The sequence below is a fragment of the Cnephaeus nilssonii genome (assembly GCF_951640355.1).
Source record: "Cnephaeus nilssonii genome assembly, chromosome: 20".
In the NCBI taxonomy this organism is placed as follows: Eukaryota; Metazoa; Chordata; class Mammalia; order Chiroptera; family Vespertilionidae; genus Cnephaeus; species Cnephaeus nilssonii.
In genome coordinates, this window is record NC_137091.1 from 40248562 (window position 1) to 40391518 (window position 142957).

The 142957-nt window shown below is 43.9% G+C and overlaps 6 protein-coding genes across 6 annotated transcripts; all 6 read right to left on the reverse strand.

The window, feature by feature from the left end:
• Positions 1-17298: 17298 nt before the first annotated feature.
• Positions 17299-20346, reverse strand: LOC307116428 (cell adhesion molecule CEACAM21-like). Its single transcript, XM_079800376.1, has 3 exons — positions 20173-20346; positions 18936-19295; positions 17299-17702 (listed from the first exon to the last, which is right to left on the reverse strand). Exons 1-3 carry the CDS (start codon positions 20234-20236, stop codon positions 17425-17427), a joined length of 702 nt encoding a protein of 233 aa, XP_079656502.1. The 5' UTR covers positions 20237-20346; the 3' UTR covers positions 17299-17424.
• Positions 20347-37070: 16724 nt separating this feature from the next.
• On the reverse strand, positions 37071-40142 carry LOC307116427 (cell adhesion molecule CEACAM21-like). Its single transcript, XM_079800375.1, has 3 exons — positions 39967-40142; positions 38729-39088; positions 37071-37473 (listed from the first exon to the last, which is right to left on the reverse strand). Exons 1-3 carry the CDS (start codon positions 40028-40030, stop codon positions 37196-37198), a joined length of 702 nt encoding a protein of 233 aa, XP_079656501.1. The 5' UTR covers positions 40031-40142; the 3' UTR covers positions 37071-37195.
• Positions 40143-60183: 20041 nt separating this feature from the next.
• LOC307116424 (cell adhesion molecule CEACAM21-like) lies at positions 60184-63211 on the reverse strand. Its single transcript, XM_079800372.1, has 3 exons — positions 63025-63211; positions 61786-62145; positions 60184-60534 (listed from the first exon to the last, which is right to left on the reverse strand). The coding sequence occupies exons 1-3, from the start codon at positions 63086-63088 to the stop codon at positions 60257-60259; spliced, it is 702 nt and encodes a 233-aa protein (XP_079656498.1). The 5' UTR covers positions 63089-63211; the 3' UTR covers positions 60184-60256.
• An 8003-nt stretch (positions 63212-71214) lies between these two features.
• Positions 71215-74266, reverse strand: LOC307115969 (cell adhesion molecule CEACAM21-like). The gene is made up of 3 exons (XM_079799551.1): positions 74095-74266; positions 72869-73228; positions 71215-71616 (listed from the first exon to the last, which is right to left on the reverse strand). Exons 1-3 carry the CDS (start codon positions 74156-74158, stop codon positions 71339-71341), a joined length of 702 nt encoding a protein of 233 aa, XP_079655677.1. The 5' UTR covers positions 74159-74266; the 3' UTR covers positions 71215-71338.
• Positions 74267-86481: 12215 nt separating this feature from the next.
• LOC307116016 (cell adhesion molecule CEACAM6-like) lies at positions 86482-89558 on the reverse strand. Its single transcript, XM_079799629.1, has 3 exons — positions 89387-89558; positions 88140-88499; positions 86482-86885 (listed from the first exon to the last, which is right to left on the reverse strand). The coding sequence occupies exons 1-3, from the start codon at positions 89448-89450 to the stop codon at positions 86608-86610; spliced, it is 702 nt and encodes a 233-aa protein (XP_079655755.1). The 5' UTR covers positions 89451-89558; the 3' UTR covers positions 86482-86607.
• Positions 89559-120174: 30616 nt separating this feature from the next.
• On the reverse strand, positions 120175-123256 carry LOC307116305 (cell adhesion molecule CEACAM6-like). Its single transcript, XM_079800130.1, has 3 exons — positions 123081-123256; positions 121834-122193; positions 120175-120578 (listed from the first exon to the last, which is right to left on the reverse strand). The coding sequence occupies exons 1-3, from the start codon at positions 123142-123144 to the stop codon at positions 120301-120303; spliced, it is 702 nt and encodes a 233-aa protein (XP_079656256.1). The 5' UTR covers positions 123145-123256; the 3' UTR covers positions 120175-120300.
• Positions 123257-142957: the final 19701 nt, after the last annotated feature.

Here is a 142957-nt window from a genome sequence, read left to right on the forward strand (position 1 = left end):
ATTAACTGGTGAAGATAATAGAATCAGGGGCATAGAAAGTGAGTGGACTGGTCATTCTCAGGGGGAAAGTGGAATAGGGGGTGCAGGAAGAGATGGGACAAAAATCGTACACCTATGGATGAGCACAGTGGGTGGTAGCTAAGGGCAGAGGATGAGGTGGGAACCAGGTGGAGGGGAGCAATGGGGGAAAAAAGGAGAAACAATTGTAATAATCTGAACAATAAAGATTTATTAAATTAAAAAAAAAGAATTGAAGACAAATTCTACAATATGTGTAAGAACCAAGTTGAAATGAGAAAGAACCAAGAAGAAATGAAAAATGAATGACATCGCTGCTATTAAGAACTCAATAGAAAGCATCAAGAGTAGTCTAGAAGAAGCAGAGGACCGCATCAGTGAGCTAGAGGACAAGGTAGGAAAAAATACCCAAGGAGAGCAGCTTCAAGAATAAACAATTAAAAAGCAGGAAGAGAGCCTAAGGCAACTTTGTGACAACACGAAACAAAACAACATCTGCATAATAGGGGTGCCAGAACGAGAGGAAAATGAGCAAGGAATAGGAAACCTATTTGAAGAAATAATGACAGAAAACTTCCCTGATATAGGGAAGAAAAAACCCCACACAAATCGAAGAAGCTCACAGAGTCCCAAACAAAATGAACCCCAAAAGACCAATGCCAAGGCACATTATAATTAAACTAGAGGCCCGGTGCATGAAATTCGTGCATGGAGGGGGGTTGTCCCTCAAACCAGCCTGTACCCTCTCCAATCTGGGACCCCTCGAGGGCAGTCGGAGATCCCTCTCACAATCCAGGACTGCTGGCTCCCAACTGCTTGCCTGCCTGCCTTCCTGATTGCCCCTAACCGCTTCTGCCTGCCAGCCTGATCACCCCCTAACCACTCCGCTGCCAGCCTGTTTTCCCCCAACTTCCCTCCTCTGCTGGCCTGGTCACCCCTAACTGCCCTCTCCTGCAGGGTTGATCACTTCTATCTGCCCTCCCTTGCAGGCCTGGTCCCTCTCAACTGCCCTCCCTTTAAGGCCTGATCCTTCTCAACTGCCCTCCCTTGTAGGCTGGGTGCCTCCCAACTGCCCTCTCCTGCTGACCATCTTGTTGTGGCCATCTTGTGTCCACATGGGGGCAGGATCTTTGACCCACATAAGGGCAGCTATATTGTGTGTTGCAGTGATGATCAATCTGCATATTACTCTTTTATTAGATAGGATAGAGGCCTGGTACAGGACTGGGAGCCAGCTGGTTTGCCCTGAAGGGTGTCCCTGATCAGGGTGGGGTTCCCTTGGGGTGTGGGGTGGCCTGAGCGAGCGGCCTGTGGTGGTTTGCAGGCCGGCCACACCCCCTGGCAACCCAAGCGGAGGCCCTGGTATCTGAAATTTATTTTCCTTCTACAATTGAAACTTTGTAGCCTGGAGCGGAGCCAAGCCTGGGGCTCCCTCCATGGCTGGCAGCCATTTCTGTTGGGGTTATAATTGAAACTTTGTAGCCTTAAGCGGGTGGGCCCGGCGAGGATGTGCGGAAAGCTTTGCTTCCCCTGTTACCGGGAGCAATCCTAGCCTGCTCTCTCAAGCTCCATTCTGCTGCCATTTCTGTTTGAATTTGTTTACCTTCTATAATTGAAACTTTTTAGCTTGAGTGGAGAATTAGGCCTGGCAAGGGCAGGCAGAAAGCTTGGCTTCCTCTGTTACCTAGGAAACCTTGCTCTCTGTGGCTGTAGCCATCTTGGTTGGGTTAATTTGCATACTCGCTCTGATTGGATGGTGGGCATGGCTTGTGGGCATGGCTTGTGGGTGTGTCGGAGGTATGGTCAATTTGCATATTTATCTATTATTAGGTAGGATTAGTAAACACCAATGACAAAGTAAGCATCTAAAAAGCAGCCAGAGTGGAACAGCAAGTTACATACAAAGGATCCCGCATATGATTAGCAACTGGGGGGTGTTTCTCAACAGAAACACATCAGGCCAGAAGAGAATGGAATGAAATATAAAAAGTCATGCAAAGGAAGGGTCTGAATCCAAGAATACTGTACCCAGCAAGGCTATCAATCAAAATTGAAGGTGAAATCAGGAGCTTCACAGACAAAAAAGGACTAAGGGAGTTTATTACCACCAAACCAGCAATGCAAGAAATGCTAAAGGGTCTGCTGTAAAAAGAAGAAATAGGAAGAGAAGTAGGAACACAGGCTAAATAAATAAAAATAGCGACAAACAAGTACCTATCAATAATAACTGTAAATATAAATGGATTAAATGCCTCAATCAAAAGGCTTAGGGTAACAGACTAGATAAGAAAACATGATCCATATATCTGCTGTCTATAGGAAACCCACCTCAGAAAAAAAGACACACACAGACTGAGGGTGAAGGGATGGAAAAAGGTTTCTCAGGCGAATGGAAATGAAACAAACGCTGGGGTAGAAATACTTATATCTGACAAATTAGATGTCAGAGTGAAGGACCTAAAAGTAGATAAGAAAGGCCATTTCATAATACTAAAGGGAGCAATCCAACAAAAAGAAATAACTCTGGTAAACATAAAAGCACCCAATAGAGGAGCACCCAAATACATTTAAAAAAAAAACAACCCTCTTGGAGGATATCAAGGGAGAGATTGACAGCAATACAATCATAGTAGAGGACTGTACATAAAAAACCCTAAAGACTCCATCAAAAAACTATTATGATTAATAAGTGTAGCAGGATACACAATTAACGCCAAGAAATCTATGGCATTTCTATACACCAATAGTGAACTTACAGAAAGAGAGAGTAAAAATCCTATTTACCATCGCACCAAAAAAATTAAGATACCTAGGAATAAACTTAACCAAGGACGTAAAAGACTTATACATGGAAAACTACAGGACACTGGAAAAAGAGATAGAGGAAGACATAAACAGATGGAAGAACATACCGTGTTCATGGATTTGTAGAACCAACATCATCAAAATGTCCATACTACCAAAAGCAATCTACAGATTCAATGCACTCCCCATTAAAATACGAATGTCATATTTCACAGACCTAGAAAGAACTCTCCAAAAATTCATCTGGAATAAACAAAGGACCCGGACTACCCACAGCAATCCTGAAAAAGATGAACACAGTAGGAGGGATATCAATACCAGATTTCAAGCTGTATTACAAAACCACTGTTCTCCAAACAGATTGGTACTGGCACAAGAACAGACATATAGACCAATGGAATAGAATGGAGAACCCAGATATCGACCCAAACCACTATACTCAATTAATATTTGACAAAGGAGGCATGAACATACAATGGAGCCAAGACAGTCTCTTCAATAAATGGTGTTGGGAAAATTGGACAGATACCTGCAAAAAAATGAAACTAGACCAGCAACTTACACCATACACAAAAAATAAACTCAGAATGGATAAAGGACTTAAACATAAGACGGGAAACCATAAAAATACTAGAGGAATCCACCAGCAAAGATATCTCAGACATATGCCAAAGCAATTTCTTCACCGATACCGCTCCTAGGGCAATGGAAACTAAAGAGAAATTAAACAAATGGGACTACATCAAAATAAAAAGCTTTTGCACAGAAAAAGAAACCATCAACAAAAAACAAGAAAACTCACTGCATGGGAGAACATATTTGCAAATGTTATCACTGATAAAGGTTTAACCTCCAACATTTACAGGGAACTCATACAACTTAATAAAAGGAAAATAAATGATCCAATAAAAAAAATGGGCAGAGGACCTAAATAGAATCTTTTCAAAAGAAGATAGAAGGGAAGGACAAGAAACATATGATAGCATGCTCAAAGTCACTAATTATCCAAAAGATGCAAATCAAAACGACAATGCAGTACCATCTCACACCTTTCAGAATGGCTATCATCAATAAATCAACAAACGAAAAATGCTGGTGAGGATGCTGAGAAAAAGGAACCCTCATGCACTGCTGGTAGGAATGCAGACTGGTGCAGCCACTGTGGAGAAAAGTATGGAGTTTCCTCAAAAAACGAAAACTGGAACTCCCATTTGACCCAGTTATCACACTTCTAGGAATATATCCCAAAAAACTAGAAACACCAATCAGAAAGGGTATGTGCACCCTTATGTTCATAGCAGCATTATTCACCATAGCTAAGATTTGGAAACAGCCTAAATGCCTATCAGCAGGTGAGTGGATTGGAAAACTATGCTATATCAACACAACGGAATTCTACACTTCTATAAAAAAAGAAGGAATTCTTACCATGTGCAGCAGCATGAATGGACCTGGAGAGGATTATGTTAAGTGAAACAAGCCAGGCAATGAAAGAAAAATACCACATGATCTCACTCATTTGTGGAAAATAAAGAACATTATAACCTGATAAACAAAACGATATATACAGAGGCAGTAAAGCTTCGAACAGACTGTCAATTTAAAGCAGGAAGGCTGGGGAGTGTTGGGGAGGGGGTAAAATAAATCCACCAAAGGACTTGTATGCATGCATATAAGCACAAGCAATGGACACAAGACACTATGGGTGGGGGGGATAAGGGCATGCGACAGGGGTTAGGGGAGGCTGGGGGTAGGTCAACGGGGAAAAAAAGGAGATATATGTATTACTATATGCAATATTTTAAACCATAAAAATGAATAAATAAATAAATAAATAAATAAATAGACAAAACCTTGATTAGAAGCTGGAATTGCCTCAGGTGATGAGGATATGTAAAGTGTGTGGGAATTTTTGACTGCCAATGTAAGACTTGTTTAAATCTGTAGATAATTTTTATGAGTTTATTTGAGCCAAATTGATGAGAATTGCTAGAAAGCCAAAACTCAATGGACTCAGAAAATGCTTCAGAAAATGAGAGTTTTACTTCTTATTTTATACATTACAAACAAAGCAGAAGGCAGAAGGGGTTACCTGAAATCCATTGGTGAAATATAAGAAGGTGAGAGAAAGCAACGTGGGGAAACCTCTAAGACTGGATAAAAAGTAAAACAAGTAGACACATACCAATTTTACATGGGTGGGTGCAGAACAGTTAACAGTTAGCAATTAATACCATGACAATAACAATGAGGAGATCTGCGGTGCAGTAGGAAGTCTGGAAATAAAGAAATTACACAAACATTTCATAGGTATGCTACTGTAGACTAAAGATTGGCCTTTGTTAGGGAAGAGGTTGGTCTAAAACTTGACAACCCACCATGGGTCGCTTAAGTTTAGAACATTTTCATTTCAGATCATCCTATGTAGTTACTGTAGATCTGAGTTAGCAAGTCCCACCGCAGGCCTCCCCTGAGCTTGTCAGGTGGAGTATGTGCCCCTTTTCTGTCAACACTTTCAAATTTTGGTCATAAGTCAATCTAAAGGATGCATTAATGACCAACATTTGGATTGGATAATGTGCTCCCACAGGGCTAAGAAGGCCCATTCCTAGGAAGCCTTAGTGTAAGCATTTGTCTTGCTGAACAACGGACCATTGGGGATGGGCCAAGACTGTAACCTTGGATGGAAGTCAAGGCTGAATTTTCTCAAAAGTGAAAAGCAGGTAAATGGGAGGCAGGCAGGTTCCGTGGACCTTCACTAAGAAAAACAGTCTGGATTATTTCTAACCTATAATCCAAGTTTTGCTATCTGTCTCATTTCTCTCTATTTTGCCTCTACTATAACATTTACTCGTAGTTTTAGGGCAACCTATACAACTCTTCAATTATTATAATCTGACTATGAGATGGATTCCCATTTACTATGGCCCCTATATTTCCCATTGGAAACACTCAAGAGCTATTCATTATTAATCTGATTCCTGCTAGTTTTGCAATTAAAAGCTATAATCTTAAGGTTTATGCAGAAAAAAGGCTGTAAGAATACAATGTTATAAATTACAATTTCCATCTAAACATTCCAAAGTCAAGGAAGACAGTAACAGTTTAATCAGTAAACTTCCTATGTCTCAGCAGCTGTTATAGAGGGCCTTGTTTCTACAGCTTCTATTTTAATTAATATAGTTAGTAATCCTTGCTAGGTTAAAGTGTAAGCATATTCCCATAATCAGGTTCTAGCATTCATACAGAAAATATCTTTCTCAATATTTCTTTTCCACTAATTTTCAAATCTTCCCATGATCTTCTTGGTTTATCGCTTTTTAGTCATTCAAAAATAACCAACTTATGAAAACATGCACAATGTCGCTAATCATCCGAGAAATGCAAATCAAAATGACAATGAAGTACCATCTCACACTGTCAGAATGGCTATCATCAACAAATCAACAAATGACAAGTGCTGGCAAAGAAGTGGAGAAAAAGGAATCCTTGTGCACTGCTTGTAGGAATGCAGACTGGTGCAGCCACTGTGGAAAACAGTATGCAGTTTCTTCAAAAAGATTAAAAATGAAACTTCGATTTGACCCAGTACTTCCAATTCTAGGAATATATCTCAAGAAAACAGAAACACCAATCAGAAAGGATTATATTCATAACTGCACAATTTACAATAGCTAAGATCTGGAAACTGCCTAAGTGCCCATGAGAAGACGAGTGGATTAGAAAAGGTGGCACATCTACACAATGGAATAATAAACTGCTGTAGAAAAAGAATTATTACCATTTGCAACAGCAGGGATGGGACTAGAGAATATTATGCGAAGTGAAATAAGCCAGTGAGAGAAAAATAAATATCACATGATCTGACTCATTGGGGAAATATAATGAACAACAAACTAATGAACAAAAATAGAACCAGAGACATAGAAGCATCGAACAGACTGTCCAACCTATGAGGGTAGACAGGGAATGAGAGGATAAGAGATCAACCAAAGGGTTTGTATGCATGCATATGAGCACAACCAATGGACACAGACAGTAGCAGGGTGAGGGTATATGCTGATGGGCGGAAGCGGGAGGGTGAGATAAATGGGGGGGGGGGGGAAGAAAACTCATGTAATACTTTAAACAACAAAAATTTAAATTTATTTTTAAAAGCATAAAAGTGCTTTTAATGTTAAAACATAAAATAAAATAATAACCAACTTGCCCAGCCAGTGTGGATGAGTGGTTGAGCATCAACTCATGAACCAGGAGGTCACAATTCAATTCCCAGTCAGGGCACATGCCTAGGTTTCGGGCTCCATCCCCCACAGGAGACATGCAGGAGCCAGCCAATCTATGAATGATTCTCTCTCATTATTGATATTTCTCTATCTCCCTCTCCCTTCCTCTCTCTGAAATCAATGAAAACATTTTTTAAAATAACCAACTGATTAGGAAAAACTACTTACTTTTAAATTCTCTTAAAAACAAACACATTGCATTCCTTTCCTTTGCAATAGCATTCCTTCTAAATTTCAATATGTTACCAGAAAGGGAGCCAGGTCCTGAATGGATTTGCTTAAGGCCAGCCTGCGGTGTGTGGGTTCTTGACTTGGTGCAAGAAAGATTTCACAACATGAGTTCAGGTGACTTTGAAAGTATGTTTTTAAAGCTTGGAACAGTAAAACAAGGAAAGGCTGAGGATAGAGGCAGTAGGGGAGAGACTAGGCAGGGCTGTTTGGGCTCTCTAGAAACATGGGAATGAAGTGAGTCTTGGTGGGGCTGCTCTCAGCTCACGGGTAAAAGAGTTTGAGAGACAGGTCAATTGGATTAGTGCAGGACATGCTGCTGCTGCCCATTGCTCCCATGGTTGCAAGCTGCATGGGGACCTCATAGAGATTAAAAGAAAGAAAATTCACTCAAAAAGGAGATGGGGGGGGGCCACAAGGAGAGCACACACTGGCTTCTTTGTCTTCAGCAATTTTATTTACTTTCCGAAGGCGGGGATTTAGTGGGGGTGTCAGGGGAGATTTAAATAGGATTTTCATCAGTTTTCCCAGATGACCCTTTTAAGGGTCATGGTCTCTAATAATGGGTCAGTGTCAGGGCAGGCAGTCCAAACCTCATTATCAGCAACATTACAGGGAAGAAAAGGCCTCCGTGGGGCCAGTTTTGCCCATTACTAGGCACCCCGGGCTTTCCACCCTGATGGCCTTCTGTATCTGGCTGTAAATTTCTTGGCCAGTTTGTTAAGCTACCTGTCTCAGTTGCCTAATTCCACTTGCCAAGGAATTTCCCTAGCTTCTTACTATCCTGTCTCAAAAAGAGAAAACAGAAAAAAGTATTATTAATAATATACACCTTTAGTCTTTATTAAAAATTGGGCTATATATACAATATTCGAGAAAAGTCCAAAGAACAAGTGTAATTATTATTATCACTAGTATTCACAGACAGGTAAAGAAAATCAATTTGTAGTTATACAGGCCTTGTCAGTGTCTTGGGATAGCTGTTGATCTCTGAGGTTAGTGACCTCTCATTCTCAAGAAGTCTTTGTTCACTACAGATGGAGGCAAGTGTCAGACACAGGGGCAGATGTCCATTTGTGGTTGGGCACCTGATAAGGTCCCTTCAAACAATGTTGGAGAGTCTTTCATTAATGTCTTTTCCACTTGACAAAATAAGTCATAGTCTTTGAAGTCTTCATGTGCTGAGAGCACTTCTGTAAAATAAATGTCACTAATTTATCTGTCCTTATAAGCTGGTTAATAAGATCTTGATAATAATGCAGAATGTCTCCATTTCATAAGTTTGATTCACATGTCTCTTCATCTAGATAAATGGGGTTACTCATGACTATTTAATAAAGAGAAAAGCTATGTGTTTATCAAAGAAGAGACTCCAGGTGGAGAAGAACCATAAGGAGGGCTTTAGGCCAAGGGAGATTAAAAGCTTCTGAAAATTTACCTAGTTGAGTTTTAATTATATCATTTCTATATTACACCAATCCAGGGAACTGGAGTTATAGGCACAATAAAAATACTAGTAGAACAGGCCAAACGTTAGAAATGAATTGTATTTTTTGAACAGTGAAATGTGTCCCTCAGTCACTGTAACTCATAGGGAATTCCCCAATAGGCATTACTTTTCCCCAATCATCGTGTACTTTTTAACTGTTGCTCTCCTTCAAGTGAATGCCTCAACCTAGTGAAAATAACATACAAATCATAACTAACACATATTGGTATTCCTGAGATGGTATCACTTGGATAGAATTCAATTGCCATCTTTTTCAAAGAGATCTACAGGAAGTAGGAAATGACCTTGGGGTTCATGGAATGATTTTCCAGGGTTATATTTAGACAGTAGAACATCTGCTACACACAGTGGACAAAGAATGGAGAGGTAGAAGAAAAAACAGCAAGGCATAGAAAGAATATCTGGGATTAGATAAAAAGTAAAACCAGTCACCACATACTTCTTTTATATTGGTTGGTATAAGATACTTAGCAGTAAACAATTAGCATGACAACAATAACATGGAGGGGTCTTGTGCTCTCTGCTCTGGAGTTGTGAGGGGTTTGGAAAAAAGAAAATGACCCTGACATTCCAAAGGTATGTTATTGTAGATGCCAAAACTCATGGATGGGCTCAGTTAATGTAAAGACTGACCTTTGTCAGGAAAGATACCAGCCTAGCACATGACTACCCACCATGACTCACTTTAAGTCAGAAGGTTTTATTTTCAGACCATCCTGTGGGGTTACTTAAGGTTTCTGAGTTTGTAAGGCCCCCACACAGGCCTTTCCTGAGCTCATCAGGATGAGTATGTGGCCCCTTTTTCATTCACCTTTAACCTCTTGGGAGGAGAGAGGAGCTAGAGATCATTACCAATGGCCAATTACTTCATCAATTATGCCAACATAAGGATACTTCCAATAAAACCCCTAATCATGGGGTTCAGAAAACTTTGTGTTGATGCTTGAAGGCTGAGCGCTCAGGGAAAAAAATGGAAGTTTCATACTCTGATCTGCCAATATCTCCCATTTAGTTATTCGTGAATTGTATACTTACAATAAACGAGTAATACTAAGCAAATTACTTTCCTAAGTACTGTGTGGGTGTATTTTTTAGATAATTATAAAGTCGGAGGGGAGATGGGAACCTCCAAACCTGGAGTTAACCAGGCCAAAATGTGAGTTACCTAGGCACCCCATTTGTGATTGTGTCTGAAGTTATGTTACTGTCCTTGAAACTGTGGGGTCTGCACCCACTTCAGATAGTTAGTATCGGAACTGAAATGAATTGTAGGACTCCCCATTGGAGAATTGGTTTTTGATGGGGGAAAACAAAAAGGAAACCTTCAGCTCATATAAAAACTACCCGGCAGGGTAATGCTAGAAGTGATTATGATATTGTCAGTGATCGCCCTATATTAGGAGCTCAGGAAGTTTGAGAAGACTTTACTTTTACTCCCCTCACTCACTAAGCCCTAAGTCACCTTCAGAGTCCAACTTCTCTCTCTTTCTTCTTCTTTGTTCTCACAAAACGAGGCTGGAGGCAGTGTTTCTGATCCCAGGAGCAGTGGAGGTACACGCCTGTAAGTCTATTCATATTGTTGTCCACCCTGAGGTGGGATCTGTTCTCCTAATGCCTAGGCAGCCAGTAAACTAACATCAGGTTGCAGTGTAAGGAAAGAAAGTGTATATTTCAAAGGTACCAATGAAGAGCAATGGGGCAGCTGATGCTCAAAGACCAGAACTCACAGTGGTTTATATTTAGGGTCTTTAAGAGGCAAAAGTCACGACTTGGGGTTCAGAGTCATGGGTTTTCAAGATTGGTCAGTTATGCTGTAAGTACCCATAATGTGACTTATTTCTCCCTGGCACCATCCTGGATGGGGTCTTTGGTTTTTGGGGCCTAGAGGTCTGCCTTCATGTAGACAACCCAATGTTCTGCAACCCATTTTAGGGTAGGGTAGGTGATGTAACTTAAGAGCAGAAAACATCTATCCATCTTGTGCTTAGTAGACAACATCTTTCTCATATCTCCAGCAAGATATCTCCTGCAACGTGCTTCACTGACTAGTTTCCAGGCTCCAGGCCACATCTGCATTCTTTCCCATCATACCTGCCACATTGTATTTTCTATTTATTCTTTAACTAGAAATCATAACATCTAGCTATGGGAACAAAGGGTAATCTTCCTCTCATCTTTTAAATTCTTCTATCTGGGCTAAAAATCAAATTAACAGAGACAGATTAACAGGAGACAATGTACAAAGTCTGATATATGAACAAATATACTGGAGCTATAAGAATAGAGACCAAAGGAAGCATTGAGTAGTGGAGGCTTATATGTTATTCTGAAGCTAAGGGGAAAAGAGGGTTGTGGTTCGAAGCTTCAAAAGACAGGAACATTGGCATGGAGATGCCAAAGAAAATGTGAATATTCCTCCTGGAGGTGGTTCTCAATCTGTAAACATTCTAGGCAGTTTAGTGGGAAGGTCCAAGGCTTATTTCTTAAACCTTTTCTTCCCCAATAAGGATATCAAAATCAATACCCTAAAAGGCACATCTGGGGTAAACACTTGGGTTCCCTTCACAGCAGAATCATGACTCTAAGTAAGGTTTAAAAGTCGAACTAAAAGCTCAAATCTAGTTACCTAGTCATTGAGTACCTAACTTACCAAAACAAAACATAAAAATACTGCAACATTGCTCTTTCAGTCTAAATGGGTCCACTTCTGACTTCTCATTAGAAACAAAAAGTAAAAGATACATTGGAATCTGCTAATAAAAAATTTCTTCATTCCTGGAGAGCACCTTGACACACTCAAATCATCCATAGTTGTTCAGGAAGAACTAGGAGTCCTGAGACCCTGACTCATGTCTCAGATTAGTGTTCATGCCATCACTACTCACTGCTTAAGCGGTTCCTTCTTTGTGTTTGTACATGTCCCTAATTTTGACTAGTATGTGAGCTTCTTGCCTGCCTGGAGGACTCCAGCAACGTCTCTGTTGTTGAGGAATTAGGGGAAGAACACTTGCCGAGGGTTGCCAGCTAGGCTTCAATATTACCCAGGCACTTTCATGCTTACCTTAATATAGTTCCAAAATGCATACAGCATGAATGCTGGAGAAAGGTCCTGATGTGACTTACAAAAACAAATGGGTTCATAAGGGCCCCTGCAGGCATGGTAACTTTATGGCATCTCTGTATTTTTTCAGCCACTAAGAAATATTTTGTATGAGTGTCCAGGATAGGATCTGATTGTTCATTTGTCGATTCTTGGAATCTGTAATGTATTCCTATAATGTACCTACCCATTATTATCCAGGGCCCTAGAGGCACGAGAGTGGATGAGAGAGACAACCTGGACATTAGTGCTGATGTCCAACTATTTATTTTTTATGACTTTCTAAAAAATCTTTATTGTTCAGATTATTACAATTGTTCCTCTCTTTTCCCCCATAGCTCCCCTCCACCTGGTTCCAAACCCACCCTCTGCCCTTATCCTTACGCCCCGCACTGTCCTCATGCATAGTTGTACGATTTTTGCCCATTCTCTTCCGGCACTCCCACACCACTTTCCCCCCAAGAATTGTCAGTCCACTCCCTTCCTATGCCGAATTCTATTTTATTCACCAGTTTATTCTGTTCATCAGATTTTTTATTTACTTGATTTTTAGATTCACTTGTTGATAGATATGTATTTGTTGTTTATAATTTTTATCTTTACCTTTTTCTTCTTCCTCCTCTTCTTAAAGAATACCTTTCAGCATTTCATATAATACTGGTTTGGCGGTGAGGAACTCCTTTAGCTTTTTCTTATCTCTGAAGCTCCTTGTCTGACCTTCAATTCTAAATGATAGCTTTGCTGGGTAGAGTAATCTTGGTTGTAAGTTCTTGCTATTAATCACTTATATTTCTTGCCACACCCATCTGGCTTGCATAGTTTCTGTTGAGAAATCAGCTGGCAGTCGTATGGGTGCTCCCTTGTAGGTAACTAACTGTTTTTCTCTTGTTGTGTAAAATATTCTCTCTTTGTCTTTTGCTTTTGGCATTTCAATATGATGTGTCTTGGTGTGGTCCTCTTTTGATTCCTTTTGTTTGGGTTCTCTGTGCTTCCTGGACTTGTAAGTCTATTTCATTCACAAGGTCGGGGAAGATTTTGGTCATTATTTCTTCAAATAGGTTTTCAGTATCTTGCTCTCTCTCTTCTTCTGGCACCCCCATAATTCAGTTGTTGGTATGCTTGAAGTTGTCCCAGAGGCTTCTTACACTATCTTCAACTTTTTGGATTCTATTTTCTTTTTGCTTTTCCGGATGAGTGTTTTTTGCTTCTTTGTATTTCAAGTCATTGACTTGATTCTTGTGATCATCTAGTCTACTGTTAGATCTCTGTATAATATTTTTTATTTCAGTCAGTGTATGCTAATTTCTAGTTGGTCCTTTTTCATATCCTCGAGGGTCTCGCTAAATTTATCGGCCTTTACTAGACAATTCTTAAAAACCTTATAACCATGGTTTTGAACTCTATACCCAGTTGTTTTCTTTCCTCCTTTTCTTTCATTTGTGATTAGTTTTTTTGTCTCTGCATTTTTTCAGCTTCCCTGAGTTGATAGAGTGGCTTCATGTGCTAGGTGTCCTATAGGGCCCAGAGACTCAGCCTCCCCAGTTACCTGAGGTGGACACTCTTGGTGCACCCATTTGTGGGCTGTGTGCACAGTCTTCTTGAGTTTAGCTTTGATTATTGTTGGTATCACTGGGAGGAATTGACCTCCAGGACAATTGGTTGTGAGGATCAGCTGTGTCTATGCTGGAGAACTTCTGTGCTGGAGACACCCTTATGAGACAAGACTTGCAAAAGCCTCTGTGCTCAGCTTGGATGGGGCAGAGTCTCAGGGCGGAGTCTCAGGGTGGAGAAGACAGCATTGGTTTTTCTGTCAGCCCTGCCCGAAGAGGTCCCTGAGTCTTAGTGTCCCACAGAAATCGGTAATCACTGCAAGCTCCTCTGAGAGAAAGCCACCCTCGAATATCGTCTGCTGCCAGATAGTGCAGTTTCTCCCCGAATGAGTCTGGATCCTCAGATTCTTGCCTGGAGCTGGAGTTCAGCACAGTCGGGAGCATTTGTCTCCTTCCCGCTTGAGAAAGCCAGCCAGGTATTGAGTTGCCCACCCTCTCTATGCGTACGTGTCTTAGTACCTCTGCCTTGCAGCTCCTCTGAGTCTCAGTGTGCTTTTCTCTTTCCTTCTAGTTGTAGAATTTCCATAGAGCAGGCTTTCTTGTGGTTCTGGATGATGTCCACCCTGTGTTTTAGTTGTAGTTTAGAAATTGTTGTGTGAGGCAGCTATTTAGGTGTTTACCTATGATACCACCTTGGTTTCTTCTGAGACTCTCCAACTATTTATTTGACAACTAATATCTAAAAGGCACTTCAAGATGCCATAAGATCCTGGATCACCACCACACTTATGACCTCAATGTGCTCCTCCAGAATTTTCCTGAATCTCTTTCTCTGTCTCACACACCCCATATCTTATCTTTCAGCAAATACTCTTGAATCCATCCTTTCAACAAATACAGAAACTGACCCCTTCTTCCCACACTTGTCTGACCATCCTCACCTGTCACCTGGATGACTGCACTTGCCTCCTCACTGGGCTCCCTGCCCACCACCCAGCAGCCACAGAGGTGCTGAGGAAAGTAGTCTAAGGTGAACATCCTGATTCCATTGTGGAACGGGTTTTTCTTTCTGAATCTATGGCAGGAATGGGAGGGGAGGCACAGATGGGTCAAAAGTTCTTCCTGAGTTTTGTTTCATAAAACCTTGAAATCAATATCCAAAAATAGGAATTTCAGAAAGGCTAAATTTTGGATGGCTTCACTAAACACAGATCACTTACTCCCCCTGGGGCTCTGAGCCCTTCAGAGGCTCCTCACATCACTCAGAGGGAAGCCAGACTTCTGGCTATGACCTCACCCTCTCTGACTTCATCTCCTCTCATCTCCAGCTCTGTCTCCTCCACACAGCTTGTCTCCTTTTTGCTGCCCCAACATTTTTAAATGGAAAGAAATAAAAACACCCCAAACATGCCTTATTTCACACTAATGAGCTATCACATTATTACTGTTGTTTCTGTGTGGTTACTGGGCGACTCCCCCAACAGCATGCCATGTCCATGAGGACTGGGATTTTGTCTGTTCTGTCTCATACTGCACCCCCAGTGCTTAGAGCAGTGTCACTAGATGGTGAGAAGTAGGTTGGTCTCTTTGATAAATGAATAAAGAAGTTACACATGTGATCATGGTCGAAAGGGTAAAATATGGAGCATCATGACCTCACATAACTGGGATTCTGACCTAGACTGAAGGACCAGGGAGAGTTTCCTGAAGCGCTGCTGGGAAGTCAGGCCATCTCCTGCTGTGAACCCCACCTCAGAAGTGAGGAAGAAAAGTGGGAAACATTTTTTGGAGGATTGTAGCCACATAAGGAGAGAAATGGGAAAATTTGAAAATATGATAAGGATTGACACGGTAAGATGACAGGTTCCGCTAATTACAGATGGATGATGTCAAAGTAAAACTTGAGCCACACAAACTTATGGAGGCAAAAAAGTCCTTATTCAAGACCATGCAATAGGGCAGTGAGATTGACCTCAACAGCCATGAAATAAAAGGATGGGGGATTTTGAGAACAGGAGAAGGAATCACAGGCATCTGTGATTGCTTATTGGATTGACACAAAAGATAAATAAAACTCTTGAAATCCTGGCAGGAGGGTTTTTATTATTGTTACATTTAAACCTCACTCGAGGATAAGTTTTTATTGATAAGAGAGAGAGAGAGAGAGAGAGAGAGAGAGAGAGAGAGAGAGAGAGAGAGAGAGAGGTGAGAGAGAAAATACCAGTTGCCTCCCATAAATGCCTTGACCGAGGATTGAACATGCAAACTTTAGATGTTCAGGACAAAGGGCCAACCAATATGAGCACACTGGTGAGTATAAGCAGGTTTTTCACATCTTGGTTTCAAATGTTCCCACCCAAGTTAGGTTCCTACCCTTCCTCAGAGACTGAGACACAGAAAAGATGAGAATTAAATTTTAACAGAATGGACCCAAACCCTCTAGGCAGATATTCTATGAATCATATCACTGACAAGAAGTTGTTTTTTTAAAAAATACACTTTTACTGATTTCAGAGAGAGGAAGGGAGAAGGGGAGAGACATAGAAACATCAATGATGAAAGAGAATAATTGATTGGCTGCTTCCTGCACACCCCTACTGGGGATCAAGCTTGAAACCCAGGCATGTGCCCTGACTGGGAATTGAACTATGACCTCCTGGTTCCTGGGTTGATGCTCAACCTCTGAACCACTCCAGCCGGGAGGCAAGAAGCTTTTAAGTAGACTTAGGTATATTTCAAAAGGACAGAGAAAGAATGTGAAATTACAAATTGCAGTTACATTCCTAAAGAAAATGCTCTAAAAATGTAGATTTAAGAGGCCTAGTCAGGAAGAAAGGTTAGAGACTCTGAGGGAAGAATGAGGCCTCTGGTTCATAACACAGCTACTTTCTGCACAGCGGAGGGAAATACAATTAATCTTTTCAGCCAAGACCCAGTTTGCATTGCCAGAGTTCCTGCAATTTATAAAGAAGTGCAAGTTCCCAGCCATTTATAAATAGATGCAAAATAGCTGAGAGACTGAACAGAGTTAGCATCTGATCTCCCAGAAGGCTGTGCTTCTGGAGTTTTCCATGGAGACATTACATTTCTCTCTACAGCCACCATCCCTGTGATCAAACGTCATCTCCAAGGAAGAAGATTATTTTGATCCTATCACATGTATCGCAGGAGTCATTCAATTTGGCTTGATTAATAACCTAAGTGCAGAGGAACTGACATTCACCTTATAGTTTGCTCTGATGCATGTTTTTCTATGAAACCTGAGAAGGGAGATTTAACAGCCTCTTGAGGTTAGGCGGCCTCACCCTCACACTTCACCTGCAGTTTCTCTAGTTTTGGGGGATGCCCTCCTCTCAAACAGATTACAAGTCTTCATCAGGTCAAAATTAGCTCCATAAAAGGTGAGGTCGTTAATAATTCTGTTTTAACTAGGACATTTGCTAAGCCTAGCTTATATTACCAATGTTTCCAATTCTATTCTAGCAACAACGAGGACAGGGTGCTACTGAACTTATGCAAATAAGTCTAGTGTCATAACTAAAGGAATATTCCAGATGGCATTAGTAATTTGGGGGAAGACAAAGGTCACTGTTGCATCTCACATAGGTGTTCTCTTATCTACTCCCATCATCACAAGTGTCCAGGCACCCTCCACATGTCTCCCTGGAAATGGGAGAGAGCTCAGATTCCTGTGAAGCACATTGTGTCCCCTCCATTGTGGACATGGTGCAAATGGGACCAACCAGAGATGGGATCCAATGTGGTATGTTACCTTACGTCAACAATAATGACAATGCCAGCTCACATTTTTTAGTATTTATTGATTCACAGCAAGTTTTCTAAGCAAATTCCACCAACACAAGAAATCTAATAGGTACTTTTTTTCATTTTTTTAGTTTAAGAACATAGGGGAAGGGAGGAGGATCTCTAGTACTTGACCTTTAACACTACAGGGTCACTTTCAGCGGAGCTGATGGGGTTGGAGATTTTACACTGGTAGTTCCCTGCATCCTCTCTCCTGACAGGGTTTATGGTGAGGATTCTATCATCCTGGGACAACGTCATCCTCCAGTTGAGCTGCAGCCTGGTACCATTGAATAACCAGTAGGTGGACCTCATATTTGAGCAGCAAGTCATCTCCACCGCATCCTCATTCTCTTTGACTGTGGTGCTGCTGGCTAGGAGTATGGGCTCACTCAATTGCGCTGTGAAGAAATAGAGGGTGAGAATGATTGAGTGTGGGCTTCAGACCTGGGGCCATGCTCCTGCCTCAAATATCTAAGCCCTGACTCTGATTGTTATGAGGGTAATTTGGTTCCACAATAAAAATTAATTAATTCTAAATTTGCCATCACTCCCCAGACCAAATCTACCCCTCTGAACTGGAGAGCCCGAAGAAGGAAGGATATGAGCCATTGATTGCTCTAGTGATCCAAAAACATCTAATAAGGCCACTGGGATTGGAGGAAAAGATGGGGCTATGACTGCAGATAGACCTCAAGTGACTCAGAGCAATTTCTCATGGTCTGTGTGACTCTGCTTAGGGACTATTTATCCTTGTGCCTCACTTTCCCCTCAGTGAAGTAAAATGAATATTTGACTGCCAGGCTGACAAAGTACTACTCATAAAATATTCACAGTATAGGACATAAATTTTGGGAAGGAAAACTGCTCAAATGAGAGGCATTTGTTATTGATGGACTTCACGAGAAAATCTCCTGGGCTGCCAGGAGAATCTTTACTCCTGCTCCTCCCTTGGGACACTAACCTTTCTCTGGAATCTCCTAAGTCACCCAGAACAGTCAGCTAATAATCTATGGAGCTTGCCCAGTTGTACTCTCCACACACAGTCTCAGGTGAAGGACCATGCTCCATCTCTGCGCTGACGTGGCTCTTAGGTTTGAGCCCCAACTGGTGACCAGCTCAAGAGCCTTGTGCCTCTGGCACATGGGAAACTGTTGCTCTCACTCAGCCCTTCCCAGGAGGCAAAACCCAACCAGAAACAGGCTCCCCAGGTCCTCTGGAGTCAGGACATTGTGACTTGGGCCTGGAGAGTGGCTGCCCAAGCTGAGCTTCTCTGTGAAGAACCCAGGGAGCCCCTCAGGCCAGGTTCTTACAGAGCCATGCAGGGTCTATCTCAGGGACATAATTGAGGAAAGGGGCCCAGGGACCTGGACTGATACTGGTCTCCCCATGCTGACTCACACCCATCAAATTGGTCCTTCTCTCTGTGGCGAATGTCTGTGGGGCTGGAATCTGGGAAGGGAACTCTAACCTTAGGAAGTTTGTCTCCACTGTGTGTGTCCTGCACTAAATGCCCAAACCCAGCTTGGGACATGATGCAGAGGCAGATGGAGGGGAGTCCAGGGCTGGCAGTCCTGTGTGTGAAGTAGAATTCACCCCACCCGACACATAGAGGTCAGAGATCAATCACTCACTGTAGACGCTGAGAGATACCAATCCATATGCTTTTTGGTTATTTTGAAGGTGAGCTACTACCCTGTAGAGTCCTTCATCGCCAGTAGTGAGGTTTCTTATGAGCAGGGATCCATCAAGGTTTGCTGACTCTCGACCACTGTATCCGGGCCCTTTTAGATATTCATCTAAACCCAATATATATATACCAATTAAATTAGAGAACTCCGTCTCTGTTCCCCTGTACCACATAAAGGCTGTACTATCGCGAGGACTATTGCGGATAGGTAGAATCACATCCTGCCCTTCAGCAGCACCAGTCGAGACAAAAGCAATTTTCGCAGTGGTGGGTGGGATCCAGATGGGAAGACAAGAAGGGAAGACTAGAAAGGAAGAGAGAAATTGATCAGTATTTTGATCTAAGCATTGGGATGGAGAGATGAGGCATTTCTCTTCAACTCTCAGCCTTGGTCTGTGTGTGAGTTCGTGTGTGCATCTCCTTGGTCGAGGTCAGCAACATGGCCACCATTGCTTCAGCACCTCAGAACCTATGCTTTCTGTTTTGAATTCTCTTTCCCAGCTGTCTGTGTGCTGTCCTCCTTACTACCCTCAGAACCCTGTTGACACTCAGTGGCCTTCTTGGAAGATCTTCCTTGGCCACGTCCTCTAAAGACGCTCTATCTTCACTCTCTGACCTTTCCCCGCTCTGTCGCTTTTTGGACACTTGTGGGTACCTGATATCTACAAGTAGATCTCTTCTTCTCTATTTTCTCCCCATATAGTGTGAGCTGCAAGTGGGCAAGGGATTTTGGATCTTGTGACCCCTCAGTGACTGCAATAGGCTGCAAACACCTGTGGGTGCATGAATGAGTGTTTGCAGGCTTGACCATGTCCCATTTCATATTTTCCCATATTTGTAGTTGGTGGGGACAATGTTTAGCACCCCTGGTTAAAATGTTCCTGCTATCACCTGAAATAAATTGTTATTACTGTGGTCAGTTGTCAAAATTCAATACTCTGTGATGAATAACTTAGCAAATGAACCGCAATTGAGGTTTTCCTGCCCCTCACCACTTTCAAATCGTGATATTTTGCTGTTGCTGAGCACCCTCTCTCATCCTATTCTGTGCCCCTGTGCTTCCACTCAGGTCCAAAGAGAAGCCCTTCCTCCCCTTCCAGAGTGCTGTTCTCCCCAGGGGATCTTGGCCACTCTCCGACTCCCAACCTCCCTTCCATTCCCAGGGATTATCCCCTCCTTACCAGCCAGCAGGAGCCCCAGCCAGGGGATAAGTCCTCTGTGGGCAGAGGCTGCAGGGAACTCCATGGTGACTGCTGCCTGCTCTGACCCTTCCTCTGAGAGAAGAGCTCGAGGTCCAGTAAGGCTCCCAGGCACCTCTGTCCAGACTGGTGGGATGTGCAGTCCCTCCTTCCTGTGTGCTGAGCCTCCTCCTGGAGCAAGATAACCTCCCTGGTCATGTGGGCCAGGGCGTGGTCAGGGCCCAGGACCTCCCTTTTCCTCCCCTCATTTTTGCCAACCCTGTTGCCCCGTTCAGTTTACCTTTTTTCTGTATTTTGGTTTCCTGGAAACTGCTGAAGTCTTTGACAACACACACACACATACAAACACAAACACACACACATGGACAGACACATGCCCAGTAAAGCACTTCCCTAAGGCGTCTAGTTCCTGGTCATTCTCCGCAGCTCCCTGTCAGTGCATATTTGACTTTTCCCTACAGAGCAAGAGGTCTGCCCCCCCCACAGGAATATTGTCACAGGGAAGCCCTGGATCTACATTGGATCTCCTGTGAAACTTTGTAAGGATTGGGATGCCCAGGTGACATTTTAGAAAGGCTTCTTCAGCAGCTGCACAGCTTGCATGGATGCCAGGATGAAACCCTATGATGTGAGGGTGGGGAGCCCTGCCCCTCTCCCGTGCACAGGACGTGTCTCCAGATCCTCTTAAAATGCAGATTCTGACTCAGCAAGTGTGCAGTGGACCAGAGACTGTGCATCTGACAAGCTCTCAAGAGAGGTGGGTCTTATTGGCCTGTGGAGCCCACTTGCAATAGCAAAGCTGAGGGGGGCACATGTCCTCCTGAGAGGATGACCCCTCACCCCAGCATTGGCCCCTGCTTCATCTTGGTCTTAGGTCTGCCAGCACCACACAGAGAGCCCCACAGGCCACAAACTGGGTATTGTTTCTGGTTGTGATACAGAAACTCAGCTGGGCACTGGGTCTTCCCTGTGTTCTCAAATGTGCTGGGAAGATGGGATTTCCTTCCAGCAGGAAGACCACAGAGGTGACTATCAGTGAGGAGGGGTCAAGCTAGGTGATGACTGCAGATGGACCCTCCCTCTATCTCAGGTTGTCACCAGCCTGGCCATTGTTTCCAGAGACAGAGTCCACATCACCATGGGTATCCAGGAGGACATGCAGTTTCCAGGTGTGAAGGGTAAGGTGTGAAGCAAGGACTATGGTGTGAGCTCAGGTGGCTGTGGCCTCCATGGTCCTTGGGAAATATTTTCATGGATACCCTCCATCTCTTTGTTGGTTGACCCTGTCCATGTCCTCCATGACTATTCGGGCAGCCTCTGTCCTCTACCTGGGGGACTTTTTTGAGGTCACCTCGTCTTGCCCATGTGTGGTTCCAGTTATGATTTGGGGAGCGACATAGAGATTCCTGATAAAGCAGCTGCCCCTAGACCTTCTCAAGGTAAGAAATGTCCAAACCTGTAGAGGATTGTTTTGAGTATTTCAGCTGAATTGATGTCATATGACTGCAAGCAAGATCTCAAATCCTGAGAAGAACAGCAGTTTTGTCACTTATTTTATACATTATAATCAAAGGAGAAGATGAAAAAGTTGCATGAAATCTATTGGAAAGCGAGAGAAATGATAGCAGGGAGATTTCTAAAAATACATTAAAAGCAAAATGGAGAAACACGTATTATTTTTACATTGGAGGGTCCAGGATAGTTAACATTTATACCAGGTACAGAGGCTTGCCAGGAACCAGGCAACAAGAGCGCTATGGGTTCTTGTATTGTGGCACTACAGACTCTGCCTTCAATGGGTCTAGCAAAGAAAATTTGCTAGAGGAATGTGATGTCAAAAGTATGTTATCCATGATGCATAAGAACAGGGAAAGGGCTCACTTAACGTAAAGTCTGACATTTGCTAAGGAAGCTGTGGGCCTGTGACATGACTACCTGCCATCACCTGCCCCGTTAGGCATTTGTGATCAGACCACACTGTGCATCACTGAGCTTGTCAGGCATGCAATGGGGCCCACTGGGCTTATCAGGTTTTTCACACAGCCCCTTTTTCATTCACAGTTTCAGGAAAGAGCAGGTGGGACAGCACAGGCAGGACGGAGGGACCTAGAAAAATCTATTGGATTTTCAGGGCATGGAAATTGGTCTCCTTCTTCACCTCCTTAGCCAAAGCCCAGATCAAGTGTGGATTTCCTGTGTTTTGTAAGTGCGTGTCAATATCGCCCCATAGAAAGCAAAGGGAGACCTGCAGGCAATGTCAGGTACTGCACTAGGAATGCTGACCAGGATCCAGAAGGTGGGAGCTCACTGTGAGCCCTGGACAGAGGTGAGCTTTGACCTTTAGATTAAGAACCCAACATCCAGGGCCCGGTCCCTGTGTGTCTCATACCTCCTGACTGCATCCTAGGACATGCTGGGGCCAGTGAGAAGCCTGGCTGTGTCCAGAGTATTATAAAACCATTGTCCAGAAAGCTGCTCCCTCTGGTGGATTTGCTGTTTCAGGAGGATGTGCTTTCTGGGTTTTCAAACCCAGGGTATGGTGATGGCTCTTTTGGGAGAGGGTGCTGGCCTGGATGGTTGATCCCAAAAATGCCCTCTGAGTTTCCCATCACAGCATTGGGATATTGCATACAGTCATCTGTGTCCCTGTCTGTCATCTGCTCTAGGCCTCCCGACAGGGCCCAGATTCTGGAGGAGCTCCACATGGAGTGTCAATCAGGGGACTCAGTAGGTTCCTCTGTTAGGGGAGGTGAGACCCCCGTGGGACCATTAGCACCTCTCAGATGGAAGCAACCCCAGATCCTGGGTTCTCCTTTCCCATCCTGCTGAGGAAGTTCCCCTTGTTCCCCAGGACACCCTGGGCTGGTGAGATGTCTTTAGGGGCCACAAGCAGCTGTATCCACATCTGAGATCTGGGGGATGGGAGTCATCCCCTAATTTCCTTGAGGTGAGGGTGAGCACCCTCCTGCCTTGGTAGAAACTCTACCTGGGATGGAGAATCCAGAATGTCTGGCAGGTCAGGGATCTGTGATAAAAGGAAGAACATGGGTTGCTTTCCAGACCCTGAAGAGATGAGTGTGGGGAGGGTTGTGATTTCCAGGCAAAGAACTCAGAGCGGTCTGACCCCTCACTGTTAGGAGGATCCTGTCCCCCTTTCCTGACTGTAAGTGGGATAACAGCTGACTTGGGACATCCCCGTGTAAAAAGGACTGTGGCTTCCTCCCAGGATGACACCAAGCCTTTGGATGGATAAGGAACATGATCTGACTGCACGTGTCACACAGGGTGACAGGCTTCCATTATATGGTTTCCCTCATCCATTTAATGAGTGTTTACTGAATATCTGTGGTGATTCAAGTCAGTGCTGGTCCCTGGGAATGCCACAGAGAGCAGGAAATACATGGGCCCTGCAGTTGTGGAGTTTAACTTGTAAGGAGAGACAGGGTCTCAGATAAACGTTCCATAAACATTTATGTAGAAAAGTCTTTCACACAAAGAATTACATGCTTGTAAAATTATTAAAAGGCTAGAGAAATGGAAGTTAAAGAGTTGGCACTGGAAGTCAGATTTTAAGGCCGTGCTGGCACAGCCCCCTTCCACAGGTAAAGAATGAGCTGTGTCTGCCAGAGGCCACCCATTAGTCAACACAATAGCAGAAATAAGATGCCCATCTCCTTTCCAGCTTTCAAATTACACACAAGTGCATCTCAAAGGCTGAGTTTATTTAACATCTGGACTCTTAATCACAAGGAGTAGGGGAATGGAGTATTTAACCTTTCAGTCTACCTGATATAGGAGGGAACATGGAAAGGGGTGGAATATAAATGCCATGTGCCAATACATGGCATGTCTGAGTCCACATGCAGGCTGTGGGACTCTAGGCAACTGATCCCACCTCAAAAAAGTTCGGTCTCCCTATGTGATATCATAGGAAGGTATTTGTTGTTATTTCCTAGTTCTTAGAAATGAGCAACAAAAATACTTTGAATTTTATGATTTATAAGGGTGATAAGAGTGTCTTTTGTGGTGAGGAAGAAACTCTAACAGACCTGTGGATAGATACAAGGTAAGGGCAGGTCACCATAAAGACAAACCCTTGCTTAGAAGCAGGGATTGCCCTGAAGAGATGAGGGTTCATAAAGTGTGTAGGAATTTTTGGGAGCCTATGTAATAAGTGTTTAAATCTATAGATAATTTTTATGGGTTTACTTGAGCCAAATTGATGAGAATTGCTAGAAAGCCAAAGCTCAATGGACTGAGAAAATCCTTCAGAAAATTGGACTTCTACTTTTTATTTTATACATTACAATCAAGGCAGAAGGTGTAAGGGGTTACAAGAAATCCATTGGTGAACTATTTGAAGGCAGGAGAAAGCAAAGTGGGGAAATCTCTGAGATTGGATAAACAGTAAACCAAGTAGACACATACTAATTTTTCATGAATGGGTGCTGAATAGTTAACAGTTAACAATTAACATGATGACAATAACAATGAGGGGATCTGCGGTGCAGTAGGAAGTCTGGAAATAAAGAAATTACACAAACATTCCATAGGTATGCTACTGTACACAGGCTCCGTTAAACTAAAGATTGGCCTTTGTTAGGGAGGAGGTTGGCCTAAGATATGACTATCCACCATGGCTCACTTTTCTTTAGAACATTTTCATTTCAGATCATCCTATGTAGTTACTGTAGATCTCTGAGTTTGTAAGCCCCAACGCAGGCGTCCCCTGAGCTTGTCAACTTGAGTATGAAGACCTTTTATGTCAACACTTTCAAATTATGGTCATAAGTCAATCTAAAGGATGCATTAATGACCAACGTTTGGATTGGATAATGTGCTCCCACAGTGCTAAGAAGGCTAATTCCAAAGAAGCCTTAGTGTAAACATTTGTCTTGCTGAACAACGGACCATTGGGGATGGGCCAAGACTACAACCTTGGATGGAAGTCAAGGCTGAATTTTCTCAAAAGTGAAAAGCAGGTAAATGGGAGGCAGGCAGGTTCCATGGGCCTTCACTAAGAAAAACAGTCTGGATTATTTCTAACCTATAATCCAAGTTTTGCTATCTGACTCAATTCTCTGTATTTTGCCTCTACTATGACATTTACTCATAGTTTTAGGGCAACCTATACATCTCTTCAATTATTATCATCTGACCAAGAGATGGGTTGCCATTTACTATGGCCCCTATATTTCCCATTGGAAACACTCAATAATAACTATTCATTATTAATCTGATTCTTGCTAGTTTTGTATTTAAAAGCTATAACCTTAAGGTTTATGCAGAAACAAGGACATAAGAATACAATGCTATAAATTACAATTTCCATCTAAACATTCCAAAGTCAAGGAAGACAGTAAGTTTAATCAGTAAATTTCCTATGTCTCAACAACTGTTACACAGGGCATTGTTTGTAAAGCGTCTATTTTAATTAATATAGTTAGTAATCCTTGCTAGGTTAAAGTGTAATCATATTCCCATAATCAGGTTCTAGCATTCATACAAAAAATATCTTCCTCAACATTTCTTCTCTACTAACTTTCTACATCTACCCTTGTTCTTCTTGGTTTATCGCTTTTTAGTCATTCAAAAATAACCAACTTCTGGAAACATGCTCATGTCACTAATCATCTGAGAAATGCAAATCAAAATGACTATGAAGTACCATCTCACACTCTCAGAATGACTATCATCAACAAATCAACAAATGACAAATGCTGACAAGGATGTGAAGAAAAAGGAACCCTCATGCACTGCTGGTGGGAATGCAGACTGGTGCAGCCACTGTGGAAAACAGTATGGAGTTTCCTCAAAAAAATTAAAAATGGAACTTCCATTTGACCCAGTAATTCCACTTCTAGGAATATATCCCAAGAAACTAGAAACACCAATCAGAAAGGATATATGCACCCCTATATTCATAGCAGCACAATTTACAGTAGCTAAGATCTGGAAACTGCCTAAGTGCCCATCAGCAGATAAGTAAATTAGAAAACTGTGGTACATCTACACAATGGAATACTACGCTGCTGTAAGAAAAAAAGAATTATTACCATTTGCAACAGCAGGGATGGAACTGGAGAACATTATGCTAAGTGAAATAAGCCAGTCAGAGAAAGATAAATATCACATGACCTCACTTATTTTTGGAATATAATGAACAACAAACTCCTGAACAAAAATAGAACCAGAGACAGAGAAGCATGTCTAACCGATGAAGGAAGACTGGGAATGAGAGAGTAGGAGATCAACAAAAGGACTTGTATGTATACATATGAGTATAACCAATGGACCCAGACAGTAGGTGGGGTGAGGGCATGTGCTGGTGTGTGGAAGTGGCCAGGTAGAGGTCAATGGGAGGAAAAGAAAAATCATGTAATACTTTAAACATTAAAAAGTTTAAATTTCTTTAAAAGCATAAAAATGATTTTAATATTGAAAAAAATAAAATAATAATCAACTTGCCCAGCCAGTGTGGATGAGTGGTTGTACATCAACCCATGAACCAGGATGTCACCGTTCAATTCCCATTCAGGGCACATGCCTAGGTTTCAGGCTCCATCCCCCACAGGGGACATGCAGGAGGCAGCCAATCTATGAATGATTCTCTCTCATCATTGATGATTCTCTCTATATATCCCTCTCCCTTCCTCTCTCTGAAATCAATAAAAACATTTTTTTTAAAATAACCAACTGATTAGGAAAAACTACTCACTTTTAAATTCTCTTAAAAACAAACACTTTACATTTCTTTCCTTTGCTATAGCATTCTTTCTAAATTCAAAATGTTACCAGAAAGGGAGCCAGGTCCTGAATGGATTTGCTTAAGGCCAGCCTACAGTGTGTGAGTTCTTGACTTGGTGCAAGAAACATTTCACAACATGAGTTCAGGTGATTTAGAAAATATGTTTTTAAAGCTTGGAACAGTGAAACAAGGAAAGGCTGAGGATAGAGGCGGTAGGGGATAGACTAGGCAGGGCTGTTTGGGCTCTCTAGAAACATGGGAATGAAGTGACTCTGGGTGAGGCTGCTGTCAGCTCACGGGCAAAAAAGTTTGGGGGACAGGTCAATGGGATTAGTCCAGGACAAGCTGCTGCTGCTCATTGCTCCCCTGGTTGCAATCTGAATGGAAACCTCATAAAGATTAAAAGGAAAAAAAAAATCACTCAAAAAGAAGATGGGGCCGGGGGCGGGGGAGGGGGGTCTGTTCCACAAGGAGGGCCCAGGCTGTCTTTTCTGTCTTGAGCTATTTTATTTACTTTCCGAAGGTGGGGATTTAGCGGGGGACTCAGGGGAGATTTCAGTAGGATTTTCATCAGCTTTCCCAGGTGTCCCTTTTAAGGGTCATGGTCTCTAATAATGGGTCAGTGCCAGGGCAGGCAGTCCAAACCTCATTATCAGCAACATTACAGGGAAGGAAAGTCCTCCCTGGGGCCAGTTTTGCCCATTACTAGGCACCCAGGGATTTGCACCCTGATGGCCTTCTGTATCTGGCTGTAATTTGCTTGGCCAGTTTGTTTAACTACCTGTCTCAGTTGCCTAATTACACTTGACAAGGAATTTTCCTAGCTTCTTACTATCCTGTCTCAAAAAGAGAAAACATAAAATTATTATTAATAATACAAAAGGTATCATATAAACCTTTAGTCATTATTAAAAATTGGGCTATATATACAATGTTGAAAAAAAGTTCAAAGAACAAGTTTAATTATTATTATCACTAGTATTCACAGACAGGTAAAGAAAATCAATTTGTAGTTATACGGGCCTTGTCAGTGTATTGGGATAGCTGTTGATCTCTGAGGTCAATGACCTCTCATTCTCAAGAAGTCTTTGTTCACTATATGTGGAGGCCAGTGTCAGACACAGGGGCAGATGTCCATTTCGGGTTGGGTACCTGATAGGGTCCCTTCAAACAATGTTGGAGAGTCTTTCATTGATGCCTTTTCCAATTGACAAAGTAAGTCATGGTCTTTGAAGTCTTCATGTGCTGAGTGCACTCCTGTAAAATAAATATCACTACTTTATCTGTCCGTATAAGCTGGTTAATAAGTTCCTTATAATAATGCAGAATGTCTCCTTTTTGTAAGGTTGGTTCACATGTCCCTTCATCTAGATACATGGGGTGACTCATGACTATTTAATGAGGAGAAAAGCTATGTGTTTACCAAAAAAGGAGATTCCAGGTTGAGAAGAACCATAAGGAGGGCTTTAGGCCAAGGGAGATTAAAAGCTTCTGAAAATTTACCTAGTTGAGTTTTAATTATATCATTTGTATATCACACCAATCCAGAGAACTGGCATTATAGGTACAATAAAAAGACTAGTAGAATAGGCCAAACATTAGAAATGAATTGTATTTTTTGAACAGTGAAATGTGTCCCTCAGTCACTGTAACTCATAGGAAATTCCCCAATAGGCATTAGGTTTCCCCAATAATCATTTACCTTTCTAACTGTTGCACTCCTTCAAGTGAATGCCTCAACCTAGTGAGAATAACATACAAATCATAACTAACACCTATTTGTATTCCTGACATGGTATCACTTGGATAAAACTCCATTACCATCTTTAAAATGGATCTAAAAGAAGTAGGAAATGACCTTGGGGTTCATGGAATGATTTTCCAGGGTTATATTTACACAGTAGAACATCTGCTACACAGTTTGCAATCTATAGAAGGAAAAGCAGTGACATGGAATCCAGTGGTCAAAGATTGGAGAGGTAGAAGAAAAAACAGCAAGGCATAGAGAGAATCTCTGGGATTAGATAAAAAGTAAAGCCAATCAATGCATACTTCTTTTATATTGGTTGGTATAAGATAGTTAACAGTAAACAATTAGCATGATAACAATAACATGAAGGGGCCTTGTGCTTTCTGCTCTGGGGTTGTGAGGGGTTTGGAAAAAAGAAAATCACCCTGACATTCGAAAGGTATGTTATTGTAGATGCCAAAACTCATGGATGGGCTCAGTTAATGTAAAGACTGACCTTTGTCAGGAAAGATACCAGCCTAGAACATGACTACCCACCATGACTCACTTTAAGTTAGAAGGTTTTATTTTCAGACCATCCTGTGGGGTTACTTAAGGTTTCTGAGTTTGTATGGCCGCCACACAGGCCTTTCCTAAGCTTATTAGGTTGAGTATGTGGCCCCTTTTTCATTCACACAGCCCAACCCCTTAACCTTTTGGGAGGAGAGAGGAGCTAGAGATCATTACCAATGGCTGATTATTTAAGCAATTATGACAACATAAGGATACTTCCAATAAAAACCCTAAACACTGGGTTCAGAAAACTTTGTGTTGATGCTGGAAGGCTGAGCACTCAGGGAAAAAGTTGAATTTTCACACCTCTCCCTATGCCTTGATCTGCCAGTCTCTCCCATTCAGATATTCCTAAAGTGTAGACTTAGAATGAACCAGTAATAGTAAGTAAAGTCTTTTCCTGAGTATTGTGTGGGCTTTTTCTCTTTTTTTTTTTTTGATAATTATAAAGAATGAGGGGTCATGTGAACCTCCAAACCTGGAGTTAACCAGGCCAAAATGTGAGTTACCTAGACATCCCATTTGTGATGACGTCTGAAGTTATGTTACTGAGCCTTGAAACTATGGGGTCTGCACCCACATCAGATAGTTAGTATCAGAACTGAAATGATTTGTAGGACACCCCATTGGAGAATTGGTTTTTGATGGGAAAAAACAAAAACAAAACCTTCAGGTCATATAAAAACTACCCGGCAGGGTGATGCTAGAAGTGATTATGATATTGTCAGTGATCAGCCTGTATTAGGTGCTCAGGGAGTTTGAGAAAACTTTTCTTTCACTCCCCTCTCTCACTAAGCCCTCTTTCACCTTCAGAGTCCACCTTCACCATTTTCTTCCTCTTCTCACAGAATGAGGCTGGAGGCAGTGTTTCTGATCCCAGGAGCAGTGGAGGTACACGCCTGTAAGTCTATTCATATTGTTGTCCACCCTGAGGTGGGATCTGTTCGCCTAATTCCTAGGCAGCCAGTAAACTGACATCAGGTTGCAGTGAAAGGAAAGAAAGTATATATTTCAAAGGTACAAATGAAGGGCAATGGGGCAGCTGATGCTCAAAGACCAGAACTCAAAGTGGATTCTATTTAGGGACTTTTAAGAGGAAAAAGTCATGACATGGGGTCCAGAGTCATGGGTTTTCAAGATTGGTCAGTTATGCTGTAAGTACCCATAATGTGACTTATTTCTCCCTGGCACCATCCTGGCTAGGGTCTTTGGTTATTGGGGCCTAGAGGTCTTCCGTCATGCAGACAGCCCAATGTTCTGAAACCCATTTTGGGGTTGGGTGGGTTATGTTACCTTAAGAGCAGAAAACATCTATCCATCTTGTGCTTAGCAGACAACATCTTTCTCTTATCTCGAGGAATATATATTCTGCAACTTGTTTCACTGACTAGTTTCCAGACTCCAGGCCGCATCTGCATTCTTTCCCATCATACCTGCTGGTTATATTTTCTATTTATGCTTTAACTAGAAATCATAATATCCAGACATGGGAACAAAAGGTAATCTTCCTCTCATCTTTTAAATTCTTCTATATGAGTTAAAAATCAAATTAACAGAGACAGATTAACAGGAAACAATGTACAAAGTCTGATATATGAACAAATATACTGGAGCTATAAGAATAGAGACCAACGGAAGCATTGAGTAGTGGAGGCTTATATGACATTCTGAAGCTAAGGGGGAAAGTGGTGTGTGGTTTGAGGCTTCAAAAGGCAGGAACATTGGCATGGAGATGCCAAAGCAAATGTGAATATTCCCCCTGGAGCTGGTCCTCCATCTATACACATTCTAGGCAGTTTAGTGGGAAGGTCCAAGGCTTATTTCTTAAAGCTTTTTCGCCCCAATAAGTATATCAAAATCAATACCCTAAAAGGCACATCTGGGGTAAACACTCGGGTTCCCTTGACAGCAGAATCCTGACTCTAAGTAATGTTTAAAAGTTTAACTAAAAGCTCAAATCTAGTTACCTAGTCATTGAGTACCTAACTAATTACCAAAACAAAACAAAACATAAAAATACTGCAACCTTGCTCTTTCAGTCTAAATATGTCCACTTCTGACTTCTCATTAGAAACAAAAAGTAAAAGATACATTGGAATCTGCTAATAAAAAATTTCTTCATTCCTGGAGAGCACCTTGACACACTCACATCATCCATAGCTGTTCAGGAAGAACTAGGGTCCTGAGACCCTGACTCATGTCTCAGATTAGTGTTCACGCCATCACTACTCACTGCTTAAGCAGTTCCTTCGTTGTTTTTGTACATGTCCCTAATTTTGACTAGTATGTGAGCTTCTTGCCTGCCTGGAGGACTCCTGTCACATCTCTATTGTTGAGGAATTGGGGGAAGGACTCTTGCCAAGGGTTGCCAGCTAGGCTTCAATATCACCAGGCACTTTCATGTTTAACTTAATTTATTTCCAAAATGTGTACAGCATGAATGCTGGAGAAAGGTCCTGATGTGATTTACAAAAACAAATGGGTTCATAAGGGCCCCTGCAGGCATGGTAACTTTATGGCATCTCTGTATTTTTTCAGCCACTAAGAGATATTGTGTATGAGTGTCCAGGATAGGATCTGATTATTCATTTGTTGATTCTTGGAATATGTAATGTATTCCTATAATGTACCTACCCATTATTATCCAGGGCCCTAAAAACACGAGAGTGGATGAGAGAGACAACCTGGACATTAGTGCTGATGTCCAACTATTTATTTTTTATGACTTTCTAATAAATCTTTATTGTTCAGATTATTACAATTTTCCTCTCTTTTCTTCCATAGCTCCCTTCCACCCGGTTCCAACCCCACCCTCTGCCCTTATCCCCCCGCCCCCTCCAACTGTCCTCATGCATAGGTGTACGATTTTTGCCCATTCTCTTCCCGCACCCCCACAACACTTTCCCCCCAAGAATTGTCAGTCCACTCCCTTCCTATGCTGGATTCTATTTTTTTCACCAGTTTATTCTGTTCATCAGATTTTTTATTTACTTGATTTTTAGATTCACTTGTTGATAGATATGTATTTGTTGTTTATAATTTTTATCTTTACCTTTTTCTTCTTCCTCTTCTTCTTAAAGAATACCTTTCAGCATTTCATATAATACTGGTTTGGCGGTGAGGAACTCCTTTAGTTTTTTCTTATCTGTGAAGCTCTTTGTCTGACCTTCAATTGCAAATGATAGCTTTGCTGTGTAGAGTAATCTTGGTTGTAGGTTCTTGCTATTAATCACTTATATTTCTTGCCACACCCATCTGGCTTGCATAGTTTCTGTTGAGAAATCAGCTGGCAGTCTTATGCGTGCTCCCTTGTAGGTAACTAACTGTTTTTCTCTTGTTGTGTAAAATATTCTCTCTTTGTCTTTTGCTCTTGGCATTTCAATATGATGTGTCTTGGTGTGGTCCTCTTTTGATTCCTTTTGTTTAGGGTTCTCTGCGCTTCCTGGACTTGTAAGTCTATTTCTTTCACCAGGTCGGGGAATATTTTGGTCATTATATCTTCAAATAGGTTTTCAGTATCTTGCTCTCTCTCTTCTTCTGGCACCCCCATAATTCGGATGGTGGTATGCTTGAAGTTGTCCCAGAGGCTCCTTACACTATCTTCCTATTTTTGGATTCTTATTTCTTTTTGCATTTCCAGTTGGGTGTCTTTTGCTTCTTTGTATTTCAAATATTTGACTTGATTCTTGCATTCCTCTAGTCTGCTGTTAAATCTCTGTATGATATTTTTTATTTCAGTCAGTGGATGCTTAATTTGTAATTGGTCTTTTTTCTACTCCCCGAGGGTCTTGCTAAATTTATCGGCCTTTACTAGACAATTCTTAAAAAACATAATAACCGTGGTTTTGAACTCTATATCCAGTTGTTTGCTTTCCTCCGTTTCTTTCATTTGTGATCTGTTTTTTTGTCTCTGCATTTTGTCTGCTTTCCTGAGTTGATAGAGTGGCTTTGTGTGCTATTTGTCCTATAGGGCCCAGAGACTCAGCCTCCCCAGTTACCTGAGGTGGACACTCTTGGTGCACCCATTTGTGGGCTGTGTGCACAGTCTCGTTGTAGTTAAGTTTTTATTGTTTTTAGTATCTCTGGGAGGAATTGACCTCCAGGACAATTGGCTATGAGGATCAGCTGTGTCTATGCTAGACAAGTTCTTTGCTGGAGACACCCTTATGAGACAAGACTTGCAAAAGCCTCTGTGCTCAGCTTGGATGGGGCGGAGTCTCAGGGCGGAGTCTCAGGGTGGAGAAGACAGCATTGGTTTCCCTCTCAGCCCTGCCCGAAGAGGCCCCTGAGTCTTAGTGTCCCAAAGTAATCGGTAATCACTGCAAGTTCCTCTGAGAGAATGCCACCTTCCAATATCGTCTACTGCCAGACAGTGCAGTTTCTCCCCAAATGAGCCTGGATCCCCAGATTCTTGCCTGGAGCTGGAGTTCAGCAAAGTCAGGAGCATTTGTCTCCTTCCCGCTTGAGAAAGCCAGCCAGGTATTGAGTTGCCCACCTTCTCTGTGCGTACGCGTCTCATTACCTCTGCCTTGCAGCTCCTCTGAGTCTCAGTGTGCTTTTCTCTTTCCTTCTAGTTGTAAAATTTCCATAGAGCAGGCTTTCTTGTGGTTCTGGATGATGTCCACGCTGTGTTTTAGTTGTAGTTTAGAAATTGTTGTGCAAGGCAGCAGTTTAGGTGTGTACCTATGCCATGACCTTGGTTTCACCCGAGGCTCTCAACGATTTATTTGAAAACTAATATCTAAAAGACACTTCAAGATGCCCTAAGATCCTTGATCACCACCAGACATATTACCTCAATGTGCTCCTCCAGAATTTTCCTGAATCTCTTTCTCTGTCTCACACACCCCATATCCTATCTTTCAGCAAATCCTCTTGAATCCATCCTTTCAACAAATACAGAAACTGACCCCTTCTTCCCACACTTGTCTGACCACCCTCACCTGTCACCTGGATGACTGCACTTGCCTCCTCACTGGGCTCCCTGCCCTCCGCCCAGCAGCCACTCAGATGCTGAGGAAAGTAGGCTAAGGTGAACATCCTGATTCCTTTGTGGAGCGGATTTTTCTGTCTGAATCTATGGCAGGAATGGGTGGGGGAAGGCAGAGAGGGGTCAAAAGTTCTTCCTGAGTTTTGTTTCATAAAAGCGTGAAATAAATATCCAAAAATAGGAATTTCAGAAAGGCTAAATTTTAGATGGCTTCACTAAACACGGATCACTTACTCCCACTGGGGCTCTGAGCGCGCCAGAGGCTCCTCAGATCACTCAGAGGGAAGCCAGACTTCTGGCTATGGCCTCTCCCTCTCTGACTTCATCTCCTCTCATCTCCAGCTCTGTCTCCTCCACCGAGCTTGTCTCGTTTTTGCTGCCCCAACATTTTTAAATAGAAAGAAATAAAAAAAACCCACACATGCCTTCTTTCACTCTATTGTGCTATCACATTATTACTGTTGTTTCTGGGTGGGTTACTGGGCGACTCCCCCAACAGCATGCCATGTCCATGAGGACTGGGATTTTGTCTTTTGTGTCTCACACTGCACCCCAGTGCTTAAAGCAGTGTCAGCAGATGGTGACCAGTAGGTTGGTCTTCTTTGATACATGAATAAAGAAGTTACACATGTGATCATGGTTGAAAGGATGACATATGGAGCGTGATGACCTCACATAACTAGGATTCTGATCTAGACTGAGGGACCAGGGAGACTTTCCTGAAGCGCGGCTGGGAAGTCAGGCCATCTCCTGCTGTGAACCCGACCTCAGAAAAGAGGAAGAAAAGTGGGAAACATTTTTTGGAGGATTGTAGCCACATAAGGAAAGAAATGGGAAAATTTGAAAATATGATAAGGATTGACACGGTAAGATGCAGGTTCTGCTAATTACAGGTAGATGATGTCAAAGTAAAACTTGAGCCACACAAATTTAGGGAGGCAAGAAAGTCCTTATTCAAGACCATGCAATAGGGCAGTGAGATTGACCTCAACAGCAATGAAATAAAAGGATGGGAGATTTTAAGAACAGGAGAAGGAATCACAGGCATCTGTGATTGCTTATTGGGTTGACAAAAAAGATAAATAAAACTCATGTAATCCTTGCAGGAGGGTTTTCATAATTTTTATTATTGTTACATTTAAACCTCACTCAAGGATAAGTTTTTATTGATAAGAAGATAGAGAGAAAGAGAGAGAGAGAGAGAGAGAGAGAGAGAGAGAGAGAGAGTGAATGAGTGAGAGAGAGAGAGGTGAGAAAGAAAATACCAGTTGCCTCTAATAAATGCCTTGACCGAGGATTAAACATGCAAACTTTAGGTGTTCAGGACAAAGGGACAACCAATTTGGCCACACTGGTGAGTATAAGCAGGTTTTTCACATCTTGGTTTCAAATGTTAACACCCAATTTAGGCTCCTACCCTTCCTCAGAGACTGAGACACAGAAAACATGAGAATTAAATTTTAACAGAATGGACCCAAACCCTCTAGGCAGATATTCTATGAATCATATCACTGGCAAGAAGTTGTTTTTTAAAAATGCACTTTTACTGATTTCAGAAAGAGGAAGGGAAAGGGGAGAGACATAGAAACATCAATGATGAAAGAGAATCATTGATTGGCATCTTCCTGCACACCCCTATTGGGGATCAAGCTTGAAACCCAGGCATGTGCCCTGACTGGGAATTGAACTATGACCTCCTGGTTCCTGGGTGGATGCTCAACCACTAAACCACTCCAGCCGGGAGGCAAGAAGCTTTTAAGTAGACTTAGGTATATTTCAAAAGGACAGAGAAAGAATGTGCAATTACAAATTGCAGTTACATTCCTAAAGAAAATGCTCTAAAAAAGTAGAGGTAAGAGGCCTAGTCAGGAAGAAAGGTTAGAGACTCTGAGTGAATACTGAGGCCTCTGGTTCATAACACAGCTACTTTCTGCACAGCGGAGGATAATACAATTAATCTTTTCAGCCAAGACCCAGTTTGCATCTCCACAGTTCCTGCAATTTATAAAGAAGTGCAAGTTCCCAGCCATTTATAAATAGTTGCAAAATAACTGAAAGACTGAATAGAGATAGCATCTGAACTCCCAGAAGGCTGTGCTTCTGGAGTTTTCCATGGAGACATTACATTTCTCTCTATAACCACCTCCCCTATGATCAAAAGGCATCTCCAAGGAAGAAGAGTATTTTGATCCTATCACATGTATCGCAGGTGTCATTCAATTTGGCCTGATTAATGACCTAATTGCAGAGGAACTGCTATTCACCTTCTAGTTTTCTCTGATGCATGTTTTTCTATGAAACCTAAGATGGGAGATTTAACAGCCTCTTGAGGTTAGGCGGCCTCACACTCACACTTCACCTGCAGTTTCTCTAGATTTGGGAGATGCCCTCCTCTCAAAGAGATTACAAGTCTTCATCAGGTCATAATTAGCTCCATAAAAGGTGAGGTCGTTTATAATTCTGTTTGAACTAGACATTTGCTAAGCCTTGCTTATATCAACAACGTTTCCAATTCTATTCTATCAACAAAGAGGACAGGGTGCTACTGAACTTATGCAAATAAGTCTATTGCCATAACCAAAAGAATACTCCAGAGGGCATTAGTAATTTGGGGGAAGACAAAGGTCACTGTTGCATCTCACATAGGTGTTCTCTTGTCTATTCCCATTATCACAAGTGTCCAGGCACCCTCCACATGTCTCCCTGGAAATGGGAGAGAGCTCAGATTCCTGTGAAGCACATGGCGTCCCCTCCATTTTGGACATGGTGCAAATGAGACCACCAGAGATGGGATCCAATGTGGTATGTTACCTTACGTCAACAATAATGACAATGCCAGCTCACATTTATTAGGATTTATTGATTCATAGCAAGTCTTCTACACAATTTCCACCACCACAAGAAACCTAATAGGTACATTATTTTATTTTTTAGTTTAAGAACATAGGGGAAGGGAGGAGGATCTCTAGTACTTGACCTCTAACACTACAGGCGCACTTTCAACAGAGCTGATGGGGTTGGAAATTTTACACTGGTAGTTCCCAGCATCCTCTCTCCTAACAGGGTCTATGGTGAGGGACCTCTTGTCCTGGGACAGCGTCATCCTCCAGTTGAGCTGGAGCCTTTTACCATTGAATAACCAGTAGGTGGACCTCACACTTGAGTAGCAAGTCATCTCCACTGCATCCTCATTCTCTTTGACTGTGGTGCTGCTGGCTAGGAGTATGGGCTCACTCAATTGTGCTGTGAAGAAATAGAGGGTGAGAATGATTGAGTGTGGGCTTCAGACCTGGGGCCATGCTCCCGCCACAAAGATCTAAGCCCTGACTCTGATTGTTATGAGGGTAATTTGGTTCCAAAATAAAAATTAATTAATTCTAAATTTGCCATCACTCCCCAGACCAAATCTACCCCTCTGAACTGGAGAGCCCTAAGAAGGAAGGATATGAGCCATTGATTGCTCTAGTGATCCAAAAACATCTAATAAGGCCACTGGGATTGGAGGAAAAGATGGGGCTATGACTGCAGATAAACCTCAAGTGACTCAGAACAATTTCTCATGGTCTGTGTGACTCTGCTTAGGGACTGTTTCTCCTTGTGCCTCACTTTCCCCTCAGTGAAGTGAAATGAATATTTGACTGCCAGGCTGACAAAGTACTACTCATAAAATATTCACAGTATCTGACATAAATTTTGGGAAGGAAAACTGCTCAAATGAGAGGCATTTGTTATTGATGTACTTCATGATAAAATCTCCTGGGCTGATCCCTGGTGGATGAGCAGCTGCCAGGGGAATCTTTACTCCTGCTCCTCCTTTGAGACACTAACCTTTCTCTGAATTCTCCTAAGTCACCCAGAACAGTCAGCTAATAATCTGTGGAGCTTGTCCAGTTGTGCTCTGCACACACAGTCTCAGGTGAAGGACCATGCTCCATCTCTGCGCTGACGTGGCTCTTAGGTTTGAGCCCCAACTGGTGACCAGCTCAAGAGCCTTGTGCCTCTGGCACATGGGAAACTGTTGCTCTCACTCAGCCAATCCCAGCAGGCAAAACCCAAGTAGACAAAGGCTCCCCAGGGCCTCTGGAGTCAGGACATTGTGACTGGGGCCTGGAGAGGGGCTGCCCAAGCTGAGCTTCTCTGTGAAGAACTCAGGGAGCCCCCCAGGCCAGGTTCTTACAGAGCCATGCAGGGTCTATCTCAGGGAAATGATCAAGGAAAGGGGCCCAAGGACCTGGACTGATACTGGTCTCCCCCTGCTGACTCACACCCATCAAATTGGTCCTTCTCTCTGTGGTGAATGTCTGTGGGGCTGGAATCTGGGAAGGGAACTCTGACCTTAGGAAGTTTGTGTCCACTGTGTCTGTCATGCACTAAATGCCCAAACCCAGCTTGGGACATGATGCAGAGGCAGATGGAGGGGAGTCCAGGGCTAGCAGTCCTGTGTGTGAAGTAGAATTCACCCCACCCGACACATAGAGGTCAGAGATCAATCACTCACTGTAGACGCTGAGAGATACAATTCCAAATGCTCTTTGATAATTTTGAAGGAGAGCTACTACCCGGTAGAGTCCTTCATCGCTAGTAGTGAGGTTTCTTATGACCAGGGATCCATCAAGGTTTGCTGACTCTCGACCACTGTATCCGGGCCCTTTTAGATATTCATCTGAACCCAATACAAATATACCAATTAAATTAGATAACTTCATCTCTGTTCCCCTGTACCACATAAAGGCTGTACTATTGTGAGAACTATTGCGGATAGGTAGAATCACATCCTGCCCTTCAGCAGCACCGGTCGAGACAAAAGCAATTTTCGCAGTGGTGGGTGGGATCCAGATGGGAAGACAAGAAGGGAAGACTAGAAAGGAAGAGAGAAATTGATCAGTATTTTGATCTAGGCATTGGGATGGAGAGATGAGGCATTTCTCTTCAACTCTCAGCCTTGGTCTGTGTGTGAGTTCGTGTGTGCATCTCCTTGGTCGAGGTCAGCAACATGGCCACCATTGCTTCAGCACCTCAGAACCTATGCTTTCTGTTTTGAATTCTCTTTCCCAGCTGTCTGTGTGCTGTCCTCCTTACTACCCTCAGAACCCTGTTGACACTCAGTGGCCTTCTTGGAAGATCTTCCTTGGCCACGTCCTCTAAAGACCCTCTATCTTCACTCTCTGACCTGTCCCCGCTCTGTGCCCTTCAGGGCACTTGTGGGTACCTGATATCACAAGTAGATCTCTTCTTCTCTATTTTCTCCCCATATAGTGTGAGCTACAAGTGGGCAAGGGATTTTGGATCTTGTGACCCCTCAGTGACTGCAATAGGCTTCAAACACCTGTGGGTGTATGAATGAGTGTTCCCAGGCTTGACCATGACCCATATCGTATTTTCCCATATTTGTAGTTGTTGTTGGGGACAATGTTTAGCACCCCTGGTTAAAATGTTCCTGCAATCACCTGAAATAAATTGTTATTACTGTGTTCAGTCGTCAAAATTCAATACTCTGTGATGAATAACTTAGCAAATGAACCGCAATTGAGGTTTCCCTGCCCCTCACCACTTTCAAATCATGAAATTTTGCTGTTGCTGAGCACCCTCTCTCATCCTATTCTGTGCCCCTGTGCTTCCACTCAGGTCCAAAGAGAAGCCCTTCCTCCCTTCCAGAGTGCTGTTCTCCCCAGGAGGTCTTGGCCACTCTCCTACTCTCAACCTCCCTTCCATTCCCAGGGATTATCCCCTCCTTACCAGCCAGCAGGAGCCCCAGCCAGGGAACAAGTCCTCTGTGGGCAGAGGCTGCAGGGAACTCCATGGTGACTGCTGCCTGCTCCGTCCCTTCCTCTGAGACAAGAGCTCGAGGTCCAGTAAGGCTCCCAGGCACCTCTGTCCAGACTGGTGGGATGTTCCGTCCCTCCTTCCTGTGTGCTGAGCCTCCTCCTGGGGAAAGATAACCTCCCTGGTCATGTGGGCCTGGGCGGGGTCAGGCCTCTGGACCTCCCTCTCCCTCCCCTCATTTTTGCCAACCCTGTTGCCCCTTTCAGTTTACCTTTTCTCTGTATTTTGGTTTCCTGGAAACTGCTGAGGCTTTTGACAACACACACACATACAAACACAAACACACACTTGCACAGACACGTGCCCAGTAAAGCACTTGCCTGGGGTGTCCAGTTCCTGGTCATTCTCTACATCTCCCTGTCAGGGCACATTTTACTTTCCCTTCAGTGCAAGAGGTCTGGGCCCCCCTCAGGAATATTGTCACAGGGATGCCCCGGCTCTACATTGGCTCACCTGTGAAACTTTGTAAGGATTGGGATGCCCAGGTGACATTTTTAAAAGGCTTCTTCAGCAGCTGCCCAGCTTGCATGGATGCCAGGATGAGAGCCTATGATGTTAGGGTGGGGAGCCCTGCTCCTCTCCAGAACCTCTGAAAATGCAGATTCTGACTAAGCAAATGTGTAGTGGATCAGAGACTGTGCATCTGATATGCTCTCAAGAGAGTTGGGTCTTACTTGCCTGTGAAGCCCACTTGCAATAGCAAAGCTGAGGGGGCACATGTCCTCCTGAGAGGATGACCCCTCACCCCAGCATTGGCCCCTGCTTCATCTTGGTCTTAGGTCTGCCAGCACCACACAGAGAGCCCCACAGGCCACAAACTGGGGATTGTGTCTGGTTGTGATACAGAACCTCAGTTGGACACTGGGTCTTCCCTGTGTTCTCAAATGTGCTGGGAAGATGGGATTTCCTTCCAGCAGGAAGGCCACAGAGGTAACTAGCAGTGAGAAGGGGTCAAGCTAGGTGATGACTGCAGAGGGACCCTCTCTCTATCTCAGGTTGTCACCATCCTGGCCATTGTTTCCAGAGAAAGAGTCCACATCACCATGGGTATCCAGGAGGACATGCAGTTTCCAGGTATGAAGGGTAAGATATGAAGCAAGGACTATGGTGTGAGCTCAGGTGGCTGTGGCCTCCATGGTCCTTGGGGAATATTTTCATGGATACCCTCCATCTCTTTGTTGATTGACCCTGTCCATGTCCTCCATGACTATTCGGGCAGCCTCTGTCCTCTGCCTGGGGGACTTTTTTGAGGTCACCTCGTCTTGCCCATGTGTGGTTCCAGTTATGATTTGGGGAGCAACATAGAGATTCCTGATAAAGCAGCTGCCCCTAGACCTTCTCAAGGTAAGAAATGTCCAAACCTGTAGAGGATTGTTATGAGTATTTCAGCTGAATTAATGTCATATGACTGCAAGCAAGATCTCAAATCCTGAGAAGAACAGCAGTTTTGTCACTTATTTTATACATTATAATCAAAGGAGAAGATGAAAAAGTTGCATGAAATCTATTGGAAAGTGAGAGAAAGGTTAGGAGGGAGATTTCTAAAAATAAATAAAAAGCAAAATGGAGAAACACGTATTATTTTTACATTGGAGGGTCCAGGATAGTTAACATGTATAGCAGGTACAGAGGCTTGCCAGGAACCAGGCAACAAGAGCGCTCTGGGGTCTTGTATTCTGGCCCCACAAGCTCTGCCTTCAATGGGTCCAGCAAAGAAAATTTGCTAGAGGAATGTGATGTCAAAGGTATGTTATCCAGGATGCATCAGAACAGGGAAAGGGCTCACTTAACGTAAAGTCTGACATTTGCTAAGGAAACTGTGGGCCTGTGACATGACTACCTGCCATCACCTGCCCAGTTAGGCATTTGTGATCAGATCACACTGTGCGTCACTGAGCTTGTCAGGCATGTCATGGGGCCCACTGGGCTTATCAGGTTTGTCCCACAGCCCCTTTTTCATTCACATTTTCTGGAAAGAGGAAGGTGGGACAGCACAGACAGGACGGAGGGGCCTAGAAAAATCTATTGGATTTTCAGGCCATGGAAATTGGTCTCCTTCTTCACCTCCTTAGCCAAAGCCCAGATCAAGTGTGGATTTCCTGTGTTTTGTAGGTGCGTGTCAATATCACCCTCTAGAAAGCAAACGGAGACCTGCAGGCTATGTCAGGTACTGCACTAGGAATGCTGACCAGGATCCAGAAGGTGGGAGCTAACTGTGAGCCCTGGACAAAGGTGAGCTTTGACCTTTAGACTAAGAACCCAACATCCAGGGCCCGGTCCCTGTGTGTCTCATACCTCCTGACTGCATCCTAGGGCAGGCTGGGGCCAGTGAGAGGCCTGGCTGTGTCCAGAGTATTATAAATCCATTCTCCAGAAAGCTGCTCCCTCTGGTGGATTTGCTCTTTCAGGAGGATGTGCTTTCCAGGTTTTCGAAGCCAGGGTATGGTGATGGCTCTTTTGAGAGAGGGTGCTGGCCTGGATGGTTGATCCCCAAAATGCCCTCTGTGTTTCCCATCACAGCATGGGGATGTTGCGTCCAGTCCCCTGTTTCCCTGTCATCTGCTCTAGGCCTCCCCACCGGGCCCAGGTTCTGGAGGAGCTCCACATGGAGTGTCAATCAGGGGACTCAGTAGGTTCCTCTGTTAGGGGAGGTGAGACCCCCGTGGGACCCTCAGCACCTCTGAGATGGAAGCAACCCCAGATCCTGGGTTCTCCTTTCCCATCCTGCTGAGGAAGTTCCCCTTGTTCCCCAGGATACCCTGGGCTGGTGAGATGTCTTTAGGGGCCACAGACAGCTGTATTCAGACCAGGAATCTTGGGTATGATGAGTAATCCCCTAATTTCCTTGAGGTGAGAGTGAGCATCCTCCTGCCTTGGTAGGAACTCTACCTGGGATGGAGAATCCAGAATGTCTGGCAGGTCAGGGATCTGTGATAAAAGGAAGAACATGGGTTGCTTTCCAGACCCTTAAGAGATGAGTGTAGGGAGGGTTGTGATTACCTGGCAAAGAACTCAGAGCGGTCTGACCCCTCACTGTTAGGAGGTTCCTGTCCCCCTTTCCTGACTGTAAGTGGGGTAAACACCTGACTCTGGGACATCCCCATGTAAAAAAGGGCTGTGTCCTCCTCCCAGGCTGACACCAAGCCTACGGATGAATAAGGAACATGATCTGACTGCACGTGTCAAACAGGGTGACAGGCTTCCAGTATATGGTTTCCCTCATCCATTTAATTAGTCTTTACTGAGTATCTGTGGTGTTTCAAGTCAGTGCTGGTTCCTGAGAATGCCACAGAGAGCAGGAAATACGTGGGCCCTGCAGTCGTGGAGTTTAACTTGTAAGGAGAGACAGGGTCTCAGATAAACGTTCCATAAACATTTATGTAGAAAAGTCTTTCACACAAAGAATTACATGCTTGTAAAATTATTAAAGGGCTAGAGAAATGGAAGTTAAAGAGTTGGCACTGGAAGTCAGATTTTAAGGCCGTGCTGGCACAGCCCCCTTCCACAGGTAAAGAATGAGCTGTGTATGCCAGAGGGCACCCATCAGTCAACACAATAGCAGAAATAAGATGCCCATCTCCTTTCCAGCTTTCAAATTACACAAAAGTGCATCTCAAGCCTGAGTTTATTTCACATCTGGACTCTTAATCACAAGGAGTAGGGGAATGGAGTATTTAACCTTTCAGTCTACCTGATATAGGAGGGAACATGGAAAAGGGTGGAATATAAATGCCATGTGCCAATACATGGCATGTCTGAGTCCACATGCAGGCTGTGGGACTCTAGACAACTGATCCCATCTCAAAAAATTTCGGTCTCCCTATGTGATATCATAGAAAGGTATTTGTTGTTATTTCCTGGTTCTTAGAACTGAGCAACAAAAATACTTTGAATTTTATGATTTATAAGGGTGATAAGAGTGTCTTTTATGGTGAGGAAGAAACAGACCTGTGGATAGATACAAGGTAAGGGCAGGTCACCATAATGACAAACCCTTGCTTAGAAGCAGGGATTGCCCCGAAGAGATGAGGGTACATAAAGTGTGTAGGAATTTTTGGGTGCCAATGTAATAAGAGTTTAAATCTATAGATAATTTTTATGAGTTTACTTGAGCCAAATTGATGAGAATTGCTAGAAAGCCAAAACTCAATGGACTGAGAAAATCCTTCAGAAAATTGGACTTTTACTTCTTATTTTATACATTACTATCAAGGCAGAAGGTGTAAGGGGTTACAAGAAATCCATTGGTGAACTATTAGAAGGCAGGAGAAAGCAAAGTGGGGAAATCTCTGAGATTGGATAAACAGTAAACCAAGTAGACACATACTAATTTTTCATGGATGGGTGCTGAACAGTTAACAGTTAACAATTAACGCGATGACAATAACAATGAGGGGTTCTGCGGTGCAGTAGGAAGTCTGGAAATAAAGAAATTACACAAACATTCCATAGGTATGCTACTGTACACAGGCTCCGTTAAACTAAAGATTGGCCTTTGTTAGGGAGGAGGTTGGCCTAAGACAAGACTACCCTCCATGGCTCACTTTTCTTTAGAACATTTTCATTTCAGATCATCCTATGTAGTTACTGTAGATCTCTGAGTTTGTAAGCCCCAACGCAGGCGTCCCCTGAGCTTGTCAACTTGAGTATGAAGACCTTTTATGTCAACACTTTCAAATTATGGTCATAAGTCAATCTAAAGGATGCATTAATAACCAACATTTTGATTGGATAATGTGCTCCCACAGGGCTAAGAAGGCTCATCCCAGGAAGCCTTAGTGTAAACATTTGTCTTGCTGAACAACAGACCATTGGAGTTGGGCCAAGAATATAACCTTCAATGGAAGTCAAGGCTGAATTTTCTCAAAAGTGAAAAGCAGGTAAATGGGAGGCAGGCAGGTTCCATGGGCCTTCACTAAGAAAAACAGTCTGGATTATTTCTAACCTATAATCCAAGTTTTGCTATCTGTCTCATTTCTCTGTAATTAGCCTCTTCTATGACATTTACTCATAGTTTTAGGGCAACCTATACATCTCTTCAGTTATCATCATCTGACCAAGAGATGGGTTCCCATTTACTATGGACCCTATATTTCCCATTGAAAAGACTCAAGAGCTATTCATTATTAATCTGATTCTTGCTAGTTTTGCATTTAAAAGCTATAATCTTAAGGTTTATGCAGAAACAAGGACGTAAGAATGCAATGTTATAAATTACAATTTCCATCTAAACATTCCAAAGTCAAGGAAGACAGTAAGTTTAATCAGTAAATTTCCTATGTCTCAGCAACTGTTACACAGGGCATTGTTTGTAAAGCGTCTATTTTAATTAATATAGTTAGTAATCATTGCTAGGTTAAAGTGTTATCATATTCCCATAATCAGGTTCTAGCATTCATACAGAAAATATCTTCCTCAACATTTCTTCTCTACTAACTTTCTACATCTACCCTTATTCTTCTTGGTTTATCGCTTTTTACTCATTCAAAAATAACCAACTTATGGAAACATGCTCATGTCACTAAGCATCTGAGAAATGCAAATCAAAATGACTATGAAGTACCATCTCACACTGTCAGAATGACTATCATCAACAAATCAACAAATGACAAGTGCTGGCAAGGATGTGAAGAAAAAGGAACCCTCATACAATGCTGGTGGGAATGCAGACTGGTGCAGCCACTGTGGAAAACAGTATGAAAGTATGAAGTTTACTCAAAAAAATTAAAAATGGAACTTCCATTTGACCCAGTAATTCCACTTCTAGGAATATATCCCAAGAAAACAGAAACACCAATCAGAAAGGATATATGCACACTTATATTCATGCCAGCACAATTTACAGTAGCTAAGAATTGGAAACTGCCTAAGTGCCCATCAGCAGATGAGTGGATTAGAAAACTGTGGTACATCTACACAATGGAATACTACACTGCTGTAAGAAAAAAAGCATTATTACCATTTGCAACAGCAGGGATGGAACTGGAGAACATTATGCTAAGTGAAATAAGCCAGTCAGAGAAAAATAAATATCACATGACCTCACTTATTTGTGGAATATAATGAACAACAAACTACTGAACAAAAATAGAACCAGAGACAGAGAAGCATGTCTAACCGATGAGGGAAGACTGGGAATGAGAGAGTAGGAGATCAACAAAAGGACTTGTATGTATACATATGAGTATAACCAATGGACCCAGACAGTAGGTGGGGTGAGGGCATGTGCTGGTGTGTGGAAGTGGCCGGGGAGAGGTCAATGGGAGGAAAAGGAAAATCATGTAATACTTTAAACATTAAAAAGTTTAAATTTCTTTAAAAGCATAAAAATGGTTTTAATATTGAAAAAAATAAAAAAATAACCAACTTGCCCAGTCAGTGTGGATGAATGGTTTTGCATCAACCCATGAATCAGGAGGTCACAATTCAATTCCCAGTCAAGGCACATGCCTAGGTTTCAGGCTCCATCCCCCACAGGGGACATGCAGGAGGCAGCCAATCTATGAATGATTCTCTCTCATCGTTGATGTTTCTCTCTACATATCCCTCTCCCTTCCTCTCTCTGAAATCAATAAAAACATTTTTTTAAAATAACCAACTGATTAGGAAAAACTACTCACTTTTAAATTCTCTTAAAACGAACACTTTACATTCCTTTCCTTTGCTATAGCATTCTTTCTAAATTTCAAAATGTTACCAGAAAGGGAGCCAGGTCCTGAACGGATTTGCTTAAGGCCAGCCTGCAGTGTGTGGATTCTTGACTTGGTGCAAGAAACATTTCACAACATGAGTTCAGGTGATTTAGAAAGTATGTTTTTAAAGTTTGGAACAGTGAAACAAAGAAAGGCTTAGGATAGAGGCAGTAGGAGAGAGACTAGGCAGGACGGTTTGAGCTCTCTAGAAACCTGGGAATGAAGTGAGTCTAGGTGGGGCTGCTGTCAGCTCACGGGCAAAAAAGTTTGGGGGACAGATCAATGGGATTAGTCCAGGACAAGCTGCTGCTGATCATTGCTCCCCTGGTTGCAAGCTGCATGGAAACCTCATAAAGATTAAAAGAAAAAAAAATCACTCAAAAAGGAGATGGGGCCGGGGGCGGGGCATGTTCCACAAGGAGGGCCCAGGCTGTCTTTTCTGTCTTGAGCTATTTTATTTGCTTTCCGAAGGTGGGGATTTAGCGGGGGACTCAGGGGAGATTTCAATAGAATTTTCATCAGCTTTCCCAGGTGTCCCTTTTAAGGGTCATGGTCTCTAATAATGGGTCAGTGCCAGGGCAGGCAGTCCAAACCTCATTATCAGCAACATTACAGGGAAGGAAAGTCCTCCCTGGGGCCAGTTTTGCCCATTACTAGGAACCCAGGGCTTTGCACCCTGATGGCCTTCCGTATCTGGCTGTAAATTGCTTGGCCAGTTTGTTAAGCTACCTGTCTCAGTTGCCTAATTACACTTGACAAGGAATTTTCCTAGCTTCTTACTATCCTGTCTCAAAAAGAGAAAACATAAAATTATTATTAATAATACAAAAGGTATCATATAAACCTTTAGTCATTATTAAAAATTGGGCTATATATACAATGTTGAAGAAAAGTCCAAAGAACAAGTGTAATTATTATTATCACTAGTATTCACAGACAGGTAAAGAAAATCAGTTTGTAGTTATACAGGCCTTGTCAGTGTCTTGGGATAGCTGTTGATCTCTGAGGTCAATGACCTCTCATTCTCAAGAAGTCTTTGTTCACTATATGTGGAGGCAAGTGTCAGACACAGGGGCAGATGTCCATTTCGGGTTGGGCACGTGATAGGGTCCCTTCAAACAATGTTGGAGAGTCTTTCATTGATGCCTTTTCCAAATGACAAAATAAGTCATGGTCTTTGAAGTCTTCATGTGCTGAGTGCACTCCTGTAAAATAAATGTCACTACTTTATCTGTCCGTATATGCTGGTTAATAAGTTCCTGATAATAATGCAGAATGTCTCCTTTTTGTAAGGTTGGTTCATATGTCTCCTCATCTAGATAAATGGGGTTACTTGTGACTATTTAATGAGGAGAAAAGCTATGTGTTTACCAAAAAAGGAGATTCCAGGTTGAGAAGAACCATAAGGAGGGCTTTAGGCCAAGGGAGATTAAAAGCTTCTGAAAATTTACCTAGTTGAGTTTTAATTATATCATTTGTATATTACACCAATCCAGAGAACTGGAGTTATAGGTATAATAAAAAGACTAGTAGAATAGGCCAAACATTAGAAATGAATTGTATTTTTTGAACAGTGAAATGTGTCCCTCAGTCACTAAAACTCATAGGCAATTCCCCAATATGCATTAGGTTTCCCCAATAATCATTTACCTTTTTAACTCTTGCTCTTCTTCAAGTGAATGCCTCAACCTAGTGAGAATAACATACAAATCATTACTAACACCTATTTGTATTCCTGACATGGTATCACTTGAATAAAATTCAATTACCATCTTTAAAATGGAACTAAAAGAAGTAGGAAATGACCTTGGGGTTCATGGAATGATGTTCCAGCATTATATTTAGACAGTAGAACATCTGCTACACAGTTTGCAATCTATAGAAGGAAAAGCAGTGACATGGAATCCAGTGGTCAAAGATTGGAGAGGTAGAAGAAAAAACAGCAAGGCATAGAGAGAATCTCTGGGATTAGATAAAAAGTAAAGCCAATCAATGCATACTTCTTTTATATTGGTTGGTATAAGATAGTTAACAGTAAACAATTAGCATGATAACAATAACATGAAGGGGCCTTGTGCTTTCTGCTCTGGGGTTGTGAGGGGTTTGGAGAAAAGAAAATCACCCTGACATTCGAAAGGTATGTTATAATAGATGCCAAAAATCATGGATGGGCTCAGTTAATGTAAAGACTGACCTTTGTCAGGAAAGATACCAGCCTAGCACATGACTACCCACCATGACTCACTTTAAGTTAGAAGGTTTTATTTTCAGACCATCCTGTGGGGTTACTTAAGGTTTCTGAGTTTGTATGGACCCCACACTGGCCTTTCCTGAGCTTATGAGGTTGAGTATGTGGCCCCTTTTTCATTCACACAGCCCAACCCCTTTACCTCATGGGAGGAGAGAGGAGCTAGAGATTATTACCAATGGCTGATTATTTAAGCAATTATGACAACATAAGGATACTTCCAATAAAAACCCTAAACACTGGATTCAGAAAACTTTGTGTTGATGCTGGAAGGCTGAGCACTCAGGGAAAAAGTGGAATTTTCACACCTCTCCCCATGCTTTGATCTGCCAGTCTCTCCCATTTATTTATTCCTAAATTGTATACTTACAATGAACCAGTAATACTAAGTAAAGTCTTTTCCTGAGTATTGTGTGGGCTTTTTCACTTTTTTTTTTTGATAATTATAAAGAATGAGGGGTCATGTGAACCTCCAAACATGGAGTTAACCAGGCCAAAATGTGAGTTACCTAGGCATCCCATTATTGATGGCGTCTGAAGTTATGTTACTGAGCCTTGAAACTATGGGGTCTGCACCCACTTCAGATAGTTAGTATCAGAACTGAAATGATTTGTAGGACACCCCATTGGAGAATTGGTTTTTGATGGGGAAAAACAAAAACAAAACCTTCGGGTCATATAAAAACTACCCGGCAGGGTGATGCTAGAAGTGATTATGATATTGTCAGTGATCGGCCTGTATTAGGTGCTCAGGGAGTTTGAGAAGACTTTACTTTCACTCCCCTCTCTCACTACGCCCTCTGTCACCTTCAGAGTCCACCTTCACCATTTTCTTCCTCTTCTCACAGAATGTGGCTGGAGGCAGTGTTTCTGATCCCAGGAGCAGTGGAGGTACAGGCCTGTGAGTCTATTCATATTGTTGTCCACCCTGAGGTGGGATCTGTTCGCCTAATGCCTAGGCAGCTAGTAAACTGACATCAGGTTGCAGTGAAAGGAAAGAAAGTATATATTTCAAAGGTACCAATGAAGGGCAATGGGGCAGCTGATGCTCAAAGACCAGAACTCACAGTGGTTTATATTTAGGGTCTTTAAGAGGCAAAAGTCATGACATGGGGTTCAGAGTCATGGGTTTTCAAGATTGGTCAGTTATGCTGTAAGTACCCATAATGTGACTTATTTCTCCCTGGCACCATCCTGACTAGGGTCTTTGGTTATTGCGGCCTAGAGGTCTTCCGTCATGCAGACAACTTAATATTCTGAAACTCATTTTGGGGTTGGGTGGGTTATGTTACCTTAAGAGCAGAAAACATCTATCCATCTTGTGCTTAGCAGACAACATCTTTCTCTTATCTCGAGGAAGATATATTCTGCAACCTGTTTCACTGACTAGTTTCCAGACTCCAGGCTGCATCTGCATTCTTTCCCATCATACCTGCCAGGTTATATTTTCTATTTATGCTTTAACTTGTTGTTTTGTTGATAGTTTCTTTTGCTGTAAAAAAGCTTTTTATTTTGATGTAGTCCCATTTGTTTATTTTCTCTTTAGCTTTCATTGCCCTAGGGGCATTATCAGTGAAGTTCTTTCGGCATATGTATGAGATTTTGCTGCCTGTGGATTCCTCTAGTATTTTTATGGGTTCCCATCTTATGTTTAAGTCCTTTATCCATTTTGAGTTTATTTTTGTGTATGGTGTAAGTTGGTGATCTAGTTTCACTTTTTTTGCATGTATCTGTCCAATTTTCACAACACCATTTATTGAAGAGACTGTCTTTACTCCATGGTATGTTCATGCCTCCTTTGTCAAATATTAATTGAGCATAGTGGTTTGGGTTGATATCTGGATTCTCCATTCTGTTCCGTTGATCTATATGTCTGTTCTTGTGCCAGTACCAGACTGTTTTGAGAACCCTGGCTTTGTAATACAGCTTGAAACCTGGTATTGAGATCCCTCCTACTTTATTCTTCTTTCTCAGGATTGCTGTGGCTATTCGGGGTCTTTTTTTCTTCCAGATGAATTTTTGGAGAGTTCTTTCTAGGTCTGTGAAATATGCCGTTGGTATTTTAATGGTGAGTGCATTGAATCTATAGATTGCTTTGGGTAATATGGACATTCTAATGATGTTGATTTTACCAATCCATGAACACGGTATGTTCTTCCATCTGTTTACGTCTTCCTCTATCTCTTTTTCCAGTGTCCTGTAGTTTTCCGTGTATAGGTCTTTTACCTCCTTAGTTAAGTTTATTCCTAGGTATCTTAATTTTTTTGGTGCGATGGTAAATGGGATTGCTTTTTTAGTCTCTCTTTCGATAAGTTCACTACTGGTGTATAGAAACGCCATAGATTTCTTGACATTAATTTTGTATCCTGCTACATTGCCGAATTCATTTATTAAGTCTATTCATTTTTTCATGGAGTCTTTCGCGTTTTTTATGTACAATATCATGTCATCTGCAAATAAGGACAGCTTTACTTCTTCTTTTCCAATTTTCATGCCTTTTATTTCTTCTTCTTGTCTAATTGCAATGGCTAATACTTCCAGTACTATGTCAAACAGGAGTGGTGAGAGTGGGCATCCCTGTCTTGTTCCTGTTCTTAGGGGAAATGGTTTTAGTTTTTGCCCATTGAGTATGATGTTTGCTGTGGGTTTATCATATATAGCTTTTATTATGTTGAGGTATGATCCTTCTATTCCCACCATGTTGAGAGTTTTATCAAGAAAGGGTGTTGGATTTTGTCAAATGCTTTTTCTGCATCAATTAATATGACTATGTGATTTTTATCTCTCAGTTTGTTTATGTGATGTATCATGTTTATTGATTTGCAGATATTGTACCATCCTTGCATTCCTGGGATAAATCCTACTTGGTCATGGTGTATGATGTTTCTGATGTACTGCTGGAGCTGATTTGCTAGAATTTTGTTGAGGATTTTGGCATCTATGTTCCTTAGGGATATTGGCCTGTAATTCTCTTTCATTGTGTTGTCTTTATCTGGTTTTGGTATTAGGGTGATGCTGGCTTCATAGAAGGAGCTTGGAAGTGTTCCTTCCACTTGAATTTTTTGGAATAGTCTGAGGAGGATAGGTTTATTTCTTCCTTGAATGTTTGGTAAAACTCTCCTGTGAAACAATTTGGCCCTTGGATTTTGTTTGCCAGAAATTTTTTGATGACTGCTTCAATTTCTTCCAGAGTTACTGGACTATTGAGCTGTTCAGATTCTCCCTGATTGAGTTTTGGAAGATTATATTTTTCTAGAAATATATCCATTTCCTCCAGGTTGTCCAGTTTGTTGGAATAGAGTTGTTCGTAGTATTTTGAAACAATCCTTTGTATTTTGGCTGGGTCTATTGTTATTTCACCTCTTTCATTTCTGATTTTGTTTATTTGGGTCCTCTCTCTTTGCTTCTTGGTGAGCCTGGCTAGAGGTTGATCAATCTTGTTTATCCTTTCACAGAACCATCTCTTGTTTTTTGTTGATCTTTTGTATTATTTCTATGGTCTTTATGTCATTTATCTCCACTCTGATCTTTATTATTTCCTTCCTTCTGCTTACACTGGGCTTTTCTTGCTCTCTTTTTAACTCTTTGAGTTGTAGGGTTAAATAATTTATTACCATTGTTTCTTGTTTTTTGCAGTAGGCTTGTAGAGCTATGAACTTCCCTCTCAAGACTACTTTGGCTGTGTCCCATAGATTTTGGATTGTTGTGTTTTCATTGTCATTTGTTGCCATGATGTTTTTTATTTCTTCCTTGATCTCGCTGGTAACACAGTCATTGTTTAATAGCATGCTGTTTAGTCTCCATGTGTTTGATTTCTTTGGGTTTTTTTTTATTGTAGTTGATTTCCAGTTTTATGCCATTGTGATCTGAGAAGATGCTTGAAATGATTTCTATCTTCTTGAATTTGGAGAGACTTTGCCTATGTCCCAAGATATGGTCTATCTTTGAAAATGACCCATGTGCACTTGAGAAGAATGTGTATTGTTTGTCTTTGGGGTGAAATTTTCTGAAGATGTCAATTAATTCCATCTGGTCAAGTGAGTCATTTAGGATTGATGTTTCTTTGCTGATTTTTTGTTTAGAGGATTTGTGTAATGGTGATAGTGGGCTATTAAAGTTTCCTACTATGATTGTATTGCTGTTAATCTCTCCCTTGATATCCTCCAGGAGTTTTTTTTATGTATTTGGGTGCTCTTGTATTGGGTGTGTATATGTTCACCAGAGTTATTTCTTCTTGTTGGATTGCTCCCTTTAGTATTATGAAGTGGCCTTCCTTATCACTTGTTATGTCCTTCACTTTGAGATCTAATTTGTCAGATACAAGTATTGCTACCCCAGCTTTTTTTTATTTCCATTCGCCTGGAAAACCTTTTTCCATCCCTTCATCCTCAGTCTGTGTGCATCTTTTATTCTGAGGTGGGTTTCTTGTAGACAGCAGATATATGGGTCTTGTTTTCTTATCCACTCTGTTACCCTATGTCTTTTGATTGGGGCATTTAATCCATTTACCTTTAAAGTTATTATTGATAGGTACTTATTTGTTGCCATTTTTATTCTATACCCCTGTGTTCCTTCTTTGCTTCCCTTTTTTTTTTTTTTTTTTTTTTTTTTTTTTTTTTTTTTTTTTTTTTTTTTTTTACAGCATACCCTTTAGCATTTCTTGTATTGCTGGTTTGGTCGTGATAAATTCCCTTAGTCCTTTTTTGTCTGTGAAGCTCCTGATTTCACCTTCAATTTTGATTGGTAGCCTTGCTGGGTACAGTATTCTTGGATTCAGAACCTTCCTTTGCATGACTTTGTATATTTCATTCCATTGCCTTCTGGCCTGATGAGTTTCTGTTGAGAAATCAGTTGCTAGTCTTATGGAGGTTCCTTTGTATGTAACTTTCTGTCTCTCTCTGGTTGCTTTTAAGATTCTTACTTTGTCATTGGTGTTTGCCAATTTAATTATAATGTGCCTTGGTGTTGGTCTTTTGGGGTCATTTTGCTTGGGACTCTGTGGGCTTCTTGGATTTGTGTGGGTTTTTTCTTCCCTATATCAGGAAAGTTTACTGTCATTATTTCTTCAAACAGGTTTTCTATTCCTTGCTCAGTTTCCTTTTCTTCTGGAACCCGTATTATGCAGATGTTGTTTTGTTTTCTGTTGTCCCAAAGTTCCCTTAGGCTCTCCTCCTGCTTTTTAATTTTTTTTCTATAAGCTGCTCTACTTGGGTATTTTTTTCCATCTTGTCTTCTAGCTCACTGATGCCGTCCTCTGCTTCTACTAGTCTAGTGTTGATGCTTTCTATTGAGTTCTTTACAGCAGCGATATCATTTTTCATTTCTTCTTGGTTCTTCTTCATTTCCTCTTAGTTCTTACACATATTGTCGAATTTGTCTTCCATTCTTTTCAGCCACCTTATGACCATTTCTCTGAATTCTTTCTATGATAGGTTGCTGGCCTCTAATTCCTTTACTTCCTTTTCTGGTGATGCCTGCTTTTCTTTCATATGCAGGCTGTTTCTTTGTCTCCCCATGGTCTCCTGGGGGACCCTCAATCCTCCACCTTCTCCTGGGGTTCAGCTGTCCCTTAGGTTGCTACGAAACACTGCCCATGTGACCCTCAGCTGTTCTTTCTTTCTGCTCCAGGACAAGACTGGGAATACATCTATCTATTATGCCGCCATTTTCTCCCCTCTCACCCATGCACTTTCATGTTTAACTTAATTTAGTTTCAAAATGGGTACAGCATGAATGCTGGAGAAAGGTCCTGATGTGATTTACAAAAACAAGTATGTTCATAAGGGGCCCTGCAGGCATGGTAACTTTATGGCATCTCTGTATTTTTTTCAGTCACTAAGAGATATTGTGTATGAGTATCCTGGATAGAATCTGATTGTTCATTTGTCGATTCTTGGAATATGTAATGTATTCCTATAAGGTACCTACCCATCATTATCCAGGGCCATCGAGGCATGAGAGTGGATGAGAGAGACAAACTGTACATTAGTGCTGATATCCAACTATATTATTTTACTTTCTAATAAATCTTTATTGTTCAGGTTATTGTAATTGTTCCTCTTTTTCCCCCCATAATTCCCCATCCACCCGATTCCCTCCCCACCCTCTGCCCTTATCCGCCCAGCCACTGTCCTGATGCATAGGTATACGATTTTTGTCCAGTCTATTCCCACACCCCCAACACTCATTTCCCCCTGAAAATTGTCAGTCCACTCCCTTCCTATGCCCGATTCTATTTTATTCACCAGTTTATTCTGTTCATCAGATTTTGTTATTCACTTGATTTTTAGGTTCACTTGTTGATAGATATGCATTTGTTGTTCATAATTTTTATCTTTACCTTTTTCTTCTTCTTCCTCTTCTTGAAGAATACCTTTCAGCATTTCATATAATACTGGTTTGGTGGTGATTAACTCCTTTAGCTTTTTCTTATCTGTGAAGCTCTTTGTCTGACCTTCATTTCTAAATGATAGCTTTGCTGGGTAGAGTAATCTTGGTTGTAGGTTCTTGCTATTAATCACTTATATTTCTTGCCACTCCCATCTACCTTGCATAGTTTCTGTTGAGAAATCAGCTGGCAGTCGATTGGGTGCTCCCTTGTAGGTAACTATCTGTTTTTCTCTTGCTGCTTTCAATATTCTCTCTTTGTCTTTTGCTCTTGGCATTTTAATATGATGTGTCTTGGTGTGGTCTTCTTTTGATTCTTTTGTTTGGGGTACTCTGCGCTTCCTGGACTTGTAAGTCTATTTCTTTCACCAGGTGGGGGAAGATTTTGGTCATTATTTCTTCAAATAGGTTTTCAGTATCTTGCTTTCTCTCTTCTTCTGGCATCCCCAAAATTCAGAATGTGGTACGCTTGAAGTTGTCCCAGAGGCTCCTTACACTATCTTCCTATTTTGGGATTCTTTTTTCTTTTAGCTTGTCCAGTTGGGTGTTTTTTGCTTCTTTGTATTTCAAATCTTTGACTTGATTCTTGCGATCCTCTATTCTGCTCTTAGATCTCTGTATAATATTTTTTATTTCAGTCAGTGTATGCTTAATTTCTAGCTCGTCCTTTTTCAGACCATCGAGGGTCTCGCTAAATTTATCAGCCTTTACTAGAAAATTCTTGAAAAACCTTATAACCGTGGTTTTGAACTCTATATCCAGTCATTTGCTTTCCTCCATTTCTTTCATTTGTAATCTGTTTCTTTGTCTCCGCATTTTGACTGCTTCCCTGAGTTGATATAGTGTCTTTGTGTGCTAGGTGTCATATAGGGCCCAGTGACTCAGCCTCCCTAGTTACCTGAGGTGGACACTCCTGGTGCACCCCTTTGTGGGCTGTGTGCACAGTCTTGTTTTAGTTAAGCTTTGATTGTTGTTGGTATCACTGGCAGGAATTGACCTCCAGGCCAATTGGCGGTGAGGATCAGCTATGTCTATGCTGGGAGAACTCTGTGCTGGAGACACCCTTATGAGATAAGACTTGCAAAAGCCTCTGTGGTCAGCTTAGATGGGGCAGAGTCTTAGGGCAGAGTCTCAGGATGGAGAAGACAGCATTGGATTCCCTGTCATCCCTGCCTGAGGAGGCCCCTGGGTCTTAGTGTCCCATAGTAATCGGTAATCTCTGCAAGCTCCTCTGAGAGAAAGCCGCCCTCGAGTTTCATCTGCTGCCAGACAGTGCAGATTCTCCATGAATGAGTCTGGATCCTCAGACTCTCACATGGAGCTGGAGTTCAGTGAAGTCAGACACATTTGTCTCCATCCTTCTTGAGAAAGCCAGCTGGGTACTGAGTTGCCCGCCATCTCTGCGTCTCAGTACCTCTGCCTTCTGCAGTTCCTTTGAGTCTCAGTGTGCTTTTCTCTTTCCTTCTAGTTGTAGAATTTCCAAACAGCCAGCTTTCCTTGTTTCTGGATGATGTCCGTTTTGTCTTTAAGTTGTAGTTTTGAAATTGTTGAGCGAGGAAGCAGTTTAGGTGTTTACCTATGCTGCCACCTGGGATTCTCCTGAGACTCTCCAACTATTTATTTGACAAGTAATATCTAAAAGGCACTTCAAGATGATCTAAAATCCTTGATCCCCACCAAACATATGACCTCAATGTGCTCCACCAGAATTTTCCTGAATCTCTTTAACTGTCTCACACACCCCACATCCAATATTTCAGCAAATCCTCTTGAATCCATCATTACAAAAAAAACAGAAACTGACCCCTTCTTCCCATGCTTGTCTGACCACCCTCACCTGTAACCTGGATGACTGCACTTGCCTCCTCATTGGTCTCCCTGCCCTCCGCCCAGCAGCCACACAGGTGCTGAGGAAAGTAGGCTAAGGTGAACATCCTGATTCCTTTCACGACCAAGTTTTTCTGTCTGAATCTATTGCAGGAAAGTGAGGGGGGGGGTGTAAAGAGTGGTCATAAGTTCTTTATGAGTATTGTTTCTTAAAAGCTTGAAATCAATATCCAAAAATAGGAACTTCAGAAAGGCTAAATTTTGGATGGCTTCACTAAACACAGATCACTCACTCCCCCTGGGGCTCTGAGCCCTCCAGAGGCTCCTCAGATCACTCAGAGGGAAGCCAGACTCTGGCTATGACCCCTCCCTCTCTGACTCCATCTCATCTCATCTCCAGCTCTGTATCCTCCACCCAGCTTGTCTCCTTCTTGCTGCCCCAACATTTTTAAATGGAAAGAAATAAAAACATCCCACACACGCCTTATTTCACTCTAACATGCTATCACATTATTACTGTTGTTTCTGTGTGGGTTACTGGGCAACTCTCCCAACACCATGCCATGTCCATGAGGACTGGGATTTTGTCTGTTCTGTCTCACACTGTACCCCCATTGCTTAGAGAAGTGTCAGCAGATGGTGAGCAGTAGGTTGGTCTCTTTGATAAATGAATTAAAAAATTACACATGTGATCATGGTTAAAAGCATGAAATATGGAGCGTCATGACCTCACATAACTGGGATTCTGACCTAGACTGAGGGACCAGGGAGACTTTCCTGAAGCGCTGCTGGGAAGTCAGGCCATCTCCTGCTGTGAACCCCACCACGAAGAGAGGAAGAAAAGTGGGAAACATTTATTTGGAGGATTGTAGCCATATAAGGAAATAAATGGGAAAATTTGAAAATATGATAAGGATTGACACTGTAAGATGACAGGTTCTGCGAATACAGGCAGACGATGTAAAAGTATAACTTGAGCCAGAAATTTAGGGAGGCAAGAAAGTCCTTATTCAAGACCAAGCAATAGGGCATTGAGACTGACCTCAACACCAATGAAATAAAAGGATGGGGGATTTGAAGAACAGGAGAAGGAATCTTAGGCATCTGTGATTGCTTATTGGATTGACACAAAAGATAAATAAAACTCATGAAATCCTGACAGGAGGGCTTTCATTATTTTTATTATTGTTACATTTAAACCTCACTCAAGGATAAGTTTTTGTTCATGAGAGAACTAGAGGGGGAGAGAAAGAGAGACAGAGACAGAGAGATAGAAAGAGAGATAGAGAGAGAGAGAGAGAGAGAGAGAGAGAGAGAGAGAGAGAGAGAGAATAACCCGTTGCCTCCCAAAAATGCCTTGACCGAGGATTGAACATGCAAACTTCAGGTGTTCAGGACAAAGTGCCAACCAATTTGGCCACACTGGTGAGTGTAAGCAGGTTTTTTTACATCTTGGTTTCAAATGTTACCACCCAAGTAAGGCTCCTACACTTCCTCAGAGACTGAGACACAGAAAAGATGAGAATTAAATTTTAACAGAATGGACACAAACCCTCTATGCAGATATTCTGTGAATCATATCACTGGTAAGAAGATGTGTTTTTTAAAAATACACTTTTATTGATTTCAGAGAGAGGAAGGGAGAAGGTGAGAGACATAGAAACTTCCATGATGAAAGAGAATCATTGATTGGCTGCTTCCTGCACACCCCTACTGGGAATCAAGCTTGAAACCCAGGCATGTGCCCTGACTAGGAATTGAACCATGACCTCCTGGTTCCTGGGTTGATGCACAACCACTGAGCCACTGCAGTTGGGAGGAAAGAAGCTTTTTAAGTTACTTAGGTATATTACAAAAGGACAGAGAAAGAATCTCAAATTACAAATTGCAGTTACATTCCTAAAGGAAATGCTCTAAAAAAGTAGTTATAAGAGGCCTAATGTGGTAGAAAGTTTAGAGACTCTGAGGGAATAATGGGGCCTCTGGTTTATAACACAGATACTTTCTGCACAGCGGAGGGAAACACAACTATATCTTTTCATCAAAGACCCAGTTTGCATCGCCACATTTCCTGTCATTTATAAAGAAGTGCAAGTTCCCAGCCATTTATAAATAGATGCAAAATAGCTGAGAGACTGAACAGAGATAGCATCTGATCTCCCAGAAGGCTGTGCTTCTGGAGTTTTCCATGGAGACATTACATTTTTCTCTATAGTCACCTTCTCTTTGATCAAATGTCATCTCCAAGGAAGAAGAGTATTTTGATACTATCACATATATGGCAGGTGTCATTCAATTTAGCCTGTTTTATGACCTAAGTGCAGAGGAACTGATATTCACCTTATAGTTTGCTCTGATGCAGGTGTTTCTATGAAACCTGAGATGGGAGATTTTACAGCCTCCTGAGGTTAGGCGGCCTCACCCTCACACTTCACCTGCAGTCTCTCGTTTTAGGGGATGCCCTCCTCTCAAACAGATTACAAGTCTTCATCAGGTTAAAATTAGATCCATAACAGGTGAGGTCATTTGTAATTCTGTTTGAACTAGGACATTTGCTAACCCTTTCTTATATTATCAACGTTTCCAATTCTATTCTATCAACAAAGAGGACAGGGTGCTACTGAACTTATGCAAATAAGTCTATTGCCATAACCAAAAGAATACTCCAGAGTGCATTAGTAATTTGGGAGAAGACAAAGGTCACTGTTGCATCTCACATAGGTGTTCTCTTTTCAATTCCCATCATCACGAGTTTCCAGGCACCCTCCACATGTCTCCTTGGATATGGGAGAGAGCACAGATTCCTGTGAAGCACATGGTGTCCTCTCCTTTGGGGAGATGGTGCAAATGGGACCAACCAGAGATGGGATCCAATGTGGTATGTTACCTTACGTCAACAATAAGAACAATGCCAGATAACATTTTTTAGTATTTATTGATGCAAAGCAAGTCTTCTACGCAATTTCCACCACCACAAGGAATCTAACAGGTACTTTCTTTTTTTTTTTTTTTTTTTAGTTTAGGAACATAGGGAAAGGGAGGAGGATCACTAGTACTTGACATGTAACTCTACAGGTGCACTTTCAGTGGTGCTGATGGGGTTGTAAACTTTACACTGGTAGTTCCCAGCATCCTCTCTCCTGACAGGGTCTATGGTGAGGGTTCTGTGATCCTGGGACAACTTCATCCTCTCACTGAACGACAGACTCATACCATTGAATAACCAGTAGGTGGATCTAGCATCTGTGTAGCAAGTCATGACCACCGCATCCTCATTCTCTGTGACTGTGGTGTTGCTGGCTAGCAGTGTGGGAACACTCACTGGCTCTGTGAAGAAATAGAGAGTGAGAATGATTGAGTGTGGGCTTGAGACCTGGGGCCATGCTCCTGCCTCAAAGATCTCAGCCCTGACTCTGATTGTTATGAGGGTAATTTGGTTCCACAATAAAAATTATTTAATTCTAAATTTGCCATCACTCCCCAGAACAAATCTACCCCCTCTGAATTGAAGACCACTAAGAAGGAAGGATATGAACCAATGATTGATCTTCATATCAAGACATCTAATAAGGCCCCTGGGATTGGAGGGAAAATGGGGCTATGGCTGCAGATAGACCTCAAGTGACTCGAGCAATTTCTCATTGTCTGTGTGACTCTGCTTAGGAACTCTTTCTCCTTGTGCCTCACTTTCCCCTCAGTGAAGTAAAATGAATATTTGACTGCCAGGCTGACAATGTGCTACTCATAAAATATTCACAGTATCTGACATAAATATTGGGAAGGAAAACTGCTAAAATAAGAGGCATTTGTTACTGATGGACTTCACAAGAGAATCCCCTGGTCTGATCCCTGCTGGATGAGCAGCTGCCAGGGGAATATTTCCTGCTGCTCTTCCCTTGGGACACTAACCTTTCTCTGGAATCTCCTAAGTCCCCCCAAACAGTCAGCTAATAATCTGTGGAGCTTGTCCAGTTGTGCTCTCCACACACAGTCTCGGGTGAAGGACCAGGCTCCATCTCTGCCAAGACGTGCCTCTTAGGGTTGAGCCCCAACTGGTGACCAGCTCAAGAGGCTTGTTACTCTAGCACATGGGAAACTGTTGCTCTCACTCAGCCCTTCCCAGGAGGCAAAACCCAAGCAGACACAGGCTCCCCAGGGCCTCTGGAGTCAGGACATTGTGACAGGGGCCTGGAGAGGGGTTGCCCCAGCTAAGCTTCTCTGTGAAGAACTCAAGGAGTCCCTCAGGCCAGGTCCTTACAGAGCCCTGCAGGCTCTATCTCAGCGACGTCATCAGGGAAAGGAGGTCAGGGACATGGACTGGGACTGGTCTCCCTCCGCTGACTCACTCTCATCAAATTGGTCCTTCTCTCTGTGCTGAATGTCTGTGGGACTGGAATCTGGGAAGGGAACTCTGACCTTAGGAAGTTTGTGTCCACTGTGTCTGTCCTGCACTAAATGCCCAAACCCAGCTTGGGACATGATGCAGAGGGCGATGGAGGGGAGTCCAGAAATAGCAGTCCTGTGTTTGAAGTAGAATTCACCCCACCCAACACTTAGATTTACAGAGCAATCACTCACGGTATACGGCAAACCATCCAGATCCTGTTGGTGTTTGTGAATTTGGAAGGAGAGCTTGTACCATGTAGAATCCTTGATCGCTTTGAGTGACTTTGCTTATGGTCAGGGATCCGTCAGCCTTTATTGTCTCTCGACCACTGTTTGCGGGCCCTCTTATATATGCACCAAAACTCAATGCAAAATACCCAATTATATCAGAGTACTTCATCTCTGTTCCCCTGTACCACCAATAGCCTAAAACACCGGGAGGACTACTGCGGATACGAAGAATCACATCCTGCCCTTCAGCAACAATGGTGGAGACAACAGCAATTTGTGCAGTTGTGGGCGGGATCCAGATGGGAAGACTAGAAGGGAAGACTAGAAGGGAAGAGAGAAATTGATCAGTATTTTGATCTATGTATTGGAATGGAGATATGAGGCATTTCTCTTCAACTCTCAGCCTTGGCCTACGTGTGAGTTCCTGTGTGCATCTCCTTGGTCAAGGTCAGCAACATGGCCACCATTGCTTCAGCACCTTAGAACCTATGCTTTTTGTTTTGAATTCTCTTTTCCAGCTGTCTGTGTGGCTCTCCTCCTTACTGCCGTCAGATCGCTATTGACACTCTAAGGACTTCTTGGATGACCTTTCCTGACCACGTCTTCTAAAGACCCTCTATCTTCACTCTCTGACCTTTCCCCGCTCTGTGCCCTTCAGAGCACTTGTGGGTACCTGATGTCACAAGTAGATCTCTTCTTGTCTATTTTCTCCCCATATAGTGTGAGCTGCAAGTCGGCAGGGGATTTTGAATCTTGTGCCTGCCATGTGCCTGCAATAGGCTGCAAACACCTGTGGGTGCATGAATGAGTGTTCCCATGCTTGACCATGACCCATGTCGTATTTTCCAATAGTTGTAGTTGGTGGTGGGGACAATGTTTAGCGCCCTTGCTTAAAATGTTCCTGCTATCCCCTGAAATAAATTGTTATTACTGTGGTCAGTTGTCAAAATTCAATACTCTGTGATGAATAACTTAGCAAATGAACCGCAATTGAGGTTTTCCTGCACCTCACCACTTCCACATCATGAAATTTTCCTGTTGCTGAGCCTCCTCTCTCACACTACTCTGCGCCCCTGTCCTTCCACTCAGGTCCAAAAAGAAGCCCCTCTTCCCTTCCAGAGTGCTGTCCTCCCCAGGGGATCTTGGCCACTCTCTGACTGCCAACCTCCCTTCCATTCCCAGGGATTGTCCCCTCCTTACCAGCCAGCAGGAGCCCCAGCCAGGGGATAAGTCCTCTGTGGGCAGAGGCTACAGGGAACTCCATGGTGACTTCTGCCTGCTCTGTCCCTCCCTCTGAGAGAAGAGCTCGAGGTCCAGTAAAGCTCCCAGGCACGTCTGTCCAGACTAGTGGGATGTTCCGTCCCTCCTTCCTGTGTGCTGAGCCTCCTCCTGGGGCAAGATAACCTCCCTGGTCATGTGGGCCAGGCGGAGTCAGGGCTCAAGACCTCCCTCTCCCTCCCGTCATTTTTGCCAACCCTGTTGCCCCTTTCAGTTTACCTTTTCTCTGTATTTTGGTTCCCTGGAAACTGCTGAAACCTTTGACAACACACACACACATACAAACACAAACACACATATGCACAGACACGTGCCCAGAAAAGCACTTGCCTGGGGTGTCCAGTTCCTGGTCATTCTCCACAGTTCCCTGTCAGTGCACATTTGACTTTTCCCTTCAGTTCAAGAAGTCTGGGCCCCCCACACAATATTGTCACAGGGATGCCCCGGCTCTACATTGGATCTCCTGTGAAACTTTGTAAGGATTGGGATGCCCAGGTGACATTTTTGAAAGGCTGCTTCAGCAGCTGCCCAGCTTGCATGGATGCCAGGATGAGACCCTATGATGTGAGCGTGGGGAGCCCTGCCCCTCTCCTGTGCACAAGAAGTGTCTCCAGATCCTCTTAAAATGCCGATTCTGATTCAGCAGGTGTGCAGTGGACCAGAGACTCTCCATCTGACAAGCTCTCGGGGGAGGTGGATCTTACTGGCCTGTGGAGCCCACTTGCAATAGCAAGGCTGATGAGGGCACATGTCCTCCTGAGATGGTGATCCCCTCACCCCAGCATTAGCTCCTGCTTCATCTTGGTCTTGGGTCTGTCAGCACCACACAGACAGCCCCACAGGCCCCAAACAGGGTATTTTTTCTGGTTGTGACACAGAAACACAGCTGGGCACCAGGTCTTCCCTATGTTCTCAAATGTGTTGAGAAGATGGGATTTCCTTCCAGCAGGAAGGCCACAGACGTGACTAGCAGTGAGAAGGGATCAAGCTAGGTGATGACTGCAGAGGGACCCTCCCTCTATCTCAGGTTGTCACCAGCCTGGCCGTTGTTTCCAGAGACAGAGATCCCATCACCATGGGTATCAGGAGGACATGCAGTATCAAGGTGTGAAGGGTAAGGTGTAAAGCAAGGACTATGGTGGGAGCTTAGGTGGCTGTGGGCTCCATGGTCCTTGGGGAATGTTTTCAAGGAAACCATCCCTCTCTTTGTTTTTATAGGTATAATAAAAAGGCTAGTAGAATAGGACAAACATTAGAAATGAATTGTATTTTTTAACAGTGAAATGTGTCCCTCAGTCACTGTAACTCATAGGAAATTCCCCAAAATGCTTTAATTTTTCCCAATCATAATTTACCTTTTAAACTGTTGCTCTCCTTCAAGTGAATGCCTCAACCTAGTGAGAATAACATACAAATCATAACTAACACATATTTGTATTCCTGAGATGGTATCACTTGGATAAAATTCAATTGCCATCTTTAAAAGGAATCTATAGGAAGTAGGAAATGACCTTGGGGTTCATGGAATGATTTTCCAGGGTTATATTTACACAGTAGAACATCTGCTACACAGTTTGCAATCTATAGAAGGAAAAGCAGTGACATGGAATCCAGTGGTCAAAGATTGGAGAGGTAGAAGAAAAAACAGCAAGGCATAGAAAGAATGTCTGGGATTAGATAAAAAGTAAAGCCAATCAATGCATTCTTCTTTTATATACGTTGGTATAAGATAGTTAGCAGTAAACAATTAGCATAATAACAATAACATGAAGGGGTCTTGTGCTCTCTGCACTGGAGTTGTGAGGGGTTGGGAAAAAAGAAAATCACCCTGACATTCCAAAGCTATGTTATTGTAGATGCAAAAGGTCAATGGATGGGCTCAGTTATCGTAAAGACTGACCTTTGTCAGGAAAGATACCAGCCAGCACATGACTATCCACCATGACTCACTTTAAGTCAGAAGGTTTTATTTTCAGACCTTAAGTAATCCTGTGGGGTTCCTTAAGGTTTCTGAGTTTGTAAGGCCCCCACACAGGCCTTTCCTGAGCTCATCAGGTTGAGTATGTGGCCCCTTTTTCATTCACACAGCCCAACCCCTTAACCTCATGGGAGGAGAGAGGAGCTAGAGATCATTACCAATGGACAATTACTTTAACAATTATGCCAACATAAGGATACTTCCAATAAAACCCCTAATGATAGGGTTCAGAAAACTTTGTGTTGATACTGGAAGGCTGAGCGCTAAGGGAAAAAGTGGAATTTTCACACCTCTCCCCATGCTTTGATCTGCCAGTCTCTTCCATTTAGTTATTACTGAATTTTATACTTACAATGAACCAATAATAGTAAGTAAAGTCTTTTCCTGAGTACTGTGTGGGCTATATATATATATATATAATTATAAAGCATGAGGGGTCATGTGCACCTCCAAACCTGGAGTTAACCACGCCAAAATGTGAGTTACCTAGGCATCCCATTTGTGATGGCGTCTGAAGTTATTTTACTAAGCCTTGAAACTATGGGGTCTGCACCCACTTCAGATAGTTAGTATCAGAACTGAAATGAATTGTAGGACACCCCATTGCAGAATTGGTTGTCGATGGGAAAAATACAAAATAAAACCTTCAGGTCATATAAAAACTACCCGGCAGGGTGATGCTAGAAGTGATTATGATATTGTCAGTGATTGGCCTGTATTAGGTGCTCAGGGAGTTTGAGAAGACCTTACTTTCACTCCCCTCTCTCACTAAGCCCTCTGTCACCTTCAGAGTCCACCTTCACCCATTTTCTTCCTCTTCTCACAGAATGAGGCTGGAGGCAGTGTTTCTGATCCCAGGAGCAGTGGAGGTACATGCCTGTAAGTCTATTCATATTGTTGTCCACCCTGAGGTGGAATCTGTTCGCCTAATGCCTAGGCAGCTAGTGAACTGACAACAGGTTTCAGTGAAAGGAAAGAAAGTATATATTGCAAAGGTACCAATGAAGGGCAATGGGGCAGCTGATGCTCAAAGACCAGAACTCAAAGGGGATTCTATTTAGGGACTTTTAAGAAGCAAAAGTCATGACATGGGGTTCAGAGTCATGGGTTTTCAAGATTGGTCAGTTATGCTGTAAGTACCCATAATGTGACTTATTTCTCCACAGCACCATCCTGGCTAGGGTCTTTGGTTATTGGGGCCTAGAGGTCTTCCGTCATGCAGACAACCCAATGTTCTGAAACCCATTTTGGGGTTGGGTGGGTTATGTTACCTTAAGAGCAGAAAACATCTATCCATCTTGTGCTTAGCAGACAACATCTTTCTCTTATCTTGAGGAAGATATATTCTGCAACCTGTTTCACTGACTAGTTTCCAGACTGCAGGCCGCATCTGCATTCTTTCCCATCATACCTGCCAGGTTATATTTTCTATTTATGCTTTAACTAGAAATCATAGTATCCAGACATGGGAACAAAAGGTAATCTTCCTCTCATTTTTTAAATTCTTCTATCTGGCCGAAACCGGTTTGGCTCAGTGGATAGAGCGTCGGCCTGCGGACTGAAAGGTCCCACGTTCGATTCCGGTCAAGGGCATGTACCTTGGTTGTGGGCACATCCCCAGTGGGGGTTGCGCAAGAGGCAGCTGATCGATGTTTCTCTATCATCGATGTTTCTAACTCTCTATCCCTCTCTCTTCCTCTCTGTGAAAAATCAATAAAGTATATTTTTAAAAAACGCACACACAAGAAATATTCTTCTATCTGGGTAAAAAAATCAAATTAACAGAGACAGATTAACAGGAGACAATGTACGAAGTCTGATATATAAACAAATATTCTGGATCTATAAGAATAGAGACAAAACAAAGCATTGGGTAGTTGAGGCTTATATGTCATTCTGAAACTAAGGGGGAAAGAAGGGTGTGGTTTGAGGCTTCAAAAGGCAGGAACATTGGCATGGAGATGCCAAAGCAAATGTGAATATTCCCCCTGGAGCTGGTCCTCCATCTATACACATTCTAGGCAGTTTAGTGGGAAGGTCCAAGGCTTATTTCTTAAACCTTTTTCTCCCCAATAAGGATATCAAAACCAATACCCTAAAAGGCACATCTGGGGTAAACACTCGGGTTTCCTTCACAGCAGAATCATGACTCTAAGTAAGGTTTAAAAGTCGAACTAAAAGCTCAAATCTAGTTACCTCATAATTGAGTACCTAACTCATACCAAAACAAAACAAAACAAAACATAAAAATCCTGCAACATTGCTCTTTCAGTCTAAATGTGTCCACTTCTGACTTCTCATTAGAAAAATAAAACAAAAAGGTACATTGGAATCTGCTAATAAAAAATTTCTTCAGTTCTGGAGAGCACCTTGACACACTCACATCATCCATAGTTGTTCAGGAAGAACTAGGGGTCCTGAAATGCTGACTCATGTCTCAGATTAGTGTTCATGCCATCACTACTCACTGCTTAAGCGGTTCCTTTGGTGTGTTTGTACATGTCCCTAATTTTGACTAGTATGTGCGCTTCTTGCCTGCCTGGAGGACTCCAGTCACGTCTCTATTGTTGAGGAATTGGGGGCAGGACTCTTGCCTAGGGTTGCCAGCTAGGCATCAATATCACCCATGCACTTTCATGTTTAACTTAATTTAGTTCCAAAATGCGTACAGCATGAATGCTGGAGAAAGGTCCTGATGTGACTCTTGCCTGGAGCTGGAGTTCAGCGCAGTTGGGAGCATTTGTCTCCTTCCCGCTTGAGAAAGCCAGCTGGGTACTGAGTTTCCCGCCCACTCTGTGCGCACCCGTCTCAGTACCTCTGCCTTGCAGCTCCTCTGAGTCTCAATGTGCTTTTCTCTTTACTTCTAGTTGTAGAATTCAAATAGAGCTGGCTTTCTTGTGGTTCTGGATGATGTCCACTCCGTGTTTTAGTTGTAGTTTGAAATTGTTGTGCGAAGCAGCAGTTTAGGTGTTTCCCTATGTCACCACCTTGGATTCTCCCGAGACTCTCCAACTATTTGACAACTAATATCTAAAAGGCACTTCAAGATGCCCTAAGGTCCTTGATCCCCACCAAACTTATGACCTCAATGTGCACTTCCAGAATTTTCCTGAATCTCTTTCTCTGTCTCACACACCCCACATCCTATCTTTCAGCAAATCCTCTTGAATCCATCCTTTTAACAAATACAGAAATTGACCCCTTCTTCCCACGCTTGTCTGACCATCCTCACCTGTCACCTGGATGAGTGCACTTGCCTCCTCACTGGGCTCCCTGCCCTCCGCCAAGCAGCCACACAGGTGCTGAGGAAAGTAGGCTAAGGTGAACATCCTGATTCCTTTGTGGAGCAGGTTTTTCTGTCTGAATCTATGGCAGAAATTGGGGGCGGGGGGGGGGAATCAGATAGGGGTCAAAGGTTCTTCCTGAGTTTTGTTTCTTAAAAGCTTGAAATCAATATCCAAAAATAGGAATTTCAGAAAGGCTAAATTTTAGATGGCTTCACTAAACACAGATCACTTACTCCCACTGGGGCTCTGAGCACTCCAGAGGCTCCTCAGTTCACTCAGAGGGAAACCAGACTTCTGGCTATGACCCCACCCTCTCTGACTTCATCTCCTCTCATTTCCAGCTCTGTCTCCTCCACACAGCTTGTCTCCTTCTTGCGGCCCCAACATTTTTAAATGGAAAGAAATAAAAACATCCCACACATGCCTTATTTCACTCTAACGTGCTATCACATTATTACTGTTGTTTCTGTGTGGGTTACTGGGCTACTCCCCCAACAGCATGCCATGTCCATGAGGACTGAGATTTTGTCTGTTCTGTCTCATACTGCACCCCCAGTGCTTAGAGCAGTGTCAGTAGATGGTGAGCAGTAGGTTGGTCTTCGTTGATAAATGAATAAAGAAATTACACATATGATCATGGTTGAAAGGGTGACATATGGAGCGTCATGACCTCACATAACTGGGATTCTGACCTAGACTGAGGGACCAGGGAGACTTTCCTGAAGCGTGGCTGAGAAGTCAGGCAATCTCCTGCTGTGAACCCCACCTCAAAAGAAGGGAAGAAAAGTGGGGAACATTTTTTGGAAGATTGTAGTCACATAAGGAAAGAAATGGGACAATTTGAAAATATGATAAGGATTGACACTATAAGATGACAGGTTCCGCTAATTACAGGTGGATGATGTCAAAGTAAAACTTGAGCCACACAAATTTAAGGAGGCAAGAAAGTCCTTATTCAAGACCATGCAATAGGGCAGTGAGACGGACCTCAACACCAATGAAATAAAAGGTTGGGGAGATTTTAAGAACAGGAGTAGGAATCGTAGGCATCTATGATTGCTTATTGGATTGACACAAAAGATAATACAACTCATGAAATCCTGACAGGAGGGTTTTAATTATTTTTATTATTGTTAGATTTAAACTTCACTCAAGGATAAGTTTTTATTGATAAGAGAGAGAGAGAAAAAGAGAGGGAGAGAGAGAGAGAGAGAGAAAGAGAGAGAGAGAGAGAGAGAGAGAGAGAGAGAGAAGAGATAAAATACCAGTTGCCTCCCATAAATGCCTTGACCGAGGATTGAACATGCAAACTTTAGGTGTGCAGGACAAAGAGCCAACCAATTTGAGCACACTGGTGAGTATAAGCAGGTTTTTCACATCTTGGTTTCAAATGTTCCCATCAAAGTTAGGTTCCTACCCTTCCGCAGAGACTGAGACACAGAAAAGATGAGAATTAAATTTTAACAGAATGGACCCAAACCCTCTAGGCAGATATTCCATGAATCATATCAGTGGCAAGAAGTTGAGTTTTTTAAAAATACACTTTTACTGATTTCAGAGAGAGAAAGGGAAAAAGGGGAGAGACATAGAAACATCAATGATGAAAGAGAATCATTGATTGGCTGCTTCCTGCACACCCCTACTGGGGATCAAGCTTGAAACCCAGGCATGTGCCCTGCCTGGGAATTGAACCATGACCTCCTGGTTCCTGGGTTGATGCTTAACCACTGAGCCACTCCAGCCGGGAGGCCAGAAGCTTTTAAGGAGACTTAGGTTTATTTCAAAAGGACAGAGAAAGAATGTGCAATTACAAATTGTAGTTACATTCCTAAAGAAAATGCTCTAAAAAAGTAGAGGTAAGAGGCCTAATCAGGAAGAAAAGTTAGAGACTCCGAGGGAATACTGAGGCCTCTGGTTCATAACACAGCTACTTTCTGCACAGCGGAGGGAAACACAACTATATCTTTTCATCTAAGACCCAGTTTGTATCTCCACAGTTCCTGCCATTTATAAAGAAGTGCAAGTTCCCAGCCATTTATAAATAGATGCAAAATAGCTGAGAGACTGAACAGAGATAGCATCTGATCTCCCAGAAGGCTGTGCTTCTGGAGTTTTCCATGGAGACAATACATTTCTCTCTACAGTCACCTTCCCTTTGATCAAACGTCATCTCCAAGGAAGAAGAGTATTTTGAACCTATCACATATATGGCTGGTGATATTCAATTTGGCCTGATTAATGACCTAAGTGCAGAGGAACTGACATTCACCTTATAGTTTGCTCTGATGCATGTTTTTCTATGAAACCTGAGAAGGGAGATTTAACAGCCTCTTGAGGTTAGGCGGCCTCACACTCTCACTTCACCTGCAGTCTCTCTAGTGTGGGTGGATGCCCTCCTCTCAAACAGATTACAAGTCTTCATCAGGTCAAAATTAGCTCCATAAAATGTGAGGTCATTTATAATTCTGTTTGAACCTGGACATTTGCTAACCCTTTCTTATATTATCAACGTTTCCAATTCTATTCTATCAACAAAGAGGACAGGGTCCTACTGAACTTATGCAAATAAGTCTATTGCCATAACCAAAAGAATACTCCAGAGGGCATTAGTAATTTGGGGGAAGACAAAGTTCACTGTTGCATCTCACATAGGTGTTCTCTTGACTATTCCCATCATCACAAGTGTCCAGGCAGCCTCCACATGTCTCCCTGGAAAAGGGAGAGAGCTCAGATTCCTGTGAAGCACATGGTGTCCCCTCCATTGTGGAGATGGTGCAAATAGGACCAACCAGAGATGTGATCCAATGTGGTATGTTACCTTGCATCAACAATAATGACAATGCCAGCTCACATTTTTTATATTTATTGATTCAAAGCAAGTGTTCTACACAATTTACACCACCACAAGAAATCTAATAGGTATTTTTTTTATTTTTTTAGTTTAAGAACTTAGGGGAAGGGAGGATGATAACTAGTACTTGACATCTAACTCTACAGGTTCACTTTCAAAGGAGGTGATGGGGTTGGAGACTTTACACTGGTAGTTCCCAGCATCCTCTCTCTTGACAGGGTCTATGGTGAGGGATTCTTGGCCCTTGGACAGCTTCATCCTCTCATTGAACTGCAGACTCGTACCATTGAACAACCAGTCGGTGAACTTCACACTTGAGTAGCAAGTCATGACCACCGCATCCTCATTTTCTGTGACTGTGGTGTTGCTGGCTACGAGTATGGGAACACTCACTGGCTCTGTGAAGAAATAGAGGGTGAGAATGATTGAGTGTGGGCTTGAGACCTGGGGTTTGCTCCTGCCTCAAAGATCTAAGCCCTGACTCTGATTGTTATGAGGGTAATTTGGTTCCACAATAAAAATTAATTAATTCTAAATTTGCCATCACTCCCCAGAACAAATCTACCCCCTCTGAACTGAAGACCACTAAGTGGATGATATGAACCAATGATTGATCTAGGGATCCAAAGACATGTCATAAGGCCATTGGGATTGGAGGAAAAATGAGGCTATGGCTGCAGATAGACCTCAAGTGACTCAGATCAATTTCTCATGGTCTGTGTGACTCTGTTTAAGGACTGTGTCTCTTTGTGCCTCAATTTCCCCTCAGTGAAGTAAAATGAATATTTGACTGCCAGGCTGGCAATGTACTACTCATAAAATATTCAAAGTATCTGACATAAATTTTGGGAAGGAAAACTGCTCAAATGAGAGGCATTTGTTATTGATGGACTTCACGAGAAAATCTCCTGGGCTGATCCCTGGTGGATGAGCAGCTGCCAGGGGAATCTTTACTCCTGCTCCTGCCTTGGGACACTAACCTTTCTCTGGACTCTCCTAAGTCCCCCAGAACAGTCAGCTAATAATCTGGGGAGCTTCTCCAGTTATGATCTCCACACACAGTCTCAGGTGAAGGACCAGTCTCCATCTCTACCCAGTCGTGGCTCTGAGGTTTGATCCCCAACTGCTGACCAGCTCAAGAGCCTTGTGACTCTGGCACAGGGAAAAATGTTGCTCTCACTCAGCCCTTCCAAGCAAGCAAAACCCAACAAGACTCAGGCTCCCCAAGGCCTCTGGAGTCAGGACATTGTGACAGGGGCATTGAGAGGGGCTGCCCAAGCTGAGCTTCTCTGTGAAGAACCCAGGGAGCCCCTCAGGCCAGGTCCTTACAGAGCCCTGCTGGGTCTATCTCAGGGACATGATCAGGAAATGGGGCCCAGGGACCTGGACTGAGACGGGTCTCCCTCTGCTGAGTCACTCCCATCAAATTGGTCCTTCTCTCTGTGGTGAATGTCTGTGGGGCTGGAATCTGGGAAGGGAACTCTGACCTTAGGAAGTTTGTCTCCACTGGGTGTGTCCTGCACTAAATGCCCAAACCCAACTTAGGACATGATGACGAGTGGGATGGAGGGGAGTCCAGTGCTGGCAGTCCTGTGTGTGAAGTAGAATTCACCCCACCCCAAACCTAGAGGTCAGAGAGCAATCACTCACCATATACGTTGAGTGATCCCGATGCTAATGCTGTTTGAAAATTTGGAAGGAGAGCTACTACATTGTAGAGTCCTTGATCGCGAGGAGTGACGTTTCTTATGGTCAGGGATCCATCAGGGTTTGCTGTCTCTCGACCACTGTATCTGGGCCCTATTATATAATAACCTGAATCCGATCTAAATATCCCAATTAAATTATGGTTCTTCACCTCTATTCCCCTGTACCACATAAAGGCTATTAAATCAGGAGGACTATTGCGGATACGTAGAATCACATCCTGCCCTTCAACAGCATTGGTTGAGACCAAAGCAAGTTGCATAGGGGTTGGCGGGATCCAGATGGGAAGACAAGAAGGGAAGACTAGAAGAGAAGAGAGAAATTGATCAGTATTTTGATCTATGTATTGGGATGCAGAGATGAGGCATTTCTCTTCAACTCTCAGCCTTGGTCTGCGTGTGAGTTCGTGTGTGCATCTCCTTGATCAAGGTCAGCAACATGACCACTATTGCTTCAGCACCTCAGCACCTATGCTTTTTCTTTTGAATTCTCTTTCCCAGCTGTCTGTGTGGCTGTCCTGCTTACTGCCCTCAGATCCCTGTTGATACTCAGCGGCCTTCTTGACCACGTCCTCTAAAGACCCTCTATCTTCACTCTCTGACCTGTCCCCACTCTGTGCCCTTCAGGGCACTTTTGGGTACCTGATGTCACAAGTAGATCTCTTCTTGTCTATTTTCTCCCTGTATAATGTGAGCTGCAAGTGGGCAGGGGATTTTGGATCTTGTGCCCGCCCAGTGCCTGCAATAGGCTGCAAACAACTGTGGGTGCATGAATGAGTGTTCCCAGGCTTGACCATGACCCATGTCGTATTTTCCCTTTATTTGTACTTGTTGATGAGGAAAATGTTTAGCGCCCCTGGTTAAAATGTTCCTGCTATCACCTGAAATAAATTGTTATTACTGTATTCAGTTGTCAACATTCAATACTCTGTGATGAATAACTTAGCAAATGAACCGCAATTGAGGTTTTTCTGCCCCTCACCACTTCCACATCATGAAATATTCCTGTTGCTGAGCCTCCTCTCTCACACTACTCTGCGCCCCTGTCCTTCCACTCAGGTCCAAAGAGAAGCCCCTCTTCCCCTTCCAGAGTGCTGTCCACCCAGGAGATCTTGGCCACTCTCCCAATGCCAAACTCCCTTCCATTAAAAGGAATTGTCCCCTCCTTACCAGCCAGCAGGAGCCCCAGCCAGGGGATAAGTCCTCTGTGGGCAGAGGCTGCAGAGAACTCCATGGTAATTGTTGCCTGCTCTGTCCCTCCCTCTGAGAGAAGAGCTCGAGGTCCAGGAAGGCTCCCAGGCACCTCTGTCCAGACTGGTGGGATGTGCAGTCCCTCCTTCCTGTGTGCTGAGCCTCCTCCTGGGGCAAGATAACCTCCCTGGTCATGTGGGCCAGGCGGAGTCAGGGCTCAAGACCTCCCTCTCCCTCCCCTCATTTTTGCCAACCCTGTTGCCCCTTTCAGTTTACCTTTCCTCTGTATTTTGGTTCCTGGAAACTGCTGAAGCCTCTGAAAATACACACATGCAAACACAAACACACACATGCACAGACACGTGCCCAGAAAAGCACTTGCCTGGGGTGTTCAGTTCCTGGTCATTCTCCACAGCTCCCTGTCAGTGCACATTTGACTTTTCCCTTCAGTGCAAGAGGTCTGGGCCCCCTACACAATATTGTCACAGGGATGCGCCGGCACTACATTGGCTCACCTGTGAAACTTTGTAAGGATTGGGATGCCCAGGTGACATTTTTGAAAGGCTGCTTCAGCAGCTGCCCAGCTTGCATGGATGCCAGGATGAGACTCTATGATGTGAGGGTGGGTAGCCCTGCCCCTCTCCTGTGCACAGGGAGCATCTACAGATCTCCTTAAAATGCAAATTCTGATTCAGCAGGTGTGCAGTGGACCAGAGACTCTGCATCTGACAAGCTCTCAGGGGAGGTGGATCTTACTGGCCTGTGGAGCCCACTTGCAACAGCAAATCTGATGAGGGCCATGTCCTCCTGAGAGGGTGACCCCCTCACCTCAGCATTGGCCCTTGCTTCATATTGGTCTTGGGTCTGTCAGCACCACACAGACAGCCCCACAGGCTCCAAACTGGGGATTGTTTCTGGTCGTGACACAGAAACTCAGCTGAGCACCGGGTCTTCCCTGTGTTCTCAAATGTGCTGGGAAGATGGGATTTTCATCCAGCAGGAAGGCCACAGAGGTCACTGGCGGTGAGAAGGGGTCAACCTAGGTGATGACTGCAGAGGGACCCTCCCTCTATCTCAGGTGATCACAAGCCTGGCCGTTGTTGCCAGAGACAGAGACCACATCACCACGGGTATCAGGAGGACATGCAGTTTCCAGGTGTGAAGGGTAAGATGTGAAGCAAGGACTATGGTTGGAGCTCAGGTGGCTGTGGCCTCCATGGTCCTTGGGGAATGTTTTCAAGGAGACCCTCCCTCTCTTTGTTGGTTGACCCTGTCCATGTCTCCCTGACTATTGGGGCAGCCTCTGTCCTCTGCCTGGGGGACTTTTTTGAGGTCACCTCGCCTTGCCCATGTGTGATTCCAGTTATGAGTTTGGAAGCAGCATAGAGATCCCTTAAAAAGCAGCTGCCCCTACACCCTGTCAAAGTAAGAAATGTCCAAACCTGTGGAGGATTGTTATGATTATTTCAGCTGAATTGATGTCATATGACTGCAAGCAAGATCTCAAATCCTGAGAAGAACAGCAGTTTTGTTGCTTATTTTATACATTATAATCAAAGGAGAAGATGAAAAAAGTTGCATGAAATCTAACAGAAAGAGAGAGAAAGGATAGCAGGGAGATTTCTAAAAATAAATAAAAAGCAAAATGGAGAAACATGTATTATTATTTTTACATTGGAGGGTCCAGGATAGTTAACATTTACAGCAGGTACAGAGGCTTGCAGGGAACTAGGCAACAAGAGCGCTCTGTGGGCTTGTATTCTGGCCCCACAGGCTCTGCCTTCAATGGGTCCAGCAAAGAAAATTTGCTAGAGGAATGTGATGTCAAAGTATGTTATCCATGATGCATAAGAACAGGCAAAGGGCTCACTGAACGTAAAGTCTGACATTTGGTAAGGAAGCTGTGGGCCTGTGACATGACTACCTGCCATCACCTGCCCAGTTAGGCATTTGTGATCAGACCACACTGTGCGTCACTGAGCTTGTCAGGCCTGCCATGGGGTCCCCTGTGCTTATCAGATTTCTTGCACAGCCCCTTTTTCATTCACAGTTTCTGGAAAGAGCAGGTGGTACAGCGCAGGCAGGATGGAGGAGCCTAGAAAAATCTGTTAGTCAGGGAATGGAAATCGGTCTCCTTCTGCACCTCCTTAGCCAAAGCCCAGTTCAAGTGTGGATTTCCTGTTTTGTAAGTGCGTCTCAATATCGCCCCCTAAAAGGCAAAAGGAGACCTGCAGGCAATGTCAGGTACCACACTAAGAATGCTGACCAGGCTCCAAAAGGTGGGAGCTCACTGTGAGCCCTGGACAGAGGTGAGCTCTGACCTCTAGACTAAGAGCCAGCCATCCAGGGCTCGGTCCCTGTGTGTCTCTTATCTCCTGACTGCATCCCAGGGCAGGCTGGGTCCAGTAAGAGGACTGGCTTTGTCCAGAGTATTATGAGTCCAGTGTCCAGAAAGCTGCCCAATCTGGTGGATATGCAGTTTCAGGAGGATGTGCTGTCCAGGTTTTCGAAGCCAGGGTATGGTGATGGCTCTTTTGGGAGAGGGTGCTGGCCTGGATGGTTGATCCGCAAAATGCCCTCTGAGTTTCCCATCACAGCATTGGGATGTTGCATCCAGTCATCTGTGTCCCTGTCTGATAACTGCTCTAGGCCTCCCCACAGGGCCCAGGTTCTAGAGCAGCTCCACATGGAGTGTCAACCAGGGAATTCTGTGGGCTTCTCTGTTAGGGGAGGGGAGGTCCCCGTGGGACCCTCAGCACCTCTGAGATGGAAGCAACCCCAGATCCTGGGTCCTCCTTTCCCATCCTGCTGAGGCAGTTCGTCTTGTTCCCCAGGACACCGTGGGCTGGTGAGATGTCTTTAAGGGCCACAGACAGCTGTATCCAGACCAGGGACCTTTGGGGATGGGGACTCATCCCCTAATTTTCTTGAGGTGAGGGTGAGCACCCTCCTGCCCTGGTAGAAACTCTACCTGGGATGGAGAATCCAGAATGTCTGGCAGGTCAGGGATCTGTGATAAAAGGAAGAACATGGGCTGCTTTCCAGTCCCTGAAGAGATGAGGGGTGGGGAGGGTTGTGATTACCTGGCAATGAAATCAGAGTGGCCTGACCCCTCACTCTTAGGAGGTTCCTATGCCTATTTCCTGACTGTAATTGGGGTAAACACCTGGCCCTGGACATCCCATGTAAAAAGGGGTTATGGCCTCCTCCCAGGCTGACACCAAGCCTTTCGGTGGATAAGGAACATGATGTAGAGGGCCCCCTGGGAAGGCACATGGACATTCTTTAAATTGTTGTCAGCTGAGTACTAGATGACTGGCAGAGCTGCTTCTCTGAAACACCCTCCCCAAGAAGGAGGAGATTGTTATTAGTACTGACTTCTTATCTTTGTCCAGTTGCTGAAAATGATGCAATGAATTGGACATTGGCCCACCCAGGCCTTGATATGTTAAATCCACTCCTAGTACTGGGAATGAGAGAATGAATAGGACCTGGGCCCACCCAAACTCATTTGATCCTAAGTTTTTCGGTGAAACCCCCTTGTATTTTGGAATATAAATAAATGTGCTGCTTCTTGGCTCTGAGTCGTCTGTCTCTCCAGCAGAAGAGGGCAGCTGGGACCCAGCTTTAAATCTATCTCTGTGTCTTCTCTCTTTCTTTCTTTTATTTCTCAATCCCCGGCCGCCTCTACTAAGAATGGGTTTCATCTCTGTTTCCATGCTGGACGCATAAAAGGGAGATCCCCGCCGCATCTTTTATCAGAATAAAAGCTTCTGAAAATTTACCTAGTTGAGTTTTCATTATATCATTTGTGTATTACACCAATCCAGAGAAATGGAGTTATAGGCACAATAAAAAGACTAGTAGAATAGGCCAAACATTAGAAATGAATTGTATTTTTTAACAGTGAAATGTGTCCCTCAGTCACTGTAACTCATAGGAAATTCCCCAAAATGCATTAATTTTTCCCAACCATAATTTACCTTTTTAACTGTTGCTCTCCTTCAAGTGAATGCCTCAACCTGGTGAGAATAAAAGACAAATCATAACTAACACATATTTGTATTCCTGAGATGGTATCACTTGGATAAAATTCAATTGCCATCTTTAAAATGGATCTACAGGAAGTAGGAAATGACCTTGAGGTTCATGGAATGATTTTCCAAGATTATATTTAGACAGAAGAACATGTGCTACATACTTTGCAATCTATAGAAGGAAAAGGAGTGACATGGAATCCAGTGGTCAAAGATTGGAGAGGTAGAAGAAAAAACAGCAAGGCATAGAGAGAATCTCTGGGAATAGATAAAAAGTAAAATCAATCAACACATACTTCTTTTATATACGTTGGTATAAGATAGTTAGCAGTAAACAATTAGCATGACAACAATAACATGGAGGGGTCTTGTGCTCTCTGCTCTGGAGTTTTGAGGGGTTTGGAAAAAAGAAAATCACCCTGACATTCCAAAGGTATGTTATTGTAGATACAAAAGGTCAATGGATGGGCTCAGTTATCGTAAAGACTGACCTTTGTCAGGAAAGATACCAGCCTAGCACATGACTACCCACCATGACTCACTTTAAGTCAGAAGGTTTTATTTTCAGACCATCCTGTGGGGTTACTTAAGGTTTCGGAGTTTGTAAGGCCCCCACACAGGCCTTTCCTGAGCTCATCAGGTTGAGTATGTGGCCCCTTTTTTCATTCACACAGCCCAACCCCTTAACCTCATGGGAGGAGAGAGGAGCTAGAGATCATTACCAATGGACAATTACTTCAACAATTATGTCAACATAAGGATACTTCCAATAAAACCCCTAATGATGGGGTTCAGAAAACTTTGTGTTGATACTGGAAGGCTGAGCGCTGAGGGAAAAAGTAAAATTTTCACACCTCTCCCCATGCTTTGATCTGCCAGTCTCTCCCATTTAGTTATTCCTGAATTGTATACTTACAATGAACCAATAATAGTAAGTAAAGTCTTTTCCTAAGTACTGTGTGGGATATATATATATATATATATATATATATATATATATATATATATATAATTATAAAGCATGAGGGGTCATGTCACCTTCAGAGTCCACCTTCACCATTTTCTTCCTCTTCTCACAGAATGAGGCTGGAGGCAGTGTTTCTGATCCCAGGAGCAGTGGAGGTACAGGGCTGTGAGTATATTCATATTGTTGTCCACCCTGAGGTGGGATCTGTTCTCCTAATGGCTAGGCAGCTAGTAAACTGACATCAGGTTGCAGTGAAAGGAAAGAAAGTATATATTTTAAAGGTACCAATGAAGGGCAATGGGGCAGCTGATGCTCAAAGACCAGAACTCAAAGGGGATTCTATTTAGGGACTTTTAAGAGGCAAAAGTCATGACATGGGGTTCAGAGTCATGGGTTTTCAAGATTGGTCAGTTATGCTGTAAGTACCCATAATGTGACTTATTTCTCCCTGGCACCATCCTGGCTAGGGTCTTTGGTTATTGGGGCCTAGAGGTCTTCCGTCATGCAGACAACCCAATGTTCTGAAACCCATTTTGGAGTTGGGTGGGTTATGTTACCTTAAGAGCAGAAAACATCTATCCATCTTGTGCTTAGCAGACAACATCTTTCTCTTATCTCGAGGAAGATATATTCTGCAACCTTTTTCACTGACTAGTTTCCAGACTGCAGGCCGCATCTGCATTCTTTCCCATCATACCTGCCAGGTTATATTTTCTATTTATGCTTTAACTAGAAATCATATTATCCAGACATGGGAACAAAAGGTAATTTTCCTCTCATTTTTTAAATTCTTCCATCTGGCCGAAACCGGTTTGGCTCAGTGGATAGAGCGTCGGCCTGCAGACTGAAAGGTCCCAGGTTCGATTCCGGTCAAGGGCATGTACCTTGGTTGTGGGTACATCCCCAGTGGGGGTTGCACAAGAGGCAGCTGATCGATGTTTCTCTGTCATCGATGTTTCTAACTCTCTATCCCTCTCTCTATTCCTTTCTGTGAAAAATCAATAAAATATATTAAAAAAACACACACACAAAAAAAATTCTTCTATCTGGGTAAAAAATCAAATTAACAGAGACAGATTAACAGGACACAATGTACAAAGTCTGATATATAAACAAATATTCTGGAGCTATAAGAATAGAGACAAAACAAAGCATTGGGTAGTTGAGGCTTATATGTCATTCTGAAGCTAATGGGACAGAGGGTTGTGGTTTGAGGCTTCAAAAGACAGGAACATTGGCATGAAGATGCCAAAGCAAATGTGAATATTCCCCCTGGAGCTGGTCCTCCATCTATACACATTCTAGGCAGTTTAGTGGGAAGGTCCAAGGCTTATTTCTTAAACCTTTTTCTCCCCAATAAAGATGTCAAAATCAATACCCTAAAAGGCACATCTGGGGTAAACACTCGGGTTCCCTTCACAGCAGAATCATGACTCTAGGTAAGGTTTAAAAGTCGAACTAAAAGCTCAAATCTAGTTACCTCCTAATTGAGTACCTAACTCATTACCAAAACAAAACATAAAAATCCTGCAACATTGCTCTTTCAGTCTAAATGTGTCCACTTCTGACTTCTCATTAGAAACAAAAACTAAAAGATATATTGGAATCTGCTAATAAAAAATTTCTTCATTCCTGGAGAGCACCTTGACACACTCACATCATCCATAGCTGCTCAGGAAGAACTAGGAGTCCTGAGACGCTGACTCATGTCTCAGATTAGTGTTTACACCATCACTACTCACTGCTTAAGCGGTTCCTTTGTTGTGTTTGTAAATGTCCCTAATTTTGACTAGTACGTGAGCTTCTTGCCTGCCTGGAAGACTCCAGTCACGTCTCTATTGTTGAGGAATTGGGGGCAGGACTCTTGCCGAGGGTTGCCAGCTAGGCCTCAATATCACCCAGGCACTTTCATGTTCAACTTGATATAGTTCCAAAATGCGTACAACATGAATGCTGGAGAAAGGTCCTGTCTTGGAGGTCAATTCCTCCCAGTGATACCAACAATCAATCAACAACAAAAACAAATGGGTTCATAAGGGGCCCTGCAGGCATGGTAACTTTATGGCATCTCTGTATTTTTTCAGTCACTAAGATATATTGTGTATGTGTGTCCAGGATAGGATCTGATTGTTCATTTGTCGATTCTTGGAATCTGTAATGTATTCCTATAATGTACCTACCCATCATTATCCAGGGCCCTAGAGGCACGAGAGTGGATGAGAGAGACAACCTGGACATTAATGCTGATGTCCAACTATTTATTTTTAATGACTTTCTAATAAATCTTTATTGTTCAGATTATTACAATTGTTCCTCTTTTGCCCCTATAGCTCCCATCCACCCGGTTACAACCCTACCCTCTGCCCTTATCCCTCCTCCCCCGCAATGTTCTCATGCATAGGTGTATGATTTTTGCCCATTCTCTTCCCACACCCCCACACCACTTTCCCCCCAAGAATTGTCAGTCCACTTCATTCCTATGCCGGATTCTATTTTATTCACCAGTTTATTCTGTTCATCAGATTTTTTATTTACTTGATTTTTAGATTCACTTGTTGATAGATATGTATTTGTTATATATAATTTTTATCTTTACCTTTTCTTCTTCCTCCTCTTCTTAAAGAATACCTTTCAGCATTTCACATAATACTGGTTTGGCGGTGAGGAACTCCTTTAGCTTTTTCTTATCTGTGAAGCTCTTTGTCTGACCTTCAATTCTAAATAATAGCTTTGCTGGGTAGAATAATTTTGGTTGTAGGTTCTTGCTATTAATCACTTATATTTCTTGCCACACCCATCTGGCTGCATAGTTTCTGTTGAGAAATCAGCTGGCAGTCTTATGGGTGCTCCCTTGTAGGTAACTAACTGTTTTTCTCTTGTTGCTTAAAATATTGTCTCTTTGTCTTTTGCTCTTGGCATTTTAACATGATGTGTCTTGGTGTGGACCTCTTTTGATTCCTTTTGTTTGGGGTTCTCTGTGCTTCCTGGACTTGTAAGTCTATTTCTTTCACCAGGTGGGGGAAGATTTTGGTCATTATTTCTTCAAATAGGTTTTCAGTATCTTCCTCTCTCTCTTCTTCTGAAACACCCATAATTCGGATGGGGGTACGCTTAAAGTTGTCCCAGAGGCTCCTTACACTATCTTCCTATTTTTGGATTCTTTTTTCTTTATGCATTTTCAGTTGGGTGTCTTTTGCTTCTTTGTATTTCAAATCTTTGACTTGATTCTTGCGATGCTCTAGTCTGCTGTTAAATCTCTGTATAATATTTTTTATTTCAGTTAGTGTATGCTTAATTTCTAGTTGTTCCTTTTTCATATCCTCAAGGGTCTCACTAAATTTATCGGCCTTTACTAGACTATTCTTGAAAAAACTTATAACCGTGGTTTTGAACTCTATATCCAGTTGTTTGCTTTCCTCCGTTTCTTTCATTTTTGATCTATTTTTTGTCTCCGCATTTTGGCTGCTTCCCTGAGTTGATAGAGTGGCGTTGTGTGCTAGGTATCCTATAGGGCCCATAGACTCAGAGTCCCCAGTTACCTGAGGTGGATACTCTTGGTGCACCCCTTTGTGGGCTGTGTGCACAGTCTTGTTGTAGTTAAGCTTTGATTGTTGTTGGTATCACTGGGAGGAATTGACCTCCAGGACAATTCATTGTGAGGATCAGCTGTGTCTATGCTGGAGACCTTCTGTGCTAGAGACACCCTTATGAGACAAGACTTGCAAAAGCCTCTGTGCTCAGCGTGGATGGGGCGGAGTCTCGGGGCGGAGTCTCAGGGTGGAGAAGACAGCATTGGTTTCCCTCTCAGCCCTGACCGAAGAGGCCCCTGAGTCTTAGTGTTCCACAGTAATCAGTAATCACTGCAAGCTCTTCTAAAAGAAAGCCACCCTTGGGTATCATCTGCTGCCAGACAGTGCAGTTTCTCTTGGAATGAGTCTGGATCCCCAGACTCTTGCCTGGAGCTGGAGTTCAGCGCAATCGGGAGCATTTGTCTCTTTCCCGCTTGAGAAAGCCAGCCGGGTACTGAGTAGCCCGCCCTCTCTGTGCGCACGCGTCTCAGTACCTCTGCCTTGCAGCTCCACTGAGTCTCAGTGTGCTTTTCTCTTTCCTTCTAGTTGTAGAATATCCATAGAGCTGGCTTTCTTGTGGTTCTGGATGATGTCCACTTTGTGCTTTAGTTGTAGTTTTGAAATTGTTGTGTGAGGCAGCAGTTTAGGTGTTTACCTATGTCACCACCTTGGATTCTCCAGAGACTCTCCAACTATTTATTTGACAACTAATATCTAAAGGGCACTTCAAGATGCCCTAAGATCCTTGATCCCCGCCAAACTTATGACCTCAATGTGCTCCTCCAGAATTTTCTTGAATTTCTTTCTCTGTCTCACACACCCCACATCCAATCTTTCAGAAAATCCTCTTGAATCCATCCTTTCAACAAATACAGAAACTGACCCCTTCTTCCCACACTTGTCTGACCACCCTCACCTGTCACCTGGATGACTGCACGTGCCTCCTCACTAGGCTCCCTGCCCTCCACCCAGCAGCCACACAGGTGCTGAGGAAAGTAGGCTAAGGTGAATATCCTGATTCCTTTGTGGAGCAAGTTTTTCTGTCTGAATCTATGGCAGGAATTGGGGTAAGGGGGAGGGAGACAGAGAGGGGTCAAAAGTTCTTTCTGAGTTTTGTTTCTTAAAAGCTTGAAATCAATATCGCAAAATAAAAATTTCAGAAAGTCTAAATTTTGGATGGCTTCACTAAACACAGATCACTCATGCCCAATGGAGTTCTGAGCCCTCCAGAGGCTCCTCAGATCACTCAGAGGGAAGCCAGACTTCTGGCTATCACCCCACCCTCTCTGACTTCATCTCCTCTCATCTCCAGCTCTGTCTCCTCCACCCAGCTTGTCTCCTTTTTGCTGCCCCAACATTTTTAAATGGAAAGAAATAAAAACACCCAACACATGCCTTATTTCACTCTAACGTGCTATCACATTATTACTGTTGTTTCTGTGTGGGTTACTGGGCAACTCTCCCAACACCATGCCATGTCCTTGAGGACTTGGATTTTGTCTGTTCTGTCTCACACTGCACCCCTAGTGCTTAGAGCAGTGTCAGTAGATGGTGAGCAGTAGGTTGGTCTTCTTTAATAAATGAATAAAGAAGTTACACATGTGATCATGGTTGAACGGGTGACATATGGAGTGTCATGACTTCACATAACTGGGATTCTGATCCAGACTGAGGGACCAGGAAGACTTTCCTGAAGCACGGCTGGGAAGTCAGGCCATCTCCTGCTGTGAATCCTTCCTCATAAGAGAGGAAGAAAAGTGAGGAACATTTTTTGGAGGATTGTATTCACATAAGGAAAGAAATGGGAAAATTTGAAAATATGATAAGGATTGACACTGTAAGATGACAGGTTCCGCTAATTACAGGTAGATGATGTCAAAGTAAAACTTGAGCCGCACAAATTTAGGGAGGCAAGAAAGTCCGTATTCAAGACCAAGCAATAGGGCAGTAAGAGTGACCTCAACACCAATGAAATAAAAGCATGGGAGATTTTAAGAACAGGAGAAGGAATCCTAGGCATCTGTGATTGCTTATTGGATTGACACAAAAGATAAATAAAACTCATGAAATCCTGACAGGAGGGTTTTCATTATATTTATTATTGTTACATTTAAACCTCACTCAAGGATAAGTTTTTATTGATTAGAGAGATAGAGATAAAGAGAGAGAGAGACAGAGAGAGAGAGAGGTGAGAGAGAAAATACCAATTGCCTCCCATAAATGCCTTGGGAGGCAATTGGTATTTTTGAACATGCAAACTTTATGAGTTCAGGACAAAGTGCCAACCAATTTGAGCACACTGGTGAGTATAAGCAGGTTTTTCACATCTTGGTTTCAAATGTTCCCACCCAAGTTAGGTTCCTACCCTTCCTCAGAGACTGAGACACAGAAAAGATGAGAATTAAATTTTAACAGAATGGACCCAAACCCTCTAGGCAGATATTCTATGAATCATATCACTGGCAAGAAGTTGTGTTTTTTAAAAATACACTTTTACTGATTTCAGAGAGAGGAAGGGAGAAGGGGAGAGACATAGAAACATCATTGATGAAAGAGAATCATTGATTGGCTGCTTCCTGCACACCCCTACTGGGGATAAAGCTTGAAACCCAGGCATGTGCCCTGCCTGGGAATTGAACCATGACCTCCTGGTTCCTGGGTTGATGCTCAACCACTGAGCCACTCCAGCCTGGAGGCAAGAAGCTTTTAAGTAGACTTAGGTGTATTTCAAAAGGACAGAGAAAGAATCTGAAATTACAAATTGCACTTACATTCCTAAAGAAAATGCTCTAAAAAAGTAGAGGTAAGAGGCCTAGTCAGGAAGAAAGGTTAGAGACTCTGACGGAAGAATGAGGCCTCTGGTTTATAACACAGCTACTTTCTGCACAGCGGAGGGAAACACAACTAAATCTTTTCATCCAAGACCCAGTTTGCATCGCCACAGTTCTTGCCATTTATGAAGAAATGCAAGTTCCCAGCCATTAAGAAATAGATACAAAATAGCTGAGAGACTGAACAGAGATAGCATCTCATCTCCCAGAAAGCTGTGCTTCTGGAGTTTTCCATGGAGACAATACATTTCTCTCTACAGTCACCTTCCCTTTGATCAAACATCATCTCCAAGGAAGAAGAGTATTTTGATCCTATCACATATTTGGCAGGTGTCATTCAATTTAGCCTGATTAATGACCTAAGTGCAGAGGAACTGACATTCACCTTATAGTTTGCTCTGATGCATGTTTTTCTATGAAACCTGAGATGGGAGATTTAACAGCATCTTGAGGTTAGGCGGCCTCACGCTCACACTTCACCTGCAGTTTCTCTAGTTTTGGGGGATGCCCTGCTCTCAAACAGATTACAAGTCTTCATCAGGTCAAAATTAGCTCCATAACAGGTGAGGTTGTTTATAATTCTGTTTGAACTAGGACATTTGCTAAGCCTTGCTTATATCACCAACGTTTCCAATTCTATGCTATCAACAAAGAGTACAGGGTGCTACTGAACTTATGCAAATAAGTCTATTGCCATAACCAAAAGAATACTCCAGATGGCACTAGTAATTTGGGAAAAGACAAAGGTCACTGTTGCATCTCACATAGGTGTTCTCTTGTCTATTCCCATCATCACAAGTGTCCAGGCAGCCTCCACATGTCTCCCTGGAAATGGGAGAGAGCTCAGATTCCTGTGAAGTACATGGTGTCCCCTCCACTGTGGACATGTTGCAAATGGGACCACCAGAGATGGGATCCAATGTGGTATGTTACCTTATGTCAACAATAATGACAATGCCAGCTCACATTTTTTAGTATTTATTGATTCAAAGCAAGTCTTCTATGCAATTTACACCACCACAAGAAATCTAATAGGTAATTTCTTTATTTTTTTTAGTTTAAGAACATAGGGGAAGGGAGGAGGATCTCTAGTACTTGACCTCTAACACTACAGGTTCACTTTCAGCGGAGCTGATGGGGTTGGAGATTTTACACTGGTAGTTCCCAGCATCCTGTCTCCTGACAGGGTTTATGGTGAGGGTTCTCTTGTCCTGGGACAGCGACACCCTCCGATTTTCCTGCAGACTGGTACCATTGAATAACCAGTATGTGGACCTCATATTTGAGTAGCAATTCATCTCCACTGCATCCTCATTCTCTGTGACTGTGGTGTTGCTGGCTATGAGTATGGGCTGACTCAATTGCGCTGTGAAGAAATAGAGGGTGAGAATGATTGAGTGTGGCCTTGAGACCTGGGGCCATGCCCCTGCCTCAAAGATATAAGCCCTGACTGTGATTGTTATGAGGGTAATTTGGTTCCACAATAAAAATTATTTAATTCTAAATTTTCCATCACTCCCCAGACCAAATCTACCCCTCTGAACTGAAGACCCCGAAGAAGGAAGGATATGAACCATTGTTTGATCTAGGGACCCAAAGACATCTAATAAGGCCACTGGGATTGGAGGAAAAGATGGGGCTATGACTGCAGATAGACCTCAAGTGACTCAGAGCAATTTCTCAGGGTCTGTGTGACTCTGCTTAGGGACTGTATCTCCTTGTGCCTCACTTTCCCCTCAGTGAAGTGAAATAAATATTTGACTCCCAGGCTGACAAAGTACTACTCATAAAATATTCACAGTATCTGACATAAATTTTGGGAAGGAAAACTGCTCAAATGAGAGGCATTTGTTATTGATGGACTTCACAAGAAAATCTCCTGGGCTGATCCCTGGTGGATGAGCAGCTGCCAGGGGAATCTTTACTCCTGCTCCTCCCTTGGGACACTAACCTTTCTCTGAACTCTTCTAAGTCCCCCAGAACAGTCAGCTAATAATCTGTGGAGCTTGTCCAGTTGTGCTCTCCACACACAGTCTCAGGTGAAGGACCAGGCTCCATCTCTGTGCAGACGTGGCTCTTAGGTTTGAGCCCCAACTAGTGACCAGCTCAAGAGCCTTGTGCCTCTGGCACATGGGAAACTGTTGCTCTCACTCATCCCTTCCCAGGAGATAAAACTCAACCAGACTCAGTCTCCCCAGGGCCTCTGGAGTCAGGACATTGTGACTGGGGCCTGGAGAGGGGCTGCCCGAGCTGAGCTTCTCTGTGAAGAACCCAGGGAGCCCCTCAGGCCAGGACCTTACAGAGCCTGCAGGGTCTATCTCAGGGACATGGTCAGGGAAAGGGGCCCAGGGACCTGGACTGAGACGGGTCTCCCTCTGCTGACTCACTCCCATCAAATTGGTCCTTCTCTCTGTGGTGAATGTCTGTGGGGCTAGAATCTGGGAAGGGAACTCTGACCTTAGGAAGTTTGTCTCCACTGGGTGTGTCCTGCACTAAATGCCTAAACCCAGCTTGGGACATGATGCAGAGGGGGATGGAGCGGAGTCCAGGGCTGGCAGTCCTGTGTGTGAAGTAGAATTCACCCCACCAGACACCTAGAGGTCAGAGAGCAATCACTCACTGTAGACGCTGAGAGATCCAATTCCTATTGCTGTTTTATATTTTGGAAGGAGAGCTATTACAATGTAGATTCCTTCATCGCTCTCAGTGAGGTTTCTTATCATCAGGGATCCATCAAGTGTTGCTGTCTCTCGACCACTGCTTCTGGGTCCTCTCACATATTCGCCTGAACTCAAAGTAAATACCCCAATTAAATTAGTGTACATCTTCTCTGTTTCCTTGTACCACATAAAGGCTTTACTATCGCGAGGACGATTGCGGATACGTAGAATCGCATCCTGCCCTTTAGGAGCACCGGTGGAGAAAAAAGCAATTTGCGCAGTGGTGGGCGGGATCCAGATGGGAAGACAAGAAGGGAAGACTAGAAGGGAAGAGAGAAATTGATCAGTATTTTCATCTATGTATTGGGATGGAGAGATGAGGCATTTCTCTTCAACTCTTAGCCTTAGTGAACATGTAAGTTCCCATGTGCATCTCCTTAGTCAAGGTCAGCAACATGGCCACCATTGCTTCAGCACCTCAGAACCTGTCCTTTTGTTTGAATCCTCTTTCCCAACTGTCTGTGTGGCTGTCCTGCTTACTGCCCTCAGATCCCTGTTGACACTCAGCGGCCTTCTTGGAAGAACTTCCCTGACCATGTCCTCTAAACACGCTCTATCTTCACTCTCTGACCTGTCTCCACTCTGTGCACTTCAGGGAACTTATGGGTACCTGATGTCACAAGTAGATCTCTTCTTGTCTATTTTCTCTCCATATAGTGTGAGCTACAAGTGGGGAGGGGGTTTTGTGATCGTGTGACCCCTCCCCCCCCCCAGTGCCTGCAAAGCCTGCAAACACCTGTGGGTACATGAAAGAGTGTTCCCAGGCTTGACCATGACCCATGCCGTATTTTCCCATATTTGTAGATGTTGTTGGGGACAATGTTTAGCACCCTGGATAAAATATTCCTGCTATCACCTGAAATGAATTGTTATTACTGTGGTCAGTTGTCAAAATTCAATACTCTGTGATGAATAACTTAGCAAATGAACCGCAATTGAGGTTTTCCTGCCCCTCACCACTTCCACATCATGAAATTTTTCTGTTGCTGAGCCCCCTCTCTCATCCTATTTTGCGCCCCTGTCCTTCCACTCAGGTCCAAAGAGAAGCCCTTCTTCTCCATTTGGAGTGCTATCCTCCCCTGGAGATCTTGGCCACTCTCTGAATCCCAACCTCCCTTCCATTCCCAGGGATTTTTCCCCTCCTTACCAGCCAGCAAGAACCCCAGCCAGGGGACAAGTCCTCTGAGGGCAGAGGCTACAGGGAACTCCATGGTGACTGCTGCCTGCTCTGTCCCTCCCTCTGAGAGATGAGCTTGAGGTCCAGTAAGGCTCCCAGGCACCTCTGTCCAGACTGGTGGGATGTGCTGTTCCTCCTTCCTGTGTGCTGAGCCTCCTCCTGGGGCAAGATAAACTCCCTGGTCATGTGGGACAGGGCGGGGTCAGGGCTCAGGACCTCCCTCTCCCTCCCCTCTTTTTTGCCAACCCTGTTGCCCCTTTCAGTTTAACTTTTCTCTGTATTTTGGTTCCTGGAAACTGCTGAAGCATTTGACAACACACACACATACAAACACAAACACACACATGCACAGACACATGCCCAGTAAAGCACTTGCCTGAGGCGTCCAGTTTCTGGTCATTCTCCACAGCTCCCTGTCAGTGCACATATGACGTTTCCCTTCAGAGCAAGATGTCTGGGCCCCCCTCAGGAATATTGTAACAGGGATGCCCCGGCTCTGCATTGGATCTCCTGTGAAACTTTGTAAGGATTGGGATGCCCAGGTGACATTTTCGACAGGTTGCTTCAGCAGCTGCCCAGCTTGCATGGATGCCAGGATGAGACCCTATGATGTGAGGGTGGGGAGCCCTGCCCCTCTCCTGTGAACAGCAAGCATTTCCAGATCCTCTCAAAATGCAGATTCTGACTCAGCAAGTGTGCAGTGGACCAGAGAATCTGAATCTGAAAAGTTCTCAGGGGAGGTGGGTCTTACTGGCCTGTGGAGCCCACTTGCAATAGCAAGGCTGATGAGGGCACATGTCCTCCTGAGAGCGTGACCTTCTCACCCCAGCATTGGCCCCTGCTTATCTTGGTGTTGGGTCTGTCAGCACTACACAGAGAGCACCACAGGCCCCAAACTGGGTATTGTTTCTGGTTTGACGCAGAAAACCAGCTGGGCACCAGGTCTTCCCTGGGTTCTCAAATGTGCAGGGAAGATGCGATTTCCTCCCAACAGGAAGGCCACAGAGGTGACTAGCAGTGAGAAGGGGTCAAGCTAGGTGATGACTGCAGAGGGATCCTCCCTCTATCTCAGGTTGTCACCAGCCTGGCCGCTGTTTCCAGAGACAGAGACCCCATCACTGCGGGTATCAGGAGGACATGCAATTTCCAGGTGTGAAGGGTAAGATGCGAAGCATGGACTATGGTGGGAGCTCAGGTGGCTGTGGGCTCCATGGTCCTGGGGGAGTGTTTTCAAGGAAACCCTGCCTCTCTTTGTTGGTTGACCCTGTCCATGTCCTCCCTGACTATTCAGGCAGCCTCTGTCCTCTGCTTGGGAGACTTTTTTGAGGTCATCTCACCTTGCCCATGTGTCATTCCAGTTAGGAGTTGGGGAGCAACATAGACATCCCTGAAAAAGCAGCTGCCCCTACCTATACCCTCTCAAGGTAAGAAATGTCCAACCTGTGGAGGATTGTTATGAGTATTTCAGCTGAATTGATGTCATATGACTGCAAGCAAGATCTCAAATCCTGAGAATAACAGCAGTTTTGTTGCTTATTTTATACGTTATAATCAAAGGAGAAGATGAAAAAAGTTGCATGACATCTACTGGAAAGTGAGAGAAAGGATAGCAGGGAGATTTCTAAAAATAAATAAAAGCAAAATGGAGAAACACATATTATTTTTACATTGGAGGGTCCAGGATAGTTAACATTTACAGCAGGTACAGAGGCTGTGCAGGGAACCAGGCAACAAGAGCGCTCTGTGGTCTTGTATTCGGGCACCACAGGCTCTGCCTTCAGTAGGTCTAGCAAAGAAAATTTGCTAGAGGAATGTGATGTCAAAGGTATGTTATCCATGATGCATAAGAACAGGCAAAGGGCTCACTTAACATAAAGTCTGACATTTGCTAAGGAAGCTGTGGGCCTGTGACATGACCACCTGTCATCACCTGCCCAGTTAGGCATGTGTGATCAGACCACACTGTGCGTCACTAAGCTTGTCAGGCCTGCCATGGGGCCCCCTTGGGCTGATCAGGTTTGTTCCACAGCCCCTTTTTCATTCACAGTTTCTGGAAAGAGCAGGTGGGACAGCGCAGGCAGGGTGGAGGGACCCAGAAAATTCTATTAGTCAGGGAATGTAAATTGGTCTCCTTCTGCACCGCCTTAGCCAAAGCAGAGTTCAAGTGTGGATTTCCTATGTTTTGTAGGTGCATTTCAATATCGCCCCCTAAAAGGCAAAAGGAGACCAGCAGGCAATGTCAGGTACTGCACTAGGAATGCTGATCAGGCTCTAGAAGGTGGGAGCCCACTGTGAGCCCTGGACAGAGGTGAGCTCTGACCTCTAGACTAAGAGCCAGCCATCCAGGGCTCGGTCCCTGTGTGTCTCATACCTCCTGACTGCATCCCAGGGCAGGCTGGGCCCAGTGAGAGGACTGGCTTTGTCCACAGTATTATGAGTCCAGTGTCCAGAAAGCTGCGCCTCTTGTGGATATGCAGTTTCAGGAGGATGTGCTTTCCAGGTTTTCAAAGCCAGGGCCTCATGAGGGATATTTTGGGAGAGGGTGCTGACCTGGATGGTTGATCCACAAAATGCCCTCTGTGTTTCCCATCACAGCATTGGGATGTTGCATCCAGTCCCCTGTGTCCCTGTCATCTGCTCTAGGCCTCCCCTCAGGGCCCAGATTATGGAGCAGTTCCACATGAAGTATCAACCAGGGGATTCTGTGGGTTCCTCTCTTACGGGAGGGGAGGCCCCTGTAGGACCCTCAGCAACTCTGAGATGGAAGCAACCCTAAATCCTGAGTTCTCCTTTCCCATCCTGCTGAGGAAGTTCCCCTGTTCCCCAGGACACCGTGGGCTGGTGAGATGTCTTTAGGGGCCACAGACAGCTCTAGCCAGACCAGGGACCTTGGGGATGGGGACTCATACCCTAATTTCCTTGAGGAGAGGGTGAGCACCCACCTGCCTTGGTAGAAACTCTACCTGGGATGGAGAATCCAGAATGTCTGGCAGGTCAGGGATCTCTGATAAAAGGAAGAACATGGGCTGCTATCCAGGCCCTGAAGAGATGAGGGCTGGGGAGGGTTGTGATTACCTGGCAATGAAATCAGAGTCTCTGACCCCTCACAGTAAGGAGGTTCCTGTCCCCCTTTCCTGACTGTAAGTGGGGTAAACACCTGGCCCTGGGACATCCCGTGTAAAAAGGGGCTGGGGCCTTTTCCCAGGCTGACACCAAGCCTTCAGGTGGATAAGGAACATGATGTAGAGGGCCCCCTGGGAAGGCAGATGGACATTCTTTAAATTGTTGTCAGCTCAGTCCGAGATGACTGGCAGAGATGCTTCTCTGAAACACTATCCCAAGAAGGCGGAGACTGTTATCAGTACTGACTTCTTATCTTTGTCCAGGTGCCGGGAATAAGGGAATGAATAGGACATTGTCCCACGCAGGCTTTCCAGTCCTAGTACCGGGAATGAGGGAATGAATAGGACCTGGGCCCACCCAAACTCATTTGATCCTAAGTTTTTCGGTGAAACCCCCTTCTATTTTGGAATATAAATAAATGTGCTGCTTCTTGGCTCTGGGTTGTCTTTCTCTCTAGCAGAAGAGGGCATCGGCCCACCCGGGACCCAGCGTTAAATCTATCTCTGTGTCTTCTCTCTTTCTTTCTTTTATTTCTCAATTTCTGGCCGCCTCTACTAAGAACCGGTTTCATCTCTCTTTCCATGCTGGACACGGAAAAGGGAGAACTCCACTGCATCAGGCCCCCGCAACATGATCTGACTGCAAGTGTCACACAAGATGACAGGCTTCCAGTATATGGTTTCCCTCATCCATTTAATGAGTGTTTACTGAGTACCTGTGGTGTTTCAGGTCAGGGCTGGGCCCGGGGAATGCCACAGTGAGCAGGAAATACGTGGGCCCTGCACTTGTGGAGTTTAAGTTGTAAAGAAAAACACGCTCTCAGATAAACGTTCCATAAACAATTATGTGGAAAAGGCATTCACACAAAGAATTAGGTGCTTGTAAAATTATTAAAGGGCTAGAGAAATAGAAGTTAAAGAGTTGCCACTGGAATTCGGGTTTTAAGGTCACGCTGGCACAGCCCCCTCCTACAGGTAATGAATGAGCTGTGTCTGCCAGAGGCCACCCATCAGTCAACACAGTAGCAGAGATAAGAGGCCCATCTCCTTTCCAGCTTCCACATTACACACAAGTGCATCTCAGAGGCTGAGTTTAATTCACATCTGGACTCTCAATCACAAGGAGTGGGGGAATGGAGTATTTAACCTTTCAGTCTACCTGATATAGGAGGGAACATGGAAAGGGGTGGAACATAAATGCCAGGTGCCAATTCATGGCATGTCTGAGTCCACATGCAGGCTGTGGGACTCTAGGCAACTGATCCCACCTCAAAAAAATTCAGTCTCCCTCTGTGATATCATAGAAAGATATTTGGTGTTATTTCCTGGTTCTTAGAACTGAGCAGAAAAATACTTGGAATATGGGGGTTTCTAAGGGTGATGAGAGTGTCTTTTGTGGTGATGAAGAAAGTCTTACAGGCCTCTGGATAGATGCAAGGTAAGGGTAGTTCACCTTAAAACAAAATCTTGCTCCCCTGGCTGCGCAGGCGAGAAGACACTCAGAAACCGGTTTCAGTCCCCTTTCTGTCTTTTGGTTCCTCTTTCCTCCCAAGTAAGGGAATCAGCCCTGAGGACAGATTGCTCTGGGAAACCGCACAACCAAGTGTTGCCTGGTGAGAGGTGTACTACCATACCAGTTAAAAATTGTGACAGTACATAGCGGGAAGATGGCTGCCAACAGGAAGGCATACTGAAAGATAGTGTGTGAGTGAGAGAACAAAGGGAGAGTGTGTGGTCGCACAAGGAGTGTTTGTTAGTGAGCTGAGGGACAGCTATACTCCAGGAGACTGTGGGGGATGGCCGGAAGGACTTCCCCTGACCAGGCAGCCCCCACTGCTGCTGGGTTCCCTCCAAGAATGACCAGCTCTGACATGGAGAGCACACCATCTTGAAGGAGAAAGTGGATGTTATCAGAACCCTGAAAATCTACAACTATGGCACCCAGCGAACAGCTGTGAACATGAGAACACCGGTTCCCAAGTGGCTTGAGCACGCAGAGTCAGAGGAGCTCTGCACTCCCTCATGGAAAGGTCAGATTTCACCTGGGATAAGGTGAGGTCTGTGGTCCAGGCAGGAAAGAGAAATGCACTCTGTGGGAGCTGGAGGACCTGGGGAAGTCTGTGACCAGAAAAATCCACGGCCTTTGGGACTGGCATGATGCACGAATGTGGAAGGGGGACCGCAGAGCTTCTAACAGAAGGGAACTCTAAAAAGCAACCCATGTCTGAACTGGGCACAAAAGGTCAGCATAAAAATTTTAAAAGTGTGAAGGCTACTTAATCCCAAGGGGAAAAAAGACTGCACAGATTTGTGCCCAGCGCTAGAGTTAGCACACTTACTCTGGCTCTTTTCTCTCTCTCTCTCTCTCTTTTTCTGTTTAAATCCTTACTTTTGATTACTAAGCCCAATACATAGGATCACCCAATTGGGGACACTCTAAGAGACTGAAGGGAAAAGTTGTTTTTGTGGAACCTGTGGATCAGAGTGGGGAATAACAAACAGAGAACCAGGTCTGGAGCAACCCCTTCCCTTAAACCAGTACTAAGTGCCACAGGGAAAACAAAATCTAAGCCCTAGCTGGAGAGGAACTATAGACCCGGAGTTCAATCCAGGAACACTGCCACCAAGGGGTTGAATCAATAATTCACTCTTGTGTAAACACAAATGAAGGAGTATCCTATCAAATAATAGAGAAACATGCAAATTGGCCATACCTACACTACACCCACAAGCCACGCCTACCAGCCAATCAGGAGTGAGTATGCAAATTAAAACAGGACTGCTGGCTCCCAACTGCTTGCCTGCCTGCCTTCCTGATTGCCCCTAACCATTTCTGCCTGCCAGCCTGATCACCCCCTAGCCACTCCACTGCCAACCTGTTTGCCCCCAACTTCCCTCCTCTGCCAGCCTGGTCACTCCTAACTGCCCTCTCCTGCAGGGTTGATCACCTCCAACTGCCCTCCCTTGCAGTCCTGGTCCCTCTCAACTGCCCTCCCTTTCAGGCCTGGTCCTTCTCGACTGCCCTCCCTTGCAGGCCGGGTGCCTCCCAACTGCCCTCTCCTGCTGACCATCTTGGGGTGACCATCTTGTGTCCACATGGGGGCAGGATCTTTGACCACATAAGGGCAGCTATATTGTGTGTTGCAGTGATGATCAATCTGCATATTATTCTTTTATTAGATAGGATAGAGGCCTGGTACAGTGGTGGGGGCCAGCTGGTTTTCCCTGAAGGGTGTCCCTGATCAGGGTGGGGTTCCCTTGGGGCATGGGGCAGCCTGAGCGAGGGGCCTGTGGTGGTTTGCAGGCCGGCCACACTCCCTGGCAACCCAAGCAGAGGCCCTGGTATCTGGAATTTATTTTCCTTCTACAATTGAAACTTTGTACCCTGGATTGGAGCCAAGCATGTGGCTCCCTCCACGGCAAGCAGCCATTTCTGTTGGGGTTATAATTGAAACTTTGTAGCCTTAAGGGGGTGGGCCCGGCCAGGGTGTGTGGAAAGCTTTGCTTCCCCTGTTACCGGGAGCAATCCTAGCCTGCTCTCTCAAGCTCCATTCTGCCGCCATTTCTGTTTGAATTTGTTTACCTTCTATAATTGAAACTTTGTAGCTTGAGTGGAGGCTTAGGCCTGGCAAGGGCAGGCAGAAAGCTTGGCTTTCTCTGTTACCTAGGAAACCTTGATCTCTGTGGCTGTAGCCATCTTGGTTGGGTTAATTTACATACTCGCTCTGATTGGATGGTGGGTGTGGCTTGTGGGCGAGGCTTCTGGTTGTGAAAGAGGTATGGTCAATTTGCATATTTGTCTATTATTAGGTAGGGTTAGCAAACACCAATGACAAAGTAAGCATCTAAAAAGCGGCCAGAGAGGAACAGCAAGTTACATACAAAGGATCCCCCATATGACTAGCAACTGATTTCTCAACAGAAACACATCAGGCCAGAAGAGAATGGAATGAAATATACAAAGTCATGCAAAGGAAGGGTCTGAATCCAAGAATACAGTACCCAGCAAGGCTATCAATCAAAATTGAAGGTGAAATCAGGAGCTTCACAGAAAAAAAAGAACTAAGGGAGTTTATTACCACCAAACCAGCAATGCAAGAAATGCTAAAGGGTCTGCTGTAAAAAGGACAAATAGGAAGAGAAGAAGGAACACAGGGGTAATGAATAAAAATGGCGACAAACAAGTACCTATCAATAATAACTTTAAATGTAAATGGATTAAATGCCTCAATCAAAAGGCATAGGGTAACGGACTAGATAAGAAAACATGATCCATATATCAGCTGTCTACAGGAAACCCACCTCAGAAAAAAAGACGCACACAGACTGAGGGTGAAGGGATGGAAAAAGGTTTTTCAGGCGAATGGAAATGAAACAAATGCTGGGGAAGTAATACTTATATCTGACAAATTAGATCTCAAAGTGAAGGACCTAAAAGTAGTTAAGAAAGGCCACTTCATAATACTAAAGGGAGCAATCCAACAAGAAGAAATAACTCTGGTAAACATAAACGCACCCAATACAGGAGCACCCAAATACATTAAAATAAAAACTCATGGAGGATATCAAGGGAGAGATTGACAGCAATACAATCATAGTAGAGGACTTTAATACCCTACTATCACCATTGGGCAAATCCTCTAAACAAGAAATCAGCAAAAAAACATCAATCCCAAATGACTCACTAGACCAGATGGAATTAATTGACATCTTCAGGACATTTCACTCCAAATCCACAGAATATACATTCTTCTCAAATTCACATGGGTCATTTTCAAAGATAGACCATATGCTGGGTCACAGGCAAAGTCTCTTCAAATTCAAGAAGATAGAAATCATATCAAGCATCTTCTCAGATCACAATGGCATAAAACTGGAAATCACCTACAATAAAAACAATTAAAAAAATCAACACATGGAGACTAAATAGCATACTATTAAACAATGACTGGGTTACCAGATAGTTCAAAGAAGAAGAAAAAAAATCATGGCAACAAATGACAATGAAAACACAACAATGAAAACTCTATGGAACACAGCGAAAGCAGTCTTGAGAGGGAAGTTCATAGCTCTACAAGCATACCGAAAAAAAAAAAAAAACGAAAAAAAACAGGAAACAATGGTAATAAATTGCTTCACCCTACAACTCATAGAGTTAGAAAGAGAGCAACAAGAAAATACCAATGTAAGCAGAAGGAAGGAAATAATAAAGATCAGAGTGGAGATAAACGACATAAGAGACAAAACAAAAAAAAACAACGAATGCTAAAGATCAACAAAACCAAGAGCTGTGTCTTTGAAAGGATAAACAAGATTGATGAACCTCTAGCCAGGCTCAGCAAGAAGCAAAGAGAGAGGACCCAAATAAACAAAATCAGAAATGAAAAGGAGAAATAACAACAGACCCTACCGAAATACAAAGGATTGTTAAAAAATACTATGAACAACTCTATTCCAACAAACTGGACAACCTGCAGAAAATGGACAGATTCCTAGAAAAATACCACCTTCCAAAACTCAATCAGCAAGAAACTAAACATCTCAATAGGCAAATAACTATTGAAGAAATTGAAGCAGTCATCAAAAAGCTTCCAGCAAACAAAAGCCCGGGGCCAGACGACTTCACAGGGGAGTTTTACAAAACCTTCAAGGAAGAACTAAAACCAATCCTCCTCAGACTATTCCAAAAAATTCAAGAGGAAGGAACACTTCCAAACTCATTCTCTGAAGCCAGCATCACCCTAATACCAAAACCACATAAAGACAACAAAATCAAAGAGAATTACAGTCCATATCCCTCATGAACATAGATGCCAAAATCCTCAACAAAATTCTAGCAAATCAGCTCCAGCAGTACATCAGAAAGATCATACACCATGACCGAGTAGGATTTATCCCAGGGATGCAAGGATGGTACAATATCCGTAAATCAATAAACGTGATACATCACATAAACAAATTGAGAGATAAAAATCACATAGTCATATTAATTGATGCAGAAAATGCATTTGACAATATCCAACACCCTTTCTTAATAAAAACTCTCAGGAGGTAGGAATAGAAGGATCATACCTCAACATAATAAAAGCCATATATAAAAAAAAGACAGCCATCATCATACTCAATGGGCAAAAACTAAAACCATTTCTCCTAAGAACAGGAACAAGACAGGGATGCCCACTCTCACTACTCCTGTTCATCATAGTACTGGAAGTATTAGCCATTCTTATTAAACAAGAATCTTACCTTATAATAGAGAAACATGCAAATTGACCGCACCTCCGCTATGCCCATGATTGGGCCAGCAGGAGGCTAGGGGCGGGACTCCGGGTGGCATATCCGCCGTTGAGAAGATCAAGATGGCGGTGCCCAGTGGCCGGGCCCATGCCGCCGCTCGGGGTGCCTGAGGCGATCGGCACCCCGGGGGGGCGTGGCCAGGCCCATGCCGCCGCTCCCCGGGGTGCCTGGGGCGATCAGCACCCCAGGGGGCGTGGCCGGGCCAATGCCGCCGCTCCCCGGGGTGCCTGGGGCCGTCGGCACCCCGGGGGGTCGTGGCCGGGCCCATCGGCACCCCGGAGGGTCGTGGCCGGACCCATGCCACCGCTCCCTGGGGTGCCTGGGGCCATCGGCACCCCGGGGGGCGTGGCCGGGCCCATGCCGCCACTCCCCGGGGTGCCTGGGGCGATCGGCACCCAGGGGGGCGTGGCCGGCCAATCGGAACCCCGGGGGGCGTGGCCGGGCCCATACCGCCCCTCCCGGTGTTGATCGGCCACCTGGGGGGGCGTGGCCCGGCCCCTCCCGCCCCTCCCGGGGGTTGGGGATCGATCGGCCACCTGGGGGGGCATGGCCCGGCCCCTCCCGCCGCTCCCAGGGGTCCCAGGGACCGAGGCTTTCCAGGCCTTGGGCACCAGCGGGGAGCCTGCACCGATCGCAGGAAACCACTGGGGGTCGGCTCCTGTGATCGGTAGCAGGGACTCTGGGTGCGGCGAGCCCAAGGCCACCGCCCGGGGCCAAGCCCTGACCCTGAAAAAGGCAGAAGGTGGTGGCCACAGCCAAGGCCTGGGTCCCTGGTGCCGGCAGAAAACTGGTGCAGGCAGCCAGGTGAATGAAGGTCTATTGCACGAATCTTCGTGCAAACGGGCTACTAGTAAGAAATAAAAGGCATCCAAATTGGAAAAGAAGAAGTAAAGCTGCCCTTATTTGCAGATGACATGATACTGTACATAAAAAACCCTAAAGACTCCATGAAAAAACTATTAGACTTAATAAGTGAATTCGACAATGTAGCAGGATACACAATTAATGCCAAGAAATCTATGGCATTTCTATACACCAATAGTGAACTTACAGAAAGAGAGACTAAAAATCCTATTTACCATCGCACCAAAAAAATTAAGATACCTAGGAATAAACTTAACTAAGGTCGTAAAAGACTTATACATGGAAAACTACAGGACACTGGAAAAAGAGATAGAGGAAGACATAAACAGATGGAAGAACATACCGTGTTCATGGATTGGTAGAACCAACATCATCAAAATGTCCATACTACCAAAAGCAATCTACAGATTCAATGCACTCCCCATTAAATTACCAATGTCATATTTCACAGACTTAGAAAGAACTCTCCAAAAAATCATCTGGAATAATAAAAAGACCCGGAATACCCACAGCAATCCTGAAAAATATGAACAAAGTAGGTGGGATTGCAATACCAGATTACAAGCTGTATTACAAGACCACTGTTCTCCAAACAGCTTGGTACTGGCAAAAGAACAGACATATAGACAAATGGAATAGAATGGAGAACCCAGATATCAACCCAAACCACTATACTCAATTAATATTTGACAAAGGAGGCATGAACATACAATGGAGTCAAGACAGTCTCTTCAATGAATGGTGTTGGTAAAATTGCACGGATACATGCAAAAAAATGAAACTAGACCACCAACTTACACCATACACCAAATTAAACTCAAAATGGATAAAGGACTTAAACATAATACGGGAAACCATAAAAATACTAGAGGAATCCACAGGCAAAGAAATCTCAGACATGTGCCGAAGGAAGTTCTTCACCGATACCGGACCTAGGGCAATGGAAACTAAACAGAAATTAAACAAATGAGACTACATCAAAATAAAAAGCTTTTGCACAGCAAAAGAAACCATCAACAAAACAACAAGAAAACTCACTGCATGGGGGAACATATTTGCAAATGTTATCACTGATAAAGGTTTAATCTCCAACATTTACAGGAAACTCATACAACTTAATAAAAGGTAGATAAAAGATCCAATAAAAATATGGGCAGAGGACCTAAATAGAAACTTTTCGAAAGAAGATAGAAGCAAGGCCAAGAAACATATGATAACATGCTCAAAGTCACTAATTATCCGAAAGATGCAAATCAAAACTACAATGCAGTAACATCTCACACCTGTCAGAATGGCTATCATCAATAAATCAACAAACGACAAATGCTGGCGAGGATGCTGAGAAAAAGGAACCCTCATGCACTGCTGGTAGGAATGCAGACTGGTGCAGCCACTGTGGAAAACAGTATGCAGTTTCCTCAAAAAGATTAAAAATGAAACTTCCATTTGACCCAGTATTTCCAATTCTAGGAATATATCTCAAGAAAACAGAAACACCAATAAGAAAAGTTATATGCACCCCTAAATTCATAACTGCACAATTTACAGTAGCTAAGATCTGGAAACTGCATAAGTGCCCATCAGCAGATGAGTGGATTAGAAAACGTGGCACATCTACACAATGGAATAATACGCTGCTGTAAAAAAAGAATTATTACCATTTGAACAGCAGGGATGGGACTAGAGAATATTATGCGAAGTGAAATAAGCCAGTGAGAGAAAAATAAATATCACATGATCTAACTCATTTGCAGAATATAATGAACAACAAACTAATGAACAAAAATAAAAGCCGAGACATAGAAGCATCGAACAGACTGTACAACCTCTGAGGGTAGACAGGGAATGAGAGGATAAGAGATCAACCAATGGGTTTGTATGCATGCATATGAGCATAACCAATGGACACAGACAGTAGCAGGGTGAGGGCATATGCTGATGGGTGGAAGCGGCTGGGGAGCGATCAATGGGGGGAAAGAAAACTCATGTAATACTTTAAACAACAAAAATTTAAATTTATTTTTAAAAGCATAAAAGTGCTTTTAATGTTAACACATAAAATCAAATAATAACCAACTTGCCCAGCCAGTGTGGATGAGTGGTTGAGCATCAACTCATGAACCAGGAGGTCACAATTCAATTCCAAGTCAGGGCACATGCCTAGGTTTCAGGCTCCATCCCCCCGCAGGGGACATGCAGAAGGCAGCCAATCTATGAATGATTCTCTCTCATTATTTATGTTTCTCTCTCTATCTCCCTCTCCCTTCCTCTCTCTGAAATCAATGAAAACATTTTTTAAAATAACCAACTGATTAGGAAAAACTACTTACTTTTAAATTCACTTAAAAACAAACACATTACATTCCTTTCCTTTGCAATAGCATTCCTTCTAAATTTCACTATGTTACCAGAAAGAGAGCCAGGTCCTGAACGGATATGCTTAAGGCCAGCCTGCAGTGTGTGGGTTCTTGACTTGGTGCAAGAAAGATTTCACAACACGAGTTCAGGTGACTTTGAAAGTATGTTTTTAAAGCTTGGAACAGTGAAACAAGGAAAGGCTGAGGATAGAGGCAGTAGGGGAGAGACTAGGCAGGGCTGTTTGGGCTCTCTAGAAACAAGGGAATGAAGTGAGTCTAGGTGGGGCTGCTCTCAGCTCACGGGTAAAAGAGTTTGGGGGACAGGTCCATTGGATTAGTGCAGGACAAGCTGCTGCTGCGCGTTGCTCCCCTGGTTGCAAGCTGCATGGGGACCTCATAGAGATTAAAAGAAAGAAAATTCACTCAAAAAGAGATAGAGGGATGCCACAAGTAGGACACATACTGGCTTCTAGGTCTTCAGCAATTTTATTTACTTTCCGAAGGTGGGGATTTAGTGAGGGTCTCAGGGGAGATTTAAATAGGATTTTCATCAGCTTTCCCAGATGTCTCTTTTAAGGGTCATGGTCTCTAATAATGGGTCAGTGCCAGGGCAGGCAGTCCAAACCTCATTATCAGCAACATTACAGGGAAGGAAAGGACTCCCTGGGGCCAGTTTTGCCCATTACTAGGCACCCCGGGCTTTCCACCCTGATGGCCTTCTGTATCTGGCTGTAAATTGCTTGGCCAGTTTGTTCAGATATCTGTCTCAGTTGCCTAATTCCACTTGCCAAGGAATTTCCCTAGCTTCTTACTATCCTGTCTCAAAAAGAGAAAACAGAAAAAAGTATTATTAATAATATACACCTTTAGTCTTTATTAAAAATTGGGCTATATATACAATGTTGGAGAAAAGTCCAAAGAATTAGTGTAATTATTATTATCACTAGTATTCACAGACAGGTAAAGAAAATCAATTTGTAGTTACACAGGCCTTGTCAGTGTCTTGGGATAGCTGTCGATCTCTGAGGTCAGTGACCTCTCATTCTCAAGAAGTCTTTGTTCACTATATGTGGAGGCAAGTGTCAGACACAGGGGCAGATGTCCATTTGTGGTTGGGCATCTGATAGGGTCCCTTCAAACAATGTTGGAGAGTCTTTCATTGATGCCTTTTCCAATTGACAAAATAAGTCATAGTCTTTGAAGTCTTCATGTGCTGAGAGCACTCCTATAAAATAAATGTCACTAATTTATCTGTCCCTATAAGCTGGTTAATAAGTTCTTGATAATAATGCAGAATGTCTCCATTTCATAAGGTTGGTTCACATGTCCCTTCATCTAGATACATGGGGTGACTCATGACTATTTAATAAAGAGAAAAGCTATGTGTTTACCAAAAAAGGAGACTCCAGGTTGAGAAGAACCATAAGGAGGGCTTTAGGCCAAGGGAGATTAAAAGCTTCTGAAAATTTACCTAGTTGAGTTTTATTTATATCATTTGAATATTACACCAATCCAGAGAACTGGAGTTATAGGCACAATAAAAAGACTAGTAGAATAGGCCAACCATTAGAAATGAATTGTATTTTTTGAACAGTGAAATGTGTCCCTCAGTCACTGTAACTCATAGGGAATTCCCCAATAGGCATTACTTTTCCCCAATCATCGTGTACTTTTTAACTGTTGCTCTCCTTCAAGTGAATGCCTCAACCTAGTGAGAATAACATACAAATCATAACTAACACATATTTGTATTCCTGACATGGTAACACTTGGATAGAATTCAATTGCCATCTTTAAAAGAGATCTACAGGAAGTAGGAAATGACCTTGGGTTTCATGGAATGATTTTCCATGGTTATATTAAGACAGTAGAACATCTGCTACACACTTTGCAATCTATAAAAGAAAAAGGAGTGACAAAATCCAGTGGACAAAGAATGGAGAGGTAGAAGAAAAAACAGCAAGGCATAGAAAGAATATCTGGAATTAGATAAAAAGTAAAACCAATCAACACATAAGTCTTTTATATACATTGGTATGAGATAGTTAGCAGTAAACATTTAGCATGACAACAATAACATGGAGGGGTCTTGTGCTCTCTGCTCTGGAGTTGTGAGGGGTTTGGAAAAAAGAAAATCACCCTGACATTCCAAAGGTATGTTATCGTAGAAGCAAAAAGTCAATGGATGGGCTCAGGTAACGTAAGGACTGACCTTTGTCAGGCAAAATACCAGCCTAGCACATGACTACCCACCATGACTCACTTTAAGTTAGAAGGTTTTATTTTCAGACCATCCTGTGGGGTTACTTCAGGGTTCTGAGTTTGTATGGCCCCCACACAGGCCTTTTCTGAGCTTAGGAGGTTGAGTATGTGGCCCCTTTTTCATTCACACCGCCCAACCCCTTAACTTTTTTGGAGGAGAGAGGAGCTAGAGATCATTACCAATGGCTGATTATTTTAGGAATTATGCCAACATAAGGATACTTCCAATAAAAACCCTAAACATGGTGTTCAGAAAACTTTGTGTTGACGCTGGAGGGCAGAGCGCTCAGGGAAAAAGTGGAATTTTCACACCTCTCCCCATGCCTTCATCTGCCAGTCTCTCCCATTTAGTTATTCCTGAATTGTATACTTACAATGAACCAATAATAGTAAGTAAATTCTTTTCCTGAGTACTCTGTGGGAGATATATATATATATATATATATATATATATATATATATATATATATATATATATATATATATATATAGCATGAGGGGTGAAGGGAACCTCTAATCCTGTAGTTAACCAGGCCAAAATGTAAGTTACCTAGACATCCATTTGTGATGGCGTCTGAAGTTATGTTACTGGCCTTGAACCTATGGGGTCTGCACTCACTTCAGATAGTTATTATCAGAACTGAAATGAATTGTAGGACTCCCCCTTGGAGAATTGGTTGTTGATGGGGAAAAACAAAAAGGAAACCTTCACCTCATATAAAAACAAACCGGCAGGGTGATGGGAGAAGTGATTATGATGTTGTCAGTGATCGGCCTGTATTAGGTGCTCAGGGAGTTTGAGAAGACTTTACTTTCACTCCCCTCTCTCACTACGCCCTCTGTCACCTTCAGAGTCCACCTTCACCCTCTTTCTTCTTCTTTGTTCTCACAGAACGAGGCTGGAGGCAGTGTTTCTGATCCCAGGTGCAGTGGAGGTACACGCCTGTAAGTCTATTCATATTGTCCACCCTGAGGTGGGATCTGTTCTCCTAATGCCTAGGCAGCCAGTAAACTGACATCAGGTTACAGTGAAAGGAAAGAAAGTATATATTTCAAAGGTACCAATGAAGGGCAATGGGGCAGCTGATGCTCAAAGAACAGAACTCCAAACATGTATATATTTTGCCTCTTAAAAGACCCAATATATAATCATTTAAGGGTCTTTTTAAGAGGCAAAAGTCATGACATAGGGTTCAGAGTCATGGGTTTTCAAGATTGGTCAGTTATGCTGTAAGTACCCATAATGTGACTTACTTCTCCACAGCACCTTCCTGGCTAGGGTCTTTGGTTATTGGGGCCTAGAGGTCTTCCGTCATGCAGACAACCCAATGTTCTGAAACCCATTTTGGGGTTGGGTGGGTTATGTTACCTTAAGAGCAGAAAACATCCATCCATCTTGTGCTTAGCAGACAACATCTTTCTCTTATCTCGAGGAAGATATATTCTGCAACCTTTTTCACTGACTAGTGTCCAGACTCCAGGCCGCATCTGCATTCTTTCCCATCACACCTGCCAGGTAATATTTCTATTTATGCTTTAACTAGAAATCATAACATCCAGCTATGGGAACAAAGGGTAATCTTCCTCTCATCTTTTAAATTCTTCTATCTGGGCTAAAAATCAAATTAACAGAGACAGATTAACAGGAGACAATGTACAAAGTCTGATATATGAACAAATATTCTGGAGCTATAAGAATAGAGACAAAAGAAAGCATTGAGTAGTGGAGGCTTATATGTCATTCTGAAGCTAAGGGGGAAAGTGGTGTGTGGTTTGAGGCTTCAAAAGGCAGGAACATTGGCATGGAGATGCCAAAGCAAATGTGAATATTCCCCCTGGAGCTGGTCCTCCATCTATACACATTCTAGGCAGTTTAGTGTGAAGGTCCAAGGCTTATTTCTTTTTTTTTAATTTCTTTATTGATTAAGGTGTCACATATTTGTCCTCATCCCCCCATTCCCATCCCCCACCCCTCCCCACGGATGCCCCCACCCCCCTGTTGTCCTTAACCATTAGTTAGGCTCGTATGCATGCACACAAGTCCCTTGGTTGATCTCTCCCCCCTACCCCCACCCGCTCCTACCCTCCCTCTGAGGCCCGACAGTCCGATCGATGCCTCCTTGTTTCTGGGTCTGTTCTTGTTCATCAGTCTATGTTGTTCATCATTTCCCCTAGATGAGTGAGATCATGTGTTACTAGAAATATACTTATAAGAACCGAATGTGAGACGAGCAATAATAGTTATGCTGACAGGCAAATGAATCAGTGTGTAGTAACTTTCTTTCTGGACCAACAGTTCTTTTGAGACCCAATTTCAATGTCCACCAGTTCCTTATGTGTACATGTCGGCACTGACTTTTCAGCTCTGGATGGTGGACAAATGGTGGTAATGCAGGTCCGACTCCCTCTGGTTTGGTCTCGCCCGGATGCAGGGCCGCGGCTTCACCCGGACTCAGGGGCGCGCGGCCTCACCCGGACCTGGGACCCAGCATCACCCAGGCCCCGGGGCGCGTGGACTCACCAGGACCCAGGTGTGTGCAGCCTCACCCGGTCCCGGGATCCATCCTCACCTGGACCCAGGGGCGCGTGGCCTCTCCCGGACCCAAAGGCGCAGCCTCACCCGGACTCAGGGACCCAGCGTCACCCGGATCCAGGGGCGCACGGTCTCACCCGGACCCGGGATCCAGCTTCACCCGGACCCGGGACCCAGCCTCACCTGGATCCAGGGGCGCACGGCCTCACCCGTTTCCAGGAACCAGCCTCACCCGGAACCAGGGGCGCACAGCCTCACCCGGACCTGGGACCCAGCATCACCCAGGCCCCGGGGCACATGGCCTCACCTGGACCCAGGTGTGTGTGGCCTCACCTGGTCCCAGGATCCATCCTCACCTGGACCCAGGGGCGGGTGGCCTCTCCCAGACCCGGGACCCAGCCTCACCCGGATCCAGGGGCGCACGGCCTCCCCCGGACCCAGGATCCAGCCTCACCCGGATCCAGGGGCGCACGGCCCCACCCGGACCCGGGATCCAGCTTCACCCGGACCCAGGGGCACGTGGCCTCACCCAGACCCAGGTGTGTGCGGCCTCACCCGGTCGCGGAATCCAGCCTCAATCGAACCCAGGGGTGCAGCCTCACCCGGACCCGGGACCCAGCCTCACCCGAATCCAGGGGCGCTCGGCCTCACCCGGACCCGGGACCCAGCCTCACCCGGATCCAGGGGCGCAGAGCCACACCCGGACCAGGGATCCAGCTTCATCCGGACCCAGGGGCGCGTGGCCTCACCCGGACCCAGGTGTGTGCGGCCCCGCCTGGTCCCGGGATCCAGCCTCACCCGAACCCAGGAGCGCGTGGCCTCACCCAGATCCAGGGGTGCATGGCCTCTCCTGGACCCAGGGGCATGGCCCAAGGCTTATTTCTTAAACCTTTTTCTCCCCAATAAGGATATCAAAATCAATACCCTAAAAGGCACATCTGGGGTAAACACTCGGGTTCCCTTCACAGCAGAATCAGGACTCTAAGTAAGGTTTAAAAGTCAAACTAAAAGCTCAAATTTAGTTACCTAGTCATTGAGTACCTAACTCATTACCAAAACAAAACAAAACAAAACATAAAAATACTGCAACATTGCTATTTCAGTCTAAATGTGTCCACTTTTGACTTCTCATTAGAAAAAAAAACTATAAGATACATTGGAATCTGCTAATAAAAAATTTCTTCATTCCTGGAGAGCACCTTGACACACTCACATCATCCATAACTGTTCAGAAAGAAATAGAAGTCCTGAGATCCTGACTCATGTCTCAGATTAGTGTTCACGCCATCACTACTCACTGCTTAAGCGGTTCCTTTGTTGTGTTTGTACATGTCCCTAATTTTGACTAGTATGTGAGCTTCTTGCCTGCCTGGAGGACTCCAGTCACGTCTCTATTGTTGAGGAATTGGGGGCAGGACTCTTGCCGAGGGTTGCCAGCTAGGCTTCAATATCACCCAGGCACTTCCATGTTTAACTTAATTTAGTTCCAAAATGCGTACAGCATGAATGCTGGAGAAAGGTCCTGATGTGACTTATAAAAACAAATGGGTTCATAAGGGCCCCTGCAGGCATGGTAACTTTATGGCATCTCTGTATTTTTTCAGCCACTAAGAAATATTTTGTATGAGTGTCCAGGATAGGATCTGATTGTTCATTTGTCGATTCTTGGAATCTGTAATGTATTCCTATAATGTACCTACCCATCATTATCCAGGGCCCTAGAGGCACGAGAGTGGATGAGAGAGACAAACTGGACATTAGTGCTGATGTCCAACTATTTATTTTTTATGACTTTCTAATAAATCTTTATTGTTCAGATTATTACAATTGTTCCTCTTTTTGCCCCCATAGATCCCCTCCACCCGGTTTCAAGCCCACGCTCTGCCCTTATCCCTCCACCCCGCCCCCAATGTCCTCATGCATAGGTGTACGATTTTTGCCCAGTTTCTTCCCGCACCCCCACACCACTTTCCCCCCAAGAATTGTCAGTCCACTCCCTTCCTATGCCGGATTCTATTTTATTCACCAGTTTATTCTGTTCATCAGATTTTTTATTTACTTGATTTTTAGATTCACTTGTTGATAGATATGTATTTGTTGTATATAATTTTTATCTTTACCTTTTCTTCTTCCTCCTCTTCTTAAAGAATACCTTTCAGCATTTCACATAATACTGGTTTGGCGGTGAGGAACTCCTTTAGCTTTTTCTTATCTGTGAAGCTCTTTGTCTGACCTTCCATTCTAAATGATAGCTTTGCTGGGTAGATTAATCTTGGTTGTAGGTTCTTGCTATTAATCACTTATATTTCTTGCCACACACATCTCGCTTGCATAGTTTCTGTTGAGAAATCAGCTGGCAGTCGTATGGGTGCTCCCTTGTAGGTAACTAACTGTTTATCTCTTGTTGCGTAAAATATTCTCTCTTTGTCTTTTGCTCTTGGCATTTTAATATGATGTGTCTTGGTGTGGTCCTCTGTTGATTCGTTTTCTTTGGGGTTCTCTGCACTTCCTGGTTTTGTAAGTCTATTTCTTTCACCAGGTGTGGGAAGAATTTGGTCGTTATTTCTTCAAATAGGTTTTCAGTATCTTGCTCACTCTCTTCTTCTGGCACACCCATAATTCAGATGGGGGTACGCTTAAAGTTGTCCCAGAGGCTCCTTACACTATCTTCCTATTTTTTTTTTTCTGATAATGTTACAATTTTATTTTATTTTATTTTATTTTATTTTTTATTTTTTATTTTTTTTTAGCCCAAGGCTGATTTTTTTTTATTAAGGTATTATATGTGTACATATCTTACCATTGCCCTCCCCACACCCCCCTCCCATATATGCCCCCACCCCCCAGAGTTTTGCATCCATTGGTTATGCTTATATGCATGCATACAAGTCCTTTGATTGATCTCTTATCTCCCCCACCTCTCCCTAACCTTCCCCTTGTAATTTGACAGTCTGTTTGATGCTTTACTGTCTCTGTATCTATCTTTTTGTTCAAGATTATAATGTTCTTTATTATCCATAAATGAGTGAGATCATGTGGTATTTTTCTTTCATTGACTGACTTATTTCACTTAACATAATGTTCTCCAATTCCATCCAGGTTGCTGCAAATGATGAGAATTCCTTCTTTTTTATGGCAGCATAGTATTCCATTGTGTAGATGTACCACAGTTTTCTGATCCAGTCATCTGCTGACGGGCACCTAGGCTGTTTCCAAATCTTAGCTATGGTGAATTGTGCTGCTATGAACATAGGGGTGCATATATCCTTTCTAATTGGTGTTTCTAGTTTCTTCGGATATATTCCCAGGAGTGGGATTACTGGGTCAAATGGGAGTTCCATTTTCAGTTTTTTGAGGAAACTCCATACTGTTCTCCACAGTGGCTGCACCAGTCTGCAATCCCACCAGCTGTGCACGAGGGTTCCTTTTTCTCCGCATCCTCGCCAACACTTGTCGTTTGTTGATTTGTTGATGATAGCCATTCTGACAGGTGTGAGATGGTACCGCATTGTTGTTTTGATTTGCATCTCTCGGATAATTAGTGACGTTGAGCATGTTTTCATGTGTCTCTTGGCCTTTCTTCTGTCTTCTTTTGAAAAGATTCTATTTAGGTCTGTTGCCCATTTTTTTATTGGATCATTTATCTTCCTTTTATTAAGTTGTATAAGCTGCCTGTAGATGTTGGAGATTAAACCTTTATCAGTGATGCCATTTGCAAATATGTTCTCCCATGCAGTGAGCCTTCTTGTTGTTTTGTTGATGGTTTCTTTTGCTGTGAAAAAGCTTTTTATTTTGATGTAGTCCCATTTGTTAATTTTCTCTTTAGCTTCCATTGCCCTAGGGGCAGTGTCAGTGAAAAATTTCTTTTGGCATATGTCTGACATTTTGCTGCCTGTGGATTGCTCTAGTATTTTTATGGTTTCCCGTCTTATGTTTAAGTCCTGTATCCATTTTGAGTTTATTTTTGTGTATGGCGTAAGTTGGTGATCAAGCTTCATTTTTTTGCATGTATCTGTCCAATTTTCCCAACACCATTTATTGAAGAGACTGTCTTTATTCCATTGTATGTTCATGCCTCCTTTGTCAAATATTAATTGAGCATAGTGGTTTGGGTCAATATCTGGATTCTCTATTCTGTTCCATTGATCTATATGTCTGTTCTTGTGCCAGTACCAGGCTGTTTTGAGAACAGTGGCTTTGTAATACAGCTTGAAATCTGGTATTGAGATCCCTCCTACTTTATTCTTCTTTCTCAGGATTGCTGTGGCTATTCTGGGTCTTTTTTTATTCCAGATGAATTTTTGGAGAGTTCTTTCAAGGTCTGTGAAATATGCCGTTGGTATTTTAATGGGGAGTGCATTGAATCTATAGATTGCTTTGGGTAGTATGGACATTTTAATGATGTTGATTCTACCAATCCATGAACATGGTATGTTCTTCCATCTGTTTACGTCTTCCTCTATCTCTTTTTTCAGTGTCCTGTAGTTTTCCGTGTATAGGTCTTTTACCTCCTTAGTTAAGTTTATTCCTAGGTATCTTAATTTTTTTGGTGCGATGGTAAATGGGATTGCCTTTTTAGTCTCTCTGTCTGTAAGTTCACTATTGGTGTATAGAAAGGCCATAGATTTCTTGGCGTTAATTTTGTATCCTGCTACATTGCCGAATTCATTTATTAAGTCTATTAGTTTTTTGACGGAGTCTTTAGGGTTTTTTATGTACAATATCATGTCGTCTGCAAATAAAGACAGCTTTACTTGTTCTTTTCCAATTTGGATGCCTTTTATTTCTTCTTCTTGTCTAATTGCAATGGCTAATACTTCCATTACTATGTCAAACAGGAGTGGTGAGAGTGGGCATCCCTGTCTTGTTCCTGTTCTTAGGGGAAATGTTTTTAGTTTTTCTCCATTGAGTATGATGTTTGCTGTGGGTTTATCATATATAGCTTTTATTATGTTGAGGTATGAGCCATCTATTCCCACCTTGTTGAGAGTTTTTATCAAGAAAGGGTGTTGGATTTTGTCAAATGCTTTTTCTGCATCAATTGATATGACTATGTGATTTTTATCTTTCAATTTGTTTATGTGATGTATCACGTTTATTGATTTGCGGATATTGTACCATCCTTGCATTCCTGGGATAAATCCTACTTGGTCATGGTGTATGATCTTTCTGATGTACTGCTGGAGCCGATTTGCTAGAATTTTGTTGAGAATTTTGGCATCTATGTTCATGAGGGATATTGGTCTGTAATTCTCTTTCATTGTGTTGTCTTTATCTGGTTTTGGTATTAGGGTGATGCTGGCTTCATAGAAGGAGCTTGGAAGTGTTCCTTCCACTTGAATTTTTTGGAATAGTCTGAGGAGGATAGGTTTTAGTTCTTCCTTGAATGTTTGGTAAAACTCTCCTGTGAAGCCATCAGGCCCCGGGCTTTTGTTTGCCGGAAGCTTTTTGATGACTGCTTCAATTTCGTCCATAGTTATTGGCCTATTGAGCTGTTTAGATTCTTCTTGATTGATTTTTGGAAGGTTATATTTTTCTAGGAATATGTCCATTTCCTCCAGATTGTCCAGTTTGTTGGAATAGAGTTGTTCGTAGTATTTTGTAACAATCCTTTGTATCTCAGAGGGGTCTGTTGTTATTTCACCTCTTTCATTTCTGATTTTGTTTATTTGGGTCCTCTCTCTTTGCTTCTTGGTGAGCCTGGCTAGAGGTCCATCAATCTTGTTTATCCTTTCAAAGAACCAGCTCTTGGTTTTGTTGATCTTATGTATTGTTTCTTTGGTCTCTATGTCATTTATCTCCGCTCTGATCTTTGTTATTTCCTTCCTTCTGGTTACACTGGGCTTTTCTTGCTGCTCTTTTTCTAGCTCTTTGAGTTGTAGGGTTAAGTAATTTATTACCATTGTTTCTTGTTTTTTGCAATAGGCCTGTAGAGCTATGAACTTCCCTCTCAAGACTGCTTTCGCTGTGTCCCATAGATTTTGGATTGTTGTGTTTTCATTGTCATTTGTTGCCATGATGTTTTTTATTTCTTCCTTTATCTCTCTGGTGACCCAGTCCTTGTTTAATATCATGCTGTTTAGTCTCCATGTGTTTGATTTCTTTGGATTGTATTTATTGTAGTTGATTTCCAGTTTTATGCCACTGTGATCTGAGAAGATGCTTGATATAATTTCTATCTTCTTGAATTTGAAGAGACTTTGCCTGTGACCCAGCATATGGTCTATCTTTGAAAATGACCCATGTGCACTTGAGAAGAATGTATATTCTGTGGCTTTGGGGTGAAATGTTCTGAAGATGTCAATTAATTCCATCTGGTCTAGTGAGTCATTTAGGGTTGCTGTTTCTTTGCTGATTTTTTGTTTAGAGGATTTGTCCAGTGGTGATAGTGGGGTATTAAAGTCTCCTACTATGATTGTGTTGCTATTAATCTCTCCCTTGATATCCTCCAGGAGTTTTTTTATGTATTTGGGTGCTCCTATATTGGGAGCGTATATGTTTACCAGAATTATTTCTTCTTGTTGGATTTCTCCCTTTAGTATTATGAAGTGGCCTTCCTTATCTCTTGTTATGGCATTTACTTTGAGGTCTATTTTGTCAGATATAAGTATTGCTACCCCAGATTTTTTTTCATTTCCATTTGCCTGAAAGATATTTTTCCATCCCTTCACTTTCAATCTGTGTGAGTCTCTTGTTCTGAGGTGGGTCTCTTGTAGACAGCATATATATGGGTCGTGTTTTTTTATCCATTCAGCTACTCGATGTCTTTTGATTGGAGCATTTAGTCCGTTTACATTTAAAGTTATTACTGAAAGGTATTTGTTTGCAGTCATATCTATTTTTGTGTCTGTATTCCTTCTTACCTGTTTATTTCTTCTTTTTACAGTATTCCCTTTAGCAATTCTTGCATTGCTGGTTTGGTGGTGATAAACTCCCTGAGGCTTTTATTGTCTGCAAAGCTCCTGATTTCCCCTTCAATTTTGATTGATAGTCTTGCTGGATATAGTATTCTTGGATTCAGTCCTTTGCTTTGCAACACTTTGTATACCTCCTTCCATTCACTTCTAGCTTGTTGTGTTTCTGATGAGTAATCATTTGACAATCTGATGGGTGTTCCTTTGTAGGTAACTCTCTGTCTCTCTCTTGCCACCTTTAGGATTCTCTCTTTATCATTTATATTTGCCATTGAAATTATGACATGTCTTGGTGTGGGTCTTTTGGGGTTGATCCTGCTTGGGACTCTCTTTACTTGCGTAACTTTTATCTTTCCCATATCCGGGAAGTTTTCTGTCATTATTTCTTCAAATAGATTTTCTAATCCCTGCTGCTCTTCTTGTCCTTCTGGCAGCCCTATTATACGCATGTTACTTCGTTTCATGTTGTCCCGAAGCTCCCTTAGGCTTTCCTCCTGCTTTTTAATTTTTTTCTCCAATTGCTGTTCAGCTTGAGCTGGTTTCTGTACCTGATCTTCTAACTCACTAATTCGGTCCTCTGCTTCTTGTAGTCTACTGTTGAAACTTTCCATGGTGTTTTTTATTGTAGCTATATCACTTTTCATTTCTTCCTGATTCTTGCATAAGTTGTTGATTTTCTCATCCATCCGATGTATAAATTCCATGACCATTACTCTGAACTCCTTTTCGGTCATGTTGCAAGCTTCATTTTCACTAATTTCCTTTCTTGGCGACTCCACATTTTCTTTCCTCTGTGAGTTATTTCGTTTCCCCATTCTGGCTATTACCAGAAAGCTCAAGCTTCTGTTTGCGTGGACCTGGGCCGTGTGCTGTGGGGACTTCGCTCCACCCTAGTTTCACTGAAGTGCTCTGACACTAGGACGTGTGGCTGTCTTTGGTTGGTGGGAACCAGACTTGCCCAGGATCAGTGTCCCCAGTGTTCTGTGTGGTCTCGTGTGCACATTTAGAATCAGGGGCCCTGTCTGCACCACACTGTTGGTATGTGCCGAGAATGAGATCCTTAGCATGTGCCAGGAGTCAGAGTTTCCCTGTGTCTGCACCAAGACTCGAGTGTCAAAGTCTCTGTTGCCTTGTGCGGTTTCTCGTTGAGAATCAGGGTCCCTGTGCGTGCACGCACCAACAATTGGGGTCGCTGGCTCTTAGTGTGAATGCGCTGTGAGTCAGGGATCCCAGGCAGCTGTGTCCGGAGTGCCAAATTCCCTGAAGTGGAGCTGCGTCCTGTGTGTGCTCTCTCTACTGAGCCAAACCGGCTAGAGCGCACATTCTTAAAAACCTGAAGGTGAGCCGGCTCAGTGCACTCTCCCAAAGTCCCAGAAGGGGGGCGGAGTCCGTCCTGCGCGCCAAATTCCCCAAAGGGAAGCCCCTCTGTGCACGCTCTTAAGAATCTCCGAAGGGGGAGCTGTGACCCGCAAGCCAAATTCCCCCAAATTCCCCGAAGGGGAGCCCTCTGTGCGCACTGACAGATTTCCCCGACGGGGAGCTGCTTCTGTCCCATGCGCGAGCGCGTGCCAAGTTCCCTAAGAGGGAGCGCGTCCCTGCGCAAAGCTCGGCAGCTTGGGCCAGGGGCGGGTCTATCAGTTACTATGGCGCTGTCTGTGCGCGTGCCTGTGAGCAGCTTGGGTGAAGGGCGCGTCTATCAGTTACTATGGCGCTTTCTGCGCGCCTGTGGGCGCTCAGCAGCTTGGGGGAGGGGCAGGTCTATCAGTAGATTAATCTTGGTTGTAGGTTCTTGCTATTAATCACTTATATTTCTTGCCACACCCATCTGGCTTGCATAGTTTCTGTTGAGAAATCAGCTGGCAGTCGTATGGGTGCTCCCTTGTAGGTAACTAACTGTTTATCTCTTGTTGCGTAAAATATTCTCTCTTTGTCTTTTGCTCTTGGCATTTTAATATGATGTGTCTTGGTGTGGTCCTCTGTTGATTCGTTTTCTTTGGGGTTCTCTGCACTTCCTGGTTTTGTAAGTCTATTTCTTTCACCAGGTGTGGGAAGAATTTGGTCGTTATTTCTTCAAATAGGTTTTCAGTATCTTGCTCACTCTCTTCTTCTGGCACACCCATAATTCAGATGGGGGTACGCTTAAAGTTGTCCCAGAGGCTCCTTACACTATCTTCCTATTTTTGGATTCTTTTTTCTTTATGCATTTGCAGTTGGGTGTCTTTTGCGTCTTTGTATTTCAAATCTTTGACTTGATTCTTGCAAGCGCTAGTCTGCTGTTAAATCTCTGTATAATATTTTTTATTTCAGTTAGTGTATGCTTAATTTCTAGTTGTTCCTTTTCATATCCTCAAGGGTCTCACTAAATTTATCGGCCTTTACTAGACTATTCTTGAAAAAACTTATAACCGTGGTTTTGAACTCTATATCCAGTTGTTTGCTTTCCTCCATTTCTTTCATTTTTGATCTGTTTTTTGGTTTTTTTTGTTTGTTTTTTTTTTTTTGTCTCCGCGTTTTGGCTGCTTCCCTGATTTGATAGAGTGGCTTTGTGTGCTAGGTGTCCTATAGGGCCCAGAGACTCAGCGTACCCAGTTACCTGAGGTGGACACTCTTGGTGCATCTCTTTGTGGGCTGTGTGCACAGTCTTGTTGTAGTTAAGCTTTGATTGTTGTTGGTATCACTGGGAGGAATTGACCTCCAGGACAATTGGCTGTGAGGATCAGCTGTGTCTATGCTGGAGAACTTCTGTGCTAGAGACACCCTTATGAGACAAGACTTGCAAAAGCCTCTGTGCTCAGCGTGGATGGGGCGGAGTCTCGGGGCGGAGTCTCAGGGTGGAGAAGACAGCATTGGTTTCCCTCTCAGCCCTGACCGAAGAGGCCCCTGAGTCTTAGTGTTCCACAGTAATCAGTAATCACTGCAAGCTCCTCTGAAAGAAAGCCACCCTTGAGTATCGTCTGCTGCCAGACAGTGCAGTTTCTCTCGGAATGAGTCTGGATCCCCAGACTCTTGCCTGGAGCTGGAGTTCAGCGCAATCGGGAGCATTTGTCTCCTTCCCGCTTGAGAAAGCCAGCTGGGTACTGAGTTGCCCGCCCTCTCTGTGCGCAAGCGTCTCAGTACCTCTGCCTTGCAGCTCCACTGAGTCTCAGTGTGCTTTTCTCTTTCCTTCTAGTTGTAGAATTTCCATAGAGCAGGCTTTCTTGTGGTTCTGGATGATGTCCACTTTGTGTTTTAGTTGTAGTTTTGAAATTGTAGTGTGAGGCAGCAGTTTAGGTGTTTACCTATGTCACCACCTTGGATTCTCCCGAGACTCTCCAACTATTTATTTGACAACTAATATCTAAAGGGCACTTCAAGATGCCCTAAAATCCTTGATCCCTGCAAAACTTATGACCTCAATGTCCTCCTCCAGAATTTTCTTGAATTTCTTTCTCTGACTCACAAAACCCACTTCCAATCTTTCAGCAAATCCTCTTGAATCCATGCTTTCAGCATTTACAGAAACTGACCCCTTCTTCCCACACTTATCTGACCACCCTCACCTGTCACCTGGATGACTGCACTTGCCTCCTCACTGGGCTCCCTATCCTCCGCCCAGCAGCCACACAGGTGCTGAGGAAAGTAGGCTAAGGTGAACATCCTGCTTCCTTTGTGGAGCAGGTTTTTCTGTCTGAATCTATGGCAGGAATTGGCGGGGGGAGGCAGAGAGGGGTAAAAAGTTCTTCCTGAGTTTTGTTTCTTAAAAGCTTGAAATCAATATCCCAAAATAAAAATTTCAGAAAGTCTAAATTTTGGATGACTTCACTAAACACAGATCACTCACACCCAATGGAGCTCTGAGCCTTCGGAGGCTCCTCAGATCACTCAGAGGGAAGCCAGACTTCTGGCTATCACCCCACCCTCTCTGACTTCATCTCCTCTCATCTCCAGCTCTGTATCCTCCACCCGGCTTGTCTCCTTTTTGCTGCCCCAACATTTTTAAATGGAAAGAAATAAAAACACCCCACACATGCCTTATTTCACTCTAATGTGCTATCACATTATTACTGTTGTTTCTGTGTGGGTTACTGAACAACTCTCCCAACACCATGCCATGTCCATGAGGACTGGGATTTTGTGTGTTCTGTCTCACACTGCACCCCCAGTGCTTAGAGCAGTGTCAGTAGATGGTGAGCAGTAGGTTGGTCTTCTTTGATAAATGAATAAATAAGTTACACATGTGATCATGGTTGAACGGGTGACATATGGAGTGTCATGACCTCACATAACTGGGATTCTGACCTAGACTGAGGGACCAGGGAGACTTTCCTGAAGCGCTGCTGGGAAGTCAGGCCATCTCCTGCTGTGAATCCTACCTCAGAAGAGAGGAAGAAAAGTGGGAAACATTTTTTGGAGGATTGTAGTCACATAAGGAAAGATATGGGAAAATTTGAAAATATGATAAGGATTGACACTGTAAGATGACAGGTTCTGCTAATTACAGGTAGATGATGTCAAAGTAAAACTTGAGCCACACAAATTTAGGGAGGCAAGAAAGTCCGTATTCAAGACCATGCAATAGGGTAGTGAGACGGACCTCAACACCACTGAAATAAAAGCATGGGAGATTTTAAGAACAGGAGAAGGAATCACAGGCATCTGTGATTGCTTATTGGATTGACACAAAAGATAAATAAAACTCATGAAATTCTGACAGGAGGGTTTTCATTATATTTATTATTGTTACATTTAAACCTCACTCAAGGATAAGGTTTTATTGATAAGAGAGATAGAGATAAAGAGAGAGAGAGACAGAGAGAGAGAGAGGTGAGAGAGAAAATACCAATTGCCTCCCATAAATGCCTTGGGAGGCAATTGGTATTTTTGAACATGCAAACTTTATGAGTTCAGGACAAAGTGCCAACCAATTTGAGCACACTGGTGAGTATAAGCAGGTTTTTCACATCTTGGTTTCAAATGTTCCCACCCAAGTTAGGTTCCTACCCTTCCTCAGAGAATGAGACACAGAAAAGATGAGAATTAAATTTTAACAGAATGGACCCAAACCCTCTAAGCAGATATTCTATGAATCATATCACTGGCAAGAAGTTGTGTTTTTTAAAAATACACTTTTACTGATTTCAGAGAGAGGAAGGGAGAAGGGGAGAGACATAGAAACATCATTGATGAAAGAGAATCATTGATTGGCTGCTTCCTGCACACCCCTACTGGGGATAAAGCTTGAAACCCAGGCATGTGCCCTGCCTGGGAATTGAACCATGACCTCCTGGTTCCTGGGTTGATGCTCAACCACTGAGCCACTCCAGCCTGGAGGCAAGAAGCTTTTAAGTAGACTTAGGTGTATTTCAAAAGGACAGAGAAAGAATCTGAAATTACAAATTGCACTTACATTCCTAAAGAAAATGCTCTAAAAAAGTAGAGATAAGAGGCCTAGTCAGGAATAAAGGTTAGAGACTCTGACGGAAGAATGAGGCCTCTGGTTTATAACACAGCTACTTTCTGCACAGCGGAGGGAAACACAACTAAATCTTTTCATCCAAGACCCAGTTTGCATCGCCACAGTTCTTGCCATTTATGAAGAAATGCAAGTTCCTAGCCATTAAGAAATAGATACAAAATAGCTGAGAGACTGAACAGAGATAGCATCTCATCTCCCAGAAAGCTGTGCTTCTGGAGTTTTCCATGGAGACAATACATTTCTCTCTACAGTCACCTTCCCTTTGATCAAACATCATCTCCAAGGAAGAAGAGTATTTTTATCCTATCACATATTTGGCAGGTGTCATTCAATTTAGCCTGATTAATGACCTAAGTGCAGAGGAACTGACATTCACCTTATAGTTTGCTCTGATGCATGTTTTTCTATGAAACCTGAGATGGGAGATTTAACAGCATCTTGAGGTTAGGCGGCCTCACGCTCACACTTCACCTGCAGTTTCTCTAGTTTTGGGGGATGCCCTGCTCTCAAACAGATTACAAGTCTTCATCAGGTCAAAATTAGCTCCATAACAGGTGAGGTTGTTTATAATTCTGTTTGAACTAGGACATTTGCTAAGCCTTGCTTATATCACCAACGTTTCCAATTCTATGCTATCAACAAAGAGGACAGGGTGCTACTGACACTTATGCAAATAAGTCTATTGCCATAACCAAAAGAATACTCCAGATGGCACTAGTAATTTGGGAAAAGACAAAGGTCACTGTTGCATCTCACATAGGTGTTCTCTTGTCTATTCCCATCATCACAAGTGTCCAGGCACCCTCCACATGTCTCCCTGGAAATGGGAGAGAGCTCAGATTCCTGTGAAGTACATGGTGTCCCCTCCACTGAGGACATGTTGCAAATGGGACCACCAGAGATGGGAACCAATGTGGTATGTTACCTTACGTCAACAATAATGACAATGCCAGCTCACATTTTTTAGTATTTATTGATTCAAAGCAAGTCTTCTATGCAATTTACACCACCACAAGAAATCTAATAGGTAATTTCTTTATTTTTTTTAGTTTAAGAACATAGGGGAAGGGAGGAGGATCTCTAGTACTTGACCTCTAACACTACAGGTTCACTTTCAGCGGAGCTGATGGGGTTGGAGATTTTACACTGGTAGTTCCCAGCATCCTGTCTCCTGACAGGGTTTATGGTGAGGGTTCTCTTGTCCTGGGACAGCGACACCCTCCGGTTTTCCTGCAGGCTGGTACCATTGAATAACCAGTGTGTGAACCTCATATTTGAGTAGCAATTCATCTCCACTGCATCCTCATTCTCTGTGACTGTGGTGTTGCTGGCTATGAGTATGGGCTCACTCAATTGCGCTGTGAAGAAATAGAGGGTGAGAATGATTGAGTGTGGCCTTGAGACCTGGGGCCATGCACCTGCCTCAAAGATATAAGCCCTGACTCTGATTGTTATGAGGGTAATTTGGTTCCACAATAAAAATTATTTAATTCTAAATTTTCCATCACTCCCCAGACCAAATCTACCCCTCTGAACTGAAGACCCCGAAGAAGGAAGGATATGAACCATTGTTTGATCTAGGGACCCAAAGACATCTAATAAGGCCACTGGGATTGGAGGAAAAGATGGGGCTATGACTGCAGATAGACCTCAAGTGACTCAGAGCAATTTCTCAGGGTCTGTGTGACTCTGCTTAGGGACTGTATCTCCTTGTGCCTCACTTTCCCCTCAGTGAAGTGAAATGAATATTTGACTCCCAGGCTGACAAAGTACTACTCATAAAATATTCACAGTATCTGACATAAATTTTGGGAAGGAAAACTGCTCAAATGAGAGGCATTTGTTATTGATGGACTTCACAAGAAAATCTCCTGGGCTGATCCCTGGTGGATGAGCAGCTGCCAGGGGAATCTTTACTCCTGCTCCTCCCTTGGGACACTAACCTTTCTCTGAACTCTTCTAAGTCCCCCAGAACAGTCAGCTAATAATCTGTGGAGCTTGTCCAGTTGTGCTCTCCACACACAGTCTCAGGTGAAGGACCAGGCTCCATCTCTGTGCAGACGTGGCTCTTAGGTTTGAGCCCCAACTAGTGACCAGCTCAAGAGCCTTGTGCCTCTGGCACATGGGAAACTGTTGCTCTCACTCATCCCTTCCCAGGAGATAAAACTCAAGCAAACTCAGTCTCCCCAGGGCCTCTGGAGTCAGGACATTGTGACTGGGGCCTGGAGAGGGGCTGCCCGAGCTGAGCTTCTCTGTGAAGAACCCAGGGAGCCCCTCAGGCCAGGACCTTACAGAGCCCTGCTGGGTCTATCTCAGGGACATGGTCAGGGAAAGGGGCCCAGGGACCTGGACTGAGACTGGTCTCCCTCTGCTGACTCACTCCCATCAAATTGGTCCTTCTCTCTGTGGTGAATGTCTGTGGGGCTAGAATCTGGGAAGGGAACTCTGACCTTAGGAAGTTTGTCTCCACTGGGTGTGTCCTGCACTAAATGCCTAAACCCAGCTTGGGACATGATGCAGAGGGGGATGGAGCGGAGTCCAGGGCTGGCAGTCCTGTGTGTGAAGTAGAATTCACCCCACCAGACACCTAGAGGTCAGAGAGCAATCACTCACTGTAGACGCTGAGAGATCCAATTCCTATTGCTTTTTTAAATTTTGGAAGGAGAGCTATTACAATGTAGATTCCTTCATCGCTCTCAGTGAGGTTTCTTATCATCAGGGATCCATCAAGTGTTGCTGTCTCTCGACCACTGCTTCTGGGTCCTCTCATATATTCGCCTGAACTCAAAGTAAATACCCCAATTAAATTAGTGTACATCTTCTCTGTTTCCTTGTACCACATAAAGGCTTCACTATCGCGAGGACGATTGCGGATACGTAGAATCGCATCCTGCCCTTTAGGAGCACCGGTGGAGAAAAAAGCAATTTGCGCAGTGGTGGGCGGGATCCAGATGGGAAGACAAGAAGGGAAGACTAGAAGGGAAGAGAGAAATTGATCAGTATTTTCATCTATGTATTGGGATGGAGAGATGAGGCATTTCTCTTCAACTCTTAGCCTTAGTGAACATGTAAGTTCCCATGTGCATCTCCTTAGTCAAGGTCAGCAACATGGCCACCATTGCTTCAGCACCTCAGAACCTGTCCTTTTGTTTGAATCCTCTTTCCCAACTGTCTGTGTGGCTGTCCTGCTTACTGCCCTCAGATCCCTGTTGACACTCAGCGGCCTTCTTGGAAGACCTTCCCTGACCATGTCCTCTAAACACGCTCTATCTTCACTCTCTGACCTGTCTCCACTCTGTGCACTTCAGGGAACTTATGGGTACCTGATGTCACAAGTAGATCTCTTCTTGTCTATTTTCTCTCCATATAGTGTGAGCTACAAGTGGGGAGGGGGTTTTGTGATCTTGTGACCCCTCCTCCCCCCCAGTGCCTGCAAAGCCTGCAAACACCTGTGGGTACATGAAAGAGTGTTCCCAGGCTTGACCATGACCCATGCCGTATTTTCCCATATTTGTAGATGTTGTTGGGGACAATGTTTAGCACCCTGGATAAAATATTCCTGCTATCACCTGAAATGAATTGTTATTACTATGGTCAGTTGTCAAAATTCAATACTCTGTGATGAATAACTTAGCAAATGAACCGCAATTGAGGTTTTCCTGCCCCTCACCACTTCCACATCATGAAATTTTTCTGTTGCTGAGCCCCCTCTCTCATCCTATTTTGCGCCCCTGTCCTTCCACTCAGGTCCAAAGAGAAGCCCTTCTTCCCCGTCTGGAGTGCTATCCTCCCCAGGAGATCTTGGCCACTCTCTGAATCCCAACCTCCCTTCCATTCCCAGGGATTTTTCCCCTCCTTACCAGCCAGCAAGAGCCCCAGCCAGGGGACAAGTCCTCTGAGGGCAGAGGCTGCAGGGAACTCCATGGTGACTGCTGCCTGCTCTGTCCCTCCCTCTGAGAGAAGAGCTCCAGGTCCAGTAAGGCTCCCAGGCACCTCTGTCCAGACTGGTGGGATGTGCTGTTCCTCCTTCCTGTGTGCTGAGCCTCCTCCTGGGGCAAGATAAACTCCCTGGTCATGTGGGACAGGGCGGGGTCAGGGCTCAGGACCTCCCTCTCCCTCCCCTCTTTTTTGCCAACCCTGTTGCCCCTTTCAGTTTAACTTTTCTCTGTATTTTGGTTCCTGGAAACTGCTGAAGCATTTGACAACACACACACATACAAACACAAACACACACATGCACAGACACATGCCCAGTAAAGCACTTGCCTGAGGCGTCCAGTTTCTGGTCATTCTCCACAGCTCCCTGTCAGTGCACATATGACGTTTCCCTTCAGAGCAAGATGTCTGGGCCCCCCTCAGGAATATTGTAACAGGGATGCCCCGGCTCTACATTGGATCTCCTGTGAAACTTTGTAAGGATTGGGATGCCCAGGTGACATTTTCGACAGGTTGCTTCAGCAGTTGCCCAGCTTGCATGGATGCCAGAATGAGACCCTATGATGTGAGGGTGGGGAGCCCTGCCCCTCTCCTGTGAACAGCAAGCATTTCCAGATCCTCTCAAAATGCAGATTCTGACTCAGCAAGTGTGCAGTGGACCAGAGAATCTGAATCTGACAAGCTCTCAGGGGAGGTGGGTCTTACTGGCCTGTGGAGCCCACTTGCAATAGCAAGGCTGATGAGGGAACATGTCCTCCTGAGAGGGTGACCTTCTCACCCCAACATTGGTCCCTGCTTATCTTGGTGTTGGGTCTGTCAGCACTACACAGAGAGCCCCACAGGCCCCAAACTGGGTATTGTTTCTGGTTTGACGCATTAACCCAGCTGGGCACCAGGTCTTCCCTGGGTTCTCAAATGTGCAGGGAAGATGCGATTTCCTCCCAACAGGAAGGCCACAGAGGTGACTAGCAGTGAGAAGGGGTCAAGCTAGGTGATGACTGCAGAGGGATCCTCCCTCTATCTCAGGTTGTCACCAGCCTGGCCGCTGTTTCCAGAGACAGAGACCCCATCACTGCGGGTATCAGGAGGACATGCAGTTTCCAGGTGTGAAGGGTAAGATGCGAAGCATGGACTATGGTGGGAACTCATGTGGCTGTGGGCTCCATGCTCCTGGGGGAGTGTTTTCAAGGAGACCCTCCCTCTCTTTGTTGGTTGACCCTGTCCATGTCCTCCCTGACTATTCAGGCAGCCTCTGTCCTCTGCTTGGGAGACTTTTTGGAGGTCATCTCACCTTGCCCATGTGTCATTCCAGTTATGAGTTGGGGAGCAACATAGACATCCCTGAAAAAGCAGCTGCCCCTACCTATACCCTCTCAAGGTAATAAATGTCCAACCTGTGGAGGATTGTTATGAGTATTTCAGCTGAATTGATGTCATATGACTGCAAGCAAGATCTCAAATCCTGAGAATAACAGCAGTTTTGTTGCTTATTTTATACGTTATAATCAAAGGAGAAGATGAAAAAAGTTGCATGACATCTACTGGAAAGTGAGAGAAAGGATAGCAGGGAGATTTCTAAAAATAAATAAAAGCAAAATTGAGAAACACATGTTATTTTTACATTGGAGGGTCCAGGATAGTTAACATTTACAGCAGGTACAGAGACTTGCAGGGAACCAGGCAACAAGAGCGCCCTGTGGTCTTGTATTCTGGCCCCACAGGCTCTGCCTTCAATGGGTCTAGCAAAGAAAATTTGCTAGAGGAATGTGATGTCAAAGGTATGTTATCCATGATGCATAAGAACAGGCAAAGGGCTCACTTAACGTAAAGTCTGACATTTGCTAAGGAAGCTGTGGGCCTGTGACATGACCACCTGTCATCACCTGCCCAGTTAGGCTTGTGTGATCAGGCCACACTGTGCGTCACTGAGCTTGTCAGGCCTGCCATGGGGCCCCCTTGGGCTGATCAGGTTTGATGCACAGCCCCTTTTTCATTCACAGTTTCTATAAGAGCAGGTGGGACAGCGCAGGCAGGGTGGAGGGACCCAGAAATTTCTATTAGTCAGGGAATGTAAATTGGTCTCCTTCTGCACCGCCTTAGCCAAAGCAGAGTTCAAGTGTGGATTTCCTATGTTTTGTAGGTGCATTTCAATATCGCCCCCTAAAAGGCAAAAGGAGACCTGCAGGCAATGTCAGGTACTGCACTAGGAATGCTGATCAGGCTCTAGAAGGTGGGAGCCCACTGTGAGCCATGGACAGAGGTGAGCTCTGACCTCTAGACTAAGAGCAAGCCATCCAGGGCTCGGTCCCTGTGTGTCTCATACCTCCTGACTGCATCCCAGGGCAGGCTGGGCCCAGTGAGAGGACTGGCTTTGTCCACAGTATTATGAGTCCAGTGTCCAGAAAGCTGCGCCTCTTGTGGATATGCAGTTTCAGTAGGATGTGCTTTCCAGGTTTTCAAAGCCAGGGCCTCATGAGGGATATTTTGGGAGAGGGTGCTGACCTGGATGGTTGATCCACAAAATGCCCTCTGTGTTTCCCATCACAGCATTGGGATGTTGCATCCAGTCCCCTGTGTCACTGTCATCTGCTCTAGGCCTCCCCTCAGGGCCCAGATTATGGAGCAGTTCCACATGAAGTATCAACCAGGGGATTCTGTGGGTTCCTCTCTTACGGGAGGGGAGGCCCCTGTAGGACCCTCAGCAACTCTGAGATGGAAGCAACCCTAAATCCTGAGTTCTCCTTTCCCATCCTGCTGAGGAAGTTCCCCTGTTCCCCAGGACACCGTGGGCTGGTGAGATGTCTTTAGGGGCCACAGACAGCTCTAGCAAGACCAGGGACCTTGGGGATGGGGACTCATCCCCTAATTTCCTTGAGGTGAGGGTGAGCACCCACCTGCCTTGGTAGAAACTCTACCTGGGATGGAGAATCCAGAATGTCTGGTAGGTTAGGGATCTCTGATAAAAGGAAGAACATGGGCTGCTATCCAGGCCCTGAAGAGATGAGGGCTGGGGAGGGTTGTGATTACCTGGCAATGAAATCAGAGTCTCTGACCCCTCACAGTAAGGAGGTTCCTGTCCCCCTTTCCTGACTGTAAGTGGGGTAAACACCTGGCCCTGGGACATCCCGTGTAAAAAGGGGCTGGGGCCTTTTCCCAGGCTGACACCAAGCCTTTAGGTGGATAAGGAACATGATGTAGTGGGCCCCCTGGGAAGGCAGATGGACATTCTTTAAATTGTTGTCAGCTCAGTCCGAGATGACTGGCAGAGATGCTTCTCTGAAACACCATCCCAAGAAGGCAGAGACTGTTATCAGTACTGACTTCTTATCTTTGTCCAGGTGCCGGGAATAAGGGAATGAATAGGACATTGTCCCACGCATGCCTTGATATGTTAAATCCAGTCCTAGTACCGGGAATGAGGGAATGAATAGGACCTGGGCCCACCCAAACTCATTTGATCCTAAGTTTTTCGGTGAAACCCCCTCCTATTATGGAATATAAATAAATGCACTGCTTCTTGGCTCTGGGTTGTCTTTCTCTCTAGCAGAAGAGCGCAGCGGCCCACCCGGGACCCAGCGTTAAATCTATCTCTGTGTCTTCTCTCTTTCTTTCTTTTATTTCTCAATTTCTGGCCGCCTCTACTAAGAACCGGTTTCATCTCTCTTTCCATGCTGGACACGGAAAAGGGAGAACTCCACTGCATCAGGCCCCCACAACATGATCTGACTGCAAGTGTCACACAGGATGACAGGCTTCCAGTATATGGTTTCCCTCATCCATTTAATGAGTGTTTACTGAGTACCTGTGGTGTTTCAGGTCAGGGCTGGGCCCGGGGAATGCCACAGTGAGCAGGAAATACGTGGGCCCTGCACTTGTGGAGTTTAAGTTGTAAAGAAAAACACGCTCTCAGATAAACGTTCCATAAACAATTATGTGGAAAAGGCATTCACACAAAGAATAAGGTGCTTGTAAAATTATTAAAGGGCTAGAGAAATAGAAGTTAAAGAGTTGCCACTGGAATTCGGGTTTTAAGGTCACACTGGCACAGCCCCCTCCCACAGGTAATGAATGAGCTGTGTCTGCCAGAGGCCACCCATCAGTCAACACAGTAGCAGAGATAAGAGGCCCATCTCCTTTCCAGCTTCCACATTACACACAAGTGCATCTCAGAGGCTGAGTTTAATTCACATCTGGACTCTCAATCACAAGGAGTGGGGGAATGGAGTATTTAACCTTTCAGTCTACCTGATATAGGAGGGAACATGGAAAGGGGTGGAACATAAATTCCAGGTGCCAATTCATGGCATGTCTGAGTCCACATGCAGGCTGTGGGACTCTAGGCAACTGATCCCACCTCAGAATCTTCAGTCTCCCTCTGTGATATCATAGAAAGATATTTGGTGTTATTTCTTGGTTCTTAGAACTGAGCAGAAAAATACTTGGAATATGGGGGTTTCTAAGGGTGATGAGAGTGTCTTTTGTGGTGATGAAGAAAGTCTTACAGGCCTCTGGATAGATGCAAGGTAAGGGTAGTTCACCTTAAAACAAAATCTTGCTCCCCTGGCTGCGCAGGCGAGAAGACACTCAGAAACCGGTTTCAGTCCCCTTTCTGTCTTTTGGTTCCTCTTTCCTCCCAAGTAAGGGAATCAGCCCTGAGGACAGAGTGCTCTGGGAAACCGCACAACCAAGTGTTGCCTGGTGAGAGGTGTACTACCATACCAGTTAAAAATTGTGACAGAACATTCCGGGAAGATGGCTGCTGAGAGGAAGGAATACTGAAAGATAGTGTGTGAGTGAGAGAACAAAGGGAGAGTGTGTGGTCGCACAAGGAGTGTTTGTTAGTGAGTTGAGGGACAGCTATACTCCAGGAGACTGTGGGGGATGGCCGGAAGGGCTTCCCCTGACCAGGCAGCCCCCACTGCTGCTGGGTTCCCTCCAAGAATGACCAGCTCTGACATGGAGAGCACACCATCTTGAAGGAGAAAGTGGATGTTATCAGAACCCTGAAAATCTACAACTATGGCACCCAGCGAACAGCTGTGAACATGAGAACACCGGTTCCCAAGTGGCTTGAGCACGCAGAGTCAGAGGAGCTCTGCACTCCTTCATGGAAAGGTCAGATTTCACCTGGGATAAGGTGAGGTCTGTGGTCCAGGCAGGAGAGAGAAATGCACTCTGTGGGAGCTGGAGGACCTGGGGAAGTCTGTGACCAGAAAAATCCACGGCCTTTGGGACTGGCATGATGCACGAATGTGGAAGGGGGACCGCAGAGCTTCTAACAGAAGGGAACTCTAAAAAGCAACCCATGTCTGAACTGGGCACAAAAGGTCAGCATAAAAATTTTAAAAGTGTGAAGGCTACTTAATCCCAAGGGGAAAAAAGACTGCACAGATTTGCGCCCAGCGCTAGAGTTAGCACACTTACTCTGGCTCTTTTCTCTCTCTCTCTCTCTCTTTTTCTGTTTAAATCCTTACTTTTGATTACTAAGCCCAATACATAGGATCACCCAATTGGGGACACTCTAAGAGACTGAAGGGAAAAGTTGTTTTTGTGGAACCTGTGGATCAGAGTGGGGAATAACAAACAGAGAACCAGGTCTGGAGCAACCCCTTCCCTTAAACCAGTACTAAGTGCCACAGGGAAAACAAAATCTAAGCCCTAGCTGGAGAGGAACTATAGACCCGGAGTTCAATCCAGGAACACTGCCACCAAGGGGTTGAATCAATAATTCACTCTTGTGTAAACACAAATGAAGGAGTATCCTATCAAATAATAGAGAAACATGCAAATTGGCCATACCTACACTACACCCAAAGCCACGCCTACCAGCCAATCAGGAGTGAGTATGCAAATTAATCCAGGACTGCTGCCTCCCAACTGCTTGCCTGCCTGCCTTCCTGATTGCCCCTAACCATTTCTGCCAGCCAGCCTGATCACCCCCTACCCACTCCACTGCCAACCTGTTTGCCCCCAACTTCCCTCCTCTGCCAGCCTGGTCACTCCTAACTGCCCTCTCCTGCAGGGTTGATCACCTCCAACTGCCCTCCCTTGCAGTCCTGGTCCCTCTCAACTGCCCTCCCTTTCAGGCCTGGTCCTTCTCGACTGCCCTCCCTTTCAGGCCTGGTCCTTCTCGACTGCCCTCCCTTGCAGGCCGGGTGCCTCCCAACTGCCCTCTCCTGCTGACCATCTTGGGGTGACCATCTTGTGTCCACATGGGGGCAGGATCTTTGACCACATAAGGGCAGCTATATTGTGTGTTGCAGTGATGATCAATCTGCATATTATTCTTTTATTAGATAGGATAGAGGCCTGGTACAGTGGTGGGGGCCAGCTGGTTTTCCCTGAAGGGTGTCCCTGATCAGGGTGGGGTTCCCTTGGGGCATGGGGCAGCCTGAGCGAGGGGCCTGTGGTGGTTTGCAGGCCGGCCACACGCCCTGGCAACCCAAGCAGAGGCCCTGGTATCTGGAATTTATTTTCCTTCTACAATTGAAACTTTGTACCCTGGATTGGAGCCAAGCATGTGGCTCCCTCCATGGCAAGCAGCCATTTCTGTTGGGGTTATAATTGAAACTTTGTAGCCTTAAGGGGGTGGGCCCGACCAGGGTGTGCGGAAAGCTTTGCTTCCCCTGTTACCGGGAGCAATCCTAGCCTGCTCTCTCAAGCTCCATTCTGCCGCCATTTCTGTTTGAATTTGTTTACCTTCTATAATTGAAACTTTGTAGCTTGAGTGGAGGCTTAGGCCTGGCAAGGGCAGGCAGAAAGCTTGGCTTCCTCTGTTACCTAGGAAACCTTGCTCTCTGTGGCTGTAGCCATCTTGGTTGGGTTAATTTGCATACTCACTCTGATTGGATGGTGGGTGTGGCTTGTGGGCGAGGCTTCTGGTTGTGAAAGAGGTATGGTCAATTTGCATATTTGTCTATTATTAGGTAGGGTTAGCAAACACCAATGACAAAGTAAGCATCTAAAAAGCGGCCAGAGAGGAACAGCAAGTTACATACAAAGGATCCCCCATATGACTAGCAACTGATTTCTCAACAGAAACACATCAGGCCAGAAGAGAATGGAATGAAATATACAAAGTCATGCAAAGGAAGGGTCTGAATCCAAGAATACAGTACCCAGCAAGGCTATCAATCAAAATTGAAGGTGAAATCAGGAGCTTCACAGAAAAAAAAGGACTAAGGGACTTTATTACCACCAAACCAGCAATGCAAGAAATGCTAAAGGGTCTGCTGTAAAAAGGACAAATAGGAAGAGAAGAAGGAACACAGGGGTAATGAATAAAAATGGCGACAAACAAGTACCTATCAATAATAACTTTAAATGTAAATGGATTAAATGCCTCAATCAAAAGGCATAGGGTAACGGACTAGATAAGAAAACATGATCCATATATCAGCTGTCTACAGGAAACCCACCTCAGAAAAAAAGACGCACACAGACTGAGGGTGAAGGGATGGAAAAAGGTTTTTCAGGCGAATGGAAATGAAACAAATGCTGGGGAAGTAATACTTATATCTGACAAATTAGATCTCAAAGTGAAGGACCTAAAAGTAGTTAAGAAAGGCCACTTCATAATACTAAAGGGAGCAATCCAACAAGAAGAAATAGCTCTGGTAAACATAAACGCACCCAATACAGGAGCACCCAAATACATTAAAATAAAAACTCATGGAGGATATCAAGGGAGAGATTGACAGCAATACAATCATAGTAGAGGACTTTAATACCCTACTATCACCATTGGGCAAATCCTCTAAACAAGAAATCAGCAAAAAAACATCAATCCCAAATGACTCACTAGACCAGATGGAATTAATGGACATCTTCAGGACATTTCACTCCAAATCCACAGAATATACATTCTTCTCAAATTCACATGGGTCATTTTCAAAGATAGACCATATGCTGGGTCACAGGCAAAGTCTCTTCAAATTCAAGAAGATAGAAATCATATCAAGCATCTTCTCAGATCACAATGGCATAAAACTGGAAATCACCTACAATAAAAACAATAAAAAAAAATCAAACACATGGAGACTAAATAGCATACTATTAAACAATGACTGGGTTACCAGATAGTTCAAAGAAGAAGAAAAAAAATCATGGCAACAAATGACAATGAAAACACAACAATGAAAACTCTATGGAACACAGCGAAAGCAGTCTTGAGAGGGAAGTTCATAGCTCTGCAAGCATACCGGAAAAAAAAAAAACAACGAAAAAAAACAACAGGAAACAATGGTTATAAATTGCTTCACCCTACAACTCATAGAGTTAGAAAGAGAGCAACAAGAAAATACCAATGTAAGCAGAAGGAATGAAATAATAAAGATCAGAGTGGAGATAAACGACATAAGAGACAAAACAAAAAAAAAACAACGAATGCTAAAGATCAACAAAACCAAGAGCTGTGTCTTTGAAAGGATAAACAAGATTGATGAACCTCTAGCCAGGCTCAGCAAGAAGCAAAGAGAGAGGACCCAAATAAACAAAATCAGAAATGAAAAGGAGAAATAACAACAGACCCTACCGAAATACAAAGGATTGTTAAAAAATACTATGAACAACTCTATTCCAACAAACTGGACAACCTGCAGAAAATGGACAGATTCCTAGAAAAATACCACCTTCCAAAACTCAATCAGCAAGAAACTAAACATCTCAATAGGCAAATAACGATTGAAGAAATTGAAGCAGTCATCAAAAAGCTTCCAGCAAACAAAAGCCCGGGGCCAGACGGCTTCACAGGGGAGTTTTACAAAACCTTCAAGGAAGAACTAAAACCAATCCTCCTCAGACTATTCCAAAAAATTCAAGAGGAAGGAACACTTCCAAACTCATTCTCTGAAGCCAGCATCACCCTAATACCAAAACCACATAAAGACAACAAAATCAAAGAGAATTACAGTCCATATCCCTCATGAACATAGATGCCAAAATCCTCAACAAAATTCTAGCAAATCAGCTCCAGCAGTACATCAGAAAGATCATACACCATGACCGAGTAGGATTTATCCCAGGGATGCAAGGATGGTACAATATCCGTAAATCAACAAACGTGATACATCACATAATCAAATTGAGAGATAAAAATCACATAGTCATATTAATTGATGCAGAAAATGCATTTGACAATATCCAACACCCTTTCTTAATAAAAACTCTCAGGAGGTAGGAATAGAAGGATCATACCTCAACATAATAAAAGCCATATATAAAAAAAAGACAGCCATCATCATACTCAATGGGCAAAAACTAAAACCATTTCTCCTAAGAACAGGAACAAGACAGGGATGCCCACTCTCACTACTCCTGTTCATCATAGTACTGGAAGTATTAGCCATTCTTATTAAACAAGAATCTTACCTTATAATAGAGAAACATGCAAATTGACCGCACCTCCGCTATGCCCATGATTGGGCCAGCAGGAGGCTAGGGGCGGGACTCCGGGTGGCATATCCGCCGTTGAGAAGATCAAGATGGCGGTGCCCAGTGGCCGGGCCCATGCCGCCGCTCGGGGGTGCCTGAGGCGATCGGCACCCCGGGGGGGCGTGGCCGGGCCCATGCCGCCGCTCCCCGGGGTGCCTGGGGCGATCAGCACCCCGGGGGGCGTGGCCGGGCCAATGCCGCCGCTTCCCGGGGTGCCTGGGGCCGTCGGCACCCCGGGGGTCGTGGCCGGGCCCATCGGCACCCCGGAGGGTCGTGGCCGACCCATGCCACCGCTCCCTGGGGTGCCTGGGGCCATTGGCACCCCGGGGGGGCGTGGCCGGGCCCATCGACACCCCGGGGGGCGTGGCCGGGCCCATGCTGCCGCTCCCCGGGGTGCCTGGGGCGATCGGCACCCAGGGGGGCGTGGCCGGCCCATCAGAACCCCGGGGGGCGTGGCCGGGCCCATACCGCCCCTCCCGGGGTTGATCGGCCACCTGGGGGGGCGTGGCCCGGCCCCTCCCGCCGCTCCCAGGGGTCCCAGGGACCGAGGCTTTCCAGGCCTTGGGCACCAGCGGGGAGCCTGCACCGATCGCAGGAAACCACTGGGGGTCGGCTCCTGTGATCGGTAGCAGGGACTCTGGGTGCGGCGAGCCCAAGGCCACCGCCCGGGGCCAAGCCCTGACCCTGAAAAAGGCAGAAGGTGGTGGCCACAGCCAAGGCCTGGGTCCCTGGTGCCGGCAGAAAACTGGTGCAGGCAGCCAGGTGAATGAAGGTCTATTGCACGAATCTTCGTGCAAACGGGCTACTAGTAAGAAATAAAAGGCATCCAAATTGGAAAAGAAGAAGTAAAGCTGCCCTTATTTGCAGATGACATGATACTGTACATAAAAAACCCTAAAGACTCCATGAAAAAACTATTAGACTTAATAAGTGAATTCGACAATGTAGCAGGATACACAATTAACGCCAAGAAATCTATGGCATTTCTATACACCAATAGTGAACTTACAGAAAGAGAGACTAAAAATCCTATTTACCATCGCACCAAAAAAATTAAGATACCTAGGAATAAACTTAACTAAGGTCGTAAAAGACTTATACATGGAAAACTACAGGACACTGGAAAAAGAGATAGAGGAAGACATAAACAGATGGAAGAACATACCGTGTTCATGGATTGGTAGAACCAACATCATCAAAATGTCCATACTACCAAAAGCAATCTACAGATTCAATGCACTCCCCATTAAATTACCAATGTCATATTTCACAGACTTAGAAAGAACTCTCCAAAAAATCATCTGGAATAATAAAAAGACCCGGAATACCCACAGCAATCCTGAAAAATATGAACAAAGTCGGTGGGATTGCAATACCAGATTACAAGCTGTATTACAAGACCACTGTTCTCCAAACAGCTTGGTACTGGCAAAAGAACAGACATATAGACAAATGGAATAGAATGGAGAACCCAGATATCAACCCAAACCACTATACTCAATTAATATTTGACAAAGGAGGCATGAACATACAATGGAGTCAAGACAGTCTCTTCAATGAATGGTGTTGGTAAAATTGCACGGATACATGCAAAAAAATGAAACTAGACCACCAACTTACACCATACACCAAATTAAACTCAAAATGGATAAAGGACTTAAACATAATACGGGAAACCATAAAAATACTAGAGGAATCCACAGGCAAAGAAATCTCAGACATGTGCCGAAGGAAGTTCTTCACCGATACCGGACCTAGGGCAATGGAAACTAAACAGAAATTAAACAAATGAGACTACATCAAAATAAAAAGCTTTTGCACAGCAAAAGAAACCATCAACAAAACAACAAGAAAACTCACTGCATGGGGGAACATATTTGCAAATGTTATCACTGATAAAGGTTTAATCTCCAACATTTACAGGAAACTCATACAACTTAATAAAAGGTAGATAAATGATCCAATAAAAATATGGGCAGAGGACCTAAATAGAAACTTTTCAAAAGAAGATAGAAGCAAGGCCAAGAAACATATGATAACATGCTCAAAGTCACTAATTATCCGAAAGATGCAAATCAAAACTACAATGCAGTAACATCTCACACCTGTCAGAATGGCTATCATCAATAAATCAACAAACGACAAATGCTGGCGAGGATGCTGAGAAAAAGGAACCCTCATGCACTGCTGGTAGGAATGCAGACTGGTGCAGCCACTGTGGAAAACAGTATGCAGTTTCCTCAAAAAGATTAAAAATGAAACTTCCATTTGACCCAGTATTTCCAATTCTAGGAATATATCTCAAGAAAACAGAAACACCAATAAGAAAAGTTATATGCACCCCTAAATTCATAACTGCACAATTTACAGTAGCTAAGATCTGGAAACTGCATAAGTGCCCATCAGCAGATGAGTGGATTAGAAAACGTGGCACATCTACACAATGGAATAATACGCTGCTGTAAAAAAAGAATTATTACCATTTGAACAGCAGGGATGGGACTAGAGAATATTATGCGAAGTGAAATAAGCCAGTGAGAGAAAAATAAATATCACATGATCTAACTCATTTGCAGAATATAATGAACAACAAACTAATGATCAAAAATAAAAGCCGAGACATAGAAGCATCGAACAGACTGTACAACCTCTGAGGGTAGACAGGGAATGAGAGGATAAGAGATCAACCAATGGGTTTGTATGCATGCATATGAGCATAACCAATGGACACAGACAGTAGCAGGGTGAGGGCATATGCTGATGGGTGGAAGCGGCTGGGGAGAGATCAATGGGGGGAAAGAAAACTCATGTAATACTTTAAACAACAAAAATTTAAATTTATTTTTAAAAGCATAAAAGTGCTTTTAATGTTAACACATAAAATCAAATAATAACCAACTTGCCCAGCCAGTGTGGATGAGTGGTTGAGCATCAACTCATGAACCAGGAGGTCACAATTCAATTCCAAGTCAGGGCACATGCCTAGGTTTCAGGCTCCATCCCCCCGCAGGGGACATGCAGAAGGCAGCCAATCTATGAATGATTCTCTCTCATTATTTATGTTTCTCTCTCTATCTCCCTCTCCCTTCCTCTCTCTGAAATCAATGAAAACATTTTTTAAAATAACCAACTGATTAGGAAAAACTACTTACTTTTAAATTCACTTAAAAACAAACACATTACATTCCTTTCCTTTGCAATAGCATTCCTTCTAAATTTCAATATGTTACCAGAAAGAGAGCCAGGTCCTGAACGGATATGCTTAAGGCCAGCCTGCAGTGTGTGGGTTCTTGACTTGGTGCAAGAAAGATTTCACAACACGAGTTCAGGTGACTTTGAAAGTATGTTTTTAAACCTTGGAACAGTGAAACAAGGAAAGGCTGAGGATAGAGGCAGTAGGGGAGAGACTAGGCAGGGCTGTTTGGGCTCTCTAGAAACAAGGGAATGAAGTGAGTCTAGGTGGGGCTGCTCTCAGCTCACGGGTAAAAGAGTTTGGGAGACAGGTCCATTGGATTAGTGCAGGACAAGCTGCTGCTGCGCGTTGCTCCCCTGGTTGCAAGCTGCATGGGGACCTCATAGAGATTAAAAGAAAGAAAATTCACTCAAAAAAAGATAGAGGGATGCCACAAGGAGGACACATACTGGCTTCTAGGTCTTCAGCAATTTTATTTACTTTCCGAAGGTGGGGATTTAGTGAGGGTCTCAGGGGAGATTTAAATAGGATTTTCATCAGCTTTCCCAGATGTCTCTTTTAAGGGTCATGGTCTCTAATAATGGGTCAGTGCCAGGGCAGGCAGTCCAAACCTCATTATCAGCAACATTACAGGGAAGGAAAGGACTCCCTGGGGCCAGTTTTGCCCATTACTAGGCACCCCGGGCTTTCCACCCTGATGGCCTTCTGTATCTGGCTGTAAATTGCTTGGCCAGTTTGTTCAGATATCTGTCTCAGTTGCCTAATTCCACTTGCCAAGGAATTTCCCTAGCTTCTTACTATCCTGTCTCAAAAAGAGAAAACAGAAAAAAAGTATTATTAATAATATACACCTTTAGTCTTTATTAAAAATTGGGCTATATATACAATGTTGGAGAAAAGTCCAAAGAATTAGTGTAATTATTATTATCACTAGTATTCACAGACAGGTAAAGAAAATCAATTTGTAGTTACACAGGCCTTGTCAGTGTCTTGGGATAGCTGTCGATCTCTGAGGTCAGTGACCTCTCATTCTCAAGAAGTCTTTGTTCACTATATGTGGAGGCAAGTGTCAGAGACAGGGGCCGATGTCCATTTGTGGTTGGGCACCTGATAAGGTCCCTTCAAACAATGTTGGAGAGTCTTTCATTGATGCCTTTTCCACTTGACAAAATAAGTCATAGTCTTTGAAGTCTTCATGTGCTGAGAGCACTCCTATAAAATAAATGTCACTAATTTATCTGTCCCTATAAGCTGGTTAATAAGTTCTTGATAATAATGCAGAATGTCTCCATTTCATAAGGTTGGTTCACATGTCCCTTCATCTAGATACATGGGGTGACTCATGACTATTTAATAAAGATAAAATCTATGTGTTTACCAAAAAAGGAGACTCCAGGTTGAGAAGAACCATAAGGAGGGCTTTAGGCCAAGGGAGATTAAAAGCTTCTGAAAATTTACCTAGTTGAGTTTTATTTATATCATTTGAATATTACACCAATCCAGAGAACTGGAGTTATAGGCACAATAAAAAGACTAGTAGAATAGGCCAACCATTAGAAATGAATTGTATTTTTTGAACAGTGAAATGTGTCCCTCAGTCACTGTAACTCATAGGGAATTCCCCAATAGGCATTACTTTTCCCCAATCATCGTGTACTTTTTAACTGTTGCTCTCCTTCAAGTGAATGCCTCAACCTAGTGAGAATAACATACAAATCATAACTAACACATATTTGTATTCCTGACATGGTAACACTTGGATAGAATTCAATTGCCATCTTTAAAAGAGATCTACAGGAAGTAGGAAATGACCGTGGGGTTCATGGAATGATTTTCCATGGTTATATTAAGACAGTAGAACATCTGCTACACACTTTGCAATCTATAAAAGAAAAAGGAGTGACAAAATCCAGTGGACAAAGATTGGAGAGGTAGAAGAAAAAACAGCAAGGCATAGAAAGAATATCTGGAATTAGATAAAAAGTAAAACCAATCAACACATAAGTCTTTTATATACATTGGTATAAGATAGTTAGCAGTAAACATTTAGCATGACAACAATAACATGGAGGGGTCTTGTGCTCTCTGCTCTGGAGTTGTGAGGGGTTTGGAAAAAAGAAAATCACCCTGACATTCCAAAGCTATGTTATCGTAGAAGCAAAAAGTCAATGGATGGGCTCAGTTAACGTAAGGACTGACCTTTGTCAGGAAAGATACCAGCCAGCACATGACTACCCACCATGACTCACTTTAAGTTAGAAGGTTTTATTTTCAGACCATCCTGTGGGGTTACTTCAGGGTTCTGAGTTTGTATGGCCCCCACACAGGCCTTTTCTGAGCTTAGGAGGTTGAGTATGTGGCCCCTTTTTCATTCACACCGCCCAACCCCTTAACTTTTTTGGAGGAGAGAGGAGCTAGAGATCATTACCAATGGCTGATTATTTTAGGAATTATGCCAACATAAGGATACTTCCAATAAAAACCCTAAACATGGTGTTCAGAAAACTTTGTGTTGACGCTGGAGGGCTGAGCGCTCAGGGAAAAAGTGGAATTTTCACACCTCTCCCCATGCCTTCATCTGCCAGTCTCTCCCATTTAGTTATTCCTGAATTTTATACTTACAATGAACCAATAATAGTAAGTAAAGTCTTTTCCTGAGTACTCTGTGGGATACATATATATATATATATATTTATAAAGCATGAGGGGTGAAGGGAACCTCCAATCCTGTAGTTAACCAGGCCAAAATGTGAGTTACCTAGACATCCATTTGTGATGGCGTCTGAAGTTATGTTACTGGCCTTGAACCTATGGGGTCTGCACTCACTTCAGATAGTTAGCATCAGAACTGAAATGAATTGTAGGACTCCCCCTTGGAGAATTGGTTGTTGATGGGAAAAAACAAAAAGGAAACCTTCACCTCATATAAAAACAAACCGGCAGGGTGATGGGAGAAGTGATTATGATGTTGTCAGTGATCGGCCTGTATTAGGTGCTCAGGGAGTTTGAGAAGACTTTACTTTCACTCCCCTCTCTCACTACGCCCTCTGTCACCTTCAGAGTCCACCTTCACCCTCTTTCTTCTTCTTTGTTCTCACAGAACGAGGCTGGAGGCAGTGTTTCTGATCCCAGGTGCAGTGGAGGTACACGCCTGTAAGTCTATTCATATTGTCCACCCTGAGGTGGGATCTGTTCTCCTAATGCCTAGGCAGCCAGTAAACTGACATCAGGTTACAGTGAAAGGAAAGAAAGTATATATTTCAAAGGTACCAATGAAGGGCAATGGGGCAGCTGATGCTCAAAGAACAGAACTCAAAACATGTATATATTTTGCCTCTTAAAAGACCCAATATGTAATCATTTAAGGGTCTTTTTAAGAGGCAAAAGTCATGACATAGGGTTCAGAGTCATGGGTTTTCAAGATTGGTCAGTTATGCTGTAAGTACCCATAATGTGACTTACTTCTCCACAGCACCTTCCTGGCTAGGGTCTTTGGTTATTGGGGCCTAGAGGTCTTCCGTCATGCAGACAACCCAATGTTCTGAAACCCATTTTGGGGTTGAGTGGGTTATGTTACCTTAAGAGCAGAAAACATCCATCCATCTTGTGCTTAGCAGACAACATCATTCTCTTATCTCGAGGAAGATATATTCTGCAACCTGTTTCACTGACTAGTGTCCAGACTCCAGGCCGCATCTGCATTCTTTCCCATCACACCTGCCAGGTAATATTTCTATTTATGCTTTAACTAGAAATCATAACATCCAGCTATGGGAACAAAGGGTAATCTTCCTCTCATCTTTTAAATTCTTCTATCTGGGCTAAAAATCAAATAAACAGAGACAGATTAACAGGAGACAATGTACAAAGTCTGATATATGAACAAATATTCTGGAGCTATAAGAATAGAGACAAAAGAAAGCATTGAGTAGTGGAGGCTTATATGTCATTCTGAAGCTAAGGGGGAAAGTGGTGTGTGGTTTGAGGCTTCAAAAGGCAGGAACATTGGCATGGAGATGCCAAAGCAAATGTGAATATTCCCCCTGAAGCTGGTCCTCCATCTATACACATTCTAGGCAGTTTAGTGCGAAGGTCCAAGGCTTATTTCTTTTTTTTTTTAATTTCTTTATTGATTAAGGTGTCACATATTTGTCCTCATCCCCCATTCCCATCCCCCACCCCTCCCCACGGATGCCCCCACCCCCCTGTTGTCCTTAACCATTAGTTAGGCTCGTATGCATGCACACAAGTCCCTTGGTTGATCTCTCCCCCCTACCCCCACCCGCTCCTACCCTCCCTCTGAGGCCCGACAGTCCGATCGATGCCTCCTTGTTTCTGGGTCTGTTCTTGTTCATCAGTCTATGTTGTTCATCATTTCCCCTAGATGAGTGAGATCATGTGTTACTAGAAATATACTTATAAGAACCGTATGTGAGACGTGCAATAATAGTTATGCTGACAGGCAAATGAATCAGTCTGTAGTAAGTTTCTTTCTGGACCAACAGTTCTTTTGAGACCCAATTTCAATGTCCACCAGTTCCTTATGTGTACATGTCGGCACTGACTTTTCAGCTCTGGATGGTGGACAAATGGTGGTAATGCAGGTCCGACTCCCTCTGGTTTGGTCTCGCCCGGATGCAGGGCCGCGGCTTCACCCGGACTCAGGGGCGCACGGCCTCACCCGGACCTGGGACCCAGCATCACCCAGGCCCCGGGGCACGTGGACTCACCAGGACCCAGGTGTGTGCAGCCTCACCCGGTCCCGGGATCCATCCTCACCTGGACCCAGGGGCGCGTGGCCTCTCCCGGACCCAAAGGCGCAGCCTCACCCGGACTCAGGGACCCAGCGTCACCCGGATCCAGGGGCGCACGGTCTCACCCGGACCCGGGATCCAGCTTCACCCGGACCCGGGACCCAGCCTCACCCGGATCCAGGGGCGCACGGCCTCACCCGTTTCCAGGACCCAGCCTCACCCGGAACCAGGGGCGCACAGCCTCACCCGGACCTGGGACCCAGCATCACCCAGGCCCCGGGGCACATGGCCTCACCTGGACCCAGGTGTGTGTGGCCTCACCTGGTCCCAGGATCCATCCTCACCTGGACCCAGGGGCGGGTGGCCTCTCCCAGACCCGGGACCCAGCCTCACCCGGATCCAGGGGCACACGGCCTCACCCGGACCCGGGATCCAGCTTCACCCGGACCCAGGGGCACGTGGCCTCACCCAGACCGAGGTGTGTGCGGCCTCACCCGGTCGCGGAATCCAGCCTCAATCGAACCCAGGGGTGCAGCCTCACCCGGACCCGGGACCCAGCCTCACCCGAATCCAGGGGCGCTCGGCCTCACCCGGACCCGGGACCCAGCCTCACCCGGATCCAGGGGCGCAGAGCCACACCCGGACCAGGGATCCAGCTTCACCCAGACCCAGGGCCGCGTGGCCTCACCTGGACCCAGGTGTGTGCGGCCCCGCCTGGTCCCGGGATCCAGCCTCACCCGAACCCAGGAGCGCGTGGCCTCACCCAGATCCAGGGGCGCATGGCCTCTCCTGGACCCAGGGGCATGGCCCAAGGCTTATTTCTTAAACCTTTTTCTCCCCAATAAGGATATCAAAATCAATACCCTAAAAGGCACATCTGGGGTAAACACTCGGGTTCCCTTCACAGCAGAATCAGGACTCTAAGTAAGGTTTAAAAGTCGAACTAAAAGCTCAAATTTAGTTACCTAGTCATTGAGTACCTAACTCATTACCAAAACAAAACAAAACAAAACATAAAAATACTGCAACATTGCTATTTCAGTCTAAATGTGTCCACTTTTGACTTCTCATTAGAAAAAAAAAACTATAAGATACATTGGAATCTGCTAATAAAAAATTTCTTCATTCCTGGAGAGCACCTTGACACACTCACATCATCCATAACTGTTCAGAAAGAACTAGGAGTCCTGAGATCCTGACTCATGTCTCAGATTAGTGTTCACGCCATCACTACTCACTGCTTAAGCGGTTCCTTTGTTGTGTTTGTACATGTCCCTAATTTTGACTAGTATGTGAGCTTCTTGCCTGCCTGGAGGACTGCAGTCACGTCTCTATTGTTGAGGAATTGGGGGCAGGACTCTTGCCGAGGGTTGCCAGCTAGGCTTCAATATCACCCAGGCACTTCCATGTTTAACTTAATTTAGTTCCAAAATGCGTACAGCATGAATGCTGGAGAAAGGTCCTGATGTGACTTATAAAAACAAATGGGTTCATAAGGGCCCCTGCAGGCATGGTAACTTTATGGCATCTCTGTATTTTTTCAGCCACTAAGAAATATTTTGTATGAGTGTCCAGGATAGGATCTGATTGTTCATTTGTCGATTCTTGGAATCTGTAATGTATTCCTATAATGTACCTACCCATCATTATCCAGGGCCCTAGAGGCACGAGAGTGGATGAGAGAGACAAACTGGACATTAGTGCTGATGTCCAACTATTTATTTTTTATGACTTTCTAATAAATCTTTATTGTTCAGATTATTACAATTGTTCCTCTTTTTGCCCCCATAGATCCCCTCCACCCGGTTTCAAGCCCACGCTCTGCCCTTATCCCTCCACCCCGCCCCCAATGTCCTCATGCATAGGTGTACGATTTTTGCCCAGTCTCTTCCCGCACCCCCACACCACTTTCCCCCCAAGAATTGTCAGTCCACTCCCTTCCTATGCCGGATTCTATTTTATTCACCAGTTTATTCTGTTCATCAGATTTTATATTTACTTGATTTTTAGATTCACTTGTTGATAGATATGTATTTGTTGTATATAATTTTTATCTTTACCTTTTCTTCTTCCTCCTCTTCTTAAAGAATACCTTTCAGCATTTCACATAATACTGGTTTGGCGGTGAGGAACTCCTTTAGCTTTTTCTTATCTGTGAAGCTCTTTGTCTGACCTTCCATTCTAAATGATAGCTTTGCTGGGTAGATTAATCTTGGTTGTAGGTTCTTGCTATTAATCACTTATATTTCTTGCCACACCCATCTGGCTTGCATAGTTTCTGTTGAGAAATCAGCTGGCAGTCGTATGGGTGCTCCCTTGTAGGTAACTAACTGTTTATCTCTTGTTGCGTAAAATATTCTCTCTTTGTCTTTTGCTCTTGGCATTTTAATATGATGTGTCTTGGTGTGGTCCTCTGTTGATT

Bases quoted from the DNA above. Each gene is read 5' to 3' on its own strand.
- LOC307116427 (XM_079800375.1), bottom strand. From the start codon at position 40,030: ATGGAGTTCCCTGCAGCCTCTGCCCACAGAGGACTTGTTCCCTGGCTG. The intron at 39,089-39,966 runs GTAAGGAGGGGA...CTTCCTTTCTAG, and splicing joins GCTGGGGCTCCTGCTGGCTG to TCTTCCCTTCTTGTCTTCCC. The intron at 37,474-38,728 runs GTGAGTGATTGA...ATTTCTTCACAG, and splicing joins TGTATCTCTCAGCGTCTACA to CACAATTGAGTGAGCCCATA.
- LOC307116016 (XM_079799629.1), bottom strand. From the start codon at position 89,450: ATGGAGTTCCCTGTAGCCTCTGCCCTCAGAGGACTTGTCCCCTGGCTG. The intron at 88,500-89,386 runs GTAAGGAGGGGA...CTTCCCTTCTAG, and splicing joins GCTGGGGTTCTTGCTGGCTG to TCTTCCCTTCTTGTCTTCCC. The intron at 86,886-88,139 runs GTGAGTGATTGC...ATTTCTTCACAG, and splicing joins TGGATCTCTCAGCGTCTACA to CGCAATTGAGTCAGCCCATA.
- LOC307116428 (XM_079800376.1), bottom strand. From the start codon at position 20,236: ATGGAGTTCCCTGCAGCCTCTGCCCACAGAGGACTTATCCCCTGGCTG. The intron at 19,296-20,172 runs GTAAGGAGGGGA...CTTCCTTTCTAG, and splicing joins GCTGGGGCTCCTGCTGGCTG to TCTTCCCTTCTTGTCTTCCC. The intron at 17,703-18,935 runs GTGAGTGATTGA...ATTTCTTCACAG, and splicing joins GGTATCTCTCAGCGTCTACA to CGCAATTGAGTGAGCCCATA.
- LOC307116424 (XM_079800372.1), bottom strand. From the start codon at position 63,088: ATGGAGTTCCCTGTAGCCTCTGCCCACAGAGGACTTATCCCCTGGCTG. The intron at 62,146-63,024 runs GTAAGGAGGGGA...CTTCCCTTCTAG, and splicing joins GCTGGGGCTCCTGCTGGCTG to TCTTCCCTTCTAGTCTTCCC. The intron at 60,535-61,785 runs GTGAGTGATTGC...ATTTCTTCACAG, and splicing joins TGGATGGTTTGCCGTATACC to AGCCAGTGAGTGTTCCCACA.
- LOC307116305 (XM_079800130.1), bottom strand. From the start codon at position 123,144: ATGGAGTTCCCTGCAGCCTCTGCCCTCAGAGGACTTGTCCCCTGGCTG. The intron at 122,194-123,080 runs GTAAGGAGGGGA...CTTCCCTTCTAG, and splicing joins GCTGGGGCTCTTGCTGGCTG to TCTTCCCTTCTTGTCTTCCC. The intron at 120,579-121,833 runs GTGAGTGATTGC...ATTTCTTCACAG, and splicing joins TGGATCTCTCAGCGTCTACA to CGCAATTGAGTGAGCCCATA.
- LOC307115969 (XM_079799551.1), bottom strand. From the start codon at position 74,158: ATGGAGTTCTCTGCAGCCTCTGCCCACAGAGGACTTATCCCCTGGCTG. The intron at 73,229-74,094 runs GTAAGGAGGGGA...CTTCTCTTCTAG, and splicing joins GCTGGGGCTCCTGCTGGCTG to TCTTCCCTTCTTGTCTTCCC. The intron at 71,617-72,868 runs GTGAGTGATTGC...ATTTCTTCACAG, and splicing joins GGGATCACTCAACGTATATG to AGCCAGTGAGTGTTCCCATA.